At 35.0% G+C, this 144,179-nt stretch overlaps 1 non-coding gene across 1 annotated transcript; it reads left to right on the top strand.

Moving 5' to 3' along the window:
* The first annotated feature begins 121,922 nt into the window (after nucleotides 1–121,922).
* On the top strand, nucleotides 121,923–121,995 carry TRNAN-GUU (transfer RNA asparagine (anticodon GUU)). The gene has a single exon. It is a non-coding gene; the product is annotated as a tRNA-Asn (tRNA).
* Nucleotides 121,996–144,179: the final 22,184 nt, after the last annotated feature.

Raw genomic sequence — 144,179 nt, 5'->3', positions numbered from 1 at the left:
ACAAATTAAGTTGGCCCTTATGCCTGTGATGCGACAATGTGATGGAAAATTAATTTAAACTGCAGAAATGCAGAGTTTTTCAACCACATTTTTCATTATAGACCTTACAGCAAAGTCCATATAGGCCAGTTTCTGTCTGATGCTTTTCCAATTCACTGTGGGCTAAAGCAAGGAGATGCACTATCACCTTTACTTTTTAACTTTGCTCTAGAATATGCCATTAGGAAAGTTCAGGATAACAGGCAGGGTTTGGAATTGACCGGGTTACATCAGCTTCTTGTCTATGCGGATGACGTGAATATGTTAGGAGAAAATCCACAAACGACTAGGGAAAACACGGAAATTTTACTTGAAGCAAGTAAAGCGATAGGTTTGGAAGTAAGTCCCGAAAAGACAAAGTATATGATTATGTCTCGTGACCAGAATATTGTACGAAATGGAAACATAAAAATTGGAGATTTATCCTTCGAAGAGGTGGAAAAATTCAAACAGTCTATATTGGAGTAACAGTAACAAATTTAAATTACACTCGAAAGTAAATTAAACACAGAATACATATGGGAAATATCAGTTATTATTCGGTTGAGAAGGTTTTATCATCCAGTCTGCTGTCAAAAAATCTGAAAGTTAGAATTTATAAAATAGTTATATTACCGGTTGTTCTGTATGGTTGTGAAACTTGAACTCTCACTTTGAGAGAGGAAGAGAGATTAAGAGTCTTTGAGAATAAGGTTCTTAGGAAAATATTTGGGGCTAAGAAGGATGAAGTTACAGGAAAAATGGAGAAAGTTACACATCGCGGAACTGCACGCATTGTGTTATTCACCTGACATAATTAGGAACATTAAATCCAGACGTTTGAGATGGGCGAATCCAGAAATGCATATAGAGTGGTAGTTGGGAGACCGGAGGGATAAAGACCTTTGGGGAGGCGGAGACGTAGATGGGAGGATAATATTATAATGGATTTGAGGGATGTGACATATGATGATGGAGAGTGGATTAATTTTGCACAGGATAGGGACCGATGGCGGGCTTATGTGAGGGCGGCAATGATCCTCCGGGTTGCTTAAAAGCCATTTGTAAGTAAGTAAGACTTAAAAATCAAAATAGTAACATCACAGATTCTTGAAAAATAAAGTTATAAGATGGAATGGCGTAATGGATAAAGAAACAAAATGTGATCATAAGAACTGATCGCAGAATAGCTCCTCAAAAGGCTGTGGACTAGAAGTTCAACATAACAGAAATGCTGTACGTTCTCGATAAGGGTTAGGAGGTGACCTATATTTCTTGTGAGTGGAGCGGTTCTTAAGTATGAGATGAGAGGCGATGGTTGCGGCAGTATCTCAATCTGCTGATGGATTTTCATTAGAGGTGAGATGTTTTCGATTCTGGGTCAGACTTGTGAGAATTAAGAAAGACGAAGTCACAATGGGTCAGGTTTTCTCCTAGTAATTCAATATACCGGGTGATCTAAATAATTACAGACCTACATATTTAATTTCTTCATTTTACAAAATAATAGAAAAATGTATAAACATAGATTATTATTAAACTATATACAGAAATGTGATGAAAATTTCCCCAAACAAAACAAAAATTATGGCGTTCCAAGGTAAACAGCCAGTTAGGAGTAAAATTTGCATTGGAACCCATACGTTAGAACAGGTAAAAACTCGTTTAAATATTTAGATTATAATTTGACATATTTACCTGTTACTGGTATACCTGAAAATATTCAACATTTTAATGGAGCCTTAAGAACCATCAACCAGGTTTTCACAGCCACGAAAACCCACAAACATACCAGGTTAAAAGCATATAAAGTTCTAGCAAGACCTGCCCTCATGTATGGTAGTGTGGCCTGGACTGTCCGAAACTCAGATATTCAACGCCTAACAACTGCGGAAATGAGTTTTCTAAGGAGGAGTGCCGGCTACAGCTTGCTTGACCACAAAAGGAATGAAGTAATTACAAAAGAATTGAAAATTAGACCTATTTATGAACATCTCAACCACTATAGACAAAAATGGCTTAACCATGTCAATAGGATGGACCGTTCCAGACTCCCAAGACAAATTCTCCGCTTTATATCACATGGAAGACGATCTTTGGGACGCCCCCTGAAAAGATGGACGGAGACCGTAACAGGCCACTAGGCCTAATACCTGCAATGATGATGATGATGATGATGATGAGAGAAATGTGAAGTAATTTGTAATAATTAATATGGCTCCCAAAATAAACTTATTACCCATACTGGCAAGATAATTTAGGGATTAAACATAGGAAACAAATACTTAGTCATGTTCCCGTATTTGTAGGAAGTTTTTGATATTCTTAACCATAAGGTACCTCCAAAATAATTATACGCGATAGGAATTAGGTGGTGTGGTTTGTATATTATTTCAGTCATTAAGTAATAGAACTATGATGACGAAGATTGACCATTATACTAGTGAAAAAAGAAATGTGGGTATTGGAGTTCCACAAGGAACAATTTTAGGACCTATTTTATTTGTAATGTATTTTAATTATTTATTAAATTAAGTACTGAAAAAAGTAGTAACCCCATATATTTAATTACAGATAATACAGTGATGACATTAAGTGGTTATACCTGGGATGAAGTTTATAAAAATACTAACGTAGGTATAGATATATAAAAAGATATAGGCTTGATTTTAATTTTTTTGTCTTAATAAAAAAAATACATTAAACCCTTTCTCTTTAACATATATTGGTCAATCATTTTTTAATAATGGCAGTAATTTAAGTTTAGTAATACATAATTGAATCGGTTATTTTTTAGACCTCGTAAGTAAAGAATTGTAAACTTGTGGGAAAACGAAAAACAAAACAGAATAATTTATAAACTAGGATATATTTGTAAAAATTGTTGCTTCTGAAAGTTAATATTGAGTGAATAACATGTCATTAACGTCTGTTAACATTAAATTTTCTGCTAGACGATTTTAAAAAGTAATGCACAATATTTTGTTATTATATTAAGAAAATCATTAAATACAGACTTCATTCATAAAGTAGCATATGTGTTGCAATAATTCGTTTACTTACATTGTTCAAGTTCACAAAATGTTATACATATTAAAATTATTAATAAGTTGAGATGAGGTACACGAAAAAAAAAAATCATAAAACTACACACAAAATATTTTAGGAACGGAGATCTTCAATTCACCTCTCTAAATTATACTACTTCTGGATAGTTAATTCTCTAAGGCCCAATTGTATAAAACTCCCAGACTAAAGATCAACTTTAATCGAAGATCTAAAAGTGAACCGAGTTCAGACACTTCTTCTATTGTATAAAACTTTTCTGCGATCAAATTACCTTGGTTCAAATGCAAACTAAGTTCACGTGAAAAGGATTTGGCAATATCGCATAAACAGGTGAAATACGTGATGCGCGGACAGGTTTGTTCAGTGTTGCCAATCTAGCGACTTTAACTCTTTTTCAACAACAATTCCTTTTAACTTTTATATTGCTTAAATAGCGATTTAGTGACCTTTTTAGCAACCCATAGTGACAAAATTTAATCTTTCTTTGTTGATAATGAGAAATCTAGCGACTTTACAACTAATTTTTGGCGACTTTCCGTACACTCTGTTGGAGACACTGGTTTTTTTGCAATGTAAATAATGGCGGACAATAAGAATAAGATTGACTGTTCTCAGAGTTGTTATCATGTTATGGTGTTTGATACTGCTAAACATAATAAAGCTTTATAAAACGACAATTTTCGTTTAGTAATACAGTTAATTGAACATTTATGAATGTACCTATCATATCCATTAATAATTAATGGTTATAAACATAATATAATTATAGGTTATGTTATTTGATACTGCTGAACACGATAGAGCCTTATAAAATATAAGATTGTTTGTGTATTAAGGCAAGAAATTGAAAGAAATATATATAAATATACCTATCATATCTATTAATATTAATAGTAATGGATATTTTATTTGCATAATCTGTCACTCGTATATTTCAAACAGAAAAGAAATAACTGAACTTGGATCATCTAACTTAATCGGAGAAATTTCTTCAGTCAAAGTTGACTTTAGTTTGAGACAAATTAAACTCAGATTAGACTTTATACAACACAAAATTCCAAGTTCAGCTAGAACGAGAATCAATTTAACCTCTGATCTAAGATTAAATGTTTTATACAATCGGGCCTAATTGTAATATTCTTTTACCCTTAAAACTAAAGAACAAAAGGTATTTTTAACAATTTCAAATTAATGTAACTCCGAAAATATTTAGAACAGGACCCCTGTTTTTACGACTTTTCTTTTTAATTGGCTAGTATTTAGAAGCTAGAAATGTGTTGTGAATTCTATTGTTGCTTCGTACAGATTTTATTTTTTCAAATTTTAACCTCAAAATTATATTTTTCTGTGAATTCTATAGTTGCTTCGTACAGATTTTTTTTTTTTTTTTTTCAAATTTTAACTACAAAATTATATTTTTCTTAGGCATTTATCACAGCATTTGTTACAAATCACGTCATTCTTGTAAACTCTTTAGGACTGTACATTAGGATGCAAAATTGATCTGTGACGAGTCCAATAGCTACCAGTAACAATTGTTATGTTAAGTGTGTAAGAATAATGTATAACTGTGTAAGTTTATTTTCCTAAGTCTTGACTTAGTGTATGCACAAGTTTTTTCAAACTGATCTGAGGGCGTGAAATTTATTTTATGTTTTGGTAATTTTTCTCATAACTTGTCATTTGGACTTAGACCAGTTTGGAATCCACCTCTTCAGTTATGTGAGTTATTAATAATTTTTCATAAAAATTATAAGATACATTCTTTGAATATTTATTTGTGTGTGTACAAAATTTGTTTAGATTATCTTGAAAATCACTTGAATGATAACAGTTTGCACTCTACCAGATCGTCGCATACGTCTCTCCTTAATCCATTCCACTCTTATGTCTAATTATTCTGAAACAAAACCACACACTTTCTTAAAATGATGATACTCTCTAGTAATGTTTGACACCATATTAGCATAATAAACACAGTACAAACACAGTAATCTAGGTCTATGAAAGGCAGGTAGATATTGTATGTATTTGTTTACACAGCATGTGGGCAAACACTCGGTGGCAGTGGTACACACAATAAAAACAATATATAATAAAATTACAATACACAATACAATAAGAATACTTACTTACTTACTTACAAATGGCTTTTAAGGAACCCGAAGGTTCATTGCCGCCCTCACATAAGCCCGCCAGCGGTCCCTATCCTGTGCAAGATTAATCCAGTCTCTATCATCATACCCCACCTCCCTCAGATCCATTTTAATATTATCCTCCCATCTACGTCTAGGCCTCCCTAAAGGTCTTTTTCCCTCCGGTCTCCCAACTAACACTCTATATGCATTTCTGGATTCGCCCATACGTGCTACATGCCCTGCCCATCTCAAACGTCTGGATTTAATGTTCCTAATTATGTCAGGTGAAGAATACAATGCGTGAAGTTCTGTGTTGTGTAACTTTCTCCATTCTCCTGTAACTTCATCCCGCTTAGCCCCAAATATTTTCCTTAGCACCTTATTCTCAAACACCCTGAACCTATGTTCCTCTCTCAGAGTGAGAGTCCAAGTTTCACAACCATACAGAACAACCGGTAATATAACTGTTTTATAAATTCTAACTTTCAGATTTTTGGACAGCAGACTGGATGATAAGAGCTTCTCAACCGAATAATAACACGCATTTCCCATATTTATTCTGCGTTTAATTTCCTCCCGAGTGTCATTTATATTTGTTACTGTTGCTCCAAGATATTTGAATTTTTCCACCTCTTCGAAGGATAAATCTCCAATTTTTATATTTCCATTTCGTACAATATTCTGGTCACGAGACATAATCATATACTTTGTCTTTTCGGGATTTACTTCCAAACCGATCGCTCTACTTGCTTCAAGTAAGATTTCCGTGTTTTCCCTAATCGTTTGTGTATTTTCTCCTAACATATTCACGTCATCCGCATAGACAAGAAGCTGATGTAACCCGTTCAATTCCAAACCCTGCCTGTTATCCTGAACTTTCCTAATGGCATATTCTAGAGCGAAGTTAAAAAGTAAAGGTGATAGTGCATCTCCCTGCTTTAGCCCGCAGTGAATTGGAAAAGCATCAGATAGAAACTGACCTATACGGACTCTGCTGTACGTTTCACTGAGACACATTTTAATTAATCGAACTAGTTTCTTGGGAATACCAAATTCAATAAGAATATCATATAACAATAAGAATACGCAATACAATTAATACACAATGATTACAATTAAAAATAATACATAAAATAACCTAATTAATAAATGAACCTAATTTTACATTATAACCTAGATATGTATAGGCCCTACATAAGTTTCACATTGGTACTGATAATAATCTCTCACTTTACTCTCATCTCACTCACTCTACTAGCACGATGTCACATTTCATTGACACTATAGAACACATTTCATTGACACTATAAATTATCACAGATCGAAACTATTCACTGCACTGTAAAATTATAACTTCACTGACTCAGCACGCTTCACTGATACAACAGTTCAAATAAGACAAACAATTACATCCTCGAACTTTCTTCAAATTTTTTCGAAAATAAAACCCTGATGCGCAGTCAAGTCGTCCTAAAATTAATGTAAAATAACATACAAAGTATTTCGCTAAATCAGATTTTTTTAGTCGCTTAGGGTGCTATTCATAGACATTTCGCAGCACGCGCTACGAGCGTACTAAGCTAGCCCCAGCGAATAGGGATTATAAAGAATGGACACTTCGCGTCGGTACCTTTGATGTAGCCGGACCGATTTCAATGACCTTCAAGCCAGCTAAAGCGTCAGATTCTGCTTTCTCCCTAGAGTTGGCGCTGACATCACACCAGCTAGCAGTCGACACAGCGGAAATATAACACACAAAATTAATACATCTAGGTACATTATGTACTCAAAATAAATTGGATCCATAGAATAATAAATCCTTCATTAACTGCAATATCTAGACTCTAGAGTTCCTTTATAATGAGAGTTGAGACGTTGAGCCCAACAACAATTAAAATATGTAATGATTTGATAGCGCTCAAAATGTAAAATCAAAACTCTTACGAGAAGTAAAACCATATACCTATATTATATTATTATACAAATATTAAACGAATTCGATACTTAATTTTATAATGTATTACATTATTTTATAATATAATGTATTATATCTGAAATATAAAATATTATTATTAAAACTAGTTTGTCACTGAGAAATAAGGAAAAGCTGTTAACTTGAATTTATTTGAAGCAAAGCGTTACCACAGCGTTACTGGATTATGCAATAAGGTAGGCGATTTTTGGATCCTGTGCCTTAACTCTATTTTCAATTATTATCTTAGCGTATGCTCGATTACACTACCTCTAGCGCTTGAAAGTGGAACTAGCCGCTGGCGCACAGAGAAACAAAACACAGGAAAATTCGCTCAGAGTCCATTCTTTATAATCCCTATTCGCTGCTAGCCCCGGCTATCCACTGGTTACTAGTACAGAATTCAAATCATATTCTATCGCTAACACTGGTTTATGAATACGAAAAACTCTGATCATCCACCGGAAACCCGAGCTAGAAATGTCTATGAATACGGCCCTTTTATCCTTCTAAGCTTTCGGGTATTAAAAATTACAGTACTAAGACGCAATACGTTTTCCAGTGTCAAATTTGCAATTTTCTCGTAATTTTGAAATAAACTTCGTTACGTCTCTCCCACTATGCAGCATGGGAATAAAGTGGCTGGTACAGTGGCTCGATAATTAACTTTAAAAGGGTCACTGGCTGCGTTGGAACTCTATTTGCGAGCTCTGTTCAAACCAGAACCACATAAATTTCATTTTATCTCCTGCGGGGATGTTCACCCCGTTCGGTCATCATCCGGAAGCGAAAATACTGAAAAACGTGCTAGCAGCGTATTGGGACCTCTGATGAGATTCTAGGTTCCATATGCTATGCTCGTATTCTTCCACATGCCATTCTGTTTTCCAGTTCATCCATTTCATCCATTCGTTAGTGCGACACTGCAGGTAAAATACAGGGTGATCCGTTTGTGTATGGATAAAATAAAAACACCGTAAAACATTTACTACTGAACTTTATTTGTTCAAACTTTGTGCATACAACACTGAAAGATGGGAGATTCCTCAGAGCTCAACATGACCCCCATTGCGCACCCTGCACAACTCATAACGGTGATGCAATTCAGCCCATGTCCCTTGCAACATAAGAGGGGTGATTTGTTGAAAACTTGAGTAATTTTTACTCTCAGATCATCAATGTTCCTGGGTTTCAGTGAATAGACAATGTCTTTAACAAAACCCTACACGAAGAAGTCAGGAGGGGTTAGATCTGGAGAGTTTGGGAACCAAGCCAAGAGATATAGTCCTGATCAGCTTACTTCATACTCTAAGGTTGAAACCTAACCATGTTTCCCCCATTACTACATATGCTAGTAGATTGTGGCGATTTTCTAGTTTGCAGGTTGACATTTCTTTTGCCAACTTCGTTTCGAATTTCGATACTGACAAATACCACAAATGGTAGTAATTTTGTAACTGTTATGTTGGCAGCTGAGACAAATGTTGTCGCTACTGGAGTTCCATGAAATTAAAATTGTACTAGATTTCTGAGCCGGTAACTGGAAGCTAGAGAAATTTGAACATACTAATAATTAATTAATATCAGTATTAATATTAATACATAATAGTTATTTTATGTGTTGTGTTGTGGTTATAATTCAAGACTATAGTCAGGAAAGTTTTCGGAGATAATACTAATAATTTCATGTGGTCAAACAAAATACATTTTTAGGTTAGGTTTCGTGAATCAATTGCTTAGTCAAACCAATGAATTTCATATCTAACATGTTGATCCCTTTCTCATATAGTTTGCCAACGAAAATATATTACAAATTATTGAATTGTTTAGAATAACCTTCCAACGTAAAGGTAAAGTACGGTAAGTAAATAAGTCATTCAGTACGTAGGATCGTGTGACATCTGGTAACAGTTGGCAACACTGACAAGACGGCAATATTTACTGTTTAGGAACTGTTCTTACGTGACCCTCACTGTAGATGCTTCTCGTACTGGGTTTCGCCTGCGACCTCCTGCATGTTTTTTTTTTTTTTAACACAGAACCTGTTTCTACAAAATGTTCGATACCACAACATATGGAATCGTATTTAGGTACATTACACACACCATACTCACGTCGAAATTCCCTTTGAACTCTTTTAACACTCTCAAATTTAGCATACCAAAGAACACATTGTGCCCGCTGTTGATTTGTAGTAGCCATATTAATTATCTACGATTTTCATTTGTTCTTTCAGATTATGCATTGTTGTTTGTCTTTTAATCATAATAAAGGGTGCGTCAGAAAGAACGGATGGATTTCAAACTATCGATACGCAGCGAGGGGAGGGATATAGTGAGGGGGACCACGACTATTGGGTCAGCCAGAGAATGCAGTTTCAGTTGAGAATATGGTGTTGGTCTGACGTACAACGTGCTTTCATCGTAGAGACATTTTTGAAAAATGAAGAGTCTGTGGTCGCCACTCAGGACTCATTTCGACATCGGATGTCACGCTAGGATTCCCACTCGGAATACAATTTTGCGGTGGGTGGCTTCATTTCGTAACACAGGTACAACATTAAAGAAGAAATCACCTGGACGAACACGGAGCGCGTGTACACCTGCAAATGTGGAGACAGACAGTAGGTTTTCCGGCCACCTCAATCATCAGCCCGCAAACATGCTATTGCACTGAGATTGTCCGAGGCTACGGTAAGATCTCGCGCCCTGCGACTTCTTTCTTTGGGACCATTTGAAGGCGTAAGTTTGTAAACTCGATCACATATACTGGATGAACTGAAGACGGCGATTCGTGTAGAAATCGTGGCAATTCCACTAGCTATGACTGTGAAAGTGATGGCGAACTTCAGGAAACGCCTCGATGTCTGTATTGAAAGCCAAGGACATCATATGGATTATGTTGTTTTCCATAAATAAACTGCATGTATTGATGAATATGTTGATAACAATAAATTTTTGATTTGACGAATCCTTACAATTTTCTTGCCATGTGAAATTCGTCCGTTCTTTCTGACTCACCCTGTATAACCAGCAAGAAATTTTTCCTACTATCATAATAGCTTTATAATCATAAATTAATATTATCTATACCGAAACGGATCAGACTGTAGTTACTAATTTAAAATATAATTGGTTTAACAGACCTGATATCGAGAACAGAGACTTATTTATTAACCAAGAAATATGTACTGTATATTGGATCCTAATTCACAAAATAAATAAAAATGCGTCCGTAGTACGTCATACCATAATGGACCAGCCGGATGCTGGCCTTACGTTCACGTGTCTCAGCAGAGGTGAACGATCATCTAATCAGAACAAAGGTATCGTCTGGTCAGCACGATAATTTATCAGCCGTTATAGTTGGTTTTCGTGAGAAAAGGTATATGAACACTTAAACTAGGCCACACAGACTAAACATTAAGTAAAAAAGTATTTTCTACCCTGCACTCATTTCGACGAATAAAAAATGTCCTTCCTTTTAAATTAAAACAAATCTTAGTCCAGACACTTATCATCCCACAGTTCGACTATTGCGACGTTCTGTTAAGTGATCTCGGGTATGACCTGATCAAAAAATTACAGCGTGTTCATTATGTCTATGTTCGGTGTATGTGTAATATCCTTCTCTATGATCATAACGCGATAACACGCTAAAAATTCCACTTCACACATCATCTCTGTATTCCTCATCTTTCACTGTTGCTACCTCTCGTCACTGGAACTCTCTGCCGCCTGAAGTCAAGGGCTGCCGAAAATTGAAATCTTTCAAATCCAAGTTAGAAAGTTATCTTATGACGAGTTGCCAAACTAACTTACTATTATGACAAGTGTTGTATTGCATGTTTCCACGTATTCACATTTTTTTAATGTTCCAGTGATATTTAACTTATTTCATATTTTTGTTTTAATATTTTCCGATAATGGTATATCTATAATGTGATAAGTTAAGCTATATATAGGCCCTAATCATAATTTTCCTTACTGTGTGTACTTAAAAATATTGTATGCTTTGTACTGCACTATATTATTACTATTATTATTATTATTATTATTATTATTATTATTATTATTTTGTTATTTGGTTACTCTTATATTATGCATATTTATTTTAACTTCATTCGTTTGTGTTGTTTTTAGCTTTTCTGTATCATGTATTTTTGTAATTATCATTGAATTTGTCATTATTGTTTATTTGTAATTGACTGTAATTTTAATAATTATTTGTATACACTGTTCTTGGTATCTATTCATTTCGTCATTCATTATATTTAATTGTCATTATTTTTTATTATCTCACTGTATTACTTTTAATAATTATTTGTGCTATCTTACTTTGTTATGATTAATGTAGACTATTATATTGTTTGTATTTTCATCTCATTCCCATTTTCTTTCATTCAAGCTCATCATCATTTGTTGTTTTGTTCTGTTCTGTATCGTGCTAAACTGTAATTGGCCTTGTGCTGTTGTTTCGCACGTTAATATTCTAAATAAATAAATTATTATTATCATTATTATTATTACTACTATTCTTATTTTTATCATTATTATTATTATTATCATTATCAATAATTGTCTTATTTTTTTATACTTTGTATGTCTCATTTATTTTGACCTGCTGTTCACATATTATTATGCTTTTTTTCGTTCTTTCTGTATGTTATATATTATGTCTGATTTCTACTTACTTGTTGTTTACATTTTATTATTATTATCTTATTCAGTTTTGTGTGTAAATTTGTAGTGTACTTTGTAAATTTGTAGTGTTTTTTGTAACGCAGTTTTACTCCTGGTTGAGTGTTAGAGAAGGCCGTATAGCCTTAACTCTGCCAGGTTAAATAAATCATTATTATTATTATTATTATTATTATTATTATTATTATTATCAATAATTGTCTTATTTTTTATACTTTGTATGTCTCATTTATTTTGACCTGCTATTCACATATTATTATGCTTTTTTCGTTCTTTCTATATGTTATATATTATGTCTGATTTCTACTTACTTGTTGTTTACATTTTATTATTATTATATTATTCAGTTTTGTGTGTAAATTTGTAGTGTACTTTGTAAATTTGTAGTGTTTTTTGTAACGCAGTTTTACTCCTGGTTGAGTGTTAGAGAAGGCCGTATGGCCTTAACTCTGCCAGGTTAAATAAATCATCATTATTATTATTATTATTATTATTATTATTATTATTATTATATATCATATTATGGATAATAAACACTCAAATAAAAAAAATATATTTTTTAATTTCAAGGGAGGGTTGAAACCCGGTAACCTCCCCTTGCGTACGCCCTTGATCGAACCCATCTTCATATGACATTTTATGCTCAAAATTACCTATCGCACTGTTTCCTAAATCGAGGATCGTTAGTCGTGAATCACCCTGTATAGAGCGATGAGTAGTCGATGTTTTCAGTTTTAACATACACGCATAACAATCCGCACTGAAGCATAATTTTTCTCTCTTTATCTCGCTCTCCTTTCTCTGCCACGTAAGCCAAGCTCGGAGATATTTTGCGTCCACTGTACTCGTGTGTCGCTGGGCTCGTAAGGTTGTGAGGCAAAGCCATAGACAGTAATAACATTACGCCCGTTTTCACAAGATGTTTATGAGACACCGAGGCGTCTAGTGGGCTGGAGAATTAATGCTTCATATAAGGGAACAACACCCTTGCCCGGCCATTGTGGTTTATGGTTTCCAACGACTATAGCTACACCTGCAGCGCAAGATGGCAGGCAGCGCATTATTATTGTTGGTTGCTGCTGGAATTTCATTACGAGACGCCCGCTCCGGCGTGAAGCAATCGTACGTATGACGACGACGACGACTCATCAGGTCTTGGAAATGCCAGCCACCTCCACCCCTCACCCCCCGACCTGCCCACACTGCTCGTTTTTGAAACGCCACCTGCTGACTCGCTGTCAGCTGTTCCCGACTTTAAAATCCGGGATTAGTGCTTGACTCTCGTTGCGTGTTCTTGCATTGTCCTGCCTGATTCCAGATTTTTTTGTTGTTTTACTGGACCGTATTGTCTTGCCCCAGTTTACTCGATCGGTGTTGGATTCAGATGTTTTCCCTTGGAGAATATGAAGCAAATTCACGTGTTTGGGATTCACTGTTGACATAAAGCTCTCGGTACAACATAATGGCAAGCCAAGTTTTATTACTATTTCGATAATGTAATATTTGAAACAAGAATGGAGCATCGTGTCACTCTGTGTAAGACTTGCGATAATAATAATAATAATAATAATAATAATAATAATAATAATAATAATAATAATAATAATGAGTTTACTCAAGAAGGTCAAATCAACAGTGTTCATAAATGAGATATTAAACATACATAGAAATAATTTATTACAGTTGTATGAACACTTTTTGATAATTGAATTAAAATTAATATAATCAGTTAAAAACCAGACATGTTTCGGAGGAATACTCCTCCATCTTCAGTGGCAATACCACGACGCTGGTGCAGATGTGCGACCGCGTAATAATAATGATAATAATAATAATAATAATAATGATAATAATAATAATAATAATAATAATAATAATAGCAGGTTCATTGCCGCCTTCACATAAGCCCACCATTGATCCATCGTGTGCAAGATTAATCCAGTCTCTATCATCATATCCCACCTCCATCGAATCGATCTTAATATTGAGCAATAGGCCTAGTATTAATAATAATAATAATAATAATAATAATAATAATAATAATAATAATGAGTTTACACAAGAAGGTCAAATCAACAGTGTTCATAAATGAGATATTAAACATACATAGAAATAATTTATTACAGTTGTATGAATACTTTTTGATAATTGAATTAAAATTAATATAATCAGTTAAAAACCAGACATGTTTCGGAGGAATGCTCCTCCATCTTCAGTGGCAATACCACGACGCTGGTGCAGATGTTCGACCGCGTAATAATAATGATAATAATGATAATAATGATAATAATAATAATAATAATAATAATAATAATAATAATAATAGCAGGTTCATTGCCGCCTTCACATAAGCCCACCATTGATCCATCGTGTGCAAGATTAATCCAGTGTCTATCATCATATCCCACCTCCATCGAATCGATCTTAATAATGAGCAATAGGCCTAGTATTAATAGCAATAATAATAATAATAATAATAATAATAATAATAATAATAATAATAATAATAATAATAATAATGAGTTTACACAAGAAGGTCAAATCAACAGTGTTCATAAATGAGATATTAAACATACATAGAAATAATTTATTACAGTTGTATGAACACTTTTTGATAATTGAATTAAAATTAATGTAATCAGTTAAAAACCAGATATGTTTCGGAGGAATGCTCCTCCATCTTCAGTGGCAATACCACGACGCTGGTGCAGATGTTCGACCGCGTAATAATAATGATAATAATAATAATAATAATAATAATAATAATAATAATAATAATAATAACAATAGCAGGTTCATTGCCGCCTTCACATAAGCCCACCATTGATCCCTATCGTGTGCAAGATTAATCCAGTCTATCATCATATCCTACCTCCATCGAATCGATCTTAATATTGAGCAATAGGCCTAGTATTAATAGCAATAATAATAATAATAATAATAATAATAATAATAATAATAATAATAATAAAATATAATAGAAATAGGAGTAACAGAATAATGGCAATACTAACAACAATTATTACCATCATCATCTGCATTACGGTATGGACCATAAGATCCGTTCCACTCCAATCAAATCAAAACTGGTCCCGCCATCTTCTCAGAGTACATGATCATTACTCCCTGTGTACTAGCCCCATCAGGAGGGTTGCCTCTTCCGCCAGTTTCGCCATGCTGAAGGTCTACTTCTCTGCCGATTCTGCCGTTGAGGTCTTCGCCGTAACCCTGGCAAGGAGCCCTCACAAGGTACTATCAGCCGGAGCCAGCTGAACCAAGGTTTTTTTACAAGGTGTTACTCCTTCCCCTCCTCCTTTTTCATCCGGGCTTGGGACCGGCATTGGCGGAGCTACAATTATTATAATAATGATAATAATAATGATAATGATAATTATAATAATGATGATAATGATAATAATAATGCATTAAAGTAGAATGTACAGTAGAGCGTCTCGTTTAGGCACAGTGAAAACATAAACAAAGTGCAGGTAACGTGTGGGGGAGGACGAGCCGTATGATAAACACGAGGGATGCACAGCATTTATGATGGAGCATTAATTGAAATTAGCCTATATTTTCCAAAAAACACGCAAAACAAAAGAACACAAATTGCATAACGTTATCATATACACATTTTAAGCCATCGGCGTGGCTCAGTCGGTTAAGGCGTTTGCCTGCCGGTCTGAAGTTGCGTTCGGGCGCGGGTTCGATCCCCGCTTGGGCTGATTACCTGGTTGGGTTTTTTCCGAGGTTTTCCCCAACCGTAATGTGAATGCAAGGTAATCCTCGGCCTCATCTCGCCAAATATCATCTCGCTATCACCAATCTCATCGACGCTAAATAACCTAGTAGTTGATACAGCGTCGTTAAATAACCAACTGAAATAAACTAAAATAAATACACATTTTAACAAACAAGCAATTGTAACATTGAAATAATTCAATGTAACAGATCAAATTTTGCTACTTATATGATGTTGCTTTCAAGATTACATTTTACAATTGGTTATTAAATAATACTTTTTATTCTGTTGCTGAGTTTTTCAACACAAATTTGTATGAAATAGTATTTTAATAAATAAGTTTTATTTCAGTTTAGTTAGTTTTCTTTAATTTAAAAGTTTCAAATTATTTCATGTTTTCATTGTATTATTTAAATTTTACTGTTTCTTTTATTAGTGTTTTTTTAAATATATTTGTATCTTTTTTCAATGTATGTCTAATGGCCAAATAAATTGAATTGAATATTATTATTATTATTATTATTATTATTATTATTATTATTATTATTATTATAGGATGTTTGATTGTTATTCACACCTTAATTCATTTTCTTTAATAGATGCACTTAAATCTTGCAGCAAATTCGATTCCCGCTTGGCATGATTATTTGGTTGGGCTTTTTCCGAGGTTTTTCCCAACCGTAAGGTGATTGTCTGGTAATGTATGACGAATTATCGACCTGATCTAGCCAAATACCATCTCGCTATCACCAATTCCATCGACGCTAAATAACCGAGTAGTTGATATATCGTCGTTAAATAACAGACTAAAGAAAAAACTAGATTCCTCATCCATATGGTCAGTATAGTGTTATTCCAGCTACACTTACGTATAGGGTAAAGTTGCCTAATTCCGTGATACTCCTAATTCCGTGATACGTTTTTTTTTACTGAATGTCACGGGGTTGGGTGTCTTGCTAGTAAGTTCACCGACGTCTCAAAAGTAGGCGAAAGATGTCTGTCGCTATGGTCGAACGACAAAGCGTTGACTGACATTCAGTTTTAAAAAAAGTATCACGGGATTAGGGGTATTACGGAAATAGGCAACTTTACTCCAAGTCAATATTAGTAGGGGAATAAATTTACTTTTTTATTGCCAGAAAAGATAATTCATATAAGTAAAAAAGAAGGTAAGATAAAATAAATATTTGCTCTATAATACGTAGCACGTATGGGCGAATCCAGAAATGCATATAGAGTGTTAGTTGGGAGGCCGGAGGGAAAAAGACCTTTGGGGAGGCCGAGACGTAGATGGGAAGATAATATTAAAATGGATTTGAGGGAGGTGGGATATGATGATAGAGACTGGATTAATCTTGCTCAGGATAGGGACCAATGGCGGGCTTATGTGAGGGCGGCAATGAACCTCCGGGTTCCTTAAAAGCCAATAAGTAAGTAAGTCTATAATACATAATATTTTTTCAGCATTTGTAGTCTTTATACTGCAAGTTGTGTAACTCTTTTTCTTTTGTCCCCTCAGGTTGGTTCAAGAATCATCTTTTAGCGTTCAGCAGCTTTTGAGGACGGAAGTTTTATTGAAACTCCAGCGTGACAGCTCCTTGAGGCTAATAGTCTCATCTCTGACGTCACAGTTGCTACTTTCTGTCTCTCTTCCTTATTTCAGGCCTGCAGATTAGACTACGGTCTTTACTATGTGAGGTATGGTTTTAATTAATAATTACAAATTTGGGTAATAAAATTGTAAGATTGTAGTTCTAATAATTCGTGCTGCATTGATTTAAAAATATTACAAAAATAAACAGTCATATTTTATAGAATTTATAGTCTGTTGTATCATGTTTTAACATCTCATTGTGAATGCTCATTTTGTGAAATTTTCGAACGGAAAAGTATAAGAGAGCTGAATTCTAGGTAGAGCTCTGTTACTTAACATGTCATCCAAATTTCGTAAATATTAATCATTTGCATAATACGTTACCGACAAAGCATATTTGTATGCTTATTTATACGTTTATATTCCCTTAGTATGGCAAGTAAATAATACATTAGGTTAAGTGATCCATAGAGATACTAAAAATTTAACAAGTAGCCGATGATTTGTGTATTTTTATTTATTGTTCTTCGTTAGACACTCTAAACTTATTTTCCTCGACCTCACGTATTTAAATAGTACTACCGAGCAGCTATGTTACTGTAATTACATTAGTTTATAATAATAATAATAGTAATAATAATAATAATAATAATAATAATAATAATAATAATAATAATAATGATAATGATAATGATGTGGTATCTATAAATTAACAAACATTATTTTTAAGAGGTTAGGTGCAGCTTAGAGCAGTACAATTTTTGTAAATATTCAACATTTTTTTCCTCCATTTCTGTATTCTGTACAATAATGAAATTTGGTAGGTATAAAACACTGGCCTTCTGCTATATGAAAAAAAATAGTTTTACGATTTAAAAATATATATATATATATATATTTTTTTTTTTTTTTTCAAAATTCAAAATGTTGGCAGTTCACCGTGCATAGATGAAGCGTTTCCTTCATAACTCAAAAACTTGTTAACTTTTACATGTTCTATTTTATTTTATTGCTGAAACTCGTGTTTACAATATCATGCATGCTCTCTCAACTACATTCCTTAATAAATAATATATATTGTTTTATTTTGTGTAATAGAAAATACTGATATTTGACCATTTTTTTAATTCATTTATTTTTTATCAGACAATCTATCAAAGGTAGAGAAGTGATCTTACATCATATTGTAGATATGACATGCATAAATACACAGAAAAAATTTCATCACAGAATGTTAGATAGTTTTTGAGTTATGTGGGAAATGCATAATCACTGCAAGTGAACTGAATTTTGAAAAAAAAGAATGTAAATAATTTCTTTTAAATCGTAAAAATATTTTTTTCTTATAGCAGAAAAACAGTGTTTTACACATACGTATTTTCATTATTGTACAAGATACAGTAATGGAGGAAAAAAATGTTGAGTATTTCCAAAATTTTACTGCTGTAAGCTGTACCTAACCTCTTCAGTAAATTTTAATGATTGTGAGCTATACATGATTTAATAATAATATATGTATAAATGAAATATAGACTTAATTTCGTAATTCAGGCCAACCATGAAATTTTAAAAATTATCATGTTTTCTTTTTAAAATCTTTAACTTTTACTTTAAGTTGCTTTGCTCCAATGTACTCCGAAAGAACAACGAATGTAAAATTACGAAAATCTCAAAATTTTAAATTCGAACTAAATATCTATGGATTTCTTAATAGAAATAATTTTGAAATTTCAAAATTAATTAATATAAATTAAATAAACAGATAACTTTATCGGACAGCTTTCAAAATATTAGTATAAAATTACATTACTGGAAACGAGTAGAAAATCTCGAAAATGAAAAGGTAATCCTTTTCATTCTTCTTCATTATTATCATCAGCTTCTTCTTCTTTTCTTCTTCTTCCTAGATTGGAGTGTGTTTTTTACAACTAGTCTTCAATTTGGTACTTAAGTTCCAATAGAAATGTATCTAATTTGTCGTTTATTTTTTGTATTCCTGTTTATCAAATAATTTTAAGTCTCCTTGTTTCTACGGACATGGTTAAAGAGTCATACTAGAAACACAACAGAGAGTTGAAAGTTGAAAATGTTTCGCAACAAATTCAATTTAATTGAAGTGAATCCACTTTACGTGAAATAGGGGTTATTTTGCAACAACTTTAATCGTACATTATATCTAATGCGAAAAGTGTGTCATTTGCATGTCGCCGTTTATTACTTGTATAAATCTACTGCAGGTACTAATGAGAACTTGTAAGTTTAAAACTTGTAATATAGAAATTAATACAAGATTATGACTATAAATAGTACAATTTTTGGCCTTTATTTTTCAACCAGCAGGCTACAAAATATTAGTACAAAAATATATTAACAACGGGGTAAAACGTCTTACAAATAAAAAAAATAATAATTTTTCGGAAATGTCATGACGTCAGACCTGTGGTATTCATATCGTCGAGACATCTATACAACAAGATTCACACCTTTGCCGAAATTTTTTGCATTCCGTTACGGAAAGAGTTTCGGTTTTGGCCAACAGATGACAGGCAAACGATCAGTGATCTCGCCCACCCCGTTTCTAGACATGGCGGTTCGTTGTAACTCAACGGCCCTACGCCAGATGGTGACAGAGTGAAATTTCATCCCTGTCAGATATTGAACACCTATAAAGGCTTGGTCATACTGAGAGTAAAATTTAATTGGAACATGACCATCATTATGCTTTGTGATTACATATTGAAGGCAAATTAGTTGTTTCACAGTTCCGTGAGCTTATGTAGAAGTAATCATGAAAACCATGATCACTCGCGTGATAGTTATAACCATGCTATTAAAATATCCCTACATTTATGCAGCAGATCAACACGTTTATATTAATGGACATATAACCAATAACACAAAATTAATCGATTTTAGGAAGTTCATGGTTTCTCTGAGCTTTTAAGATGACGAATATTGATCTGTTAATGTAATATTTATAAAAATAACAATAATAATGTGAAAATATTACCTTTTTGTGCATCAGCATTATAAACAAAATGGTTTTTTATGGTACACGTGCAATAAAATTGTCATTCCAACAATTACGTCATTAACTAATTTCTATTTATAATAATGCTACGCCAGAATATAAATATTAATGTAAAATAAAGGTTTTCTAAAAAATGTTTTTTATTGAATAACTGAACCTTATTTCTGATTATTAAATTAAATTTAAATGTAAAATTTAATCAACTGATCTATTCCCATAGATATGCCAGAATCATTGTTTCTGAAATCTCTTTCGTTCTCTTGCCATTCAATAAATTTCTCGCGCTCTCTTTCATAACTTTCACGATTTTTTTTATAACTAAACCCAGTTCTGATTAAACTTATTCTAAAATGTCTGTTGGTAAATTGATAGTCCACACCTGTGGAGTAACGGTCAGCGCGTCTGGCCGCGAAACCAGGTGGCCCGGGTTCGATTCCCGGTCGGGGCAAGTTACCTGGTTGAGATTTTTTCCGGGGTTTTCCCTCAACCCAAGATGAGCAAATGCTGGGTAACTTTCGGTGCTGGACCCCGGACTCATTTCACCGGCATTATCACCTTCATCTCAATCAGACGCTAAATAACCTAAGCTGTTGATAAAGCGTCGTAAAATAACGTACTAAAATAAAAAAAAAAATGATATCCATATTTAGCAACAATGTAGTAAATTCAACACACAAAAATGATGTCACATGTATATCGCAGGCTTTTGTTTCAGAGTAAGTGATTAGAAATTTTATTTATCCATTTCACCATAGTTATTTATGCGAGCGTCGAAAACTGCGCAAGTATCTTAATAGTCATTATATGAGAGTTAAATACAACTGTTTTTCTACGATTTGTAGTAAGTTTAGACAAAAATTAATTAATGCATTAAAAATTAATATTAATGTTTAGATACATACTTCTTTATATTGACAATGTGGAAGTATGAATATTGTTTTAGTTAGTGGGAAACAAAACACTGACGTTTGAGACAGCGGGAAACAAAAGAATGCAAGTGATTATTATTTGCATTTCCTATAGGTACGAAAATCTATACTAATAATAAATCTGTAGCCGAAATTTTTCTGGTAATTTTCGATTTTCCAAAAATAATTGGTCCTAACATATATAATTAACCACCCTGAAACCGAAAATCGCTTTTTTGAAATTTTTGTTTGTATGTCTGTCTGTCTGTCTGTCTGTCTGTCTGTCTGTCTGTCTGGATGTTTGTTACCTTTTCACGCGATAATGGCTGAACGGATTTCGATGAAAATTGGAATATAAATTAAGTTCGTTGTAACTTAGATTTTAGGGTATATGGCATTCAAAATACATTATTTAAAAGGGGGGTTATAAGGGGGCATGAATTAAATAAATCGAAATATCTCGCTTATTAATGATTTTTGTGAAATATGTTACATAACAAACGTTTCTTTCAAAATGATTTCTGATAAGTTTTGTTCTTTGAAAAATTTTGATAGGACTAATATTTAATGAGATAAATGAGTTTTAAAATTAAAATAACTGCCATCTAAGGCGGTGTATTGAAATAAAAAACAAACGACTTCGTCTATAAGGGGCCTTGGACACAACAATCGAAAGATATGAAAGAGAGCCTACAGACAATGTTTCTGTGTTTTATGAAGTAATATCGGAAGCTAAATTAACCGGTTTGTATAATTAATTATTATTTCATCATTGGAAAGTGTAGTTTCTCTGGATGGACATAATGCTATAATGTTATTACAGTAACTTGTGAGTGAATTGAGGACAGGTAAGATTAAAATAGCTTCTTATGCACAGAAAACTTGATAGGTTATTCTGTATATTCATTTCCTGTATTTCTTAAAATAATGTTTATGAATATATTCATTTTTATCTCAGAGAATTAACGAACAACGAGAGTGTATTGATTTAGTATGCAGTAATAGTACGTTAGCTTAGCAATCCATTATTTTATAATTCAAATTTTAACTATGCTCAATTGAATCGTGTTAAAATACATAAAATATATATGCAATAAATGCAATGCAAAAAAATTGGGTAATGAGCCAAGCAGATTATGTTGCGCTGTTGTAAAAGCTGTTCCTCCTGAGATTCAAGAGTTTCCACAACAAATTAAAAACTTTCTAATTCGAATACATCTATTATCAACACACTTTTTACATAATATAATATAATATAATATAATATAATATAATATAATATAAACATAATAATAAATCTGTAGCCAAAATGTTTCTGTTAATTGTCGCTTTTCCAAAAATAATTGGTAATAACAATTAAGAAACATGTTAAAGGAATTGTCATTGCACCAAATGAGTGGTCTCTGGATCAAAATGATCGGATTTTAATATTTTAAATACAATTTAAATTAAGTAACATATTAAACGATTTATCCTTCTATCAAACACGAATGTTCCCTGGATCAATTATGTAATTACTTTATATTTATTTCTAACGGGTGCAGCGGAGCGCACGGGTACGGCTAGTAAATAAATGAAATCACAGTTTCGTTTTGTAAGTTTTAACGTGTATGAGAAATTGTGTTCTAAAATTGTAGTGTTCGTAATATGCAAGGTATATCAATAAGAAAGGAAATGTGTAGTTGTATAGTGCTTCCATTTTAATTGAATTTACTACACTTTTTCAGTTTGATTAAAGCATTCAAAATCTCGAAATCGATGGTATATATTGAAATAAGGAATCTATATCGAAATGATAGCTTCATTTCTGTATGGTCGTAGAACAATCAAAGTTAGGACTCATAATCTCATTAAGAAATAAGGCTACAAGATTGCCTCCTCATCAGTATTATTTACCCCTTTCAGTAGTAACTTATACCTTTTGAATGAAACAATTTTTCATTTGGTGCTTGCCTACAAAATTATTTTGGGTGGTCAAGATAAATGGGACACTCTATATAACACTGTAGTATGTTTAGGCCTATGTTAGTTAAAAAAAATCATTTCCGCTCTTTGTTCACAGTATGTTTATGTTAATGGTAAACTAAAGGATTCTGACTAAGATGCAATCTTTTCAAAGTATTCCAGCGTGCTAATATTTTTCAATTTTATGGTATTTTATAAAAAAAAATGTATGAGCTCGATAACAGAATGTTTCAGACAAAAGTTGTTTATTTTTGAGCGAAATATCAGAATCTCATGGCAAATGTATTGTTTCCCATTAAAGAAAAAAGAACAGATTGATCTTGAAATTACGGTGATCATTTCCACTAAATCGAAAATATCTTATGCCATAGTTTTCCGCTTTAAGCGAAGATATTTTTATTCTCGTAAACACGTTATTTTCGAAATAAGAAAGTATAAAATTAAAGTAATAACCTGTATAATATTAAATTTGAACTCTATTTTGAAGGGTAAAACATTATAAACATTTTTATAAAACATTTTTATATTTTAACCCAAGCTAAGTCTTTCTAACGCTTACTAAATACATTTTCCATTAAATTATTTATATTTGAATGCATATTTAAACGCGAACCATTGGACAAAGATGAATCTTAAACTACACTTATTTGCTATCTTCTTGCAAGAAGTCTTGAAATTAAATTGAATTTCTACGTCAGACATAAGTTTCTTGGTCACTTTTGTATCCAACATATAGTATTTTCAACAGTAATCTCACTAGAGGTTTTTATTTATGTAGAGAAAATCAGAACTCGAGTGGGATTTAATTGACTATTACACGATTAGAAGAAAGTAGGCTATATAAAGATTAGAAGTAACAAAGTGTACATTAAAATATTAATTGGCTTACGAACATACAACTGTCTTCAAATGAATTATTGTACCATCTCAACATTACGCTAGATGGCAGTAGTGTTTTATGATGATATTTCTTGTTACTGGTATCAGTTGTGCCAACTATGGAATCATCATTGAACTCTGTGGACTGTTACTAGTCAAGAAGGCTTTGTTGATTGTTTCATTTTTATTAAGACAGTTGCATTCCACTTCAATTATCCGAATCCCAGTAATCAACGTCACTTGATAGATGATTTTCAATAAATCTTAATATTAAACAATCTCTGATACGTGACTATCCATAATATCATATAACAGAAGCTATAACATAACCTAACTAATATACTGTACACAAGTGTTAGAAAAGTTTTAATTAACGACGATGACATAAAAAATAAACATGAATAATTTTAAAAGGAATAATTATTGAATGTACAATTTTCAAATTTGAATGTGGTTGGTGGTTCAATTGATGTTATATTGGACGTGTGCGTAATAGAAGTGGAACTCGTTGATTTAGGCCTACATGGTGTATTCAACTTATTCAGGATTTCCGAATGGTGCTTTTCATTTATTTGTAAATCGGATTTCAGAAGATGCATAGGTATGATCAGTGATTTTGATTAATTCTTGTTCTTGAATGCCAATGCGAGTCATATTTGAAACTGCTGTGCATCGACTGGAGTGGTTTGTAATTATATATATAGGCCTATATATTTTTTTTGACGTCCAGACCAGCGCAGTTTCAAATGTTGGCAAACAAAGAAACAAATGCTAGGGACGCGATAAAATTAAACAAATGCTAGGGACGCGATAAAATTAAACAAATGCTAGGGACGCGATAAAATTAAACAAATGCTAGGGACGCGATAAAATTGTGCGATAAGCAGCCATGATTGGTTGAAATACGTCCTTTCGTACCGTTTTAGTGGTCAAAAGTAGTATGACGTAGTAAGAGTGTAATAGTCATTATAAAATTTACAGATTCATTCATAGTTTTCTCGCAAGGGCAGCTCTTACTGAAAACTCAGCAGTCTCCCATCTTTCCTACCTTCTGCTCTTCCTTTTAGTCTCTGTATATGATTCATATATCTTAATGTTGTATATCATCCGATACATTCTTCTATCTCTCCTGTTCACCATTTCTTCCCGTCCATTCTTCAGTAGGTAGTTTCTTCTCAGCCAGTGACGCAACTAATTCTTTTTCCTGTTCCTGATCAGTTTCAGCATTATTCTTTCTTCACCCACTTTTCTAGCACAGCTTCATTTGTTATTCTGTCTGTCCATTTCATTCGCTCAATGCTCTTCATATCCACATTTAAAATGAATAGTCCACTGCGAGAATGATGGATGTCACTTTCTTTTCGAAAATGAACCAAGACTGTCAATGCATAGCTTAAGAAATATAGAATGTACATAGAGAGTTATATGGCATTAACACTGATAGACATTGCCCAGTAATGATCGGAAAATCACAGTTAAGCTTTGAGCGCTAAGCATTTCAAACTTTCAATTGCTTCTCCTGCAAAATGTATTCCAAATGACATCCATCATTCTTGCAGTGGACTCTTCAAATGCTTCTAGTCGTTCCTCTTCACTTCGTCGTAATGTCCATGTTTCTGCCCCATACAATGCTACACTCCACCCAAAGCACTTCACTAGTCTCTTCTTTAATTCTTTTTGCAGAGGTCCACAGTAGATGCTTTTTTTGTTATTAAAAGCTTCCTTTTCCATTGTTATCTCTTTTGGACTTTCTGGCAGCAGCTAATGTTACTGTTCTTAGTATACTCCTAGTATTTGAAGCTGTCCACCTGTTCCATTGCCTCATTTCGAATTCAAACGTGTACCTTCTTTACTTTTCTTCCAATAACCATGATATCTTCATCCCACACTGCTTACAACTGTTATTAAATTCCAGTAGCATACCGTATTTCCTAGTATCATCCCCTCTTCTACTAACGCCACCATATGATTAGGTAATCTATGCACTTTATTGTTCTTCCTCTTAATATCTCCCTCCCATGTTGTGAAAATAGTTCTTCACCTTCAAATAGATGTTCAGAAGGCTAAATGATAGAGAGCATCTTGCAAATCAAGATTTCAGGTATAACTCCCTGTAAAGTTGATTTGAATAATTTCGAGGGAAAAATTGTTCCGGAGCCGGGTATCGAACCCGGGACCTTTGGTTTAACGTACCAACGCTCTACCACTGAGCTACCCGGGAACTCTAACCGACACCGATCCAATTTTTCCCTCTATATCCACAGACCTCAAAGTGGGCTGACAACCGTCAAGCAACCAACTTCGAGTGCACACTAACTCCGTGTGACTTATATTGTGGTTTTCTGTTAACGAACAGTGACGTGTATTATGCAAATCAAGATTTCAGGTATAACTCCCTGTTGATTGGTACGTTAAACCAAAGGTCCCGGGTTCGATACCCGGCTCCGGAACAATTTTTCCCTCGAAATTATTCAAATCAACTTTACAGGGAGTTATACCTGAAATCTTGATTTGCAGAATACACGTCACTGTTCGTTAACAGAAAACCACAATTTAAGTCACACGGAGTTAGTGTGCACTCGAAGTTGGTTGCTTGACGGTTGTCAGCCCACTTTGAGGTCTGTGGATATAGAGGGAAAAATTGGATCGGTGTCAGTTAGAGTTCCCGAGTAGCTCAGTGGTAGAGCGTTGGTACGTTAAACCAAAGGTCCCGGGTTCGATACCCGGCTCCGGAACAATTTTTCCCTCGAAATTATTCAAATCAACTTTACATGGAGTTATACCTGAAATCTTGATTTGCATAATACACGTCACTGTTCGTTAACAGAAAACCACAATTTAAGTCACACGGATTTAGTGTGCACTCCAAGTTGGTTGTTTGACGGTTGTCAGCCCACTTTGAGGTCTGTGGATATAGAGGGAAGAATTGGATCGGTGTCGGGTAGAGTTCCCGCGTAGCTCAGTTGGTAGAGCGTTGGTACGTTAAACCAAAGGTCCCGGGTTCTATGCCCGGCCCCGGAACAATTTTTCCCTCGAAATTATTCAAATCAACTTTACAGGGAGTTATACCTGAAATCTTGATTTGCATAATACACGTCACTGTTCGTTAACAGAAAACCACAATTTAAGTCACACAGAGTTAGTGTGCACTCGAAGTTGGTTGCTTGACGGTTGTCAGCCCACTTTGAGGTCTGTGGATATAGAGGGAAAAATTGGATCGGTGTCAGTTAGAGTTCCCGAGTAGCTCAGTGGTAGAGCGTTGGTACGTTAAACCAAAGGTCCCGGGTTCGATACCCGGCTCCGGAACAATTTTTCCCTCGAAATTATTCAAATCAACTTTACAGGGAGTTATACCTGAAATCTTGATTTGCATAATACACGTCACTGTTCGTTAACAGAAAACCACAATTTAAGTCACACGGAGTTAGTGTGCACTCGAAGTTGGTTGCTTGACGGTTGTCAGCCCACTTTGAGCTCTGTGGATATAGAGGGAAAATTGGATCGGTGTCGGTTAGAGTTCCGGGTAGCTCAGTGGTAGAGCGTTGGTACGTTAAATCAAAGGTCCCGGGTTCGATACCCGGCTCCGGAACAATTTTTCCCTCGAAATTATTCAGAGAGCATCTTGTACTTCTCTTCCTATTTCATTTCGCTCTGACATTTCTTCTCCTATCCTGGCTTTGACTCGTTGTTTAGTAAATGTTACTGAACAGCCTCCTCTCTTTCCAATACACACTAATTTTCTTCAGGATTCCCATCAGTTTATTTCAATCCACTCTTTCAAACGCTCTTTCTAGGTCCACAAATACTATATACACTTCTTTATTCTTCTACAGCAGTCTAATTGCGAAGCAGTCTAATTGCGTCTCTCGTATCTTTTCATTTCATGAAGCCAAACTGCTCTTTTTCCAACTCTCTTCTCATCTTACGTTTGGTCTTACTAATAAACCGTGTATAGTTTTTATACGAGACTTATGCAGTGTTTGACAGAAAACGTTACTAATAAACCTTGCATAAGCGATGGATGTATAAACAATCTGTAACTATGCAATGGGAATTGCTTTGCAGTAGTTATATATACGAAACCCCTTGTTTAAGCGTTGTATATAGAGAAAAAATGGCCGCCCCTCTAACAGCTGTTGGTATCGACTGTCATTTTATGATGATGGATGCCTTGTAACCACAGAAGAACACACCAAAGAGCATAGAATAAGTAGAATATTATTGCTGTAGCTTGTATTCTTTGACCAAAATATAATGTGGTAATCAAAGAGTTTGTAATATATAACTAGAGACACCAACTGCGCTAGTTTCGCGTACAAAATTGAAGCGCTTTTCGGCCGCCATTAAAGGGTGTTGATGCTTCGCCGGGAGTGCAAGCAGTTCATGCTTATTGAGGAGTACGAATAAATATAAGTACACTTGAAGGGAAATAATAAGAAAATGGTGAAATACTGCGCCGCAAATAATTGTTCGAACATAGCTACTATTGTAGGATGCTCAGGAAAGCATGCATATCTTAATATTTGGAAGAATGTTCCAAATGCAGTTCCTCCTTTGAATGTGTTTACAGAATGTCGGAATATTTCATGGCTAAAAGTTTTTCCAGAAACACATTAATCAGGTTTATAAGACTGATTTCAACAATGTCTGTAACGGTTAGGTGCCATCACATTACAGTGGATTATAATAGCAGAGTGCATAAGAAAATCCGCAGACTATATCTGTCTAAAACTGTTTTGTTTCACAATAAATGAATTAATCATGTAATTTCCGTTTTGTACAGTATGTACTTCTAATTTTTGGTTATATTAAATGCAAAGAAATTAGTGAAAATATAGCTGATGACCTAGCTAGGCCTATTATTACCACTGCTACTAGGCCTACTATTACCACTACTACTAGGTCTATTATTATCACTAGCACTGACTAGGTCTCACTAATACTAGGCCTACTAATACCACCAAAACTAGGCCTACTATTACCACTACTACTAGGCCTATTATTACCACTACTACTAGGCCTACTATTACCACAAAAAATAAGCCTACTACTACCACTAATACTAGGCCTACTATTACCACTACTACTAGGCCTATTATTACCACTACTACTAGGCCTATTACCGCTACTAATTGTATTAAAAAGTATGTACTGACCTCTAACTTGGTGGTCATCAATTACACAATGGATAGGTTGTTTTATGATAAAATTTATTCTCATAATTTTTATGATCTCATGTTTCACCACTAAATATTTTCTAAGCACCTTCCTCTTCCTTTGCATGAAAGGACTGAAATATAGATCATATAGATATTTATTACAGTAAATATCCATTATTATGTCTTTAAAACAATACTAGTAATACTGAAAATTAATGTTGGCATTGCCATTATTCAATATTTCACATACTTATCCCGAGTGTATATGGTAATTTAATATATTTTTTAGAATATCGCCATTATAATACTTTGATAAATATAGCGCTCCTCTGCCATTCACGTTTATTTCATCGCGACTCATCCTTTGTAAAAGATGTTTAAAATTAAAACAGTGTCTGTCACCAGGCTACATCAATGTATTGTGGTACTGTTTTAGAATTTCGCGCCGCAAACACTCCCTTTAATGGCGGATGCTAGCCAGTTCAATTTTTGACATTTTTCTTGCCTGCCACTCACGGGTATGTGTCTCTAGTAAGTATTACAAACCTCTTTGGTGGTAATAGATCAGAGCCAGTTGTACTATCTATACTTAACACGGCACACTAGAGCTCTCTGCCGGATACAATAGAGAACCTCAGATATTCTATTACCTTTCGTAATGAAGTAATGACGAAACTATGACGTACCTGTGTAACAGTTATACTGTTATACAGGACGTATATAGTGATTATTAGTAAGGAATTTACACACGACTTATAAACGAGCTACTCATTGTATAAGTATAAGAGAGTTAAACGTCTGTAAATAGAGTTTTTATTAGTAAGACCGTTAGAATATAAACTTCTATTCTGTATTCGCAGGAGAATCTTCGCCTAGTACGGTATCAGGCTGAACTCTCTACATTTCTTGGCATTATTTTCCTTCGGTATTGGCGGTAACACTATCTCCGTGAAATTATCAGGTTATTTGGCTTTCTCAAATATTTCGTTGCATGACGACAGAATTTCCTTGTTGTTTTCACTCCAGGATTTCACTAATTCAATGGGGATTCCATCAACTTCAATTATTTTTTATTTTTTGAAGGGAGAAAAGCCTCTACTAACTGAAATGACTATGTAGGCCTACTACTGAGTTACACAACATTTACTTGCGAATATGAGCAAATTTATATCTTGCGTTGATGTGCAGATATACAGTGACACGTCACGTGACATGACACTACAGAGAGCATGTAACTAGGCATTAACGTCATGTGATATGATGTAAGTTGTGTCAGCGTGTTTCCATATACAGTTGAAGCCTGAATTAAAATTTGATTTAACTGACAACCGAGGGCTTAAACTAATTCCTCCTCTGGCATATCGTACGAGCAGAGATCATATGAAAGATTAAGCGTGGTGTTGCTGTTGGAGTTATTTTAATCAGAGGGAAACGTTAAGTCTTTCGGACATGTGCAGTCAGTTTTTAATATTCGACTTTAGTACATAAAAGACTTGTATTACTGACTCTACGTCAGCCGTGGCGAAAATGTGATCGTGCGCCGAGCCATTGTGTAACCTGCAACGTGCATAGCACCTATGGAGGGAGGCGGACACCCGTAGGGGAAGTGAAGCAACTGTCTGACTTATTAACGGATTTTCATTTTCCTTACGTCAAGCACTTAAATATAATTTTATACAGTATAGGGTTACGAACAAATGTTTAGTACGTGTAACGAAGAAAGAAATGAACAAGAAAACATGGGACACATTATCACAACCTAAAATTAATTGTCTTCAGAATGTCTCTGCGACAGTGTTTCAAAATCAGGAATTATGTCACTTACTGCCAGTCGTAGTTGAGCACGAAGGTATTTTTCAGTCGTGGTCTAAATTTCTTTTTTACTATTTTCATTGTTGAAAATAATTTTTCACAAACGTAAGTTGTAGCGAACATGGCTTCAAAAGAGCAAGAGAAAGAACGAAGCTCCGGATATTTATTTTTTGGCAAAGTTTTAAAAGGTTGAACATTTGTCAAGTCCTTACATCTAGCTTTCATTCAACATCACATAGTAAATCTGTGAGTTTAAATTGAAGACCTAACCGCATTATTCGTACATCTGCTGAAAAAGGGTCGACGTACAGATATGATGATGATGATGATGATGATGATGATGATAATAATAATAATAATAATAATAATAATAATAATAATAATAATAATAATAATAATACTAATACTTAACCGTTTAATGTTTCATCAGTAACATGCAGTAACTTATAATGCTGTTTTATTTATAGAACCGTTTTCCTCATAATACTTGTGAACAAATCATACATTTAATATTCTCGTCATATTGTCAGCAAAAAATGCGTCCTCCCATCCTACTTGAAACTTTCGTTTTTGTAGAGGTACATGGTTTCGAGAGAGACATTGGACGATACGCCACTCGCAGGTCAGAAACAAATACAAATGGAACGGAGTTTGACTCCAGTGAGTGAGAGGGTGGGGGTTGTGGGAGGTAGGAAGCAAGGGAAATGCACAGGTATCATTGCGAGCCACAATGTGCTCGTGAGTCAAATTTTCGCTACGGCTGCTCTACGTTATGGATATGCAGTATTTAAGGCAGCGGTGACCAAAACTCGAGCTGCAGTGATTACATGCGACATACAGCCTATGAAGTAAGGAGACGGAGGAAAGGTACTTGCCATGAAAACTACAACCAGTGGTGGTTCCTGTACTAACATCTTGATCAATCCCGCGGATAAAAATCTCAAGCTTTGCTGTATCAGTAATGTCACTGCTGTCATCAAGAGCCAGTGAATAATATACGATTTTTCTTGCTTCTTTTTTTAACCTTCCTTTTGAATAGAAGCAGGAATTTTCTAAATTCTTCTCTCGATACTAGGTCGAGAAATTCGTAGTTTTTCAAAATTAAAAACTTCTTATGGGCACATTATTTAAGCTATTTTAATCATTACTCTTTTGAGAAATTCTGTTCCATTAAAAGGCTTTAGAGCACGATATATTTAAAACCCCATCAGGTAGCTGAATTCCTTACATTTATTTATGTCATCTTTCTATTCCTGGGTATGATTTAAGACATGTCAATTCCTGGCGTTTAACATTTCGTTGGCACATAATATTGAATCAGTTTTCTACAATAATATTATTAAATGAATAACTAATAATTAGTTACCCTCATCTAATGATTAAGAAGATTAAAATTGAGTTAAAACGTAATAATTTTATCCTTCTAGGGAGAAGATCTAAAATATCAATATTCATGCACGTACAGAAGAATTTATAGAAACACATACTTAGTGGTCAATAATAATAATAATAATAATAATAATAATAATAATAATAATAATAATAATAATAATAATAATAATACATTATTCAGCGTGGCAATTAATGTTTCAATATGCTTCTAATTGAACCGTTGAGCAAAGTAAACATATTACATTTTGTCCGACAGAACAACAAAAAAGTTCTCCTTATTCTTTACGAAACCACCTCGTATTGCTTGTAGAGACAGAGTTTGTAAAGCGACATGATACCGCCACTGCTTGCCTTCAGTACGTGAATGAAACACACAACAATGTACAGGAAACTCCTCGTACCCGTTTGAATGACAGTGATTACACGACGCTCGCAACTGCAGAGGTTATATCAACGTCGCCGGTGTGCCGGAATTTTGTCCCGCAGGAGTTCTTTTACTTAAGCACACTTAAATGCCATCGATCTGGACCGAGCTGGACTGTACAGAGCTCCACAGAATGATACCATGCGTTGTTTATGTGAACTGCGTGTCGTTTATAGCGAGCGGGAGCAGGGCGAGGCGCGGGTGACATCTATACTCCTCGCTGTACCTATGGTTATTACTATATACAGGGACATAATTTTATTTTTACTTCAGTTTTTATTGTGCCTGAGTTTTTTAATATACTTCATTCCACCCCGTCTACTAGTAAACTTCCGACCGTTCTCCATACAGAACCAAGGCCGCGTATGCAGTCAAAGTCGCCCGGTCATAGTATAGTACGTTCCTGGTTTCCCCCACCTGCTTCTGTTCGCCCCTCTGGAAAGGCTCTGAAAACATTAATTTCTGTTAGGAATTGGACGTTTACGTAATATTATATAACTGTTTAAAATGACTTAAATAAAAGGGCCTTGTTAATTAATTGTCACATGATTTCCCTCCTTTCTACGGCCCTGCGACAAAACCACTGGGACGGACAGTAGATAGCATGTCTGAGTAATTTTATCTTTTCGGATCGGGCAGAAGTGAAGATTAAATTTACATAACGTAAGGTACTCTTTTTATAGAGTAGGTACAGAATTATTTCAACATGAGTTACTAGTACGAAGGACGAAACTGGTGATTGGAATTAGGTACAATAGTCTATACTGCGATAATATGCAAAAAAAGAACTGAAGCCTGTATCGAAATGAAAGGCCAATATTTTAAAAAATGTCGACCTGTTTGGCGAGTTGGTATAGCGCTGGCCTTCTATGCCCAAGGTTGCGGGTTCGATCCTGGGCCAGGTCGATGACATTTAAGTGTGGTTAAATGCGACAGGCTCATGTCAGTAGATTTACTGGTATGTAAAAAATTCCAGCGGGACAAAATTCCGGCACATCCGGCGACGCTGATATAACCTCTGCAGTTGCGAGCGTCGTTAAATAAAACATAACATTTTTTTTTTCAAAAATGTGTTTAAATATCCATATTAGGGGAGAGTCGGGTAGTATCGGACAGTGCGCTTCTTTCATCTACCACCATATGGTAGTACCTGAATGACATGTTTACGTTTCTCTATGCGACATCACAGAAACGTAACCACGTCAATCAGGTACTATCATCGTATTGTAGATGAAAGAAACTCACTGTCTGATATTACCCGATGTCCGATACTACCCGACTCTCCCCTATGATTATTTTTTAATTTAACTTCATTCTCTATATTGTACTCTAATGTGCTGTAGACAGTATAATGTACACTGCATAATGAATACTTTCGAATTGATAGCTCATTTCGTGAATAGAAACACTTATTGTTAATACAGTATTGTATTTTGATTAAACAAAAACTAATGAAAATTATCAAACTCAAAATCGCGATATTTCCTAGTTACGTAAATGGATGTACTACTTTTCTTCCCTCCTGTACCTAATAAAGTGATTTGTTTGTACTTTACGCCAGTATCATCGAACTCCAGTCGTGGAAGGGGGGTAGCAAACGGTGTTTCCGGTTCTCAACCGTTAATCCAAAGGTATAGCCAGGTTAATATTAGAAATGTTAGTAAAAATAAAATGATGTCCCTTTACAATATAAGTGAAGTTTCTTTGTGAACTTTCATTCCGAAGTTCAGCAAATTTTCCCGCAGAAGTAATTAAATTTGTTCAGTTTTCTTTCTATTTCGTTGCTGTTTATCTGTTACGTTGTGACCTATAGGGTAAACGCGGGTGAATCGGATTGGAGGACGAATCGGATCAGTTAATATAAATTGCTGGTCCTAGAGTGCGCTAGTGAGTTCTTGCTGATACCATCCTCTGAAGTCAAAGAATGCTAGTGTTTGAGTTCGATGATCATAAGAAGTTGGCGTGTGTACGACCTGCTGGTGATAAATAGACTACTTTTTATAAGTTTGAGTTACGTAGATGCTCTGAATTTGCCATTTTGTTATTTTTTAGCTCTGGATTAAACAATTTTTTGAACACACATTATTAAAACTTACGCAACAAGTTATGTAGTAGGAAATAACAGTCTGTCTTGATTCTATAACCTCACCTGATGTTCTCATTTATTTGCTGCCAGTGCTGCCAATTTGCAAATATGTATTTCTGTGCATGTGCAGGCGAAACGGATCAGTGAATGGCGGGTAGTTTGAATTGCTTATTTTATATAGAAATGGCAATATTGTTTTTTTTTTAATTCCGGATGGGTAGACTTCAGCACGAGGAAGACCCAGACAAATTGCTTGTCTTCTCACTTCACCAGAGAACATAGGTCAAATAAAGAAAAAGCAAGAATTAAAAAAAGAGAAAATAAATAGTAAGAAAGGATGCAGAATGAACAGAAAAAATGTGCAAAGAGAAAGTGAGGACATGATTGAGATTAGCGATAGTGATTATGACGACGACGATGATGATGTTGATGATTATGCTGAGGAGGATGAGGATGTGGTTGTAGAAATAGACAATGAAGGGAGTGATGACTTTTGCCAATTTTGTATGTTGAAATATTCTGATCCCAAGTCTGTGAAGAAAGGAGAATGGCTCCAGTGTCAACGTAAGGGTGAATGGTACCACGAGGTGTGTGTGTGAGCTAAGGGGAGAAAGACGTTTATCTGTGGAAAATGTGTTTGAAAACAGAGAAACTAAGAAATGTGATTTTGCTATTACTGAGCTTCTAATTTTGTATCTTACAGCATGAATAATAAGTTTCCAATGCTTTTTCTTTCAATCCGATTCACCCGCAATACCAATCCTATTCACCCGCCACTGGAGGATGATTCGGATCAATTTTAACAACCAATTAAATTGAAGAAAAATAAAACATAATGACTATTTCTGACAGACTGTTGCGTCAGACTTAAAGTTAATGAAATTATCTTTCAGCGGACAGTAAGAGACGCAAGAATTAACAGCGTATTACCACTTTTATTTATAATTATTTTAAAAATGATCCGATCACCCGCGTTTACCCTATTATATTTCAAAGCATTTGCTTGTCCATTTTATGATGCAAAAAATATTTTAATGCTCTCCACATTGCGTATTAATGTAGAATTCGCTGACGTTATGTAACATTTCGATTAATGTGAAGTGGATGTTGTTGTTGCACGTTGTGCGATGTTAACCTCAGTGTTAATCAAGAAGACGTTTTGGCCCCAACATTTACTATGCGTCGGACACAGTTTATGTGACCACTAATGTGATTGATGGGCGTGTGCTCCGGCAAATAGTGGCGGAATTATGTACGTAGATAATGTGTACCGCATGTAACGTGGTCAAACCAAAGGATGAAGTACATTTACTCTAACATGACGTCAAGAATCGGACAGACGGGATGCATGTTCCTTGAATATCTGCTGGGGTTAATGAAGTAGAACGTATTCCCGTGTAAACACATGGATGGCACAGGGTCGACATGTCTCGTGAATTGGCCATGTATTACGAGAGACAACGCTCTTCTCCTTCATTAGACAATTACTCTCTCTTATACTCAAGATAATAATACCACAGGCTACTATAGCTATACAGTCGCGAAGCTTGAGGTGATTTTTTGCAAATCTCGTGATAAAGCGCTCCAAGCGGTTAGCAACTAGAAACAATAGACTGTCCACGGTCGGGTCGACCTGGTTGGCAAGTTGGTATAGCGCTGGCCTTCTATGCCCAAGGTTGCGGGTTCGATCCCGGGCCAGTGTGCTTAAATGCGACAGGTTCATGTCAGTAGATTTACTGGCATGTAAAAGAACTCCTGCGGGACAAAATTCCGGCACATCCGGCGACGCTGATATAACCTCTGCAGTTGCGAGCGTCGTTAAATAAAACATAACTTTTAAACTTTTTTCCACGATCGACTTTGGACTGAATCGTATTTCCATCGATTGCTAACTCGTTGCGTATTTCACATTGATGCTTGTGAAATGTTCGTTATTGGTAGTAATGAAAATGTTAATGGCTGAAATACAATAATTGGAATAATAATATTTTACTAGAGACGTAGAAAAATTAATTTTGTTTTAATCAAATTTATTGATCACGTTTTATTTTCAATTCCGGTGGGATTGTTATTGCTTAGGCCTACTTTTTTTTTTCAAAGGATATGTTGTTAATTATAGCTGTTAATTTTGTTGTTATTTTTATTTGTTACTTTATTAGAGACGTAGAAAAAGTCTGTTGCAATAAAATTTATTAATTACGTTTTATTTCCAATTCTGGTGTGATTATTATTCCTTAACCTCAACTACGTAAGCCTACACTACAAGTACCGGTACAGTAAATAAGTTAATCCATTAATTCATATTTCCATTATTATTGTTGTAAAGGGAAATGCCAATTAATATTTATTGGTTTCATAGTTAATTATCGCTATAATCTTGAATGAGTGAAGCGATTATAGTAAATTTCAGTTCGTTTTGCACAAACAAAAATAATATTAACCTATTTCTTGCAGGTATCTTCGAGTTTATGGTGAAATTTAATAGACTTCATTAAAATAATAAATTAACTTTATGCATTTAATATTTCAATAATGGAAGGAAGGTGTTAATTTTTCCAAAAGAACACAACGAAAGTGTAACATATTTTGTCGGCTGCTAGGAGAGAGAGATCTGCGATGATGAGGCGATAGTAGCGATCCTAGTGGTGGGCAACTATCCATGTTTGCATTTTTACTACATATTGAGCTTCGCGACTGTATATAGTAGATTGTGATAATACCCTATTGCTCTAAACGCATAGCGTATATTCCTTTCATTTGTATATTATTTGAGACTGACCAGAATGGAACAGACACAACTTAGTCTTTAGATGCTAATAACTACAGACCGGCACAATATGAGGAAAATTTAACCAAAATATGAAGTTTAGTTGGCAAAATATGAAAATTTGTAATAAATATTTTAATGTTACTAATAAAATTTAATAATTTTCGTCTGCTGCTGTACTGTAATTGACCACGAGGGTCCAGAATACAAAAGAATTGTGCATAAATTATATAGTTTAAACAGTGATTTTTAACAATAAATTGTAATGATAAATTAAGATAAATAAAACGTTCATACTAATATACGTCTGGATTACACAACTGTTAGCACTATATCACTTCGGAAAACGTATTATTTGTCTTTCTTGTGTTAAATTTTATATTACCTTGTTAACATGTTTCAGCCTGCTATTGGCCATCATCAGAACTGGTTGTTGTTGGTCTTGGAGCCCTTTGTTTTGTTTCCTGTGGGAGTGTGTTTGTGTAATGTAATGTGGCGTCAAAGAGTGTGTGTTCTGAAATTGACTTGTGTGTTGAGAATTTCATTTACAGAGACATCAACACAGACATGGAAATTCTACACATCCAATCAAAGAGTCGGAAACTAAACACGCTAGAACAATACGAAATATGCAGAGACAGAAAAACACATCCAAATGAAATTCTCAACACACAACTCAATTTCAGAACACACACACTCTTTGACTCCACATTACACTACACAAACACACCCCCACAGGGAACAAAACAAAAGGCGCCAAGACCAGCAACAACCAGTTCTGATGATGGCCAATAGCAGGCTGAAACATGTTAACAAGGTAATATAAAATTTAACACAAAGACAAATAATACGTTTCCCGAAGTAAAACTTTCAATTTCTGGAAAAAAATATAAACAATATGAAATATTATCAAATGTTAAGTTAATTCAAATTCTAAATAAGGCAGTAAAGCAAGTGGACAGCTTCAAATAGTTGGGGTGTACTATAAGCAGTAACATGAACTGCTGCCAGGAAGTCAAAAGGATGATAGCAATGGCCAAGGAAGCTTTTAATAAAAAAGGAGCATCTTCTTGCGGATCTCTGGAAAAAGAACTAAGGAAGAGACTGGTGAAGTGCTTTGTATGGAGTGTGGCATTTTATGGGGCAGAAACATTACGGCGAAGTGAAGAGAAGCGAATAGAAGCATTATAAATGTGGATATGGAAAAGAATGGAACGTGTAACGTGGAGAGACAGGATAAGAAATTAAACTGTGTTGGAAAGAGTGGGTGAAGAAAAACTTGTGCTGAAACTGAGCAGGAAGAGGAAAAGGAATTGGTTGGATCACTGGCTGAGAATAAAGTACCTACTGACGGATGCACTGGAAGGAAGGAATGGTGAACGGCAGATGAGTTTTAGGCAGAAGAAGATATCAGATGTTGGATGACATTAAGATATATGGATCATATGAGGAGACGAAGAAGAAGGCAGAAAAAAATAGTAAAGATTGGATAATGCTGGGTTTACAATGAAAGACCTGCACTTAGGCAGAACACTAAATGAACGGATGAATGAATCAATGAATGAAGTCTGATTAATCGGCGATATATGCAATGGAAGGGGAAATGAACTGGACACCCTACTCCACTATCTCCGTGGTTAGTTGCCTCATAGATGGTGCTTTGTTGGTATCATTTGTGAGGTTCAAACCTGTCTTCGGACAGTTGACCAACAACTTAGTGCCCACAGCTGTAATTAGCTTTAGTAGGTATATGGAAAGCTATTATAGTTATCTAATAATAGGTTAAAATACTGTTAATTGAATTTTCCCACTAACGTATGATTATAAAAATATATTTCCTACCCAATAATGAAAAGAGAGGAATATAAATATATTTAATTATTCTACAAAGAAACGTTATAGATGCCTGAAATGTTGCTGGACATTTAAGTTAGAAAATGAATGAGTAATTGCTTAATATTTGCGAAATACATTTCTTTTTAGTACAGTTAATTTATTCACGAATGTCTTGCTTTGGTTTGGATTGACGAAATGACGTCATGGCAGACGCTAGAGAAAGTACATACACCCTGCAAGCTCTGTCAGTGTGTGCGCTATAGGACAGAGAGACATTCGAAACCGGTTAGAAAAGGGTTGAAGTATTTCCAAGGACAAGCAAATTTCGACCACACTTCCTCTGATGTTTCTTGAGCACATACACATGTCATAGACTTCGTCTTCATTTATACTTTCTCCAAGCGCCGAAAGTAACCGATTGAAGACGGATAGATACGAATGTAATGGTCACATGATGATGCAGATCGCATCTTTAGTGAATATGAGCGGAATTCTGCTTGTTTTAGATAGATTAGCTCGAAATAAAAATAATCAAGTGTTTTGTTTTCTATTTGTTACTATTGTGTATTAGCTCTTAATAAACAATAAAGTGTGTGGTTTTATATTTGTTATTACTATTTCTATTCTGTGAGAAGTCAACTAGAAAATTACGTTTATGAATTATTACCATAGTAACTACCTTGAATGCGAGTTGGTTTCTGTCATCTTTGTATCTTGTTGATGTGGCATGACACACGTCACACATTTTTTATTTTATGAGCATCGGACAGAACAGTTCTATAGAAGCTTATAGTTCAGCAGCTGTATGAAGAAATATAGGTAACAGTAATTTCAGTAGACTTGTAGCTTGGCGTTTTTATGTATAAATTCAGATAATTTAGTCAGAACTTGACTTCATTTTGTAGTAATGGGACTTAAATTTGTTTAGTAGCAAATTACACGAAGCAATGATAAACTGAAAATAGTACTAGATAACTTTTCTCCAGACATATTAACAGAAGTACACTTAGCTCAATCTAAGTTAAAATAGTTATAAAATCATTCCCGTAAACAGTCCAAGTATAATGTGTTTATAATTAAAGAAATGGTTTACAAAACATTAATTATTATTTGTAACTGTGTTTTCTTAACTATTTTCTTTATCTTAAAATAGTAAACTTGTTCCTAGTGATGTAAAGTAAGAAACTACTCGCAATTGTTTAATAATATCACGATAATTAGGCTCATGTGTTTGATTTGCTTTTGTTTATAGATGAACGAGAAAAAGGCTTCAGTATTAATAGGTCGGCCATATTGAGTTACAAAATTTGTGTAAAATGTCTGGGTGAGGTCTGGGATCCGGATAAAGATATGCTTCATGAGAGCTTCGTTTCGGCCACGCGTGATACTACAGATATATCGACATATGCGAATGGTTTGTGTTAAGTTTTGGTGTTTTTATGCTGGTTTTAGTAAACTTCGATTTTACAATACATAATTATAGTTGCCGGCGAAACGGTTTGTCATTATATTATTAGTTCAGGGGAGAAACGCCGAAGCTTTTCGTCGACGACCATAATTATGAACCGTAAAGTCGAAGTTGACTCTAGTTTGATTTTATTTGGTTAGTTTTATTGATAGTTTCCTAGTACCCGGTACTCGTTACATAGGTCGTTTTTATGTTTACACAGTGGCTCCTTTCTGAAAGGAATTTTAATAGTTTGTTACTAGATGTGATTCTAGTCAGTTTGTAATATATTTTTGAATGTGTTCTTAGGTTAGGTTAGTTTAGTTTAGGTTGTAGTTCATTTCCGACAAAAGAAAATTTTTTTTAACGTCATCTATAATAATGTGTTCTTAGGTTAGGTTAGTTTAGTTTAGGTTATAGTTCATTTCCGACAAAAGAAAATATTTTTATCGTTTTTCTTTTCAGAAAGGAACCACTGTGTAAACACAAAAACGACCTATGTAATGAGTACCGGGTACTAGGAAATTACCATTTTATTTTGTAATTTTTTAATTTTATCATTGTTTACTTTTCTCAGCTCGCTTTTAATTTACCTGATTTTTGGTTTAATCTGGACTTGTTTACTCAGGCTATTTGAGTTTTGTTTACTGGATTTTTTTTTATTTAATCTAGGTGTATTTTTCCCCCCAGATTATTTTCAGTTTGATTGAAGGTTAAATATGCTCCCGCCACTGTAATTTAATTTTTCACAATTTTTATCACTGCCTCAGAACATTTAACTGTTTATTACACTATATTTGGGATGTTCACTAATTTTCCGCTTTCATCATTGCACAAAATGCACATCAGGAGCAAAATGTGAAAATAATGAGTAGTGGTTCGAATGAATCGTCTTTCTTGGCACGCTTCGCTTTCTTCCACTAGGCAGCTACCGACTCGGCGCAGCAGGGACGGCAACATTACAAACGAAATAGATTAGGTGTGTAGTATTATGTTCAGAGCAGCGAAAGACCGACAACAATGGAAACTAATCACAAAGTGACTTGCAACCTAAACAGTGACTAGTGAACAGTGGACCCTTCAGATATGACATTACAAAAGTGACCATCATTCCCGGGGTGGCTAACCGGGAACTGTTTGACAAGCCACCCTGCATAGTCAGGAGGCCCTTGTCCTTCATGGGATTTCGTGGCTAATTCTAATTCTAATAATTATGTGAGAGGTTAGGTTCACAACACATCCCGCACACATCATTCTCCACATTTGATGACACTGAAAATCCCATCATATCCTTCCTCATATTACGTCATATTAAGGAAATATGGCGTCTTCTTTATTGACGCACGACTAATTTCGTATAATCAGGTATATATTTCAGGCGAGCTGGATGGGCATACAACTCTCCTAGTTATCACATCCAATTTCCGCTATTATATAATATAAATTCTAGCGATTTTTAAGATATTTTAGGAATGTTTTCTAGAGGCGCATGCATATTAAATCTTCACCTCAGTTTGTTTACTTGAATATTGTTTTCATCTACGTTTACTTTTTAAGGTTATTTTACACGTTCTTTGAGGTTTATTTTTTCTCGTAATTTTTAGTTCGAGTGATGTTTTTGTTGAATTAAGGTTTATTACTGTTTCTACAGGCAATTTCTAGCTTACTTGATTTTTAGTTTAACCCACCTTAACTTTTCCAGGTTTTCTATGTTTAAGTGATTTTTATTTAATCAAGATTGACTATTTTCATGTTATTTTTAGTTTGTTTGCTTGATTTCTCGTTCAAGCTAGATTTATTTTTCAGCTCATTTTTTGTTCGTTTTCTTGACTTTTAGTTCATTCTAATTTTATTTATCTAAGCATATTTTCGTTTGTTTACATGATTTTTGCTTTTATCCATGCTTATCTTATCATATTTTTTTAGTTTGTTTACTTTATTCTTCATTTAATCTAAGTTTACTATTCTCATGCTATTACTAGTATATTATGTGGTGTTTTTGACCCAATTTTGATTTCCTGATTCTATTTTGTAGTTTAAACTATGTTTAATTTTCTCAAACTGTTAATTTATTTATGAATTTCTATTTGATCTCCATTTACTTACTTTATAATATTTTAGTTTGTTAGGGCCTATGTAATTTCTTAATTTATCTATATTTACTTTTCTGAGCCTGTGTTTAGTTTTCTACATGATTTATATTTTTAATCTAAGGTTATTTTTAATTTTTTGAGTAAATGTTGTATTTCTTATTTAATCTATATTTACTTTTCTGAGCTGTTTTCATTTTTTATGTGAATTTTACTTTTAATATAGGTTTACTTCTCTTACGATATTTCCAGTATGTGATTTTTTTATTTAATCTAAGTTTATTTCCCTCCGGCTTTTTTAGTTCTTTACGTATTTTTTTTATTAATCTAGGTTTAAGTTTCTGAGCCTGATTTTAGTTTGTTCCTAATTTAATCTAAGTTCACTTTTCTGAGCCAACTTTTAAAATGGTTACGAGGTTTCTTATTTAATCCATTAGTCTGGGACAAATTTTAATTTCTTCACATACATTTTGTTTTAATCTACATTTAACTTTCTTAGACAGTTTCTAATACATTTATGAAATTTTTAATTCTATGTTTGCTTTGCTGATGCTATTGTTAGCGTGTTTATGTGATATTCAGTTTAACCTAAGTTTAACTTTCTCGAAATATAAGAGTATATTTAGTTTGTTTATATATTTTTATCCAATTTCAGTTTTCTGAGCTATTTATAATTTGGTTACTTGATACTTGGTTTAATCTAGGTTTCCTGTTCTCAGGTTATTTTTAGTTTGTTTAAATTTCTTGATTTTGGTTTAATCCAAGCTCACTTTTCAAGATTATTTTCAGTTAGTGTGCGAGATTATTGGTATAATCTAGATTTAAATTGTCAGGATTTTCAGTTTAAGTGATTTAGTCTAAGTTTATTTTTCATGTTATTTTTAGCTTGCTTACATGAATATTGGTTTGATCTTAATTTACTTTTTCCAGGCTATTTTTAGTTTGATTGTTTGATCTAGGTTTTCTTTTGTCAGGTTATGTTTACTTGACATTTTATATCATTTATGCTCACTTATCATATTACTTATGCAAAAATTCTCAAGTACTTTAATGTGCTTGCGTGATTGTTTGTTTAATATAGATTCACTCATCTCAGGGTTATTTTAGTCAGTGTTGGGCCTATGATGTTTTTATTTAACCCAGGTTTTTTTTTTCAGTTATTTTAGATTTTACGAGACTTTCTATTTGAGTGCATTATCTCAGGTTACTTTTACTTTAAACGATTTAAATCTAGTTTAGGTTTACTTTTCAGGGATTACTTTAAATTAATTTACGTGATATTTTATTTAATCAAGGTTCATTTTCCTCGGGCTCCCTTTAGTTCGTTTATGTGATTATTTGTGTAATTTAGGTTTATTATACCAACACAATTTTTACTTTGTATATGTGAGTTTCGGTTTAATGTAGATTTACTTTCCCCAGGTTATTTTAGTTTTCAGTTTATGTGATTGTTGTTTTGACCTAGGTTTATTTCTTCACGATATTTTATTTTTACGTGACTTTTATATAAACTAGGCTTACTTTTCTGGTGCTATTTTTAATTTATTTACTTGATCATATCTAGCTGTATTTTTCTTACACAATTTTTGAGTTTGGTTACTTGATTATATCTAGCTGTATCTTTCTTGCACTATTTTTTATATTGGTTACTTAATTTTATCTACCTTTTTTACACTATTTTAGCTTGGTCACTTTATTTTTTCTAGCTGTATTTTTCTTCTACTATTTAGCTTGTTTACTTGATTTTATCTAGCTGTATTTTTCTTACACTATTTTTAGATTGTTTGCTTGGTTTTATCTAGCTGTATTTTTCTTACATTATTTTTAGACTATTTACTTGGTTTTATCTAGCTGTATTAACTAGCTGTATTTTTTTACATTATTTTTTAGATGGTTTGCTTGATTTTATGTAGTTGTATATTTCTTAATTTATTTCTAGAGTGTTCATTTGATTTTATCTAGCCGTATTTTTCTTACGCTATTTTTAGATTGTTTGCTTGATTTTATCTCGCTGTATTTTTCTTACATTATTTTTAGATTATTTACTTGGTTTTATCTAACTGTATTTTTCTTACATTATTTTTAGATTGTGTCCGCCGAGTTAGCTCTATGGTAGCATGTCTATCTCCAGACTAGCAGGACCGAGTTCGATTCTCGGCGGGGTCAATAGATTGTGCACTAATATGCCTGGGTTAAATCCCAAATCTCTCCGCAGTACACACGAAGAGATGGCATATGTCACTGTTGATAGTGATTCGTCCCTCGGACGAGGACGTTGAGCCTGGCGGCTCCCTTGGTATTATTCGACAGGATTACGCTACGTGCCGGCAGAGGGCTTCCGCTTCTTCCTTTCTGACCACCACCACCACCACCACCACCACCACCACCACCACCACCACCAACCACCACCACCACCACCACCACCACCACCACCCATTCCCTACACTACACTTACATGAACACTTACACATACACTCACTTTAGTACACGACATAACTCTTCACAGATACACAACATGTACAGTGCGGCCCGCCGAAGTGGTGTACAACTAGAAAATGGGTCACAGTCCTGCCATCTATCCGCAATATGCAGAACCCGAATCACGTAAAAGTGAAGTGGGTAGGCATTGGACACATACGTACGTACGTACATACATACATACATACATATATACATACATACATACATACATACATACATACATACATACATACATACATACATACATTTTTAAATTGTTTACTTGATTTTATCTAGTTGTATTTTTTTACGTTATTTTTGGCTTGTTCACTTGATTTTATCTAGCTGTGTTATTGTTACATTACTTTTAGCTTGTTGACTTGAAGTTTTATTAAACTTATCTTTATTTTTCTCAGGCTACTTTTAGTTTGTTTATATTGTTTACATGCTTTCTTGTTTCGTTTTAAGTTAATTTTAATTTTATATCACAGCTTGGACTTGTTTTCCACCAACTTACACCGTCTGTGACGTCATGTCGGGCACATCATGGGGAAGACTTCATTCTCAATTTCTTCATCTACCTCCGTGGCTCTGCAGTTTATGTTGCAAGCATCCTTCGGAGTTCGGGTAGCGTCGCTGGTTCGAATCCTGCAGTCTTCAATGGTAAGTACACTTACAATTTCATAATAAACGAAACATATGAAAATGGATGGTGAACACTAATTAAAGTATAATTGTGTACTCGTATATGTTCGGAGCATTTCAAAATGTCGCGTTATTTTTCGCGGATAATTAATTGTTCGACAAAGTTACTATTAGTGTACTTATATCGCAATTGACACACTGTTAGAAGAACTTCTAGATCGCCGAACATCGACATATACCCCTACTTGAAACAGCAGAGAATACAAATCGGCCTGCAAATAGTGATGGATGTAGAAAGTGTTATTTTAGGGTTTCTCGGATGACTCCCCTTTTCTTAACCATATATCCATCACCTCATTATCTATACTAATAATAAATCTGTAGCCAAATTTTTTCTGGTAATTTTCGACTTTCCAAAAATAATTGGTGTTAACAAGTATAATTAACATCCTGAAACCGAAAATCGTTTTTTTGAAATTTTTGTTTGTATGTCTGTCTGTCTGTCTGTCTATCTGGATGTTTGTTACCTTTTCACACGATAATGGTTGAACTGACACTTACTTACTGGCTTTTAAGGAATCCGCAGGTTCATTGCCGCCCTCACATAAGCCCGCCATCGGTCCCTATCCTGAGCAAGATTAATCCAGTCTCTACCGTCATATCCCACCTCCCTCAAATCCATTTTAATATTATCTTCCCATCTACGTCTCGGCCTCCCCAAACGTCTTTTTCCCTCCGGTCTCCCAACTAACACTCTGTATGCATTTCTGGATTCGCCCATACGTGCTACATGTCCTGCCCATCTCAAACCTCTGGATTTTATGTTCCTAATATGTCAGGTGAAGTATATAATGCGTGCAGCTCTGTGTTGTGTAACTGATTTATATGAAAATTGGAATATAAATTAAGTTCGTTGTAACTTAGATTTTAGGCTATATGGCATTGAAAATACTTTATTTAAAAGGGGGGTTATAAGGGGGCTTGAATTAAGTAAATCGAAATATCTCCCTTATTATTAATTTTCGTGAAAAATGTTACATAACAAAAAAAATTTTTTTAAAAATTATTTATTCTATTCAAAATTTTGATAGGATTGATATTTAATGAGATAAATGAGTTTTAAAATTTATATAACGCCATCTAAGGCACTGTAATGAAATAAAAAACAAATGACTCGTCTATAAGGGGCCTTGGACAACAACAAACGAAAGCTATTAAACATGGCCTACAGAGAATGTTTCTGTATTTGTATGAAGTAATATCGATTAAAGGATATACAAGACTTTTAAAATAACAATATAATACATTTTCATCTCCGCCTCAGATTCTAGTGTTGTTGTTCCTGCCATAACTCTATGTGCAAAATATACATTTTTTGAGTAGGAAGAGAAAACACATTTATTCTTTCCATGTCAATGGTACATAGGAGATCGTGAATTCTTACATTTTCGAAAGAAAGAAATATAATTACATATCACTATATGTGCTGTATCACTATTTAAGTTATTTGAAGGATTCAGAACCATAGTGGGCCAAGCGCCATTTACTGAAGACGTAGAAAACAAGGGTTAAATTTAAGTTATTGCCATAATTCAATGGATACATAGTAATATAAAGTATACACAATAAAACTAAATGATGTCAATCTTCATTAAACTATGGTTGCATGTAATAATATAGTACATTAAGCAACGAGCCTATAATGAAGGTAATTAAGAAGCGAGTATGGATATTTATGAAACGAGTGCAAGCGAGTTTCATAATTTCCATACGAGCTTCTTAATTACCATTATAGGCGAGTTTCATACGACTTTTTATGCTCGACCATATTTCCAACTTGATATTATTAATTTTCTTTGTATCTGACCTTGGCCAATATCCCGTATGTTGTGAGATGTGCGCAGACGCGAAAGTATTGATTTTTTCCGAGGAACAGATGTCCACATTGACCTTGCTAGGCCATAAGAACCTACAGAGATAACATTGAAATTAAATTAGACATTGAAAAACGAGATGACAAATTGAATATATTTGAATATTATTTACAATTAACGCTAATTATTATAGTAACAGAATATAACCTTCTTCGACAGTATTGGATTTCCAGCCTCCGTGACTTTTCGCTAATTCTCTTTCGATTGCATATCCGAGAATAATCGATACTTGCGGTTTTATAACGGTAGAAATCTGACCTGTCATTGGCTGAACAGTTGTAACCTGATTCGTCATTGGCTGAAAGACCTGACCTTTAATGAGTAGGTGTACTTTAAAGACATGCATTAAAGGTCTGCTACCAGGTGTATAATTACTACATTTCGGCATGGTCGAGCATAAAATAAGAAACATGTTAAAGGAATTGCCATTGCACCAAATGAGTGATTTCAAGACCAAAATGATCGCATTTTAATTTTTTAAATACAATTGAAATTAAGTAACATAGGCTGTTAAACGATTTATCATTCTATCAAACACCAATGTTCCGTGGATCAAGTGTCCTATTTTAATTATGTAATTACTTTATATTTATTTCTGACGGGTGCAGCGGAGCGCACGGGTACGGCTAGTTACAGCAATAAAAAAATATTCAGTATTGCATGTTCTGAGGCACTTAGTGTGAACTTATTATTTGATTTGTCACTTGTCAGTAATTTTCAAGGAATAAAACTTTATTCTCAATGATTATTTTTCTTAATAAGTGGTTTTTGGTCGTAAATTGTGATTAAATCACATTTTATTACTGAATTATTTATGAAGATTAGTTAAACAGCGAATCGGGATAAATTTTCATCGCCAGTACTGTCTTCCACACAAGCGAAGAGTTACCATATAAGCTTCAAACTACGTTATTTATAACAACCCAAAGTCTCGTTCATATGATACATAAGATCCTTAATATTATGCAGTTGGCTTTTACGAGATGTGAAATTTAATGGATCTCTGGTGTGATATAAACATAAAGGACGTTCTTAACATGCTGAAGCTACTACAGCTATCGAATTCTGCAGCCTTTGGGATGATAGTCTTTTGTTATGTCGCGTACACAATCGAAACTATTAATAGTTTATGCGAGACGAATTTAACGACTTATTTCTTACTGCTTTAGATGTATGACTGAAGATATTGCAGCAAACACAACTTTTCAGCTTGGAAAGAATATTTATTGTCTTATATGCAAAATTTCTTGATTCGGAAAAAGGCGAAATAGTGTATCCCGGTACTAGAATTTCTCAGGCAGATCAGAAAATTTCCGGTTCTATAAAGAAACATTTTATTGCTGTTATCAAATGACAATCGTTATGACTAATGTTATCAACAGCGGTATCACAATTGAAGGAATAAGGGTATAACCAACAAATTTATAATACACGTTTCAGGAGGAAGGAAAATAATTTTAGGGGCATATTTCGTTAGGCCTATATTTACTAGCAGAACCATTTTACTAATCAAGAAAATAAATTTATTCAGCTGTTGGATGCAATGATTTCGTGTTACGGTAAATTTATGCTGCATTCAGGACATTGAAACACAGATTACTCAACATAGCCATGAGCCAACAACACTACAATGAAGAAGTGAACACAATCAAATACATAGCACAAGAAAATGGTTACAAACCAAACATAATAGACATAAGGAAGACAAAACAAAAATTCAACAAACACAAAAACACACAAAACACAACACAAACACAAGAACATAACAAATACATCACACTAACATACGAAAACAAAATCACACACAAGATCGCATCCTCATTCAGAAAACAGAAATACAACATAGCATACAGAACAGAAAACACACTACAAAGACATCTTAAGGGAAGAGGATGGTATTTTTTTGGTGAAAAATGAGTAAATTTTCAAAAAACAATTTTTTTCCTTAAAATACTCTGTGATATGTATAGAATACATTGTATAATATTTTGTGGGTATTTGTGCCCTTATCGGTTGTTGAGACGCCATTTTTAAACTTCCTGCGCTATGGATTTTTAAATTACACCGCACTTTGTTTGTTGTTTCCGGAACTTCATTTTTTTTTTCAAAACCTAATTTTTCTTTAAAATACTCTGTGATGTGTGTGGAATACATTGTATAACATTGTGTGGGTATCTGTGCCCTTATTGGATGTTGAGACGCCATTTTTAAAGTTCCTGCGCTCTGGATTATTAAATCACACCCCCTTTGATTGCTGTTTCTGGAGCTTTATTTTTTTTGCTACATAGCCAGACAAAAATCGATATAATTTTTGAACTATTAAAGATATATGAATGAAATTTAGAACACACATTCTCTAGACTACTAGGAAACTTTTCTCTGTAACGGAATTTCCCTAATTGATTTCATTTTAAAAATAAGTCTCTCTGTTGCAAGAAAGAAAATAAAAAAAAATGTTATTAAATTTTAATTGTTTATTTTACAAATGTAGGAACTAATATCAAAATTCTGTTATACACAGTTTGTAGAGCGTGCTTTTACAAATAAATTGTAACATTGTGTTTGAATTTATCTTTAAAAATGGCTTAGATATATCGAGTTTAGTAAAATCCTGCATTGGGTACATTTTTTTTTTCAAATCTGGCTCCCAAATAATTTATTCAAAATATTTATATTTTGTTGAGTTGCTATAGCCGTAAGCTCTCTACATACAAAAATTAATATTTTACACCAAATAGGAAAAAAGTTTTAAAAATTACCATCCTCTCCCCTTAACACACAAACAACACAAACAAATAAATACAACCACACAGACGTATACAAGCGTAGTTGCGACAAGTTTCCACATTGGACAGACAGGCAGATCATTCCAAACTCGATACAAAGAACACATTAAAACAATAACCAGAGGACACAATACATCTACATATGCCGAACACATAACTAATGCTAACCACACATACAATAATATAAATACAGACATGGAAATCCTACACGTACAACCCAAAAACCAAAAACTCAACACAATAGAACAATACGAAATATACAGACACATTAAAACACACCCTGATCAAATTCTCAACACACAGATCAATTTCAGTACACACACACTATTTGACACCTCATTTCAACACTTTTCAACAATCGAACGCGCCCACACAACAAGCAGCGAAGTTCGAGAAGACGCCGAGATCTAGTAGGGTCTGAGGATGGTGTGAAGAAGCACCGAAACAGCTGTAAGCCGCACATGCTTACACAATTAACACGAGTAAGATCGCCATTTAATCAATTAATTAATTTGATATGTTTTTTTTCCATGGATGTCTTCAATTGCTAATAGTTTCCCAGTAATTTGAGCTTAAAGAATGTTCGTTGTCATGATAATTATTTAGAGATATCAGATCAAGAAATAATATTAGGATATTACATAAGTTCGTCCCGTTATCACAACACTAGTATATTTTATTATCCATGTGCTAAAAAGGATAAATATTCATCTTCCCTCTTGTATAAAAAAAGTCCCTCTTGCAGACTCTTATTTACCTATTTTTACTTTGTCGACGTGTTACTGACTGACCTTTCCAACGACAACGTCTTTGACCTTTCCAGCGACAACGTCTTGTAAGCAAAATTAGCAAATATAATCGTATTGTGACGTTTCATTCTGCTTTTACCACCACACCTGTCAACAATGTGACTTTTATTCTTATAGTCGCGACGCTGTTATTCCCGACGTGACTCCTCCTCTTTGCTTACGTCTTAGGAAGTGAAGGCTCTATAAAGTCAAGGTAGGTAGTATCGTTCGCCATTTTTGTTCTTTCGTTGCAGAGCTACCAGGCGAGGAATCTATTTGCCACACCGTTAAACTAAACATTATCATGTCGTAGCTGCTATGATAATAAATCAAACGCTCTGTAATTCAGCAAATAATTGAGCAGCAAATAACTTCCTCGTGTGCTTTCTGCGAACGCCAACGGAAGAGCCAAAATGGCGGGCGATTATATCAAGTATTTATCGAGCCTTAGGGAATGTATGATATCATCATCAGCGAATCACAAGACGCACACGTTTAAATGTAGCCGACCTGCAACGTGATTGGCTGCCGGAAATTAGAGTGACGCGACTTTAACTGTGATGTTAAATAGCAGATTATAACGGGGCAAATTTAATCAGTCTAATATGGTCGCTTTTAACTTCGAAATTTCGAAACCTGATTTTTATGTATATTTTATGCTTGTATAAGGTTGAAAATTAATTATGTATAATTACAGTTCCCGTAACATCAAACTTTTGCAACTTTTATCGGGATGCTGTTTACATGGAACATGCAATTATATAAAGTTTCGGAATAAAGTTGCTCTGTATAGCCGTTATAATATTGAAGGACAGTGAAGCTCTTTTGTTGTATATGAAATGGATTCGGGAATTATTTCAGTCCCTGAGGATCTCATGTTTTTCAGAAGATTACTTTGTAGGCTAAACTGATACTAGTTTACATAGGCTTAGGGGACATGTACAGTGTATTATGAATTAACAAACTGGGATGATTTGTGAAGTTGTTAGGAATTCAAAACAGTGAGAGAAATTTATTACTAAAATATAACAGTTTCTTCTTTTATAAAGGCAACTTGCTTGCTTTGAGTTCGTTCACCGAAAAGCTAAGGGCACACTTACATGATTTTTGAAACTTCTACAAAGTTCATCCAAAATTTGTGAAATTTTAACTACATAAATATGCCTACAATGCTATTATCTGCACAAAATTTGGTGCCATTAAAGCTAATAGTTTTTGAAATTATATTTCTTAAATATATTTTAAAATTACGTCACTAAAGGCTCCTTTCGTGAAAGTTTTCAAAATGTTTAGTTCATATTTCCTCAAAAACTTGAAAATAGTCATGGGAATAAAAGTTAATTATCATTTTGAGCTCAGTCTAAATAGTTACAATAAATCTTTAAATTTAACGAATTTACCATTACAGCATCATATTTTAGTCCAAGTGTAACATGAATATTGTCCGAAGGAACTTAAAATTAATTTTATGCTCGACCATGCCGAAATGTAGTAATTATACACCTGGTAGTAGCCCTTTAATGCACCTCATTAAAGTACACCTATTCATTAAAGTTCAGGTGTTCAGCCAATGACAAGTCACCTTTGTACCGTTATAAAACCGTAAGTATCGATTATTCTCGGATATGCAATCGAAAGACAATTAGTGAAAAGTCACGGAGGCTGGAAATCCAATACTGTCGCAGAAGGTTATGTTCTGTTACTATAATAATTAGCGTTAATTGTAAATAATATTCAAATAAATTCAATTTGTCATCTCGTTTTTCAATTCTAAAATAAATTTCCAGGTTATATCAGACTAATGTTCATCTTATTCTCTATCAAGGTCAATGACATTCGGCCTCGGAAAAAATTCAATACTTTCGCGTCTGCGCACATCTCACAATTCAGGTCAGTTCGCACATAACCATAACATGACCTAATTTTGAATAATTTCAAGTTAGAAATTCGTTTCATAAACAAACATACTTGCGTCTTAATTACTACCATTATAGGCTCGTTGCATAACGTACTATTCGATATAAATGTTAATGGTATTTTCTTTCTCAAAATGTAATTATTCATATTAATTACACAACTTTTAACACTTAATCGCTTCGGAATATGTATTATATGACTTTCTTGTGTTAAATTCCATCGTACCTGGTTTACATGTTTCGATCTATTATGGGTCATCCTAAGAACTGGTAGTTATTGGTCTTGGCGCCTCTTGTTTTGTTTCCTGTGAGGGTGTGTTCGTGTGGTGTAATGTGGAGTCAAAGAGTGTGTGTGTTCTGAAATTGAGTTGTGTGTTGAGAATTTCATTGGGGTGTGTTTTTGTGTGTCACACTAGAACAATATGAAATATACAGACACACAAAACACACCCCAATGAAATTCTCAACACACAACTCAATTTCAGAACACACACACTTTTTGACTCCACATTACACCACATGAACACACCCTCACAGGAAACAAAACAAGAGGCGCCAATACCAACAACGACCAGTTCTGAGGATGACCCATAATAGATCGAAACATGTAAACCAAGTACGATAGAATTTAACACAAGAAAATCATATAATACATATTCCGATTTAATTATTGACCTCTGTGAGAAGCTTCAGTCCAATTTGACAGTAACTGTTTTGCAAGGAGCTTTTTTTTATTAAATGAACTGTTAAAAATTTTAAAGTCGAGAAAACAATATTAAAAAAAAAAATATTTCTCTCAACTCATTCACGTTCCTTATGTTAGGCCACAATAATTGATTATGTAGCTAGATCATTTAAAACACTCTCAAATACAATTACAATCATAAAAACATAAAAAGAGTAGATTTTCGTAACTTTTCAGTATTATTTCGCCTTATTGTCCACTTGAGTGAATTTTTTTATGATCATTTTGCCTTTGGGGTAAACATCCTCCCATAGATCCTATTTTCACTGACAATATAATGACTATTAGTTTTCTTGATTAAAATCATGTCGTTATTTCATCATTTCAAAAAAAGCATTATTTAATTAAAAAATCCCCAACACAATTTTGACGGTGGTCGATAGACGAAATTATCAATTCTATATGAACTGAATTCTGAATGTACATATTATTCTTCTAGTTCAGATTCTGTTTTGCGTTTCGATATCTCCGATGCTACTGTTTTGCTCGTAAGCTTAATCTATATAATACATGTAGTCCTCTTCTCATTTTTCATTCTCTTTGTCTAGTTGTGACTCGTAGCCCCGGGGCATGCCTCCAAATTCAAAACCAGCTGCAGTGGAGAATGTTTCTAGAACAACTGTGTACATAAGTTCCCACCCGCTTCAGGGGAAAAAATGTTATAGTCTACTGCATTACCAAAAACAAACACAAGTTTAAAAATGTGTTACGCATCTATGAACATCATGTGAGGCAGATAAATTTTACTTAGGATATGTACTAATCCCATCATTTTGATATTTTTCCGAATCGATGCAGAATTTTAATTTTTATGAGAAAATATCATTCCTACGAAAGTTAAGTTCGAGATGAGTTATTGAAAAGAAATAGCCTACCAGGATATCGTAATTCACTAAAATGGTTATATCTAAGCCATTTTGAAAAATAAGTAAAAAATTGTATGATATTTTACTCCTAAAAACATGTTTCTCAAAATGTCTTTAGCACAAATTTGTTAATTTTATTGATTTTAAAAATTTTGAGAAAAACAAAATTTTCAGTTTTCAAAAATTTTCAAAATTCAAAAAAATTTCAAAATTTTCATAATTTTTCAAAATTAAAATATATAAAAATTTTCGAAAATTCTCAAAATTTATCAAAATTCCAAAAATTTTCAAAATTACAAAAAATTAAAAAATTTTCACGATTTTTTGAAAATTTTAAATTTTCAAAATTCCAGATATTTTTAAATATTTAAAAATTTTCAAAATTCAAAAAGTTTTCGAAATTTTAAAACAATTCAAAAGCATTTAAATTTTTCAAAATTTTCAAATATTTAAAAAATTCAAAAATAATTTTCAAAATTACAAAAATTTTCGAAAAGTCCAAAAATTTTTAAAATTTTGAAAATCTTAAAAAGTCTTCAAAATTAAAAAAAATAAAATTTTGAAAAATTTTCAGTCCAAAAATTTTCAAAATTAAAACAAAATTGAAAATTTTCAAAATTTTCAAAAATTTTCGAAATTCAAAAAAATTTGAAAATTTTCAAAAAGTTTCAGAATTCCAAACATTTTCAAAAATTTTCAAAATTAAAAAAAAATCAAAATTTAAAAAAAAATTTTAAAATTCCGAAAAATTTTCAAAATTTTCAAATTGTATTTTAAGAATGAATTTTAGAAATACTTTTGCAGAAATATGGAGGTATATTTCCACACATACACGCGTAGATTCTGATACACATATACCGATGAACACATACATATATTAAACACATACATAGGGGAGAGTCGGGTAGTATCGGACAGCACGGTAATATTGGACAGTGAGTTTCTTTCATCTACCACACGATGATAGTACCTGATTGACATGGTTGCGTTTCTGTGATGTCGCATAGAGAAACGTAACCATGTCATTCAGGTACTACCATATGGTTGTAGATGAAAGAAACGCACTGTCCGATATTACCCGATGTCCGATACTACCCGACTCTCCCCTATACAAAAAACTTATACGTGCATATAATTCTGAGCAGTGCACATCTGTGGAGTAATGGTTAGCGCATCTGACTGCGAAACCAGGTGGCCCTGCTTCGAATCCTAGTTGGGGCAAGTTACCTGGTTGAGGTTTTTTCTTGGGTTTTCCCTCAACCCGATATGAGCAAATGCTGTGTAACTATCGGTGCGGACCCCGGACTAGAGATGGGAACGATATATCGGTTTTTACGAAATACCGATATTTTCGTTTCGATATAGCGATACATCGGTATCGAGATTTTTATTCAATATATCGTATAACATATCGGTTTTCTCATAAATTTATCGATTTTTTGTGGGATTATTATCGTTAATAACAACAGAATCCACACTAGACAACTCCGATAATTCCCGAGAGATGGCGCTACTGAAAGTGGACAGTTACATAATTGTGAAATCTCACTCAATACCTTGTTCTAATTGGCTGGATTGGAATTCGAATCCAAACTGTTTAATATGCAGCACCAAATTCAAAATGCAGCGTGTGCGAACGTAAGACAGACGGGAGATTTATCTACTACTGTTTTAATATTGTTATTAATGTTATCCAAGGCAGCAGCAGCTCCTACCCTGAAAGGGAACCTTCTGACCTCAAAACGGATACCAAAACTTTTATTCCTCTATTCTGAAATGGAAAGAGAAACAAGGATTTAATATCGATGTGACATTTGTTTACGTCTATGATTTCTATGTACAACCTAGTGCTGATATTGTTTTCTTATTATATCTTTTAGTGCATAAAACTTCTATCCCTATAATCACCACCAATGTTGTTTGGAATGTTGGAGTGAATAACAATAACTTGCAATGGGCACTATAGAAGGACTGTATCAAATCAATTGTGAAGTTTGTTAAAACTTGTAACATTCTAAGTACGGTTTATTTACATTTAAAAATAATTATACGTTCTGTTTAATTACATATAAAAATGATTACATTGTTAGGTAGAAAAGAGCATTATATCTGTGTCCTGGAGTGAACCCCATATAATATTAGAATAATTGAATCGTGTTCCAATATCAAATACTCAATCATGTAGAGTTCACTTTACTCTTTCCCACTATATCATTTAAGCTCCCTTGCCTCCACCATAATTTTCATTTAGGTTAGGACCTTTTCATTCATTTATTTTATTCCATAGATCTTACATGAGCAATGAAGCTTTAAGATGTGGAACATGTCAACATTTTACAATATTACAATTACAATTTTTACAAATTTTTATGGTTTTACAATTTAGTAATTTTCTACAATTTTTACAATTTTGTAGAATTTTTTTTTTTTTTTACATTTTGGCGAGATGTAGTGAGATGAGATGAGGTCCGAGGATTCGCCAAAATATTACCCGGCATTTGCCTTTTCGGTGGGGGAAACCTCGGAAAAACCCAAACAGGTAATCAAATAAAAGGGGGTAATCAAATCAAAGGGGTTGATGCCAAGGACTCGCCATAGACCATCCGGCTTCAGTCCCACGGCTGGGGAAAACCTCCGAAGAAACCAAAGTCCAAAGGGGCATCCAACCCAAGCCCGAACGCAGCTCCGGATCAGCAGCCCAGCGAGTCTGCCGACTGAAGTTACATCGATGGCTCTACTAAAAGTATACAATACATAGCCAATCATATTATTAAATTTACAAACGCAAACGATCATTCATAAGTTGAGGTATATTATAATACAAAACAATTTAATTAAATTTAAGGCATAAACAATTCAACCAGTTGTGATATACAGAAATTGATAATACATATCATGCAAACTACTTCAAATTACAAACACAAACAATTTATCAGTAGAGCTATATAGATGACTATTCACATCATATGGTATTGAAAATGTATTGTTTATTGCTACAGTTTTACATTTATGCCTTTGACTGTTATGATGTTAATTTCAATGGTAAAAATGAATATTAAAATTTAAGTAATTTTAAGTAATAATCGTTCGATATATCGATATATTTTCTGCGATATATACCGTTTATCGAAATTAGGTTTGCAATATATTGCAATATCAATATATCGGTATTTAATTTACTTCATCCATCACAACCCCGGATTCATTTCACCGGCATTATCACCTTTTATATCATTCATATGCTAAATAATAGAAGACGTTGATAAAGCATCGTAAAATAACCTACTTAAAAAAAAAAAAACTTAACACTTTAATTCCATACTGACACATTCAGTTGTTTATGTAGGAGATTCATTGTTGAGAATTATTAACAAGTAAGACGTATGCAAAAATGTTTGAACTCATCGATGTGTGTATATAGTATACACTTACAGTGCGTATATGTAGATAAATCATATGTTAATAATTACGAGTAATAACTTTACAACAAGGAAAAACAAACTCTGTCTGAGGGTTAACTAAACTTTCATAAATAATTATGACACGAGATTACTTTGGCCGTTTTATTTGTCAACAGAAACGTGATTATTGAAATTAATACAAGTACATAGGCTCTTTGAGCAAATCTTTCCAACTCCTGATTTTGGAGAAGAAAATTGAAAGTTAATTTCTTGTAAATTATGTTTATGGATCGTGTTTATTTTTAAGAGGCACTCAGATGTTGTGTGTTATAAAAGTATTAAAAATTACTTTTTATTTTGTGGAGGAATAATGTGTTTGAAAAATCTTTATTCGTTACGTAAGTTACATGAATAACGATCTGTACCCAAAGGATCGTTTTGTTTGCTACGACTGTTGCTAGGTAACAAGGGCATTGAGAAAATGCGTGGGACGATAAAGAAGGGATTTGCTTCAGAGAGCAGCCATTCTCTATATTAAAGAAGCCTATATTGTAGAAATGCGCAGTTTTGAAATAGATGTAGACTGTTACAGCAGGAATACTAGACCTGAAACAATTTTTTATAGTGAAGCAAATTTTAAAACCAATATCTAATTTCATTTGCGCAAAATTTTTGGAGCATGAGTAAAAGTTGATTTTTTTTTACTCTAGATTAAAATTGCAAGTAACTTGTTTATGTTAGTTAATTAGTTAGGATACAATTAATTACGATACTTGATCACTCGTTTATAGTTTGTGTGACTACAATCTGTGTATATTTTTGTGTGGCTTTATTTCTTTATAGTATGATTTTTTTTCTATTATTGTATTTGTATTTCTGGTGATGTGGAAGTGAAGGCCTGATGGCCTTAACTACACGAGAATAAATAAATAAATAAATAAATAAATAAATAAATAAATAAATGTGATATTACAATATTAATATTAGCAATTTTGTTTTACAAGTTTTGTGATAGAAATACTAATATTGAACATATACGAAAAGTTAGTTTCACCTTCATAGCAATGTTTTTTTCTTTAGTTGCTTATCTAACGACGCTGTATCAACTACTAGGTTATTTAACGTCGATGGGATTGGTGATAGTGAGATGGTATTTGGCGAGATCAGACACTTTTCTGTTTTCTTGACTTAGCAACACTGAATTTGTACAGAAGTATCGAGTGAGGGTACTTTTTGAAAAGCTCGTAATGAGCTCTATTCAAAAGTAAAAAATATATATTGGATGCTCCATTTAAAATAAGAGAGTTGGAGTTACTTCCGCTTAAACCGGAAGTAGAAAAACCTCGGTAATACCATTATTGAGTTCTTAGTATATGGTTATCCTCACGTACCAAGTTTCATGTCACTGAACCGTATGCTTCAAAAGTTATTTAGGTGGTGCTGGACTTTTAACTAACCCTGTATAAGTAAATCCTCGACTGATGACTATAAGTGCAAAAATAATCCTTAACGAAGGTACAACGCATTTGCTTCTGGTATTTATATGACAAGTGCTCTGTGTGGTTTTTAATCATTCATAAAATCACTTCATTATTACGATCCCTTTTGTAAAGCATGCATTATGCACAACTGCATTAGGTAGTTAGCAAATTGAACTTCATGAATGTTTATGTGTTTTATGCCGCTTTGCCTCGCCTACGTGTCTTTCCCCCAACTCTTTGACATTATTTATTATTAATAATGTAGGGCTTCGATCTAAACACAGCGATACAGTTTCTCCAGAAATTCTCGTGGCGAGGGAGTTACTCCTGGCGTACATAGGCCTACTCCTTGCGTGTAGCATTGTTAACTCTGTACGACATAAACTTTGTCGAAATGAAATTTAAGTGCGCAGAGGGAGAAATTCGACGTAAAACAAAGAAGCACGCTTTCCTATTCCTCTCAAACACGATGTGGTGGGCAGATTTTGTGGATTTTCGTTATTTTCTAACTATTGACGTCATTACATTCTTATTATGAAACATTGAAAATTAGTATATTATGGAACAAGTTTATAATGTGGCAACTGTATAACATTATAAACATGTTTCGTGCGCTATTTTTTGTACGACAACATTATAAAATCTATACTAATAATAAATCTGTAGCCGAAATTTTTCTGGTCATTTTCTATTTTCCAAAAACAATTGGTCCTAACATATATAATTAACTGCCCTGAAACCGAAAATCGCTTTTTTGAAATTTTTGTTTGTATGTCTGTCTGTCTGGTCTGGATGTTTGTTACCTTTTCACGCGATAATGGCTGAACAGATTTATATGAAAAGTGGAATATAAATTAAGTTCGTTGTAACTTAGAATTTAGGCTATATGGCATTCAAAATATTTTATTTAAAAGGGGGGTTATAAGGGGACTTGAATTAAATAAATCAAAATATCTCCCTTATTATTAATTTTCATGAAAAATATTACATAACAAAAGTTTCTTTAAACATAATTTCCGATGATGTATATTCTATGAAAAAGTTTGATAGGACTGATATTTAATGAGATAAATGAGTTTCAAAATTACAATAACAACGCCATCTAAGGCGGTGTAATGAAATAAAAAACAAATGACTTCGTCTATAAGGAGCCTTGGACAACAACAATCGAAAACTATGAAACATACCCTACAGAGAATGTTTCTGTGTTTGTATGAAGTAATATCGGTAGCTAAATTAACCGATTTGTATAATTAATTATTAATTCACCGATGGAAAATGTAGTTTCTATAGATGGACATAATGCTATAATGTTATTACAGTAACTTCTGAGTGAATCAAGGACAGGTAAGATTAAAATAGCTTCTTATGCACAGAAACTTGATAGGCTATTCTGTACATTCGTTTCCTGTATTTCCTAAAATAATTTTTATGACCAAATGAGTTGTCTCTGGATTAAAATGATCGCATTTTATTTTTTTGAATACAATTTAAATCAACTAACATAAACGATTTATCCTTCTATCAAACACGAATGTTCCCGGGATCAAATGTCCTATTTTAATTATGTAATTACTTTATATATATATATATATATTTATTTATTTCTAACGGGTGCAGCGGAGCGCACGGGTACGGCTAGTAATTAATAAAGAAATAACATCAGATTAGTAATGATCGGTAGTTCGAGGCAAGATTGTGTTGAGGCAAGATTGCAACCTCATTCAAGAAATTAAATTACAACATCGCATACAGAAGAAATAATACTCTACAAAAACAGCTCAAAACACAAACAAATACAACCACACAGGCGTATACAAACTCAAATATAACACCTGCAACAACTTCAACATAAGACAGGCAGATCATTTCAAACACGTTACAAAGAACACATCACAGCCATAACAAAATTCCAAACATCCACATATACAGAACACGTCACAAATGCTAACCTCACCTACAAAGACATCAACACAGACATGGAAATTCTACACATCCAACCAAAAAGCCAGAAACTAAACACACTAGAACACTACGAAATATACAGACGCACGAAAACACATCCAAATGAACTTCTCAACACACAACTCAATTTCAGAACACACACATTCTTTGACTCCGCATTACACTGCACAAACACACCCTCACAGGAAACAAAACAAAAGTCGCCAAGACCAGCAACAACCAGTTCTGAAGAAGGCCCATACAAGGCCGAAAGGGCAGGGCATAGTTGCGCCCCACGGTCAGGTAAGATGCAGCAGATAAAAAAGGGTCCCTGTTTTGTGGGCATAGTTGCGACCCGTTCCCTTCAGGTAGAGAAAAGGGCATGGCATAATTGCGCCCCGATGAAATATGTAGAGAAAAAGACATTACAGGAACTCGAGACTCGTAATCAACCAACCTTATTGATTTCTTATTCGATTTATATTCATTATCGATACCGTTAAAATGAACACCATGAAGTTGGCAGTATTTTATTAACTGTTTCTCTACTGTTTATGCAGTGATTATCGATAGCCTACAATAAAAATGAACATCATGAAGTTGTCAGTACTTTATTAACTGACATATTCAAATGTTGGAATATGGGACCTTAGCAGTCTTGACATTTTTATTAGTGATTTCCACACCAGCATTGGCGTATAGTGAGGTTAATTTAAAATGAATGTTATGTTAGTGAAAAGGTTAAAGAGTTAATAATTCACAATGGTTTTAAGTTTCGATTTGCGAAACCCTGTACCGTATTTTATGGCAATCACTTCCGTGTATGCTATGCCCTCTCCATTATGCTACCTGATTTCAATGGAGCTACCAATATAATATTTTTAAGTAATTCATTTAGTTTATGACAATCACTTTCGTGTGTACTATGCCCATAGGGCGCAACTATGCTATACTGTTTTCGCTGTAAGAAAAATCCTAATGTAAATATAAGGACGTGGCTGTCATACCCGTGATTGGCTCCCAGTCGAAACACTCGCATGACGTAGCAAAATATAGTTCGTATTTAGAAACCACAATCTTGTATTATTCGAAAATAAAAAATTGAATTCTAGTTGTTAAATACGATAAAACATTTAACTTTACTCATATGTAAAACGCTATGTAAAAGAAAGGCTACTTTTATATTTTGTTATGTACTATGAACGCGGATGAATACCAACAGTAATACCGAGGTAGTCTGTTCTTGTAACAAGCTGGCGTCACTTGAGCTCGTAATTGTTCACGTAAGCACGTGATACTGAAGTATGGCTTCTGTATCCTCAACTGTCCATTGTGAAGACATAAGACTTAAAAATAATTCAATTGTAGTAATTATAAAGTAAATGTTTCCTAAGCAAACGAATGCATAGTAGTGAGCTTAGACCTACTTGACGAATAACGGGAAATGTTTAACATGGAACAGAATGTACAACTGTAGGCGGGAACACGTACTGAGAATCCATGGCGCCAAACAGTGACCAATGAGGTCTCTCTTCAGTCACGTGCTATTGTTTACATTGGGATTTTTCTTACAGCGAAAAGATTATATATCCATTCTGCTACCTGAGTTCTTCGGGGCGCAACTATGCCATGTCCATTCTGCTACCTGATTTCTTCGGGGCGCAACTATGCCATGTCCATTCTGCTACCTGATTTCTTCGGGGCGCAACTATGCCATGTCCCTTCTGCTACCTGATTTCGTCGGGGCGCAACTATGCCATGTCCCTTCTGCTACCTGATTTCGTCGGGGCGCAACTATGCCATGTCCCTTCTGCTACCTGATTTCGTCGGGGCGCAACTATGCCATGTCCCTTCTGCTACCTGATTTCTTCGGGGTGCAACTATCCCATGCTTATACCTCCCAATTGACCGCGGGGCGCAACTATGCCATACCAGGCCGAAACATGTTAACCAGGTATGATAGAATTTAACACGGGAAAGACGTGTAATACACATTCCGAATTGAATTTTGAACATTCATTTCTCATCTTATTGCCTCATTTCCAATTGTTTGCAATTTAGAATATCTTGTGGAGATTCTTAAATAAACCATTTCTGTCTAGGCAGTTTCAAATTTATAATTCTGTAGTGTTCGGGTAAAGGGTTATAAGTCATTTTTTTGTGCAGATGGAATTATGTTCCCCAGATGAACACACAAGTTAAATTATACAACTGGGTGTGCAAAAATCAAAGAATACCAGCAGTTGATGTGTTTTATTTGTGTAGAAAATTATTTGTAATAAGGGTTCAAAGTTTAATTTTCACTTATATCCGAACTCATTTTTATGATTTATCTCCCTTTACCCAAACACCACAGAATTTTACTCAACTGCCATGTTTCTGCTCTATAAAAGTGTTAAAGTACTTCGATTAATTGATTTATGAATATGCAGTTTGGTATCTTTTGTTACATTTTTGTTCCACAACGCCCCATTTAATATTGAAAATATTACCGTAATTTAATAAGGTCTTTGAATACTGTTTAATGTTCGTAATATCTTGAAGCGAAGAACACATAATCATGTGAAAATAACCACTTTAATACCTCTTCTGTGCTGATGTTTCAAAGGGAAATATAATCCCACATAAACAGTGAATATAGCATTTACGGAGCAGAGTTTATCTTGTGTCTGGAAGTCGTTGTATCTGGAGCCGTGCCATTGATGGTCGTCTCGGCGTCTCTGCAAGACGTCTCTATTATCAAAGGCAGCATCTGACCGGACCACACCTGCTATAATGAGTTATTACCCCTGGATATTGTTATGTGCCTCTGACAAGGATCGCAATTTACTGCTCGTTCCCCGCTGCGAGCCAAGTAGTAGCTGTAAGGTGAAGCCGTCAACGCTTGTATACGCGAGCGTCGAATTATTGGCCTTTCGAAGCACGTAGCTGTTTCTTTGCAGAGTAAAAATGCATACTGAAGTCTCTCAGGATTTATGAGGTTTTGCAATATTGCCAACATGTTGCTGAGTACGTAATTGCTATCGAACTTTGTTATATTGCTAAATTCTGTGAAGTCTTATTTTGTCCAATGTTGTGGAGTAACGGTTAGCGCGTCTGACCGTGAAATGAGCGGGCCTGGGTTCAAATCCTGGTTGGGAAAAGCTACCTGATTGGGTCTTTCCCAGGGTTTTCCCTCAAACAATTGAATTGCTGGGTAATTTTTGGTGTTGGACCTCAGACTCATTTCCCCATCATTAATTCAATATCATCGTCATCCATACAGTAGCCCGAGTTAGGGTGACCAGATCAAAATTTTCAAAAGTAGGACATTTCGAAAAAAATCCTGACAACACATTAAATTCCTTTTCATTCAATGAGAACGATAAAAGCAATAGGCAAACACAGTACTAAAACTATTCATTGTTATTGATCTTACAATTTAAATGATCATACTTCTGTGAAGAGGAAAAAATATTAATATCCTTCAGTAGCTTTGGAGATTTAAATAAATAGGGTGGAATTCTTTACATTTAAAATGCTTCAAATTATATTTTACTGTTACAATACCCTTTACTGCTTCTATTGATATAATCTGTTCCTTTCTTCTGACCATTGGGTGTCGATTAGTAAAAATACCCTTTAAACATTGGCTTCATGTGTTATTGTAAAAAATAGAATGACATATATACAGCAAAGTTTGGAAACGCTTAACATTCACAACCTGCTCAAAAAATGTAGGGTCTACTCCACTGATAACACTAGTCTGCGATGAAATTACTGCCTCCAAAGTTTGAATGTTTTTAGGGTATTTTTAGCATGCTGAAGTCAAATTCGAAGCCAGAAAGTTCCTATCACGTACCATTTTTTTGTTATTTTAATTTTCTTATAATATATTACGACAATTTATAGCGTAATTATATAAACTATAATACTTCAACAACTGTAGTTTTAGTATGTTAAGATATGAAAACCAAATATATTCAACATAGAATAACTCTTCTCGGGTTCTCAGCCAGGTGAGTTGGAGATTAGCTTCCAAGCTTTCGACGGCTAGCTCTGCCATCTTCTTCAGGGACGAAGTGATGAGGGACCACGTCTAGCCGGTATATATGCAAAAGTAGGGCTTCCCGCTGCGGGCCAATCAGGAGCTAGTTCCTAGTCCCGACCGCGAGGCGCATTCTGGTTGGTGGAACACGTCAGCCAATCAGGAGCCACTTGCTGGTCCCGACTGTCTGCAGTGTGCTGGTGGTCTAAGCGTATTGATGGCAGGTTTCCATGCTGTACTCAGCTGCAGACCCCCGTCTCTGTTGAAATTATTGCCATCTAGCTGGATTTCGATGGCTTCCTTGATAACTAAGTCCCAGTAACCTGATGTCTTGTCCAAGATATATTTCAGCGCCACCACCATCTTGGACAAGACATCAGGTTACTGGGACTTAGTTATCAAGGAAGCCATCGAAATCCAGCTAGATGGCAATAATTTCAACAGAGACGGGGGTCTACAGCTGAGTACAGCATGGAAACCTGCCATCAATACGCTTAGACCACCAGCACACTGCAGACAGTCGGGACCAGCAAGTGGCTCCTGATTGGCTGACGTGTTCCACCAACCAGAATGCGCCTGGCGGTCGGGACTAGGAACTAGCTCCTGATTGGCCCGCAGCGGGAAGCCATACTTTTGCATATATACCGGCTAGACGTGGTCCCACATCACTTCGTCCCTGAAGAAGATGGCAGAGCTAGCCGTCGAAAGCTTGGAAGCTAATCTCCAACTCACCTGGCTGAGAACCCGAGAAGAGTTATTCTACATCAAACGCCGGGAAAGCCTCAAGTCATATTCAACATAGTTTTAAGATGTTTATATTGAAAATCAAGGATAACAGATGTTTCTTAGCAGCTAGAGGGTGCAAGCGTATAAGGAAGTTAGGGTGCAGCCTTGTCATTATCTTTATTTGTGGGAGATAGAAATGTCAGCCATACCTTGGTGAGAGACTCAACTCAACTCGTCTAGTTCCTCTCACATTTCAATAGTCTGTGTTTCGTCTGGAAACGAAACGAGATCAGTTTTTGAAGCTTTATTGTGGAGTAGAAAGTTGAGAGTTTTTAGTTCAGTAAGAAAGTATTTACCATGTCGCATCGAGAATGTATAAATAATCCAGACCATTTTTGTTATATAACTTATATAAAGTATACACATTGCCTAAGTAGAGGTGTAATTTTACAGATTTTGTGAAAGAGTCATATCTTGCTTATTTTGGAATCAAACTTGGAGATCAAAGTAAAGCTTGGGCACCACACAAAGTATGTAGATTATGTATGACTTGAGGCTTTCCCGACGTTTGATATAGAATAACTCTTCTCGGGTTCTCACCTGGCTGAGAACCCGAGAAGAGTTATTCTATGTAGATTATGCATTGAAGAACTTCATCATTGGATCAACAGCAGAAGACTGTTGCTATCTTTTGGAGTACCGTACCTAAGGTTTGGAGAGAGCAGTCGAACCATAGTAATAACCAAAGCTCGGAACTTGGGGACTTGTGTCTTTAAACGTGGCTAAGCGACCGGACTTCAATGTCAACAAACTCCCGCTTCCAGCACAGAGGTACTGTCAGGCCTGCTATAAAGGTGGTTCCTGGCTGGAACAACATAATGATAATATTATGATAGGTTGAAACACGTAATTTTTTTAGCATATATATATATATATATATATATATATATATATATAAATAAACATGCAAAATACATAAAATTTACAGTTCTGCTTCGTATATTTTATTACAGTGTATGACTACATGCATTCTAAGATTTTCGAACCCATAAATTCTTCGTCTGTTAGTTAAACATGATTTGAAACGAAGGAAACTTATTTCCACGTCACCTGAAGTGACGGGAGCAAACTTTAATTTTTTTATTTTATTTATTTTAACTAGCTACCTAGTGAGTACAAATTGCATTTATAAAATAAAAATGTTTCTAGCCACTACCGTAAGAGTCAGGCTCGTGTATGGTGTGGTCTTAGTAAATAATATAACATAAAATTTACAAGGACAGTTTGCTAAATACAGTAAGTAACTTAATTCAAACCAATAAATACAACACAAGAGTAAGAATAAAGAAGAAAGAGAAATCGAGAGAAAAATACACATTTAATATAAATTGACAATCCGACAGAAGCCAGTGATATTCAATAAAAACATGAATATAGTCGATAGAAATAAGGGGTAAAAAAAAGGGTACATTTGTTACTATTATATATCATGGATAATTTTACAAATTTCTTTTTTAAAAGTTTCAATTTTAAAAAATTTAAAATTTGGAAAATGGTTTGAAATTTTATTATAAAGTCTTGGGCCTAAATAAAATACTGAATATTTTCACTGTCACTGTTTCCTGTTCGATTTTCAGCAGATCTTGTATCTGAGAAAGATAAGTATATCCTAAATTTTTCTCGCAAATAGTTTTCAATTAGTGTATTACTACTAGGGAAGGTCCCTCTACGACCTGATCCATGGCTATGGACAAATTTTCCATCAATTTAAAGGACTGCAATGCCTTTCAATGAATGCCCGTTTCCAGCTCTAGTTTACGTGTGGCACAACTGACAAAATATAAACTCTGCATTAGAAGAAAATAATGTATCTCCTCAGAATTCCTCCACGAAATTCTGTACCTAAAATTAAAGAAATGTATTTTCAAACTTCCATAACACCCATTCGAATAACACGTATTTTCTCATTCCTCAGACAGACCATTTACCTGTAATTATGTTAATGTCACTGGCTTCGACATGACACAGTTTCTTCGTTCGTCTTCTTGCCATTCGATGTGACCACTTTCTTAGTACACACGACTGTCCCTGAGCACTTGCAGCTTGAGCTTTGTGTACGCTGTACCTGTAACCTTACTCAAGCGCACGACACACAAGTCCCCAAGTTCCGAGCTTTGGTAATAACCGCTACTTCTGTTCGTGTGATGTGAAGGGGTATGATTCTAAAAATAAAAAGCGTATCGTGTATCCAGTTATTCGGTCAGCCATTTTACCTGTACCCCATGGGCCTGATGTACCAATCACTGTGCAACTAGAAAATCTTGAATAGTTTTCATTGAGTCTGATGTAGAGATGAGGGAAATTGTGACGAGTGACAGTGACTATCTACCAGAGTCGGGTGCTGCAGAACGTGGCTTTAAATAAGGAAAGAGACTGTTTTAAATATATATGTGAGAAATTTCCACTACTATCTGAAGTAAATTAAAATAAAATATATTTAATGGCCCTGACTAAAGAAAACAGATGTCTGATGCAGCATTTAAAAATACTGTGGATGAAAAGGGGAAAGCAGCATGGATATATTTCCGTTTTAAAATTTCTTGGTAACAACAAGGGTCCTAATTACTGAAACATTGTGGCTAACATGCTTGAAGCATACAAGGAACTTGGTTGTAACATGAGTATCAAAATTCATTTTCTGTTTTCTCACCTAGATTATTTCCCCGAAAATCTAGAATTTTTGAGCGAAGAGCAAGGTGAACGATTTCACAAGGATCTGCAGGAGTTCGAAAGGAGATACCAGGGACGATGGAGCATCAGTATGCATCCTCATTATTGTTGGATGTTAAAGCGTAAAATACCTGAAGACAAAAATAAAAGAAAGAGGAGCAGGAGGACTTCCTCAACTAAGAAGCAAGTGGTGTAATTTTTTATGTGATACATTGTGCTAATTTATACATCCAATAATGAAGTAAACAAGACAAAACAAAGCAAAAACACTCTAGTGACATGTATGAACAACCATACACGTAATTGCAGCAAGTTATGTCTTTTAAATATTGCTTTTGCATTTGAAATAAAAAAGTGAAATTAAAAAGTTTGTGATGAAATTCACGTATTTATACAGTTACAGCATTTTATTTTTACTTCAATTTTTATTGTACCTGAGTTTTGGAATGTACTACACTCCCACCCCTTCTACTAGTAAACTTCCAACCGTTCACGACACAGAGCCGAGGGTGCGTAAGCAGTACTGAGTTACTGAGTATAGTACGTTTCAGAAATATGTTCGCGTTTTCCAGTGACGAAAGAGCTTTCAATATTGAATCATATTTTCGTACGGGTACTGTCGTCCGTTTCCCTATGTCGCATCCCGGTTTCCCCCACCTGCTTCTGTTCGCCCCTTTGTAAAGTCTAGTAGCTGGGCTATCTTAGCTCTTTTCTGAAAACATTAATTTCTGTTAGGAATTGGACGTCTACGTAATATTATTAAAGTGTTTAAAATAACTTAAATAAAAGGGCCTCCTTAAGTAATTAACTGTCACGTGATTTCCCCCCCCTTTCTATAACCCTGCGACAAAACCACTTGAACGGACAGTAGATAGCATTTCTGAGTGATTTTATCTTTTCGGATCGGGCAGAAGTGAAGATTGAATTTACAGTACGTAAGGTACTTTTTTATAGAGTAGGTACAGAATTATTTCAACAGGAGTTACTCGTACGAAGGACGAAACTGGTAATTGGAATTAGGTACAATAGTCTATAGTGCGAAAATATGGACAAAAGAACTGAAGCCTGTATCGAAATGAACGGCCACCATTTTCTAAAATGTGTTTAAATATCCATATTAGAATTATTTTTCAATTTAACTTCATTCTCTATATAGTACGCTAATGTGCTGTAACAGTACAATATACACTGCATAATTAATACTTCCGAATGGATAGCTCAATTCGTGAGTAAAAACACTAATTGTTAATACAGTACTGTATTTTGATTAAACAAAAACCTAATGAAAATTATCAAACTCAAAATTGCGATATTTCCCAGTTTACATAAATGGATGAACTACTTTTCTTCCCTCCTGTACCAAGTAAAGTGATTTGTATTTTACGCCAGTATCATCGAACTCCGTCGTGGAAAGGGTAGCAAACGGTGTTTCCTGTTTCAATCGTTAATAGAAAGGTATAGCCAGCTTAATATTAAAAATGTTAGTAAAAATAAAATGGCGTCCCTGTATAATACATTTAAAGTGATTTTGCAAACAAATCTGACGTGATAGAAGTAAATTGATTGAAAATTCGAATTCAGCACATTGACATTATGTAAAATCACATTATTTACTTTAGGCAACAAACACAAAGTTGAAATTCGCAGGCTAGTGTATTCTATTGTTTCCATGAAAAATGTTTAATCTTGCTTCAAAACAAATACTTTTGACCTCAGATTTTATCTTATATACGTACTGTATTTCAATATTTAGTACATTATGCTGTTGAAAGGCAGAAAGTCGGGCATTTTGATTTTATCGTAAAAAGCAGGCCAGACGATCACAAAATGCAAAAAAAAAGCAGGACATGTCCGGCGAAATCCGGATGTCTGGTCACCCTAGCCCGAGTGCTGTACTTGTATAAGAACGCGGCCGTTTGATTATCCAATAATAATTGACAGAATAGGAGTGGTAAGCACAATAAGCTTCAGGCTGCAGTGTAAGCCTTCGGGTCCGTCCTCCGTACAAGAAAAAAAAGTCTTATTTATTATATCGAAATAGAATCACTGTTAGCTAATATTCGTATTGTTTAAGAACATCGTTTATGTAAACACACAAGAAATTAAACCATATTTATTCCGTCTAAAGTGGGAGGTAGTTTAATGAGTTTTTGTTCACATGTTTCAGAAGAATTATTTCAATAGTACATTATGTAAAGAGCCTATAATGGAGGTAATTAAGAAGCGAGTATTGATATTTATGTAACGAACGCAAGCGAGTTTCATAATTTTCATACGAGCTTCTTAATTACCATTATAGGCGAGTTTCATACGACTTTTTATGCTCGACCATATTTCTAACTTGATATTATTAATTTTCTTTGTATCTGACCTTGGCCAATGTCCCGTATGTTGTGAGATGTGCGCAAACGCGAAAGTATTAATTTTTTCCGAGGAACAGATGTTCACATTGACCTTGGTAGGCCATAAGAACGTACAGAGATAACATTAAAATTAAATTAGACATTGAAAAACGAGATGACAAATTGAATTTATTTGATTATTATTTACAATTAACGCTAATTATTATAGAACAGAACATAACCTTCTGCGACAGTATTGGATTTCCAGCCTCCGTGACTTTTCGCTAATTCTCTTTCGATTGCATATCCGAGAATAATCGATACTTGCGGATTTATAACGGTACAAAGCTGACCTGTCATTGGCTGAACAGTTGTAACCTGAGTCGTCATTGGCTGAAAGACCTGACCTTTAATGAGTAGGTGTACTTTAATGACATGCATTAAAAGTCTGCTACCATGTGTATAAGTACTACATTTCGGCATGGTCGAACATAAAATTAATTTAAGCTTTCTTTCTGATAATTATTAATGTGTAATCTGTATTTTGCATATTGTGTCTATTGGTAGAAACAATTTACGTCAAATTACTTATATCAAATACTCTCATTGGCGAGTATTTGCTTATGTTATACAGGTTCAGTTAACAAACGTTTTCGCCATACCAAAGGCACCTTAAAACATCGTGATGCACTTGGGGAGCTACAATAGCTAGCGAAATCCGGTTACGCAAACCAGCTATAACGGCTGGGGGGCTCATCGTGCTAACCACACGATACCTCCATTCTGGTTGGATGATCGTTCACCTCTGCTTCTGCATGTGACCATGTGGCCAGCAGCCGGCTGGTCGGTCTTGTATGTATGTATGTATGTATGTATGTATGTATGTATGTATGTATGTATGTATTCACACTGCAATGGGTATATACCCGGTGGCAGTGGTAACTAATTACACTCAATAATGACAATAATAAACTTGTTAATTAAAAATACACTTAATAATACCAATAATTAATACAAATAATTAATACTAATAATACTAATAATAATAATAATAATAATAATAATAATAATAATAATAATAATAATATCCTAAATTAATGAAGCACGATCACTTAAAATAACACTTAAAATAAATCTAATTTGTATCTTAAATCTAAGTTCGAACTAAAACCCACGAGTATATGTTCATATCTGCACAAGTACCTTTCCACATTACACTCATTTCGCTGTCAACTCACTCACTGCACTGGAATTACGACACATTTCACTGATTCTATCCTGAGTTCACTAACACTTCGAAAACATTTCACTGTTCAAATACTTTGCACTGTCACTATAAACTATAAAGCTTCCCTGGCAGGAACACGTTTCAATGACACAACACACTTCACTGACACAATACACATCACTGACACAACATAATTCTTCACTGATACAACACTTCAATAACAAAATATCATTTACATCCTTTACATACTGTGTATAATTATCGTCTATTAGTAAAGTCCTTAAGCCTATTTTTAAATACGTTTTTGGTTGTTGGTAAAGCCTTTAGTAAGTCTGCAGGTAAAGCATTCCAGTCCCTGATAGTACGATTGAGAAAAGAAAACTTTCCAGTGTCCGTCTTGACTCATCATGGGCTGTAGCGCCACGGATTATTAAAGGCACCTTAAGACGACAATGTTCACCGTTTCATGATTGAAAACATTTTAAGAATTGATATTAACCAAAAATAAAATATTGGATTACTGTACACTACTCAAAATGGAAATTGCAACACCGTCAACGGATGGAGTGATAAAACTGAAACTGAAGATATAGGAACAGCCTTTGACAGAGATGCAATGATATCAAATTCGGATTCCTGTGTGCTCAATTTATTATAAAGTTTAGTAGAGAATGTGTCCTCCACGATCTGCTATAGAGTTTTGAATTCTTCGTGGTCTTGAGTGAATAAGATTGTGGATTTCTTCCTGAAGGATTTCGTTCCATGCTTGCTAAACTGCGGGACTCAGTTGTGTCATAGTAAGGGTTAACTGTGGATAATTGTACACTCTTCGACCCATCATGTCCAACAGATGTTTGATCGGACTTAGGTAAGAAACATAACTGATGTTACTGAGTAAAGGATTGTATCAATTTTTAACATAATTTTATTCCTGTATAGCGAATTTTATCAATTGAGATAGAAATATATAATTTGTTTTATTTACAAATGTATTCCATTTTTAGTTTCATTACCAATTCCTGAAACTAAAAAAAATTCTATTCAAACATGACTGTAATGTAACCGTGGCGAAAATGTGATCGTGCGCCGAGCCACTGTGTAACCTGCAACATGCATAGCACCTATGGAGGGAGGCGGACACCCGAATAGGAAGTGAAGCAACTGTCTGACTTATTAACGGATTTCATTTTCCTTACGTCAAGCACTTAAATATAATTTTATACTGTATAATGTTACAAACTAATGTTTAGTACGTGTAACGAAAAAGGAAATGAATAAGGAAGCATAGGACACATTATCACAACCTATTAACAGAATGTTTCTGCGACAGAGTTTCAAAATCAGGAATTATGTCACTTGCTGCCAGTCGTAGTTGATCACGAAGATATTTGCCTGTAAGTCGTGATCTAAATTTGGTTTTTACTATTTTCATTGTTGAAAATAATTTTTCAAAAACCTAAATTGTAGTGAACATGGCTTCAGCAGAGCAACCAAAAGAACGAAGCTTCAGATATTAGATTTGAAAAGTTCAACATTTGTCAAGTCCTTACATCTAGCTTTCACTTAACATCACATTGTAAAGATGTGAGTTTAAATTGAAGATCTAACCGCATTATTCGTACATCAACATGCAACACTTAACCTTTTAATGTTTCATGAGTGACATGTAGTATAATGCCGTTTTATATTGTACAACCGTTTTCCCATAGTACTTGTGAACAAATCATACATTTAATATTCTCATACTTATCATATTGGCAGCAAAAAAATGCGTTTTCCCATCCTACTTAAAACTTTCGTTTTTGTAGAGGTACATAGTTTCGAGAGAGACACTGCGCCGATACGCCACTCCCAGGCCAGAGACAAATACAAATGGAACGGAGTTTGACTCCAGTGAGTGAGAGGGTGGGGGTTGGGGGAGGTAGGAAGTAAGGGAAATGCATAGCTATCAGTGCGAGCCACAATGTAGTCGGGAATCACATTTTCGCCACGGCTGCTGTAATGTAGCCTTAATGAGGCATCAGAGAATATTGACGATTATTTTTATTTTCAAAAATTCAAAATTTATCAGTTTTCCTGTTTCACTACAATAAGATTATTACTCTTCATGATGGTATTATGAATTTAGCACGGCCGAAATGATAATAGCTTTTATTTACTAATTTTTAGAGAAATTGATCACAATTGTGAATTTGAGCAGGGCGGAAGAGAAAGAATGTGTTAGGTTTTTATTTATTATTGGGATCCACTTTGATTTCGTGAGCAATTTGCAAACAATTTAAAATTACATTTCGAACAAACCTGATCTACGAATTCAGTTTGGTATTAGAAAACATTTATTTTCTTTGAATTCATTATGACATCATACAGCATTACAAGGCATACAGGGAAGTATCTGGCCATTTAGCGACCAAAATATCACTATTACATTACACCTATTCCAAAATTCCACTCTTCCATTAAATACCAATCGTGAGTACATGTTGCAATATACAACTTTGCAGCTGTACACAGTATTGTACAGTTATTTTATTTTATTTTATTTTTTTTTTGCTGGTAACTCTATAGCATCTATGAGATGCTTTCTGGCTGTGCTAACAGATGGAGTTACTTGTCAACAATCTGACGCTGAAACGTGTGTTCAGGTTTCTGCCCAGCGACAGTCCTGATGTATTTTATATTTTTGATGATTGGTTAATTAATATTAACCCGACACACTCACAATCACATTCATACAAATTTCCAGACTCTAGACACCCAGGGAATTTTTCTTCTTCAAGAAAAATTCAACGAGAGCCGAGCCCGGGAATCGAACCCGGGACCTCCTGATCTGGAAGCCAGCATGCTGACCAACAGACCACGGAGGAAGTCACTATTATTTGGAACCAAGTATTTTCAAGGAACTGGAGCACTTGGAACTGTTACGAGAAAATAACTTTTCCCATCTCTATTAGAAACTTTATTTTCAAATTTCCATCACCGATCAGATATATTACCCCATCGTTCAGTCAGTCTTTCATCATATAGCAATGAAGAAAAAGTCAGGGTCTGGCAAGCTCAAGGGCAATCCAGGCTAGCCCAAGTGCAAGCCGGGTCTGCGTGGAATTCGGGAGACAACATTCAGAGCATTTGGCCCCCTCGTCCTCAGACTACGGGAGACAATGCTCGAAATTACGGCAAATCAGTAGATTACCGTAATCGTCGATCCCTAGTATCTCACGCTATACCAGAGACCACCCTGACTTCCAGTGTAATACTATACAAATTCGTCTTTATATAGTAAAATGTAGACTATCAGTTCTATACGCAAGAGATAAATATTATGCAATTGCTGCAATTTTTTGTTATATATGAAGTATATTTCTTTCATACAATTACCCAGCCTATATATTTCTCTACCAAATAAAACTAATTGAATGATCTAACGATACTCGTAATACCAAACTGCATTTTATGCCCTTCAAGTCCAGTTACAACAATGCAAATACATCTTTATATATAGAAATGTAGGCTATCAGCACCACACGCAAGAGATAAAAATTATACAATTGCTGCAAATTTTTGGTTATATATAAAGTACATTTCTTTGATACAGTTACCTAGCCTATATAGTTCTCTACCAAATGAGACTAATTTAAATGTATAACCATACTCTTAAAATAAAACTGCATTTTGCGCCTAGCCACGGTGGAAATACCAATTCTCCTCCGATCACCAAAGTCAAGCAACATTGGCTTGGTCAGAACTTGGAAGGGTGACCGCTTGGGTACACCACGTGTTGGAGTAATTTTTTTGCTATTTCCTATTTTTTTCTATTTTCGTTGTTGAAAATAATTTTTCAGAAACGCAAGTTGTAGCGAACATGGCTTCAATAGAGCAAGCGAAAGAACGAAGCTTCGGATATTTATTTTTTGGCAAAGATTTGGAAAGTTCAACATTGTCAAGTCCTTATATCTAGCTTTTATTATCATCACATTGTAAATCTGTGAGTTTATATTGAAGATCTAACCGCGTCATTCGTACTTCTGCTGAAAAAGGGTCGACGTACAGAGATGATGATGATGATAATAATAATAATAGTAATAATAATAATCTTTAATGTTCAATGAGTGACATGTAGTATACTGCCGTTTTATGTTATACAACTATTTTCCTCGTAATACTTGTGAACAAGTCATACATTTAATATTCTCATCATATTGGCAGCAAAAAAATGCGTCCTCCCATCCTACTTAAATATTTCTTCTTTGTAGAGGTACATGGTAGAGTCGGGCAAACAGCCTCTTACTCCCGCTCGTTCTCGCAGGCTATACTAGCTGGCCGATAACTCCAGTTCCGAGAATCGTATTCTCGAGATTGGCACTCTCGGGCACGAGGAATACCGGGTCCCAGCCTGTTATCGCACGGCCGACTTATCGTTATGAAATGTGTACACTGACTGCCGGCTTAATTACCGCACATCACAACAATTCGTGACTCTTATTGAAATGTTAATGCTTATAAACAGAGGGCGGATCAGAGTGACCAGGTTCCGTGGCTTCATGTTACTGATGCAGAGAGCAGAATGTTTCGGCACGTGTTCCCTAGGTACAGACAGTGGGGTAAAGAATTATACAGTATGCAGTAGGAACATCACGTTCCTCTTCGCAAACAGGTGGCGTATGCTACTACTAGTGAAAGCAAATGCGAAGTTATTATTTGGGAATACGACGTATCCGATGAACTACGCATAGTAGTGGACCTACAGTTAAACAGAGCAGTTAGGAACAAGCGTGTGCTATTTGTATTGTTATTTATAAACTGTCAGAATGCCTAAGGAAAAACGTGTACAAAGTGAAAAAGTGAACGCTTGTACACCAGTTCGGAGGTAATATCTTCAGCAGTGAAGGAAAAATAATTACGTATAATATATATAAAGTGACGTTAAGAGCTACGAAAAAAATGGCACTTAGAAAGGCATTGCAACAGAAGACATCACAGGGAATACATACAAGAGAATCCGTCAACTCCGATTATCCCGATGCTTATACAGCATGAAATGTAGTATCATCTATTGGATCTATAATTTCATTTGTAGGAGTTCTAATATTTATTTTCATTATATGAGAAAGTATAAGAACTAATCGACAAATTCTATTTCCAACACAAACAAGAAACTCGATTGAATGATTACATCGGATGCAAATGTAATTGTAGGAACATTTATACCTAACTCTACTGGAAGAAATATGTACTAACGTGTGAGACGATAGAAAATGTGAACCACACAACAATGGCAACTGTATTTTCTAATGCCATGAATATTTTGTGTCGTACTGGTATCAGGTATAATAATGTACTTCTTTTAGTCACAGATGCTGCACCCTATATGATAAACGGGCCAAGGACATAAAAATAATATATCCTAAGTTGGTTCACCTTACTTGCTTACCACATTGACTCCATAGAGTGGCGGAAGTAATTCGCTCTTCTTATAGTGACGTCGATAGCTTTATAGGCAATGTTAAGAAAATTTTTCTGAAAGAACCTTCCCGAATACAAAAATTCAAGGAAATCGTTCCCACGGTTCCCCTTCCACCAAACCCCTAATAACAAGTTGGGGCAGTTGGATGGAGGCTGCCTTCTATTATGCCACGTATTATGTTCAAATTGTGAAAGTGATCAATAGTTAAAATTCTACAAAGGCACATGTAATTTATTGAAATAGCAAAATCCCTAATTTCAGATGATCTTGCGAGCAGTTTAGATTTCATACAGAATAACTTTTATCACTTACCGAAAGCCATCACGTTGTTACAAACATCTGATTTACACATGCCAAAGGCTATAAACATATAGAAGAAATATCTGTAAAACTTAAGGAAACCAAAGCCGGAAGTTACGAAAAAAGTGAACGAGAAACTTCAGAATGTGTTAGCAAAAAATCATGGTTTTTCAATCATGTGTGCCGTGCGAGATACGTTGCTGCAAAAACAAAGAGAGCCCTCCAGATCAAAAAGTGGAAGAAATGTAATATCAGACATTGATATTAATATTCCTGATATAGTACATTATTCGTATGCACCTATTACGTCTTGCGATGTCGAAAGGAGTTTCTCACGATATAATTTTTGTTTAAGTGAGAGAGGCAGAACGTTCACTTTCGACAATCTCCGCATGTACATTATTGTCCACTGCAATGCACAGACTATGTAGTATTCACTTTATACGTAACTACAATGTAGTGTTTTATAACGGAGCACAAATTCACAGCCGTCATGTACAGCACAGTGTACGCATTCTTTTGACACAACTGTACGGACATTGCAGGTACGCGCCCGTTGTGTACTTCTGGAGTCACCGTCTCTGCTTCAACATAAACAGGCTATAGTAAATGGTTAGTAAACTTGTAAGAACAGTCACTCTGATCCATCCTTTCCTTATAAAGTGTGTAGGCTATACAATAATACAACTTATTATGATGACGACATTCTTGTAGAATTCACATTATTTTAATTAACTGTTGCCTTTCTCGGGAGACAGAATATTGCAGTATTTTCAGTATTTGCCTAAGCTCTTCAATAACAAGCTGTGATTGGATCTATAATCAGTATTTCGTTCACATTGTTTTTATTCATTCAATAGTGTTTTTGAATACTGCTATTGTAATGGATATACAAGAGTGTATATTTACAATAGTAAGTAAAAGCTAGTCCGCCTCCTTGGTCTGATCAAGATGGACCGGGTTCGATTCTCGGTCGTGAAGTCAGGGGTATTTTATTCGACCTCTTCACTGGGACTGGTTGTCTGTCCATTGTCCAAGTGTGTGTGATGTCTCGCAGTGGCCCCCCGAATACTCTGACCCAGTACAGGGGGAAGTCCTGCAGTGTGTGCATGTGTTCAATATTGTTGTGGGTCTAGGTACAATAAGCCTCAGGCTACAGTTCCGAAATTAGTAAAAATAAAATCTAATTAAACAGTAGGTACTGGACAACAAATTACACGAACGATTTTACAATAAGAGTACATATTACAAAACAAAATTATATAATTTGAGTTGGTATGATTGACAATAGAATAATAATAAATACGGCAATATAATATGTTAGAACGCATAATAGAGTAATTAGGCATTCGAATTTCATCATTATGAAATAAAATGACATAAACATAAATTGAGGTAGTAGAGTATTGGCAATAAAAAATTAATTATAGGACGCATAATAGACAAGCAAAGTATTCCAATATTTTTCACATGAAATAAAACGTTACAAAATGAAATGAAGTGAGATAGTATAACTTGCAATTTAAAATCATTAATAATAGGAATTTAAATCTTAGAACTCATAAAAGACAAATTATGGTTTCAAATTATGTTATTACAAAATTAAATACTACAAAATTAAATAATTTTAGATGGTATAATGGCAATTTAAAATCATTAATAATAGGAATTTAAATGTTAGAACTCATAAAAGACAAATTATGGTTTCAAATTATGTCATTACAAAATTAAATACTACAAAATTAAATAATTTGAGATAGTATTTGAGATGGTAAATCAATAATAATAGGAATATAAATGTTAGAACTCATAAAAGACAAATTATGGTTTCAAATTATGTCATTACAAAATTAAATACTACAGAATGAAATAATTTGATATAGTAATTTTAAATATTTAAGATTCAAAAAAAGTGTACTATTATAAATAAAGTAAAACCAACCCCATGACATGCCAAATAGGTCTAGAGAATGGCGAGAGGTTAAGGCTTCCACCTCTACAGACACTCGGCATTTAATGGCAGTAGGGGTGTCAGTCCTACGTACTCGCCGCCTTTACCTCCCAATGAAGTATGTCTCTAGTAGGCCTATTCATTTCTGTTAGAGATTGAGTAGACTCAGAGCCATAGTGCGGCTGGAAGGATTAGATCAGTGGAAAAATCCATGACCCCATCGGGAATTGAACCCGCGACCTTCCTGCTTCAGCGTTACGCCTTAACAGCGACGCTACCGTGCGTTTCTTTACATACAGTAAATACTAGTCTTTAATTCACGAATTTACAGTATTACCGTGGATTAGTATTAATTTGTCAAAATGAAATATTATAACTAAAGAACAACTTCCTTAACTTCCTTAAAAATTCATACCTGAAAATTTATCCAACATGCACTTGTCATTTACAATCTTTCCCACTAATTTGTAGGTTCCATCCGCTAATTTACTCCTCACGGTTTCTTTGTACTAGACTGCATTGTATTTAGCAAGCGCAACTCATCACCACGTACAGCATACTGGGTTAATGAGTGATCTCTACAGAGTCTACACTTCATAAATAGCTTGAGATATCCATGACATTTGCTCTTGAGCATATCGTCCGATCTGCGAAAAAATGTGACAGCTGTTATCATCTCGCATCCAAGTTGACTCGTTTTAACCCAAGTAACCATAACACAGATACCTGTCTCCATACGTCCTTATTCCCTGAAGATTATACAGTTTGTGTTGAAATTGAAGTGAGATGCACTATGTTATACTTGAGCTTAATTTTGTGTTTGATTGATTGATTTCACAAGGGCTGGATCCGGGATGGATCCTTGCACTTAGGCCAGTTAGGCCCATTGTACTCCTTATATGCGATGATTGTCTAACAATAAGTCCGAAACATGACCCGGGTGGCATCAGTGTATCGACACTGACAAGCACACGCCATCCTTCTTGTACTTTGCAGGCAAGGTCCCATAATCTACTAACAAGCCCAAACCCGGGGCCTGGATCTTCAAGCTCTAACAACCTCGGTAAGCATCGGAAATCCGCACTACTCCTGGATATCATTCCAGCCTCTTTTTGACTATTGTAGGTGATAAGTGAAATGAGAGAGGGTGGAGTGTATTGGTTGGATGAATGAGAGAAACGGGAGTAACCCGAGGAAAACCATTTGCAACGTCTATTTTATCCACAAATTCCATCCAGACATGTCCGGGGTATGAACCCGAACCGCCTAGATCATTGGTACTCACTAGCAATTATTGAAGAGCCAACATTGAGAAATGGTTATTTTCGAGAGCCACAATGCATTTCATAGTATTGAAGCTTAACAAAATACGTGGATTTATTATTATTATTATTATTATTATTATTATTATTATTTTATTATGAGTTATTTAATAATAATAATAATAATAATAATAATAATAATAATAATAATAATAATAATAGTATGTGATTGGTGTTTCTGAAAATTAAGGGCGAACTATGCTACTCTTCTGCAAAATCACATCAATAGTACGAGAAGGTTGAATTGTTATTTAATCTGTAATCTGTTCTTAATTTCCAAATTTTGAGAATAAAGTGTCACATAGGCCTACAGCTGAAAGACACTCCTTTAATAATCCCCGCACCTGTAAATGGCTTAATTTCTGCTACGTGATACGATACTTTGGTTTTAGTTCGTTTTTATGTACAGTGGAATACATCCATTTCTGTTCAGATATCAGAGACATTTTTAATATTTTCAGCCTTTTGTTCTTGGATGAGAATATTTTGGACACTCCTTATCAAATTTTGAATGCATGCTATTGTAATATATATTAAGATAAACACATTTACAACCCATTATTATATAAAGACATAATAGGCACATGGGACATCATGACTCCATCATTTTATAAAGAAAACAAATAGCTACGTGTAGTAACTGAAAATCTTCATTGGCAGTAATGATGCAGGGTAACCAAAGTTTTCTCCAGTTGAACATTATTACAGAAATTAATATATATATATATATATATATATATATATATATATATCATAAAAAATAATGGTAATAGTAATAGGCCTATTAGTTCAGGGGCCGCAATAAATGTTTCTGAGAGCCGCAAGCGGGCCGCGGACCTCGTAATGAGTACCACTGGCCTAGATAGAAGGCCAGCCTCATGTTATACCTACATACTATTTAAAATATCATTTAATACCATCCGTACAATAACGGGTTTTCATGCGTTGAAGGGTTCCGTACACATTTTACGGAACAAACGTTTGAGTCACGAGTCCTGCGCCAACAGCTTCTTTGGTTAACTCGCCGTTATTCGAGAACCAGTAAAGATATTGAGTGGCCATCACTTTTAAAAGTAATTTCCATCCTTTCTCAACATTTCTCTCGCTTTGACCCCCTATCTAACGTGAAAAACAAAAAAGTTTTCCTCTTACCAGAGGTGAAGTTGCAAATGTCTATTCTGAACAGATCAATCTCCATCGAAGTTAATATTTTTTATCCATGACCATAACGAAAAACATGCCTTTACTAAATACTTTTGCATTTGTAAAGTAGGCTTTTATTCAACATTACTTTATTTCGCTAGTGAGATAAAGACTTTACCTCACAGTTTGAACTTTATCTCACAGTTCATTAGTATTTTCCTAGTACCAGGGCACGCACGTATAGTTTTCCATTCAAGAAGTTAATATATTAGTTACTAGATGTCACTACCTCCACTTCTTTATTACCATTTCTTAAATATGTATACACTCAATCTCCTTCTCTTTTCTGTATCTACTACGTCGTAATTTGTGCATTGCATCCATATCTAATACGTATTTCTTTTTTTATCTTTTAATAATTTACCTTTTGGGATGCGAGGAGACTTGGACCTGCGAAGTTGGGTTTATAGGATTTTAAAATAACACGCGTTAGCCAACCGAGCTAAACAGACATGATGATTGATCACGTTTTAATATTCCTCTTAAGTTTACAGAAGTAAAATGTGAAATTATTTTAATCACATTATTCCCGTGAACACTTCTAAATAATCCCTGATACTTCGAAAAGACGAAAATACACGTTTAAAACTAAAAAAAAAATATTAAAATTATATAATTAATTACAGTTTGTTATTATTTATCCAACGCCTTAAATATCATTCTTCACTAATCATGGCCTCCTAAATCATAACCTACCTAGTACACGTATCGATTCTAAAATTCATGCCGTGATATGTGATTATATGAGGATTTATTTTCAATATGTTTTGTTTTATAAAACAGAATTTTTCGTTATGGTCATGGATAAAATTACGTATGGTACTTGTGAGCGTGATCTTTATTGCGCTCGTGTAATTTAAACACTCGGCTAACGCCTCGTGCTTAAATCTTTCCACTCGCGCAATAAAGATGCACTTACCTCACAAGTACCATAAATAACTATTTTCTCACTTTCCAAAAAAGATTTTCAGTTCGATTTGTTTTTCTATGCTTTCCTTAGATATTGAGCTATCAATCCAAAAAATTACAACGCGATTGATTAAGTATTACAGGAACTACGACATGATATATATTTAGAGAACCGGGAAATGTATAAGCCAATGCTTCCTATAGAAGCACTGGCCGAGCGATACTGCTTTCTCATTACTACAGTCCCGCCTAGACGTCCGAAACTGCCGGGAGTGATCTAGTATCGGTAATCTCGGGACCAAGAGAATCTCGTGTTCTCTATCAATGAGTCATTTGGCTACGTTCGGTACGCGCGCACTAAGCCAGACTGAGGAGATTACGCAACCTAGAACGGGCGATAATATGAGGCAGTCTACCCGACTCTAGTACATGGTTTCGAGAGAGAAATTGCGACGCAGATCAGAGACAAATACAAATGCAACGGAGTTTGACTCCAGTGAGTGAGAAGGTGGAGGTTGGGGGAGGTAGGACGTAAGAGAAATGCATAGCTATCATTGCGAGCCACAATGTGCTCGCGAGTCACATTTTCGCCACGGCTGCTGTAATGTAACCTTAATGAGGCACCAGAGAATGTTGACGACTTTTTTTATTTTCAAAAATCCAAAATTTGTCATTTTTTCTGTTTCACTACAATAATATTATTATTCTTCATGGTGGTATTATGAATTTTAGCACGGCCGAAATGACAATAGCTTTTATTTACTAATTTTTAGAGAAATTGAAAACCATTGTGAATTTGAGCAGGGCAGAAGAAAAAGAATAGGTTGGGTTTTTATTTATTATTGTTATCCACTTTGATTTCGTCAGCAATTTACAAATAATTTAAAATTACATTTCGAACAAACCTGATCTACGAATTCAGTTTGGTATTAGAAAACATTTATTTTCTATGAATTCATATCTCAGCTCATTATGACACCACACAGCATCACAAGGCATACAGAAAAGTATTTGTTCATTTAGTGACCAAAATACCATTATTACATTAAATACTAATCGTGAGTACATGTTCCAAGATACAACTTTGTAGCTATATACAGTATTGTACTGTTATTTTATTATTTTTTTTTTCGTTGTTGGTAACGCTATAGCACTATTAGATGCTTTGTGGTTGTGCTACCAGATGGAGTTACTTGTCAACAATGTGACGCTGAAATGTGTGTTCAGGTTACTGCCCAGCGACAGTCCTGATGTATTTTATATTTTTGATGATTGTTAATTAATATTAGCCCGGCACACTCACAATTACACTCACATTCATACAAGTTTCCAGACTCTAGACACCCAGGGAATTTTTCTTCTTCAAGAAAAATTCAACGAGAGCCGAGCCCGGGAATCGAACCCGAGACCTCCTGATCTAGAAGCCAGCATGCTGACCAACAGACCATGGAGGCAGTTACTGTTATTTGGAACCAAGTATTTTCAAGGAACTGGAGTACTTGGAACTGTTACCAGAAAATAACTTTTCAGATCTCTATTAGAAACTTTATTTTCAAATTTCCATCACCGATCAGATATATTTCCCCATCGTTCAGTCAGTCTATCATCATATAGCAATGAAGAAAAAGTCAGGGTCTGGCAAGCCCAAGGGCAAGCCGGGTCTGCGTGGATTTCGGGAGACAACATTCAGAGCATTTGGCCCCCTCGTCCGCAGACTACGGGAGACAATGCTCGAAATTACGGCAAATCAGTAGATTACCGCAATCGTCGACCCCTAGTATCTCACGCTATACCAGAGACCACCCTGACTTCCAATGTAATACTATACAAATTCGTCTTTATATAGTAAAATGTAGACTATCAGTTCTATACGCAAGAGATAACTATTATACAATTGCTGCAATTTTTTGTTATATATAAAGTATATTTCTTTCATACAATTACACAGCCTATATATTTCTCTACCAAATAAAACTAATTAAATTATCTAACGATACTCGTAAAATCAAACTGCATTTTGTGCTCCGCAAGTCGAGTTACAACAATACAAATTCGTCTTTATATATAGAAACGTAGGCTATCAGCACCACACGCAAGAGATAAAAATTATACAATTGCTGCAAATTTTTGGTCATATATAAAGTACATTTCTTTGATACAGTTACCTAGCCTATATATTTCTCTACCAAATTAGACTAATTTAAATGTATAACCATACTCGTAAAATAAAACTGCATTTTGCGCCTAGCCACGGTGGAAATACCGATTCTCCTCCGATCACCAAAGTCAAGCAACATTGGCTTGGTCAGAACTTGGAAGGGTGACCGCTTGGGAACACCACATGTTGGAGTAATTTTTTTGCTATTTGCTATTTTTTGCTATTTTCGTTGTTGAAAATAATTTTTCAGAAACGCAAGTTGTAGGGAACATGGCTTCAATAGAACATGCGGAAGAACAAAGCTTCGGATATTTATTTTTTGGCAAAGATTTGGAAAGTTCAACATTAATCAAGTCCTTACATCTAGCTTTCATTTAATATCACATTGTAAATCTGTGAGTTTAAATTGAAGATCTAACCGCATCATTCGTACATCTGCTGAAAAAGGGTCGACGTACAGAGATGATAATAATAATAATAATAATAATAATAATAATAATAATAATAATAATAATCTTTAATGTTCAATGAGTGACATGTAGTATAATGCCTATTTATGTTACACAACTATTTTCCTCGTAATACTTGTGAACAAATCATACATTTAATATTCTCACCATATTGGCAGCAAAAAAATGCGTCCTCCCATACTACTTAAAACTTTCGTCTTTGTAGAGGTACATAGTTTCGAGAGAGACATTGCGACGATACGCCACTCACAGGTCAGAGACAAATACAAATGCAACGGAGTTTGACTCCAGTGAGTCAGAAGGTGGAGGTAGGGGGAGGTAGGATGTAAGAAAAAAGCATAGCTATCATTGCGAGCCACAATGTGCTCGCGAGTCACATTTTCGCCAGGGCTGCTGTCATGTAACCTTAATGAGGCACCAGAGAATGTTGACGACTTTTTTTATTTTCAAAAATCCAAAATTTGTCATTTTTCCTGTTTAACTACAATAAGATTATTATCCTTCATGGTGGTATTATGAATTTTAGCACTGCCGAAATGACAACAGCATTTATTTACTAATTTTTAGAGAAATTGAATACCATTGTGAATTTGGGCAGGGCAGAAGAGAAAGAATAGGTAGGGGTTTTTATTTATTTTTGGGATCCACTTCGATTTCGTCAGCAATTTACAAATAATTTAAAATTACATTTCGAACAAACCTGGTCTACGAATTCAGTTTGGTATTAGAAAACATTTATTTTCTATGAATTCATATCTCAGCTCATTATGACACGATACAGGATCACAGGGCATACAGAAAAGTATTTGTTCATTTAGTGACCAAAATACCATTATTACATTAAATACTAATCGTGTGTACATGATCCAAGATACAACTTTGTAGCTATATACAGTATTGTACTGTTATTTTATTTATTTATTTATTTTTTTTCGTTGTTGGTAACGCTATAGCACCTATTAGATGCTTTGTGGTTGTGCTACCAGATTGAGTTACTTGTCTACAATGTGACGCTGAAACGTGTGTTCAGGTTACTGCCCAGCGACAGTCTTGATGTATTTTATATTTTTGACGATTGTTAATTAATATGAACCCGGCACACTAACAATTACACTTACATTCATACAAGTTTCCAGACTCTAGACACCCAGGGAATTTTTCTTCTTCAAGAAAAATTCAACGAGAGCCGAGCCCGGGAATCGAACCCGAGACCTCCTGATCTGGAAGCCAGCATGCTGACCAACAGACCATGGAGGCAGTTGCTGTTATTTGGAACAAAGTATTTTCAAGGAACTGGAGTACTTGGAACTGTTACCAGAAAATAACTTTTCAGATCTCTATTAGAAACTTTATTTTCAAATTTCCATCACCGATCAGATATGTTTCCCCATCGTTCAGTCAGTCTTTCATCATATAGCAATGAAGAAAAAGTCAGGGTCTGGCAAGCCCAAGGGCAAGCCGGGTCTGCGTGGATTTCGGGAGACAACATTCAGAGCATTTGGCCCCCTCGTCCTCAGACTACGGGAGACAATGCTCGAAATTACGGCAAATCAGTAGATTACCGTAATCGTCGACCCCTAGTATCTCACGCTATACCAGAGACCACCCTGACTTCCAAAGTAATAAAATACAAATCCGTCTTTATATAGTAAAATGTAGACTATCAGTGCTATTCGCAAGAGATAAATATTATACAATTGCTGCAATTTGTTGTTATATATAAAGTATATTTCTTTCATACAGTTACCCAGCCTATATATTTCTCTACCAAATAAAACTAATTAAATGATCTAACGATACTCGTAAAATCAAACTGCATTTTGTGCCCCGCAAGTCGAGTTACAACAATACAAATTCGTCTTTATATATAGAAATGTGGGCTATCAGCACCACACGCAAGAGATAAAAATTATACAATTGCTGCAAATTTTGGTTATATATAAAGTACATTTCTTTGATACAGTTACCTAGCCTATATATTTCTCTACCAAATGAGACTAATTTAAATGTATAACCATACTCGTAAAATAAAACTGCATTTTGCGCCTAGCCACGGTGGAAATACCGATTCTCCTCCGATCACCAAAGTCAAGCAACATTGGCTTGGTCAGAACTTGGAAGGGTGAACGCTTGGAAACACCACGTGTAGGAGTAATTTTTAAACCGAATCACGTAAGTGAAGTGGGTAGGCATTGCACACACACACAAGAAGAAGAGAAAAGTACTTATGATTTGCTGATAATATGGTGTTGTTAACAGAAGAAGAAATTATACTAAGAGATATGCTACTGAAGTAAATGAAAACTGTGAGCAGTATGGAATAAAGTTAAGCACACACAAAACGAAGACTATGGCCAAAAATAAGTAAAGAATGTAAACTTTCGAATTCTAAATGAGGTAATAGAGCAAGTGAACAGCTTCAGATACTTGGGGTGTACTATAAGCAGTAACATGAGCTGCTGCCAAGAAGTCAAAAGAAGAATAGCAATGGCATAGGAAGCTTTTGATATAAAAGGAGCATCTTCTGCGGACCTCCGGAGAAAGAACTAAGAAAGAGCCTAGGAAAGTGCTTTGTGTGGAATGTAGTATTTTGTGGGGCAGAAATATGGACATATGACGAAGTGAAGGGAAGCGAATAGAAGCATTTGAAATGTTGATATGGGAAAGGATGGAGCATGTGAAATGGACAGACAAAAAGAAATAAAGCTGTGTTGGAAAGAGAGGGTGAATAAGGAATGATGCTGAAACTGATCAGGAAGAGGAAATAGAATAGGTTGAGAAGAAACTGACTTCTGAAGAATGCACTGTAAAGAATGATGAACGGGAGAAGATTTCGGGTCAGAAGAAGATATCAGATGAAGGGCGACATTAAGATATATGGATCACATGCAGACACAAAGAGAAATGCAGAAAATAGGAAAGACTGGATAATGCCAGGTTTGCAGTGAAAGACCTGCCTTTGGGCAGAACAATATGAATGAATGAATGAATATTTAACATGTTTTTTATGGGCAGCATAGCGTTGACTAACTTCCATTTATACCGATGCAGTATGAACTGGAGTCGACGGCATTTCGGAAGGCGGTAGTCTGCTAGCGTTTGCGTCGAGAGAGACAGATATAGAGAGCAAGGCAGCGTACAACATTGCCACATCGTACTTCACGAGCACGTGCAATACAAATAGCGCAGGAGAGAATTTAAATTATCAAAAGACAATAATGACCTTAGTCGTTGATTACTGTAAGCATGACACCAAACAAACCCTCTTTCCTTCACCAACAATATTGTTTGCACGGTTCCCAATCCCACACCACATGCTTCTGCAATCGTTTCTTGCATGTTGTCAACGTTGCAGCCAGCATCAAGATGGCCGGCAGCGTTCTGATCGTTAACGTTTTTACAATAATTATACACCTTAAACACTATTTTCCGCGCCTGCTTGTGTAATACTTGTCTTTTTACAGGCTCTTCTTCCATTTATTTACCTTATATACACAGAGTAAGGCCCGATTGTATAAACCATTTAATCTTCGATCAGAGGTTAAATTGATCCTTGTTTCAGCTGAACTTGGAATTTTGTGTTGTATAAAGTCTAATCTGAGATTAATTTGTCTCAAACTAAAGTCAACTTTGACTGAAGAAATTTCTCCGATTAAGTTAGATGATCCAAGTTCAGTTATTTCTTTTCTGTTTGAAATATACGAGTGACAGATTGTGCAAATAAAATATCCATTATAATTAATATCAATAGATATGATAGGTACATTTATATATATTTCTTTCAATTTCTTGCCTTAATACACAAACAATTTTATATTTTATAAGGCTATATCGTGTTCAGCAGTATCAAATAACATAACCTATAATTATATTATGTTTATAATAACCATTAATTATTAATGGATATGATAGGTACATTCATAAATTTTCAACTTACTGTATTACTAAGCGAAAATTGTCGTTTTATAAAGCTTTATTATGTTTAGCAGTATCAAACACCATAACATGATAACAACTCGGAGAACAGTCAACCTTCTTCTTATTGTCCGCCATTATTTACATTGCACAAAAAACCAGTGTCTCCAACAGAGTATACGGAAAGTCGCCAAAAAGTAGTTGTAATGTCGCTAGATTTCTCTTTATCAACAAAGAAAGATTAAATTTTGTCACTATCGGGGTGCTAAAAAGGTCACTAAATTCCTATTTAAGCAATATAAAAGTTAAAAGAAATTGTTGTTGAAAAAGAGTTAAAATCGCTAGATTGGCAACACTGAACAAACCTGTATAACATGGTCCGCGCATCACGTATTTCACCTGTTTATGCGATGTTGCCAGATCCTTTTCACGTGAACTTAGATTGCATTTGAACCAAGGTAATTTGATCGCAGAAAAGTTTTATACAATAAAAGAAGTGTCTGAACTCGGTTCACTTTTCGATCTACGGTCAAAGTTGATCTTTAGTCAGGGAGTTTTATACAATTGGGCCTAAATGTTAGTTTTACTTATTCAATGTATTGAAACACTCGCACGTGAACAAACGAACTCGGGAAGTGCTTGTTATATACTGATTCTGATTGGTTCTACTGTACAAGCTTGTGACGTCACATACCAGAAATGCTACGGCGCATATAGAAGCTAACCGCCTTCCGAAATGCCGTCTAGTCTAGTATGTCTGAATTTCGAATAAAGTGAAATCAGTATAAATAATGTATATATAATTATGTACTCATCAGTCACGTGCGGTAGCCCAACAGATTACAGAAGAAGCCGCGTAGTCAAGTTGCCTTTTCCTTCTTACTAGGCCTACTTATATTTGATAAAATTACTTATAATATTACTAACTAGCTTAAATTACCCGGCGTTGCCCGGGTTTTAAATTTTGGTCTATTTCTAAATAAACTGTATGTTAGACTTATCGGAGACCTCGGCAAGGGAACTATATAAAACCGAAACGAACCATATTTTCTTAAGTTTTCTCCTCCCTAGCGACGAATATTAAAGAAAGTGCCACTAATATCCAAAGAAACTGACTAATCGAAATAATTCCATCTCACCTATGAATAGAGTTTTAACAACATTAAGACCTTATGCTATAGGGGTATTTAAGATATTTAACATTGTGATTGATGATAATATTTATCGTACTACGGCATTATGCATTATTAAGCCTTTCTGCCCACAATATATTTAATTTCCTTCAAGGCCAAAGTACAATCTGTAACGGATGGATTCTATCAAATACATGGATTTCAGGGTGTTTTGCAGAAACAGAGAGTATACTCATCAGAATTCACTCTCCTGGAGAAGGCAATGTAGAACACTACCACAACAGAAAATCATATTTTTCTATAAAAGGCCAAGTCATTAGTGACCATAACTTATTAATAAGAGACGGGTTAACAGTAACAATAAAATAAGCTCTATATTATTATTATAATATTGTAATATCACAAATATTACTATAACTTATAATAATTGCTTAAAATCGAATGGCTATAATAGCAATACGTGGGATAAAATCATCATCTTCTTTCGTTTTTCCAGTTAATATGGCCACTCGTATTACGTTTCGCATGAGTTTTTGACACAAATTCTTGTTAGTGCATAATTTTGGTGAGTCAATATTTCGCAATAGTAGGTCTACTATGGGTATTCAATATTAAGTAAATTATGTGGTAGCAAGCCTTGTAGTTTGAAAGAATTCTAGAATTCAATTGGATAAAACAGTCTGCTCACTATCTACAAAACTGCATCGAGGAATTCATAATACGGTCCTGAACTGCGTAAAGATACTTATTGCATGAATTATCTAGTTTTAGCCTTCATTATGTGTAACAACAATGTAATTTAATTTCGTGTTAAAATTTCCAAGGCCTCGTGAAAGTCTATGTTGAATACAACCGACAATAATAAAGAACAATTGACTGTAGATGATTTTGCATTTTAATATAATACGTGAATATTTGATCTATTTATTTTTATTTTTTATATATTTAATTAATTTAACTTCCATTTGCACAATTTTAATGTAGCATGTGTTCTTCTCCTGGTTATGAAGGTTAAATGTGCAAACTTTGGCACATATCGGTCAAAGCGTGTAGATTTGTATAGAGAACATACACACACATACGTACATACCCACATTCAATTTTGTATATTAAGATTATAAAAATACATTGGTATTTGGTACCAATTGTTTTTTACAAAATCTATAAGATTAGGCTACTGCAACTACTGCCTAAAATTAAAAATAGTATTATAAAAGACTACTCTAAGTATTAGTAAGTCGTGACGAGTTATTCCATCTTGTTGGGAAAACGTGTGCTAATCGTCGACCCAGGAATTCATCAAGAAATTTTGTGCGCTTTGATGATTTGGAAAAAAACGCCGCAAGCCCAGAAAGAGTAGCAAAAAAATATACGGCATTCAGGAATACTTGAAGCACTTTGGGACATTGCTAAATTTAAACAGTGTGCGTAGCAGTGAACATAGCTTGTGGAAAAGGTGCCTTAATATTAGCTTGACATCATGTAATGAAGAGGCCATCACTGAACTTCCATCGTAGTTCTGTGCGACAAGTTTCTTACTGCAGTTTGAAAAGTCTTGAATATGTCTTAAAAATAAGATCACAATGTGGTACCGCTGTTTTGTCCTCACATCACGGAGGCACACAAACCGCTCTACCACCCTTCCTTCAATCGTATATCGATAAATGAGAGAAAATTGTGATTTATTCGAGACGTCAGTTGCATTAGCTAATATGGCAAAAAAAATCACATTTCTGTAATTGCTGTTTAATTTCCTTATTAAGTGCGCTGGCAACAGATTCAATTAAATCGTTTTGAATACGATTTGATACATCTTTGAATACTGATGTCTCCAAATGATTTTTTAGAAGAGGGTTGTACTGGGCGGTGTAGTTCAAAAGTTCTAAATAATTACCGCGGTTGTTGGACATTTTCGACTTACCGTTTCCTCTAAATCAGTGGCCGGCAGAAGCTGCAGTTATGACGTAAGAGCCAGTCAGGCCTCAAGAGCTTGGAAGAGCGAGTAGTTGAGTCGTATTACTGTTAACGCGCACCAGCGCAGTGGCGTCAGTGCAGCAATAATACGACAGTTCTTGGAGATAAATTGATGGGATCACAATCCTGTATTTTGCTAGGGAATAACTACTCTTCGGTCACGATGGCAACACTCTTGGCAAATTCCCCGTCATTAAAAGAACGCATGTTCTTTGCAATGGCTAGTGAAATCCTATATCTTAAGCCTTAAGCTTACCATTGATTCACTGACAGTGTGTTCCCTAGCTTCACTTAACAATTTATCTTTCAATTGCTGCACTAGTAGACTATTTGTCGATATTCTCCCCCATATTTGTCATAATCATTTGTGTGGCATAGAGAATAATGGCATTGCATATTGCATTTCTTTACATGCTGAAACAGCTTGCCACAAATCAAACACTTCGCCATTCCTCCATACTCCATAACACAGTTTGATCTCGACAAAGCATTTAATTTGGGCACGGTAGTAACACAAAGTGATGGTGTGTTCCAAAAGTTGAAATATACTTTGCATACTACTCACCAAGTTAGGGCCTATATAGTTCAATCTGTATATTGTGTAGGAAAATGTCTGTTAAAAACACTTGAACTGTTTTCAAGTTTCCGAGTACACAAAGTGTTGTTGTACTGCTTAAATTATTTATTTCTATATTTGTATATTTATAGCAGTTCCGGAGCCTCATTTACATAATGCGAACGCTTCTGCAGCTGGCTGTATTATGAATTTCATATTATTATAAGTATATTAAATTTGATTACAAACCAAAATATTTTGTTACATTGATTTATCACGGATGTACAGTTTTGTTTTCGTACAAATGTATTGTAATTGTGCTGTTCCCATACTATCTCAGACGAATGGATCAGTTGAACCTTCTCTCCTCGCTGTGCTCAGTATGCAGAGTTTGCCGAGCAAAGAGCGTGGCAGCTCCGTGGTATGACGTCACAGAGCACGGAACATGCCGGTCACTGCTTCTAAATGAAAGTTTCAGTTTTGCAAGTAAACAAATGTCGTTTACAAGCCTTTTCAGAATGTCTCCATTGCGTGTTACCTTTTTATTACGTAGAATAATACTTTGTTGTGTTTGGTCACTTAGCTCAGTTTCAATATGCACAGTCCCAAAAGTCGTGAGTGCGTTAAAAGCATGAATATGTGCAATAGCAACATCATGATCCCGTATTGCTTTAGTTGAATTACTGTATTTAGTTTTTGTTGCTGAGTTAAATTATTATTATCGCCAGACACAATCAAAACTATTTATTGCACTTATATACATGTACACAATGTAAGTACAAAGTACCGGTACAAACAAACGCGAGAGAATCAGCACGTTTTAAATTCATTCGACTTCGCATAGCCCAGGCAGGTTACCGGCTGCTTGGGGTATGTACATTTAATGCAGTCTCGTGAGGCGTCCCTCATTGGTTAAAAGTTATAATGACGTAGGTTGTCATGGCAACTTCCATGCTAACCTTCATTCAGCACTGCTGGCGCTGGCACCAGTGTTACCATATTTAGCGATAAATCGCTAAATCTAGGGAATTTTGAATCAGTCTCGGCGACAAATTTTATAAAATACGATTAGCGACTTTTCTGCTGATTTTTATATTCTTCCACCTTTTCCTTTCTTTTAAGTTAAAACATTCAACTGAAGTCATGCATTTCTTAGTTTTAGAAGAGGCATGGGTGCATGATGAGTCGTCTAATGTTTAATATGTGAAAGCCCTGTCTCATATATTTGTGATCAGTGATCAGGGGTGAAAGATGCTAATTCAATGATTCTCACGGGTTAGGTCTCTCTCTCAATGCTACTGCTCCAACACTGATAAAAGGTGGCAATTTTGATTGACACGTGACGAATCGCAAGCTCCAGCTAATTCTTGGTTCTTCCCCGCAACGTGGAGATTTTCCACTCCGAAACGACTCGAAACAATTGAGTTTTGGAATTTTGTGCCTTCAGTTCGTGTAAAGCAAATGAGACCGTAGTTTTTGCTGGTTTTAATGCATTTTAATATATAACATTTAATAAGTGTTAGATTTCACAAAAAAATTGTGGTCAAACGCTTGGGCGAAAATTTCCACACTTACAATTTGACAGAAAGTATAGTGTCAATGATTGGATCAAGTGTAGTGTATTCACAATCAGCTGTTCCCACATCTTCCACCTCAACATTACAGCCGTAAACTGCACAACCAGACTCGGCGTGAGAGGGTGATGACGAGGAAATGATGTTTTTATCCGCATATGTGTGTTTTTCTCATTTTTATTTAGTGATACTTATTATTAATTTTTAGCGACATTTCTGGGGATTTTTTAAACAAAATTTGGAGATTTAGCTACTTTTTGTTGACAAGTTAGCGAGATTGTAGGGCGATATGTTGGCAACAGTGGCTGGCACTCTGCTGCCAGCTCAGGACCGCAGTATGTGCATTGTATATGCCCCATCACGCGACTTACAATTAAAAAAACGTATTTAGAAACGTTTCAGGACTTTATGATTAAATAAACAGAAAGTTTAATCATGGATTTACGTAAATATCGTGATTCTTATAATCAATCAGTGCTGCCCAAGCCGTGCATGGGTTGCTTGGGTGGACTGCACGTCACTGGTACTCATATAGGCTACATACTACTAAGATTTATTACAAATCATCCGTCCTCAAGTGAGGTTGACCACTGGGATCCGGAATTAACAAACATAAAAGATAAAGGGAAATGAAACGAGCAAAATAATGATTCGATTTGTACATTAAAACAAAAATTTACGTGTTAACATATAGATGATAGTGTAGAATTTGAAGAGAGGCCTTCAGAATTTCCATTACAATCTTCTGAACCTCATAAAAGTGAATTTTAAAGGATTTAAGGATATTACACGTAAATTTTGGTAAACAACCCCTCGCACCAAATAGTAAGCCTGTAACATCCCAGTTGTACAGCGGAATGCCATATGTTTCACTGAGGTATGGAAGACAAGGTAGATATGTAGCTCGCTGTCATCATTTATCTGCAGTGCTTGATTTGTGTCTCGTTCAAAGCAAATCGTAGGGTCTAAGACCATCGCTTTCTGGGTTCTTCTGTTGATGGCAATTATATCGACTCTTCTATGAGAATCATCTTAGGACTCACAATGAATCTCATGCACTTCCCATCCTCTGTTTGTTAGCAGGTTGGCAATTGCTGTACGGGCACGATGGTGTCTGTTGTTACGCAGTAGCTCTCCCTTCTTACAGAACCCCAGTACGTGGCCAAGTGTTTCAGTCGCGCTGCAGCCGGGATGGCGACAACGGGTAGTACTGAAGATTCTGCCAGGGACAGATCTCACTGCGGTGACGTTGCAAGACATCTTGATGGCATTGATGTATTCCGAGGACGAAAGACACTTTTTAGAGGAGATCCAGGAGTTGGCTTTGGGGCATTCTTCAAATGTACAATAGTAATATACGTTACAAGAGCGGTATGTTGACGTTTTCATTGTCGAGGAAAAGATTGAAAAAGCGAAACGTAGTTGAGCTTTTTTAATTTCCGAGAAAGTGAAAACAAACATACCGCTCGTGTATCGTACATTATTTTGTGCGAAGATCGTTTATTACATACCTGAAAGTCGAATTTCTAATTAGTTGCAATGAAATCTCCATGTTGGTTTCTGTTTAATGACGGCAACTTCGGAAAACCAAAATATCTTTCTTCAACATTGTTGCTATAAAATGTTTTCTGTGTTTACTATACTCCAGCAGGCCGTGATGTACGTCTGTCTTCCCCCCTCCCAGTCTATAAATGCGAAATTAAAACAAACGGTAAGGTTATGAAATGATTTATTTTTCATTTTAATATTTTAACAATATTATTTATATAACATATTGCAGTAATAACATCGGCATCCGGAATCTCGTTGATTTTTTCTCGGCTTCCTTAATGTTACTTGTATCAGGAATGCAATAAGTTTCGTGGAGTAGTAGACTTTACTTAATTTTTGCAAATATTTAAAAACAGTAATTAACATTGCAATTTAGGTGAAATTGCAGTGGTAAGTTTCCAATTTATAATTATTACTATGTTAAACGTCTCTAAAAATAATATGTTAAAAGCCTAAAGCAGTAAAATGGATGTCGCGCTTAAGCGGTAAGAAGAGGGAAATTGTTATGTGTGTTACGTTGGGAATACTGAATGTGGTATTTCACACTTACCGCGTATTGGTTCTGTACGGAAAACAAGCAAATACGCACGATCTCGCACAAACACCTTTGCCTTTATGTGGGAGCTGGCATCATGACTGGAATGATTGTTTTCTGAGAACTTCTCTGAGATGTTTTCCTTTAGTTTGAGGAGTGACGCTGTTTGGAGCAATCTTCAGGCGCGTGAAAGAGTTTTCTTCTCCTCTTCTAGATTGATCATGTGATGTAGATGTGCATCATTCACTTGTTCCAGTCGCCTACAGATGTTATAGTGTTGAATACTGGCTTCCCATCCAGCTCTCAGAATTCCAAGACCTCTTACGTTCTTCGATGCATACAGCATGGCATTCGGAGTGTCATCTGGGAGGGACGATATCTGTAATATTGGGTTACCATAATATAAGCATTTAGGGCCGTATTCATAGACATTTTTAGCGCGGGCTTCCGGTGGATGATCAGCGTTTTTCGTATTCATAAACCAGTGTTAGCGATAGGATATGATTTGAATTCTGTACTAGTAACCAGTGGATAGCCGGGGCTAGCTTAGTACGCTCGTAGCGCGTGCTGCGAAATGTCTATGAATAGCACTCTTTATCTCTAGTTCCGTCAAGGCAAAGAAGTTGAGGTATGCCCGAACATAAGTTGTGTTCCAGGGCCACTCCATGTCAGATCGTGTCGCACCAATTTTACGTTTACATAGTACTGTATTATGTGACTCTGAGAATTTATAAACTACATACTTAAGTTTTTCATCCCATATTAATCTATCCCTTATTCATCTTCGTATCTACTATTTTCAATTGTTTGCTCGCCGTTGTGACGTGAGAATGAGCCGTTGCTGTGGCGACTGCTGTGATAGACAAGGCCATTGCTCCCACGTGATACATGAGCCTTTCCTTGTATTCCAGTTTCAATCCCCCAGCTCGTCGTATAAGGTGACTCCAGTACATTCCCTTCTCCGATGGAAACGTGGCCACGATGAAGCCAGTCTCTGCTTACAGAACAAACACACATCGCCCCAGTTATTGATCAATGCGTGTTGTTTATGTACCAGTGCGTTCACAACTCTTTTGCCATTGACTTGGCTTGTCAATCATTCAATACATTGAGAAACAGTGGAGTTTCTTCAAATCAATTATTGACAACTCGTCCTGTTTTGATTCAGTGGTAGCGTAAACGGCTACAAGGCAAACTGTCTCGTGTTCATTTCCCTCTTTGGATCCTAGGTATTTTTATTCACAAGAGGGTGGAAGCGTATTATCTAGCGAAATTTATAAACTTGTACTTGCAATTTGGGAAAAGGAAATTGTACCAGAACAATGGAAGGAGTCCATAATCGTACCTATTTTTACGAAGGGGGACAAGAGTAACTGTAGTAACTTTCGAGGAATATCACTTTTGTTGGCGTCGTACAAAATTTTGTCGAATATCCTTTTGAGAAGATTAACTCCATATGTAGATGAAATTATTGGGGATCATCAGTGTGATTTCAGGCGTAATAGATCGACTATTGATAAGATTTTTTGTGTTCGACAGATATTGGAGAAAAAATGGGAGTATAAGGCTACAGTACATCAGTTATTCATAGATTTCAAAAGGCGTATGACTCGGTTAAGAGAGAAGTTTTATATAACATTCTTATTGAATTTGGTATTCCCAAGAAACTAGTTCGATTAATTAAATGTGTCTTAGTGAAACTTACAGCAGAGTCCGTATAGGCCAGTTTCTATCTGATGCTTTTCCAATTCACTGCGAACTAAAGCAGGGAGATGCACTATCACCTTTACTTTTTAACTTTGCTCTAGAATATGCCATTAGGAAAGTTCAGGATAACACAGAGGGTTTGGAATTGAACGGGTTACATCAGCTTCTTGTCTATGCGGATGACGTGAATATGTTAGGAGAAAATCCACAAACCATTAGGGAAAACGTGGAAATTGTACTTGAAGCAAGTAAAGAGATAGGGTTGGAAGTAAATCCCGAAAAGACTAAGTATATGATTATGTCTCGTGATCAGAATATTGTACGAAATGGAACTATAAAAGTTGGAGATTTATCCTTCGAAGAGGTGGAAAAATTCAAATATCTTGGAGCAACAGTAACAAATGTAAATGACACTCGGGAGGAAATTAAACGCAGAATAAATATGGGAAATACCAGTTACAGAGGTGTGAAAATTATTAGAATAATCTTAATTTTAAAGGTTTGTTAATAGTTCCTTCACAAATATTAATTGAATTGATGAATATTGGTATATATTACTACATTGATGCAGGATATATTTACTACTAACAATGCCGGAAAGCATTGTTGTACATTGGTATTTTTCTTATTTTACAATTGTTATGGGAATTCAGAAATTATTATATTATGTTGGCGGAATTGGAAACATAAAAAATTATATGCACAAAACAGATGTATACGTTTATTTGAACCTTCACAACAATGTAAACGCAAAGAAAATTTGTTTAAAGCATTTCTAAATTTATTTTTTATGTTTCCAATTCCGCCAACATAATATAATAATTTCTGAATTCCCATAACAATTGTAAAATAAGAAAAATACCAATGTACAACAGTGCTTTCCGGCATTGTTAGTAGTAAATATATCCTACATCGGTATAGTAATATAATATACCAATATTCGTCAATTCAATTAATATTTGTGAAGGAACTATTAAAAAACCTTTAAAATTAAGATTATTCTAATAATTTTCACACCTCTGTATTATTCTCTTGAGAAGCTTTTATCATCTAGTCTGCTGTCAAAAACTCTGAAAGTTAGAATTTATAAAACAGTTATATTGCCGGTTGTTCTGTATGGCTGTGAAACTTGGACTCTCACTTTGAGAGAGGAACAGAGATTGAGGGTTTTTGAGAATAAGGTTCTTAGGAAAATATTTGGGGCTAAGAGGGATGAAGTTACAGGAGAATGGAGAAAGTTACACAACGCAGAGCTGCACGCATTGTATCCTTCACCTGACATAATTAGTAACATTAAATCCAGACGTTTGAGATGGGCAGGGCATGTAGCACGTATGGGCGAATCCAGAAATGCATATAGAGTATTAGTTGGGAGGCCAGAGGGGAAAAGACCTTTGGGGAGGCCGAGACGTAGATGGGAAGATAATATTAAAATGGATTTGAGGGAGGTGGGATATGATGGTAGGGACTGGATTAATCTTGCTCAGGATAGGGACCGCTGGCGGGCTTATGTGAGGGCGGCAATGAACCTCCGGGTTCCTTAAAAGCCAGTAAGTAAGTATGTAGGCCTATGTTTTCAATTTTGTGTTCTATTATTCCTTGTTTCGAGTTTGGATGTCTAGTGTTGCTACATAACCTCTTAGGGAAACAAAAGCCTACCGCTAAACGTCAGGACCAGGGTTGGCAGATAAATGAGACGCAATCGTCGTACCAACTTATGAAATATGACGTACTTTAGCATAAAATTGTTGTACATTCATCATTTTACTATTTTATAGGTAAGTTACTGCGCACAAATATATTTCACTTAACACCCAAAAAAGTGGTTCATAGGCCTATAAGTTTATATTGATTCATTCATAGTGTTCTGTCCAAGGGCAGATCTTTCACTGCAAACCCAGCATTCTCCAGTATTTCCTATCCATTTCTCCAGTCATTCAAGAATTGTAGTACTTATAGTTGATATCCACAATGGCATTTAGCATTCAAATTACCATTTCTTCATCAACACTGTCATTTTCGGTAAAGCATGCACGATGACGCTTGGTCGGAAACAACAGCCAGCAGAAACTTTATCTTTGGCCGACACAACGACAGATATTTAATATCAATCAATGCGGCAGCTGATGATTACATCAAATTAATCCATCTACAGTCGACTCAAATCCGACAGCGCTAAAATGTCAGCGCGTCTAAATTTCTTAATCCTAGCGCGGTACTCTTTCATTCATAAAAAAATGCTTCCATTGCTGAACATACAATGTAGTTAGCAGATCTCTGAACTCGTGTTACTTTGATACAACCGCACCGTACATGAAACCTGGAGCTCAAGATGACGAATTTATGATTTGCATGGCAAGTGTAGTCACCATATTGATTTTCAAAGCATCTTTTATCCCTTTAAAGCATATATATGTGTGATCAGGGACAATGACATACTGAATGAAGAAAAGTTATGTAGAAAACAGGAAAATTAACTTAGTTTTTTAATTATAGTCCGACATTGTCAATTCCAAAATAATTTTGTCCCTTCAGTAAAATAGTCTTACAAAATTGCGTACGTATGGCAACCCTACTCAATACTCGGGTTGGGAGATTTCATGATCTTTGTAGTCTTTGTAGTTTGCATAATAGTAGATACATCAAAGATAAAATTGATAAATTCTGCGCTGTATCAGGGATACACCGACTCGTAAAGTTTCGGGAATTAAACTACAGTAGTGTTGATTTAAATTTTTCATATTTGTTTCGCTTTACAGAGAGACAGTATGATCCATCCATTCACTCTGTTCTGCCAAAGGGCAGGTCTTTCACTGCAAACCCACAATTCTCCAATCTTTCCTGTTTTCCTCCCTTCTCTTAGTCTTCGCATACGATCCATATACCGTACCTTAATGTCATCTATCACCTGATATCTTCTTCTATCCCGAAGTTTTCTTCCGTTTACCATTCATTCCCGTGCATCCTTCGTTAGGGAGTTTCTTCTTAGCTAGTGGCCCAGCCAATTTCTTTTTCTCTTTATGGTTAGTTTCAGCAATATTCTTTCTTCACGCATTCTTTCTAACACAGTTTCATTTTTCATTCTGTCTGTCCATTTCACACGCTCCATATTCTGTCCATCCATTTCATACGCTTCATTTTACTTCATACCCACATTTGAAAAGCTTCTGGTCGTTTCTCTTCACTTCGTCATAATGTACATGTTTCTGCTTCATAAAAAGTCACACTCCACACAAAGCACTTCACCAGTCTGTTCATTGGTTATTTTTCCAGAGGTCTGCAGAAGATGCTCATTTTTCTATTAAAATCTTTCTTTGTCTCTGCTATCCTCCCATTGACTTCCTGGCAGCAGCTTATATTACTGCTTATAGTGCATCCTAAATATTTGAAGTTGTCCACTTGCTCTACTGCCTCATTTCGAATTCACAAGTTTTCTTTCTTTATTTTTATTCCGATAACCATAATCTGCGCCTTCTTTGTATTTATCATTACCTCATACTGCTCACAGCTGTCATTTACCTCCTGTAGCATATTCCTTAATATCGTCTCCTTTTCTGCTAACAACACCATATCATCAGCAATTCTTACGCACTTTGTTCATCATCCTTATACTATCACCCCTCCCATGTTCTGAAAACAGTTCTTCACTAAATCCTCTAAGTTAATGTTGAATAGAATAGGTGATGAAGGGCATCTCTCGTTCTTCTTCCTCTATTACACTTCTCTCTGACATTTCTTCTCATATTCTTATTACTCATTCATATACATACAGTATTAATACCAGTTTTTGTATCCCAAGAGGAAAGGATTGTAATCTTACCTTCTAAGAATCTAAGGCATTGATTCGAGATCCACTAGTTTTGTAGTCTTAACCAGTGTAAAAATGGTGGCCGGGTAGCTCAGTTGGTAGAGCAGCTGGCTACGGACTGGAAGGTCGGGTGTTCGATCCCAGGTGGTGACAGGATATTTTCTCGTTGCCAGACTTTCAGAACGGCCCCGAGGTTCACTCAGCCTCCTATAAAATTGAGTACCGGGTCTTTCCCGGGGGTAAAAGGCGGTCAGAGCGTGGTGCCGACCACACCACCTCATTCTAGTGCCGAGGTCTACCTCCATTCCCCCCAAGTGCCTTCATGGCATGTTACGGGGATACCTTTACCTTTTAACCAGTGTGAAAATATTATTATTTATTCATTTATAGTATTCTGCCCAAGGGAAGGCCTTTCACCTCAAACCCAGCATTCTCCAGTCTTTCTTATTTTCTGCCTTTCTCTTTGTTTCCTCATATGATCCATATATCTTAATGTCGTCTATCATCTGATATCTTCTTCTGCCCCGAAATCTTCTCCCGTTCGCCATTCCTTCGTCATCCTTCAGTAGGCAGTTTCTTCTCAGCCAGTGACCCAACCAATTTCCTTTTCCTCTTCCTGATCAGTTTCAGCATCATTCTTTCTTCACTCACTCTTGCCAACACAGCTTCATTTCTTATTCTATCCACTTCATTATTATTATTATTATTATTATTATTATTATTATTATTATTATTATTATTATTATTTTCTAGGTTGCGAAATAACATACACAACAGAAACAGATATAAATAACAAGTTAAACAAGTTTAATTATATAACAGGAACACTAAAAAGAACCTTGAAAAATAAAGCCAGAAAAGACTCCTTAATAAAATTATATAAGACGATGGCAGTTCCTACAATTACTTATGGATCCGAAACATGGACAATGACGGCACAACATATAGCTAGAATACAAGCTGCTGAAATGAAATTCCTCAGGCCAATAGCAGGATACCAAAGAACAGACAAAAAACACAATACAGAAATAAGACAACAACTAAACGTAGAGGAACTAAATACAACAATAGTAAAATACAGAACAAGTTGGGAAAACCACTGAACAAGGATGATGGACAATAGAATACCAAAAGCAGCATACAATTACTCAACACGAGGAAAAAGAAACTTTGGAAGACCTAAGAAAAGATGGAGGCAGCAACAATTTGGAGCCGGAACAGGCTAATGGAAGGCCTAAACCGTGATGTAGAAGAAGAAGATTATTATTATTATTATTATTATTATTATTATTATTATTATTATTATTATCGGTTCTGTATGGTTGTGAAACTTTGGCTCTCACTAAAAAAAAAAACAAGTTTTGAGGTATCTTCAGTTGAAAGTTTCAAATAAATCACTTAGAAAGGAACAGCGTTCTGGTTCATAACCACGGCAATTAGAAATGAGTCAGTATTCAGAACGAGTTTATCACAATCTTCCAGTTCATTATTAATACATTTCGAAATGTACTGATAATGAAATAGTAAAGTCCATAGTTATAATTACTTCTAAAGCAGTTTATTTAGTTTTTTTTTTCTTTTTGGTTGTAAATATGACTTATCTCAATATTCAATTGGAAAGAGCTCCGAAAGGGGCTTTCAGTAGTATAAATAACTAAAAATTCCGTTACACAGCAATGGTTGTGTTGTAATGAACCTATAAAGTACAGGCAGCCTCATTCGTATTGACAGCATTTAATAGATTGGTTAGTATAGGCTATACTGCATATGTAATTAGCAGGGAACGGATTTATATGGACTAAAAATATATGAAATATGTAAATATATATGTAGTTATTTTTACCAAAATATGGAATTAAATATGGATTTTTACCAAAATATGGAATTAAATATGGACTTAAAATTATAAAAAAATGACTATGTACGTTAAATATTGGTACATTTTAATCAAACTAAACAAAAAATATAATGGACGTACCTTATCTTCCAATGTAGTTTCAACAAAACACAATTTTTATTGTCTGCTACCATAACAATAGGTTACAAACATTTCTTTCAAGTGCTGAAAAGTGAATCTTCTTCTATTGTCTCTGAGGATAGATTTATACTGACTAAAAGAGCGTTCGACGTCACAAGAAGTAACTGGTACATAATTCAATTTCACAATGTCTGCTGGGGATAAGTCCAAGTTAATCTTCACTTTTGATTCACCACTCATCACAGCAACAACCTTTTGTAGTTCTTCATATCCAGGGTTTTTTGAAAGTACAGTGTCCACCTTAGCTCTTACTGCATCTGCAACTTTACCTCTACCACGATTCAGTTGTTCCACAGTACTATTTATAATTTCAAAACTTTCAGATAGTGAAAGGTGCCTATTTTGGAGACTTTTGAGCGTTTTTATGATGCATGAAAATGTATGCTGAATGTGAGCTAAGTCATTCTTCACACTTATGTCACAGGTAACTGTTTTCGCAGTATCAATTGAGACTGCATCTTCAGAGTCCAATGCAAGGAGAACATTGTTAATAGAGTCTATATGTTCGGCATAATATTCAACTGCTTCTAGCCATGTACCCCATCTAGTTAAAATTGGCTTTGGTGGCAATGGAATTTCAGGGTACATTTCTTTCAACACGTTAACTCTACTGGGAGCTTTGAGAAATACTTTTTTCACTGATGAAATCAACAAATCTACTTTAGGGAAATTGTCTCTGACCACTTCTGCCACACGATGAAATGCATGCGCCACACAAGTAAAATGAGTCAATTTAGGATATACAACAGATAATGCTTGTCCAGCTTTGACCATATAAGGGGCAGCATCGCTAATAAAGAATAACACATTATCGTACATAATACCCTTTGGCCACAGGATACCCATAGCTTCGTTGAACAGTTTAACTATAGTTTTGTTATTGCACTTTTCTAGAACATCACAATGTAAAAGAATTCGTTCAGAATATTGTTCACTTAACAAACCGATAACTACATTACCAACAAGTCTACCTTCTTTGTCGGGAGTCTCATCAATGGAAACCCAAATTGAACTATCTTTAATTTCATCTCTTATCTTCTGTATTGTCTCATCGTAGATGGATGGAGCATACGTCTTCCTAAGTGTTGACTCATCCGGGATTGTATGTTGAGTATATTTTTCAAGGAATTCCCTGAAGACCTTATTCTTTAGTTTGTAGAGAGGAATATCAGCAGAGATGAGAGAACGGCACAGGTCGATGTTAAACTCAGATCTTACATTCGATGTTGTTGGTTGTGTTAAAAACAATTGTCTCTGCTTGGAATTTAGTTGTTTGTTGGCCTGATGTTTACTAGTTGTAATGTGTTGTTGCACCAGGAACTTTTGTGTAGATGATACTGCACACTGACACAAATTACAAAATAATATTTTATTGTCAGTTGATAAACCATCTTCTTTAAATTCTGAAATGTAACTTGTTAGTTTTGATTTTAAATTGACTGAATGACGTACTTTTGGCATATTTACCGTCTTTATAGTATGATTTACAAAACTGAACCTATGTGTACTCTGACTGGCATTTAACTGTTGAGCTGCACAACTGAAGTCTGTTAAAAATTTTAAATTAAATTAATACAGTTTTGTAACTTACTTTCCCATTGTTGATAGGACTGCTAATTTTCAAATAACTCTGATGTTAAAGGGATTACTGAACATGTGTTTAAATCTCTATTGTTGAAATGTATTTTTAAAAGTTAATGGAATTTTGTTTTGTTTTATTGTTAAACCTAATATAATATGGACTGTTTTATATGAAATATGGAAAATATATGGAAATTAACGAAAATATGTACTAAACTCTAAAATATGGAAAAATATGGAAAATAAAAGTAGGATTTTTCAACCCTACACATTGTGAAACATAAAGATAATGCAAAATATAAATTATATTAGCTTTATAAGTAAATATGTATTTACATATAAATCCTTTCCCTGGTAATTAGAAATGATATGGCTACAAACGTAGAGAATATGACATTTTCTGATTAACATGTGATCAAATAACCAAGTTCACACAGATTATCAGTAATATATTCAACGTAATTAATACCATATCACTGAATAATAATAATACAGGGACATCATTTTATTTTTACTTCAATTTTTATTGTACCTGAGTTTTTGAATGTACTTCACTCCCACCCCTTCTACTAATGGAGTTCAACCGTCCTCCACACAGAACCAAGGCCGTATATACAGTCATAGTAGCCTTACGGTCATAATAAACAGTACGTTCCAAAAATATGTTCGCGTTTTCCAGTGACGAAAGAGCTTTCAATATTGCATCATTTTCCATTTGCCTACGTCGCATCCCGGTTTCCCCCACCTGCTTCTGTTCGCCTCTCTGTAAATGCTAGTGGCTGGGCTGTCTTAGCTCTTTTCTGAGAACATTAATTTCTGTTAGGAATTGGACGTCTACGTAATATTATACCCATACAATTGTTTAAAATAACTTAAATAAAAGGGTCTCGTTAAGTAATTAACTGTCACGTGATTTCCTCCCTTTCTACTACGCTGCGACGTAACCACTTGGACGGACAGTAGATAGCATGTCTGAGTAATTTTATCTTTTCGGATCGAGCAGAAGTGAAGATTGAATTTACAGTACGTAAGGTCTGTTTTATAGAGTAGGTACAGAATTATTTCAACATGAGTTACTGATACGAAGTACGAACCTGGTAATTGGAATTACGTACAATAGTCTATATTGCGATAATATGCACATTAGAACTGAAGCCTGTATCGAAATGAACGGCCACCATTTTCAATAATGTGTTTAAATATCCGTATTATGATTATTTTTCAATTTAACTTCATTCTCTATGTTGTACGCTAATGTGCTGTAGACAGTATAATATACAGTGCATAATGAATACGTCCGCATGGAAAGCTCAGTTCATTAGAAAAAACACTCATTGTTAATACTGCACTGTATTTTGATTAAAGAAAAGCCTAATAAAAATTATCAAACTCAAAATCGCGATATTTGCTAGTTTACGTAAATGGATGGACTACTTTTCTTTCCTCCTATACCTAGTAAAGTGATTTGTTTGTATGTTACGCCAGTATCATCGAACTCCAGTCGTGGAAAGGTGGTAGCAAACGGTGTTTCCGGTTTTTAATCGTTGATCCTAAGGTATAGCCAGGTTAATATTAGACATGTTATTAAAAATAAAATGATGTCCCTGTAGCTACTTACTTACTTACTTACTTACAAATGGCTTTTAAGGAACCCGGAGGTTCATTGCCACCCTCACATAAGCCCGCCATCGGTCCCTATCCTGTGCAAGATTAATCCAGTCTCTACCATCATATCCCACCACCCTCAAATCCGTTTTAATATTATCCTCCCATCTAGTCTCGGCCTCCCCAAAGGTCTTTTTCCCTCCGGCCTCCCAACTAACACTCTATATGCATTTCTGGATTCGCCCATACGTGCTACATGCCCTCCCATCTCAAACGTCTGGATTTAATGTTTGTAATTATGTCAGCTGAAGAATACAATGCGTGCAGTTCTGTGTTGTGTAACTTTCTCCATTCTGCTGTTACATTAATTTGAAGTTGTTAGTAAAATACCTTTTCTTTATTTTTACTGGTAAAAAAAATCACAAATAGAGAATGAACTATTCAGTAGTATCATTTCTTTAATTGGATAATGTTCTCAAACTAAACATGTGTTGTTAATTGCTTTGTACAGATTTTATTTTTCAATTTTTAACTAAAAATGTCATTATTCTTACGCACTTAACACAAAAATTGTTACAAATCATACGAGTTTAGAAACTTTATTCTTTACAGTTTAATTAGGCTATGCATCCTAATGTACAGTCTTAAAGAATTTACAAGAGTGGCGTGATTTGTAACAATTGTTGTGATAAATGGATAAAAAAATGTAATTTTGTAGTTAAAAATCGAAGAAAAAAAACTATACGAAGCAACTACAGAATTCACAACACATTTTTAGCTTCAGAATACTAGCTAAATTAAAGAAATGATACTTCTGAATAGTTGATTCTTTTTCTGTAATATTCTTTTACCCTTAAAACTCAAGAATAATGGTATTTTACAAACAACTTCAATTAGTGTAATTCTGAAAATAGGACAAATGTTTATATGAATTTTTTGCTCAGAATGTCTACGGAAATAAGCTGCGTAAGGAACGGTAAACGTGAATCACTCTGCATAATAAAGTGAATATTTCTTTCATAACGCTCTGAAGGCCATAGCTGTTCTGCAGGATAACGTAAAATATTTAGATCTCTCATGAATTAACAGTTATATTTCTGTGTTATGTGGACCATTCCCATAAAGTTATTACGTAGATTACGTAATAATAAATCACAGAAATAAGCAAAATGCATTTGTGGGTAAATAAAATTCTGCCTGTGTTCCTATTACATGTAACCGAATTCTATTTCAATTTGAAATTGTGTTAATATCCGTCACTGTAACGTTAAATATCCTAATTCGTTTACGACGGGTTTAGCGTCACATTTCATAATCCGGTTAACTGTTGGTAATTAATAAAAAAAAAGGCCAGCACCAAAGTGTTATGATAGCGTACACATTGCGTAATTCATCATATGCTGTAATGAGATATGGTTTACATACTTGCAAAGGTTCGCAGTTTCAAACCCTATCGAGAAAAACAGATTTCCAGTCTGTTACTTTAACGTTGTGTCGATATAATTGGATACTTAAAAGTAAAAATATCCTAACTGACAAAATTTAAAACAAATCTGATATCTCACTAGAATGGTGCAAATTGACAAGGGGCTTTACATAGCAACAGAGCTAGGTCCACAGAAGATTGTAGAGTGTTATTAAGACCACCAGAAGATGGCAATGGGGCAAAGTTACCAGTGCTCTCTCATGGAAAAGGTGTAATGTGCAATTCGTTTTGATTTCCTCCGTCATTTGTCGTGTTAATAGTTAACTTATGGCAAAATGCATTATTGTCTATATACCGCGGTGTTTTCTACAGGGACATCACTTTATTTTTACTAACATTTTTAACATTAACCTGGCTGTACTCGGAAACACTGTTACCCCCCTTCCATTACAGGAGTTTGGAGTTGCTAGTGCAATATGTAAACAAATCATTTTACTAGCTATAGGAGGAGAGGAAAGTAGTGTATCCATTTATGTTACAGGGTAATATAGTATTACGATTTTCAGTTTGATCATTACTTTTACAGTATTTTATCAAAAAACAGTAGAATAGTAACAATTTTTTTTCACAAACTCAAGTCTTCAGGTGGTTATATATATTATGTAATGTCTACTTTATTAAGCATATTACTTACTAATCTAATTTCTTCTTGAGAATTTTGCGAGCACTTCCGTAAGAAACCCCAATTTCTACAGCTAACTTCTTGACTGACGTATTAGGACCCCGCTGCATTCTTTCTCTAGCATCTTCTACAGCATCGCCTGTCATCTTTGTTGGCCATGTTGCACTTTTCTTCTTTTCTGTTGCTCTAAATTTATCTACCAGATTAATGGCATTTCTACGAAAATATTCCGTAATTATATAATCAGGAAATTGTGAAAAAAAAAAAACTGTTGTTCACATTCGGTTACATTGTAATTGCAGTTTCCATCATCGTCCTTCATACCTACAAACAGTAAAACAAAGCTCTTGTTTAAATAATGCTGTTAAGTACCGTACCGTATTATAGGGTGCCGTACTTTCGGCAACTCTAATCTTCACTTGTGCTCAGTCCACACAGTCACCATACTTGTGTGAAAATAAACTTTAATAATATAAGCTCTTTCTTCTATAGAAAATGCAACATATTTCTGAAACACACTGTACTCTGTACTGTTTATTTCATTGCTAGCAACAGCGGCCGTAAGTTTGTGTGACTGACGTTAGCAAGGACATTAGTGAAAGGGGTGGGAGTCGAGTACAGTTAGAAACGCAAGTACAATAAAAATTGAAGTAAAAATAAAATGATGTCCCTGTACAAACAGGAAGATCAGCTAGGTAAATCTTATATACAACATAATACGCGGATAATGTAGGACTATGGATCACAAAGAAACATAATGTATTACTTCTAGGTGACACATCTGGTTTGTTTTAAACTTTTCAATTTCTATTGTTAAAAATCCAGAAAATATAGGAAATATCATTAAATTAGCAAGTTTCTCTTTATTGTAAGTAGCATAAAAATGCAGAATAAAATGCAGTGAATTGACACACGAGTAAGCATTATTTTCCGAGTTCTATGACCAAGATTATTCAACACTATGAACATTTCTGTTGGGTTTCTTTATTGTCATACAACGACATCTACGTAGAACGTATGATAATCATGGTGAATGTCGGTGATATTCAGTTCTCAGTGGTGAGGGTGATTTGCTTCCAGTCTGCTTCTGATTGGAATGACCTACCTGCAGCGGTCTTTGAGGGCTGTCTTTCCTTAAGGAGATTCAAGAATAACTTAAAAAGTTGTGTATAAAGTGCAAATTAAAATTATGGAGACATTTAACATTTAATTTTTTAAGGTGACATGTATTTATTTAGCCTGACGAGTTACTTCCTTGGTTTGAATTGTAAATTATTTAAAAATGGCGTGTAAGAGGGTCTTAGGCTAGAAATGTTTAGTTTAAATGTAGTTCTGCTTATAAGTACAGTATGCATAAGGGTGTAATTATTTGACTTATTTGAACTATTGTATCAGCGAAGCGAGGTGAGTCAGTGAAGTTATGGTCTTACAGTGCAGTGAATAGTTCCGATCAGTGATAATTTATAGCGTCGATGAAATGTGTTCTATAGTGTCAGTGAAATGTGTGCTAAAGTGTCAGTGAAATGCGTCATAGTGCCACTACAGTGAGTGAGATGAGAATAAAGTGAAAGACTATTGAAACTTATGTAGGGCCTATACATAATAATGTAGGTTGTAATGTAAAATTAGGTATATTATTTATGTTTTATTATTATTGTGTGAAATTATATTGTGTATTCTTATTGTATTGTGTATAAAATTGTAGGCCTATTGTGTATTGTATAATTGTATTGAGTATTGCTTATCATTTCTTTATTGTGTATTGTTTATATTGTGTATACCACTGCCACCGAGTGCATGCCCACTTGCAGTGTAAATAAATACATACATACAAACCACTTTAATGGAAGTATTTGCAGAAATTAACAGATCTGTGAATAATAAATTAATCATAGTACCTACGAAATGTTTATGGAACTTAACACGTTTCATATATAAATTGTGGAAGTTTGTTTGTCTTTCAGTGTGTTAATTTTAGTAGTATCATCAAACTATAGACAAAGTTTAGTGAAAAGTTTTCGAAAGTATTATCGATTCAATTCTTAAAATAATAATAATAATAATAATAATAATAATAATAATAATAATAATAATAATAATGTATATTCTTAAAATTGTTCTAGACCGAAAGTTAGTTGTTAATAAAATACTATTCATAAATTTGGCACTTGGCACCTTTCTACTGTTAAGTATCCAATTGGTGATACGGAAATGGTATTTGGCGAGATTAGGCCGAGGTTTCGCCATGAATGACTCACATTCGTCTTACGGTTGAAGAAAACGTCGGAATAAAGCCTAACCAGCGCTAACTCTAGTGGGGGGGACAGAATCTCACACACAAGCTGGTTTGAAGGTCATTGAAATCTTTCATTGCTACATCAAAGGGACTGACGTGAAGCGTCCATATTTATTATAGAATGGACACTGAGCAAATTTTCCTGTTTTGTTTCTCTGTGCGCCGGCGTTTAGTTCCGCTTTCAAGCGCTAGAGGTTAGTGTAATCGAGCACACGTTAAGATAATAATTCAATATAAGAGTTGAGACAGAATCCAAACATCGCCTACCTTATTGCATAATCCAGTAACGCTTTGCTTCAAATAAATTCAAGTTAACAGCTTTTCCTTATTTCCCAGTGACAAACCATTTGTAATAATATTTTTTATGTTTTATATATAATAAATTATATTATAAAATAATATATATAAAATTAAGTATCGAATTCGTTTAATATTTTTGTATACAATATAATATAGGTATATGGTTTTACTTCTCATAGGAGTTTGTTTTTCCATTTTCAGCGCTATCAAATCATTACATATTTTAATTGTTGTTGGGGTCAACGTCTCAAATCTCATTATAAAGGAACTCTAGAGTCTAGACATTGCACTTAATGACGGATTTGTTATTTCATTGGTCCAATTTATTCTATTTGAGTACACAATGTACCTAGATATATTAATTGTATGTGTTATATTTCCGCTGTGTCGACTGCTAGCTTTTGTGATGTCAGTGCCAACTCCTGGGAGAAAGCAGAATCTCACGCTCAAACTTTTTTGAAGGTCATTGAAATCAGTCCTGTTACATCTAAGGTACCGACGCGAAGTGTCCATATTGAAGGTTCTCTGCACATTTTACGGCATTTGTATTTCAATTCAAATTAGAGTTGAATTTTTTCAGTCTATGTTTTATCTGTATTGTTTATAAATTTTCATTATGTGAAATGTTATCTACTGCAAATTTTAGTTCCTTGTAAACAAATTTCTTGTAAGACATTTTTAATGTTTTAAATGTTACTGTTTAACATTCCTTGTCTTTGGCAACCTCACCAAGTTGAGGAAGATTGAATTATAATATCTATACACTGGAGGTACATTGAAATATCTAGATAATGAAAAGAGACGGACCACACAATAAGCGAGACAATTTTATCTCGCACTTCTGTTTCCATGGTAGCACGTGTGGCTTGAGAGTCAATTTTTCATGTTGTTTTAACATGAAATATTTAATTTTGTGCGAGATCGTCCGTATATGCTTGTTTTCCGCGCAGAACCAATACGCGGTAAGTGTGAAATACCACATTCAGTATTCCCAACGTAACACACATAACAATTTCCCTCTTCTTGCCGCTTAAGCGCGACATTCATTTTGCTGCTTTAGGCTTTTAACATATTATTTTTAGAGACGTTTAACATAGTAATAATTATAAATTGGAAACTTATCACTGCAATTTCACCTAAATTGCAATGATAATTATTGTTTTTAAATATTTGCAAAAATTAAGTAAAGTCTACTACTCCACGAAACTTATTGCATTTCTGATACAAGTAACATTAAGGAAGCCATGAAAAAATCAACAAGATTCCAGATGCTGATGTTATTACTGCAATATGTTATATAAATAATATTGTTAAAATATTAAAATGAAAAATAAATCATTACATAACCTTACCGTTTGTTTTAAGTTCGCATTTATAGACTGGGGGGGGGGGGAAGACAGACGTGTATCACGGCCTGCTGGAGTATAGTAAACACAGAAAACATTTTGTAGCAACAATGTTGAAGAAAGATATTTTGGTTTTCCGAAGTTACCGTCATTAAACAGAAACCAAGATGGAGATTTCATTGCAACTAATTATAAATTCGTCTTTCAGGTATTTAATAAACGATCTTCGCACAAAATAATGTACGATACACGAGCGGTATGTTTGTTTTCATGTTCTCGGAAATTAAAAAAGCTCAACTACGTTTCGCTTTTTCAACCTTTTCCTCGAACATGAAAACGTCAACATACCGCTCTTGTAAAGTATATTACTATTTCTTTCCTTCTAACCAGAATACAGACGTTTGGCGTCAAAAAAAGAACTAACCTTTCAGTGCTCGGCAAACTTTTTACCGAACATTAATTACATTAATTGATACCATTATAAAATTTACGTATAAATTATTGTATACTGGTTAGGGAGTGAGGATGACTAATTCTAAAGTAATCAAGGTATAATAGCGGAAGGTGCGTTTGAAATATACCTACGTGGAGCGGATGTGCTATAGTTGTGGGGTTAATAGGCACATTAGCTTTCAAAGTTAGATAGTTGAAACTGACGGAAGTAAATCGACCGCCGTTAAACAAAACGGACTCTTTATTTCGCCATTACACAAAGGCGTTGCCCATAAAAGCAGACAAACTCGCGTTACGACTGCATTCACTCACAGAGTTGTGGCGTCCCAAAGTCATATCTGTGGAAGGGGGCGATTTAAACTGAGATACGATCATTAGTCTCTAACCGCGGCTGTGTCCCATTGTTTATTTATCTACAACATTCCAGCACATTAGTCTTCAACCCGTTTAACTGACCACCTCAGCGAAAAATTAGTGTGTGATGGTGTGAGTAACAGTATTACTGCCTGGTAAAATGGTTATCGATCATTTTCCTCTATGAGAAGAGCACTAACGGGATATCTAGATGAAACTCATTCGGGGTCGAGGGGTAATTTACTAGATGATGGTTTGATAATGTCCTGGGTATTTATGAAATGAATTGGACCCTGTCCATTCAGGTCAAGGATGCTCAGTTCCCTGCTTTATAAGTCAATTACTTTGCTGCATTTACAGAATTGTTCCAGTATGAGGCAAAAGGATTAATTCCCGAGAGAGTTAGAGAAGATTATTTCAAGGAAATATGTTGCACTGTCTTCTTATATAATGATGCGTTTTTTAATTCGGTCTTCTCGTACACTTAATGAAAAAAGAATTTGATATTTCTTTGTTTTTTTCTGCTAAAAGAGCGACAGTGGAATCTTTCTTCCGAAGATTTTGACGTGAAACACGTCTTCTTACTTATTCACTTACAAATGGCTTTTAAGAAACCCGCAGGTTCATTGCCGCCCTCACATAAGCCCGCCATCGGTTCCTGCCCTGTGCAAGATTAATCCAGTCTCTATCATCATATCCCACCTCCCTCAAATCGATTTTAATATTATCCTCCCATCTACGTCTCGGCCTCTCCAAAGATTTTTTTCTCTGCGATCTCCCAACTAACACTCTATATGCATTTCTGGATTCGCCCATACGTGCTACATGCCCTGCCCAGCTCAAACGTCTGGATTTGATATTCCTAATTACGTCAGATGAAGAAAACAATGCGTGGAGTTCTGCGTTGTGTAACTTTCTCCATTCTCCTGTAACTTCATCCCTCTAAGCCCCAAATATTTTCCTAAGAACCTTATTCTCAAACACACTTAATCTCTGTTTCTCAAAGTGACAGTCCAAGTTTCACAACCATACAGAACAACCGGTAATATAACTGTTTTATAAATTCTAACTTTCAGTTTTTTTGACAGAAGACTAGATGACAAAAGCTTCTCAACCGAGTAATAGCAGGCATTTCCCATATTTATTCTGCGATTAATTTCCTCCTGAGTGTCATTTACATTTGTTACTGTTGCTCCAAGATATTTGAATTTTTCCACCTCTTCGAAGGACAAATCTCTAATTTTTATGTTTCCATTTCGTACAATATTCTGGTCACGAGGCATAATCATATACTTAGTCTTTTCGGGATTTACTTGCAAACCTATCGCTTTACTTGCTTCAAATAAAATTTCCGTGTTTTCCCTAATCGTTTGTGAATTTTCTCCTAACATATTCACGTCATCCGCATAGACAAGAAGCTGATGTAACCCGTTCAATTCCAAACCCTTTTCTACACGTTTTCTATTAAAATTAATTTTTAAGCATTACGGCCCTTCGATAGGCTATAGATAGATACATATACTTGAGAAAAATTGCAAATATGGCTTCTGTTATTTAAGTGGAAGACGAGTGAAATATTGTTCACTTTGTCAAAAATCGCATTTCTTTTTTCCGAAAAATTAATAAGCAATCTTTATGTACCGAGAATGAACCGTAAGTAATATCATTAATGTCTGGGGTTATTCTTTGAGATATTTCAAACAAAAAAATTTAATACAATTTTACTCGTTTTTGCTTCCTTTTCGAGCTAAAAGTTGTTTTGTGTGAAACATTTCATAGGATGTCTTGGAAAAGCCTTTAATTTAATTCCAGATTTTCTCAGTCAGTTTAAGCGAGCAGTGTATTATGTTAGTAAATTATAGATAGAATTTTAGTTTTGTCCTTGAAATATGCAGATATGTTGTTGTTGTTTTCTAATGCCAGGCGTTTGACAATACATTCATTTGACCTCTTGCACTCCAATATTTTTCGAAGATATTATCATGACCAGCCACTGAAGCACAGATTTTGAGGTGTTCCGAATCCATTTCTTGGTTTGAGTTGCACAATGGGCAGTTAGGGGACTGATATATTCCAATTCTATGCAGGTGTTTGGCCAAACAATCATGGCCTGTTGCCAATCTGAATGCAGCTACAGACGATTTTCGTGGTAAATCGGGAATTAACTGTGGATTTTGATGCAGAGAGTTCCATTTTTTCCCTTGGGATTGTGTTATCAAATTTTGTTTGTTGAAGTCTAAGTATGTAGATTTAATAAATCTCTTCACAGAGTAATACGTAGATTTAGTAACAGGTCTGCTGCCCTTCTTTGCTAAAGCATCCGCATTCTCGTTTCCCAGGATTCCACAATGGGATGGTATCCATTGGAATACAATTCTTTTATTGAGTGATATTAATTGAGAGAGCATTTTAGTTATTTCTGCTGTTTGAGATGAAGGTGTGTGTTTAGAGACTATTGATAGAATAGCTGCTTTGCATTTTTAAATTTACTGATGTGGCATAGAAGATTCCTGAGACTTTCACTTATTGCAATGATTTCTCCATCAAAACTTGTTGTTCCATATCCAAGAGATCTATAAAGTGAGAAGAGACAGCACGTAACACCTGCACCGGCACCTTGTTCTCTGGAGATCAAGGATCCGTCAGTGTATAAATGAAGCCAGTTTTGTGGAGGGTATCTAATATTAATTGTCTCTAAAGACAATTGTTTTAGTATTTCAGTGTTTCCTTCTGATTTCAGTATTTCTTCTGTTAAATTTAGATTATATTCCATATTTAATAGAGTTAAAGGGTTTGGTTTAATTTGTAGGTTTTCTTTTAAATTCGGGATATTGATTTTCTGTTTTAATTCTTGAACAATGGATATGAAACTTTTTTGAGTTTTCAATCTACAGAGAGGACTGTATGAATGCCAATTGTTTCCTGGTAATCTAATAATATGCAGATATTTGATCCCAATAAACGCGATATTTTAAAATTCCTTTTCAGAATGAAAAGTTACATATATTCGGATCAAATTCCTGCACATTTAAAGGAAAAAACTAAAATTCTTTCATTCATTTATTATCATAACACACTGCTCTCTTAAAGTACTGAGCATATTGGAAATTTAATTTATGGCTTACCCAAAACACTGTATGGAATATTTCATATAAAACCTTTTTGTCTCGAAAAGGACGAAAAACCGAGCAAAATCGTGTTAAACTTCATTTGAAATATCTCTAAGAATAACTCCTCGTAGTTAGTGATATTACTTGGGGTTCAGCTTGTATATTGAACAGGTTTCAGTGTTTTGCGGTGCTTGGAAGTATCAAAATTACACCGTATTTAAATGTTTGCACCATCGAACTTGAAATCCATGCAGATTTTACAAGCTGTGTTCTCACACTTTTCTCCAGCACATTTCGTCATGTCCGAAGTTTAAAGGCTCTTACGATAGTTTGATATGTACTGTGCTTATCAGTACACATATTTTTTTGTAAACTAAATAGTTTCGTAATTAAAAAAAGATAGTTCTTACAACTGTTGGAAAAAATGTTATTAATGAAAATATTACTTACTAAAAAGACAATAACTTTAAACCACAACACTAAAATACTGTTTATGCTCGACCATGCCGAAATGTAGTAATTACGCACCTGGTAGTAGCCCTTTAATGCACCTCATTAAAGTACATCTATTCATTGTAATTTAGTTGTTCAGCCAATAAGAAATCACCTTTGTACTGATTGTACCATTATAAAACCGCAAGTATAGATTATTCTCGAATATGCAATCCAAAGACAATTAGCGAAAAGTCACGGAGGCTGGAAATCCAATACTGTCGCAGAAGGTTATGTTCTGTTACTAAAATAATTAGCGTTAGTTGTAAATAATATTCAAATAAATTCAATTTGTCACCTCGTTTTTCGATGTCTAAATCAATTTCAAGGCTATATCAAGATTGTTTATTTTACTCTCTAGATTATATAACAAGGTCAATGACATTTGTTCCTCGGAAAAAATCAATACTTTCGCGTCTGCGCACATCTCACAATTTACGAGGTAGGCTATTGCACAAGGTCACTTCCGCTCCCCAATCATATAAGAATAACATGAATACTTATGAATAATTTCAAGTTATAAATATGGTCGAGCATAAAAAGTCGTATGAAACTTGCCTATAATGGTAATTAAGATGCTCGTAATAAAATTATGAAACTCGCTTGCGCTCGTTTCATAAACATACTCGCGTCTTAATTACTACCATTATAGGCTCGTTGCATAATGTACTATAATGTCATTTTCTTTTAATTTCATGTCATTTTTTCATTATTTTAAGGGCATTTTATTGATCATTTTAAGTAGATTTTTAGGCCATCAACATCTGCCCCCTACTTACTAGGTGCTATATAAATACCTATTTATCTGATATTTCGACATTTTATTGGAAATATTTTCATAAATACATTAATCACATGATTCTGTACTAGCATATCTGATTTAATGAAGTCAAGTTCCTACATAGCGACCTCATTTATTACGTATTGAACGACGAACTTGAAATATTCATATCGAAAAGATGACGTCGTGCAAAGAGCTTGCAAGCTATTGACTGTGAATCACCATGGTGACCTTTAAAGGGACGTTTCAACTTCGAAACTGAAGCATAAAATGGAGGCTTTACTCAGTACACTGTAGCGTATAATATCCTGTCATAATTTCTAAGAAAACTTTTCCAATCCACAGGACAACCTGCAACTTGCAAACTGTTTCTGTGGTCAAACATCGAATTTCCTGTGCCAACCGCTACAAGAGAGCGCTGGCTGTGAACAAGTGCAATCTTGTGTTGGTCCGCTTTCAGTCGACATGTCTCCTAATGGCTCGTTTGCCTCCAGGCTGGGTATAGGGTATGAGAGCATATGCTATCAAAATATCAGTTGAATGCAGAAATGCATGTCATTGGAAAGCTTCTCACTCCAAATAAAGAATGGTTCAGTAATATCGTTAAACATATTTCAAAACTCATGGCTCTGCGTATTCCATTGGTTGTCATTTTGATATTTATGGCTAAAATTTAGGTTTGAAACCCGGTGGAGAACGATAAACAATCTTACAATTTATTGTTTTTTGGTAGAATTAAACGATTGTGAAGTCTGCAGCGCGGATTTAAATTATACAGAGTGAACCGTAAGTAATGTCAATTTCGGAGGGTTTTTCTTTGAGATATTTCAAACAAAAAATCTTAATGTAGTTTTGCTCGTTTTCACTTCCTTTTCGAGATAAATGTTGTTTTATATGAAACATTTCATAGCATGCAAATCAAGATTTCAGGTATAACTCCCTGTAAAGTTGATTTAAATAATTATGAGGGAAAAATTGTTCCGGGGCCGGGCATCGAACCCGGGAACTCTACCCGGGTAGCTCAGTAGCTCAGTTGGTAGAGCGTTGGTACGTTAAACCAAAGGTCCCGGGTTCTATGCCCGGCCCCGGAACAATTTTTCCCTCGAAATTATTCAAATCAACTTTACAGGGAGTTATACTTGAAATCTTGATTTGCATAATACACGTCACTGTTCGTTAACAGAAAACCACAATTTAAGTCACACGGATTTAGTGTGCACTCCAAGTTGGTTGTTTGACGGTTGTCAGCCCACTTTGAGGTCTGTGGATATAGAGGGAAGAATTGGATCGGTGTCGGGTAGAGTTCTTGGGTAGCTCAGTTGGTAGAGCGTTAGTACGTTAAACCAAAGGTCCCGGGTTCGATGCCCGGCTCCGGAACAATTTTTCCCTCGAAATTATTCAAATCAACTTTACAGGGAGTTATACTTAAAATCTTGATTTGCATAATACACGTCACTGTTCGTTAACAGAAAACCACAATTTAAGTCACACGGATTTAGTGTGCACTCCAAGTTGGTTGTTTGACGGTTGTCAGCCCACTTTGAGGTCTGTGGATATAGAGGGAAGAATTGGATCGGTGTCGGGTAGAGTTCCCGGGTAGCTCAGTTGGTAGAGCGTTAGTACGTTAAACCAAAGATCCCGGGTTCGATGCCCGGCCCCGGAACAATTTTTCCCTCGAAATTATTCAAATCAACTTTACAGGGAGTTATACTTGAAATCTTGATTTGCATAATACACGTCACTGTTCGTTAACAGAAAACCACAATTTAAGTCACACGGATTTACGTAGTGTGCACTCCAAGTTGGTTGTTTGACGGTTGTCAGCCCACTTTGAGGTCTGTGGATATAGAGGGAAGAATTGGATCGGTGTCGGGTAGAGTTCCCGGGTAGCTCAGTTGGTAGAGCGTTGGTACGTTAAACCAAAGGTCCCGGGTTCGATACCCGGCCCCGGAACAATTTTTCCCTCGAAATTATTCAAATCAACTTTACAGGGAGTTATACTTGAAATCTTGATTTGCATAATACACGTCACTGTTCGTTAACAGAAAACCACAATTTAAGTCACACGGATTTAGTGTGCACTCCAAGTTGGTTGTTTGACGGTTGTCAGCCCACTTTGAGGTCTGTGGATATAGAGGGAAGAATTGGATCGGTGTCGGGTAGAGTTCCCGGGTAGCTCAGTTGGTAGAGCGTTGGTACGTTAAACCAAAGGTCCCGGGTTCGATGCCCGGCCCCGGAACAATTTTTCCCTCGAAATTATTCAAATCAACTTTACAGGGAATTATACTTGAAATCTTGATTTGCATAATACACGTCACTGTTCGTTAACAGAAAACCACAATTTAAGTCACACGGATTTAGTGTGCACTCCAAGTTGGTTGTTTGACGGTTGTCAGCCCACTTTGAGGTCTGTGGATATAGAGGGAAGAATTGGATCGGTGTCGGGTAGAGTTCTCGGGTAGCTCAGTTGGTAGAGCGTTAGTACGTTAAACCAAAGGTCCCGGGTTCGATGCTCGGCCCCGGAACAATTTTTCCCTCGAAATTATTCAAATCAACTTTACAGGGAGTTATACTTAAAATCTTGATTTGCATAATACACGTCACTGTTCGTTAACAGAAAACCACAATTTAAGTCACACGGATTTAGTGTGCACTCCAAGTTGGTTGTTTGACGGTTGTCAGCCCACTTTGAGGTCTGTGGATATAGAGGGAAGAATTGGATCGGTGTCGGGTAGAGTTCCCGGGTAGCTCAGTTGGTAGAGCGTTGGTACGTTAAACCAAAGGTCCCGGGTTCGATGCCCGGCCCCGGAACAATTTTTCCCTCGAAATTATTCATTTCATAGCATGTTTTCGGAAAACTATTGACTTAATTCTCAATATACTCAGTAAATTTACGAGAGCAGTGTATTATGATAATAAATTATTGAAATAATTTTACTTTTACCCTTTTAAATGTGGAGAAATTTGATACGAACAAATGTAACTTTTCGTTCTGTGAAGGAATTTTACAAACATACATTTTTTCGGATGAAATTTCTGCACATTTAAAGGACAAAACTAAAATTCTTTCATTCATTTATTATTTCAATACATTGCTCTCTTAAATTGAATCAGAACATCGGGGATTAAATTAATGGTTTTATACGAGATTTATGCAGAATTAGGGCAGAAATGTTACTAGTAAGCAATGCATAAGCGATGGATGTGTAAGCAGCGTGTAACTAAATATACATGGAAATTGTTTTGCTGTAGTTATACACACGAAAACCCCTGTTTAAGCATTGTACGAGGCGTGTTCTTAAAGTAAGTTCCAAAAGAGTGTAGAAAGTAAACGGGAAAATATTTACAAACCATTTTTGTAGCATTGTATTCCTCACACTTCAATTACTTCTCGCCATAATCTCCACCATTATTGAGGCATTTATCGAGTCGTGGCACAAGTCTTTCTATCCCCTCATTGTAGAATTCACCCGCCTGCGAACCACTCCGCAACATTTGTGGAAAATTCAAGGAAAGCGAAGAAATTGTGAACCTCCTGTTCTCATGAATTTTTTCATCGACAGCACGCACCAAATCGTCATTGATCAAAGATGGCCGACCGGTATGCTGCTCGTCATGCACAGAGATGCGGCCCTCGTTGAACTTTCTAACCCATCTCCTGACCATTCCATCACTAATGGCATCATCACCATACACCTCACAAAGTTGACGATGAATGTCAGCTGGTTTGATGTTTCTCGCATTCAAAAAACGGATAATAGACCGCATCTCACAGTCGGCGGGGTTCTCGATCACTTTAATCATTTCAACTGATCACAACTAACCACACACACGGACTGAAGCTCTGAAACTGCATGCACAGCTTGCCTGAGGACTGAAGAAGAAAACACGTATGCGCAAAATAACAATTACAGCGATGCGACAGCTATAATTGAAAATGGAACTTACTTTAAGAACACGCCTCGTATACAGAGAAAAATAGCCGCCTCTCTAACAGCTGTTCGTATAGATAGTCATTTTATGATGATGGTTGCCTTGTACCCACAGAACAACAAATCAAAGAGCATAGAATAATTATAATAATATTGCTGCAGCTGTACTCTTTGCTCAAAATATAGCGTGGTAATCGATCAGGACCAGTTGTACTATCGATAGTTGGCGTGGCATACTAGCGCATACTAACGGATGTAATATAGCATCTCAGATATTCTATTACCTCTCGTAATAAAATAATGACGAAGCTATGATGCAGTTGTACAGGGTGCGTCAGAAAGAACGGATGGATTTCACATGGCAAGAAAATTGTAAAGATTCATCAAATCAAAAATTTATTGTTATCAACATATTCACCAATATATGCAGTTTATTTATGTAAAACAACATTATCCAAATGATGTCCTTGGCTTTCAATACAGGCATCGAGGCGTTTTCTGATGTTCGCCATTACTTTCACAGTCATAGCTGGTGCAATTGCCACGATTTCTTCACGAATCGCTGTCTTCAGTTCGTCCAGTGTATGTGATCGGTGTTTACAAACTTACGCCTTCAAATGGTCCCAAAGAAAGAAGTCGCAGGGCGCGAGATCTTACCGTAGCCTCGGACAATCTCAGTGCAATAGAATTTCGTCCAGGTGATTTCTTCTTTAATGTTGAACCTGTGATACGAAATGAAGCCACCCACCGCAAAATTGTATTCCGAGTTGGAATCCTAGCGTGACATCCGATGTCGAAATGAGTCCTGAGTGGCGATCACAGACTCTTCATTTTTCAAAAATGTCTCTACGATGAAAGCACGTTGTACACCAGACCAACACCATATTCTCAACTGAAACTGCATTCTATGGCTGACCCAACAGTCGTGGTCCCCCTCACTATATCTCTCTCCTCGTTGCGTATCGATAGTTTGAAATCCATCCGTTCTTTCTGACGCACCCTTTATAACAGTTGTATTGTTATACACGACATATATAGTGATTGTTGTTGTTTAGTCAACTGTTCTAAGGCAGATCTGGAGTCCACAAGTGACACGAACAAGGCATCACTTATGAGACAACTAGGTCAGGAGATAATGGGGTAGGGTGTCCAGTTCCTTTCCCCCCATTACATACATCGCCGACTAGCTACATATTACACTAATCAGACTTCAGATGTATACAAACAAATTGTTCCTCCTTTGACACATATCGTCAAGTGAGATGTACATATCAGCCAGATCCTCAATTAGAGGTGATTATTAGTCAGGAATTGACACACGACTTAGTATATACGAGCTATTCATTGTTTAACTAAAAAAAAAAGAGGATCCCAATGAGTAAAACCGTGTGAAGTATCAAGTGTTAAATAGGAAATGTTAGTATAGCTCAGTGATTTTACGAGTAAATAAGATAGGCAGTTAAAATTTAAGAACGATATTTTGAAAGAGTAACATTTAGGGATAAGTATCCATTGTCGTCGCATCAATTTTATGTACTGAGCAGAAATTCACTACGTAAATATTGGTTTTATTTCTCACATATTTGTTACATTTCTTGGAAATTATTATTTTTATCAGAGAAATTTTGAAAGTATGCCTATAAAAGTCGAATAAAACAAGGAAATATGTTAAAATATATGCACTTAAATATGCAAAAGAAAAATAAAGCTAGGCCTATATGCATTTAAAAGGAAAAACCCTCGAAATATTCATTTTTACAAAATGAAGTTGGAAATGACATTGGCATCTTTCAAACGTAAAAACCATGATCGGCAATGAGACACTTTTATTTTTTCAATATGTTAAATCAATAAAAACATGCAACTGCATGAAGACCTTTGGGGAGGCCGAGACGTAGATGGGAGGATACTATTAAAACGGATTTGAGGGAGGTGGGATATGATGATAGAGACTGGATTAATCTTGTACAGGATAGGGACCGATGGCGGGCTTATGTGAGGGCGGCAATGAACCTGCGTGTTTCTTAAAAGCCAGTAAGTAAGTAAGTAAGTAAGTAAGTAAGTATTATACTAGAAATTACACGATAACAAATACATTTTAGGAAGTGGAAGCACGAGGTACCATACCCTCCTTCTTTGCCAACAAATGTAAAAACCCGGGCCTAACACACAGCATTGTAAAGGAAATAGCCATTAGTGCCCTCAAAGGCTCGGTTCAGATATTGAGAAATCATTTGTATGGGAGTGATAATGGAAATTTCAAGTTATCTTAACCGATGGCTGTTGATTGGTTTAGATATCAATGCCAATCAATCCGTACTATTATTTTTCTCGCGGTATATGGCATTCAAATCATTCTAACCTATCTGATGGTATTTCCCCCCTCCCCTTTCTTAACTGTAAATGAGCACAAACGCTACTTAGGTGTAAATTTTTCTGATATTTTGCATATTCGATTCCCTAACCGTTTCCAATGTATATCATTTTACCTTTTAGGTGTGTTTCCAAATTATATCTAATACGCTTTGTCAAATCTGGCAACCTTTTCATAAGGGAAGCTAAATTTATTATTATTATGGAACGGGGGAATAATAATTCAAACAGTGATTGCACAGTGAAATGATAGCAGGTTTATGAACACACTGTAGCGTCAGAGTAGTGTAAGTGAAATACTGATATTAGGAACATACGGGGATACCTCTTGTGAAATAATCTTACACTGCTGCTGGAAAGATACGATCACAGACGTGTTGCAGCATGCTTATTTTGTAACTTTCTGCACTTGTTTCGTGGTGGAGGCATATTCAGGAAGTTGGAAGCAAGTTCAGTTCAACTCGTATATATGTTAGGCCCTAGAGATATCAATGAAAACACGACAGAGAAACGTGTTACAGAATAAATATGCTAATGTACTCACACAACGTAACTTAGAAAGTCTTTAAGCAGAACTTTAGTGTATAGAAAAGCTGTAACCACCGGAGTTGGTCAGGCGGTAGCGCGTTTCCTTAAATTGTTGGTAACAAAGGATAAGACGAGCGAAAGGAATGTGGCTTTAATGCCCACGTGCATCAACGTCGGTTAGTGTAACCACCGGTTAAAATTGTCACCTAACCTCTGGTTAAGCATTTTTACAGTGGATCGACCTCGGTTACGACTTAAATAGGAGGTTAACCACAGTAATCTCTAACCAGCCATATTCGAGCGGTTAAAAGAGATAACCAGTGATTATTAGAGCAGGTAAAGCAAAATGGCGGCCAGAGCCACAGATGTTTATTTCGAAGACGATTATTATTATACAGTACTTGAATTACTTGGATAGAGCGTGAGCGTGAAGTTTCTATAGTGGAAAGAGAGAATTCTTACGAGGAATTAGGTGACAGAAAATTTCAGGAGGATTTCGTTTATCAAAATCTACAAATGGATCACTTGAAATAACACAAAAAGTCATATTTCTCCTATGGTTCGGCTGCTTGTATTACGATTCTATGTAACTGATATTTTCTGTATTTTAAGAGGGAATACTCTAATATCTCTTTCTCTATGTCACTGGCTGAACAAAGAGAGGTTATTTATGGATCTTAGGATAATGAACAGTTCCCTCGTGTAAATGAGGTGCTTGATCGTATACACATTCCTATTAATCATCTGCATCCTTTTCCTTTATAGATATTCCATCTTTTTATATAACTATATTTAAATTCCCAAAAATTAAGTCTAGCGACACTTCAACCACACATTCAGTTTTCTATTTTGTACGATTTTAACCTAACAGCAAAGAAATGCAACTAGCAAATACAACAGTGCCCAAAGGCAAACAAATGCAAAGCGAAAATGTAGGACACGTTCATTTCGATGTAGAACGGAGTGAGCGCAGTCATTTTTAGACGTTGACTATTATCTTTGCAGCGATATGGATGCTTTCCTTTAGTCATTTTGTAGAAACAGTACACCAGCATAGACTTTACTCTGGTTAAATGAGGTGTCAGCTAGCCATGTTTAAGTAATCTGTGATTATGAATGGTGCACACAAATTATATTTTAACCACTGTTACTGTTTAACCGTCGTTTCATAATCTACGATTACTGCGTTTTTAACCGATGTTGATACACTTCGCCATAACTGTGGCTGCTGATTATGAAAAACATCATTCAGATAAGCATCCCAGAGGTCTGTCTCATAAAACTAATAAGTTAATATTATCAGAAAATAGCCAATAATATTAACTAATATTATTAATATTCTGTTTCATAAAATTATTAGTTAATAATATTAGTTATTATTGTAAATCCTCATAATATTAATAAAATATGTAATATTTTAGTAAAGTGTTTCATAAAGCAGCAGAACTAATAAAATTTATATCATTAGGTTATTTCCATGAGTATATTTTAACTCTTAATTCCATTATAGATGAAAAATGAATGTAATGAAACAATGAAAGTTTCAGATTAAATTTTGGAACATTTGTTGTATGTGTTTGACAGAACTGGTAACGTGTTAGAACATACCACTACAAGGAATAAAGCACTGAATTCAAACCAACACTTGAAATTGCTCTGGATTTTGAGTGTAATACACGTTTTTTCTCCTGAAAATCGCTCTGTATATCAAACGCTTTAAGATAACGAATAGAATACAGGTTTGCAATTAGAATTTTCTTTATTTCTGAATGACCTGTTTTAAAATAAATACACAATGAGAGCAGGATCTAATTTATCTTGCAACTCATCTCATTTCAACTCGCACCTCATTATCTCTGATCTCATTTCTTTTCATTATCACTTTCTAACTCTCACCTCATCCAATTTCATTCAATCGCATTTCTTCTTGCACCTTTTATCATTCATCTTGCACCTTTTTTCACTTATCTCCCACCTCTTTTCATTTCATCTAGCACCTCTTTTCATTTCATCTCGCATCGCATCTCATCTCATTTCATTCCTCATCTCATCTCGGACCTAATCTCAGACTTATCCCATTTCATCTCGCATCGCACCTCATCTCATTTTATCTCATACCTCACCTCATTTCGTCTTCCACCCCATCTCATTTCACCTCAGCCTCTTTTCATTTCATCTTTCACCCCATTTCAGTTCAACCCACACTTCATCTCATTTAATCTCGTAACTTTTTCAATTCATCTCGCGACTCATCTCATCTCATCTCGGATCTAATCTGACTTTCTCAGAATTATCTAATTTCATCTCTCACCTCTTCTCATAATTCACACTTCTTCTCATTTCATCTCGCACCTCATCTCATTTCATCTCGTGCCTTTTTAATTTCATCTCCCACCTTATCTCATCTCATCTCATCTCATCTCAGCTCATCTTGGACCTAATCTCATTTTCTCAGAACTATCCCATTTCATCTCACACCTCATCTCATTTCATCTCCCACCTCTCATTTCATTCTCCATCCCATCTCATTTCAGCTCACATCTCTTTTCATTTCATCTCATACTTGTTTTCATTTCATATCGCACTTCTTCTCATTTCATCTCGGGCCTAGTCTCATTTTATCTCGCACCTCATATTATTTCATTTATAATCACATCTCTTTTATCTCATGTGAGTATCTTATCTCGTTTAATCTCTTCTAGTATTTCACCTCATTTAATCTCGTATAGTACCTAATATCATTAAACTTGTGTAATATTTCATCTCATTTTTTCTTATATAGTACCTCATCGTATTTCATTTATAATCACATCTCTTTTATCTCATGTGAGTATCTTATCTCGTTTAATCTCATCTAGTACTTCACCTTATTTAATCTCGTATAGTACCTAATATCATTAAACTTGTGTAATATTTCATCTCATTTTTTCTTATATAGTACCTCATCATATTTCATTTATAATCACATCTCTTTTATCTCATGTGAATATCTTATCTCGTTTAATATCTTCTTAGTATTTCACCTCATTTAATCTCGTATAGTACCTAATATCATTAAACTTGTGTAATATATAATCTCATTTTTTCTTATTTAGTACCTCATCATATTTCATTTATATTCACATCTCTTTTATCTCATGTGAATATCTTATCTCGTTTAATCTCATCTAGTATTTCACCTCATTTAATCTCGTATAGTACCTATTATCATTAAACTTGTGTAATATTTCATCTCATTTTTTCTTATATAGTATCTCATCATATTTCATTTATAATCACATCTCTTGTATCTCATGTGAGTATCTTTTCTCGTTTAATCTCATCTAGTATTTCACCTCATTTAATCTCGTATAGTACCTAATATCATTAAACTTGTGCAATATTTCATCTCATTTTTTCTTATGTAGTACCTCATCGTATTTCATTTATAATCACATCTCTTTTATCTCATGTGAGTAACTTATCTCGTTTAACCTCATCTAGTATTTCACCTCATTTAATCTCGTATAGTACCTAATATCATTAAACTTGTGTAACATTTCATCTCATTTTTTCTTATATAGTACCTCATCATATTTCATTTATAATCACATCTCTTTTATCTCATGTGAGTATCTTATCTCGTTTAATCTCTTCTTAGTATTTCACCTCATTTAATCTCGTATAGTACCTAATATCGTTAAACTTGTGTAATATTTCATCTCATTTTTTCTTATATAGTACCTCATCATATTTCATTTATAATCACATCTCTTTTATCTCATGTGAATATCTTAGCTCGTTTAATCTCTTCTAGTATTTCACCTCATTTAATCTCGTATAGTACCTAATATCATTAAACTTGTGTAATATTTCATATCATTTTTTCTTATATAGTACCTCCTCATATTTCATTTATATTCACATCTCTTTTATCTCATGTGAATATCTTATTTCGTTTAATCTCTTCTAGTATTTCACCTCATTTAATCTCGTATAGTACCTAATATCATTAAACTTGTGTAATATTTCATCTCATTTTTTCTTATATAGTACCTCATCATATTTCATTTATAATCTCTTTTATCTCATGTGAATATCTTATCTCGTTTAATCTCATCTAGTATTTCACCTCATTTAATCTCGTATAGTACCTAATATGATTAAACTTGTGTAATATTTCTTCTCATTTTTTCTTATATAGTACCTCATCGTATTTCAATTTATAATCACACCTCTTTTATCTCATGTGAGTATCTTATCTCGTTTAATCTCTTCTAGTATTTCACCTCATTTAATCTCGTATAGTACCTAATATCATTAAACTTGTGCAATATTTCATCTCATTTTTTCTTATGTAGTACCTCATCGTATTTCATCTCGTGAAGTACCTCATGTTTTTCCACTTCATATAGCATCTCGTATCATTCCATCTTATGTAATGTCTAACCTCATTTCATTCCATGTAGCATCTTATCTCAGGTTTCCTCATTGCATTCTACCACGTATCTTGTCTAAAATAATATCTCTTTTTATATTTCGTGCATCATTTAAAATCTCTTACGTAATGTTCCATCTCGTAGGTGTTCTCATCCTTTCGTTTTCCTTTTCATCTTATCGTAAAAATATTATATACATACATGCATAAATTCATACATTATATGCACACATAAGCCTTCAGACAGATATGTGTATATACATATACTTGAATGTATATGTATATACATATGTCTATATAGACACATGCATATATTTCTACATAAGTTGGATACCAATTTAATTTTACATTGTTCAACTAACATTGCAAGTGCAAAACTTTTGTATACGTAGTTCCACAGACAGCTTTTGAGATCGTCATTTCCACCTGTTGATCTATTCACCAACGATGAAGACACGTTTCTCTGTGTCGTATTATACATTTTGAACTTACATTCGTTTGGTACATTTAAAAGAGAAAACACGTGTTAATGTAGTGAAGTCTTTCTTTCATCTCTGAAATCAGTCACTTCAGTATTGATGTTCCTTTGTTCTCTCAGCCAGCCTCTTTCTATTATTTTGCTTTATCACTGGCTTCATTGTCTATTGCAGCTATATATTGCTAAGCTCCTACTAATTGGCAGCTAGACTCATTGTATTCAGTCATTACTGTCTGTTATGCGTTGTACATACAGGGCTTTCATTTCATAACTTCCCAGTCTAAATAACTAATTATTAAATTAAATTCAATTTAGATATTCAGGGGGAAGTCTGAAATAAGGCTTAATTGCATTTTAAATTTCATCCCCACCCCCAGCCATCCCACTTTCAAATTTCAAATGGTACCACTATATTTTTATACTTAAATATGAAAGAGCATTCAATTTTCCATACACCTCATTCGTTTTTTGTTTTCTATCGTCGCCTGGCAACCTATATTTTTGTCATTATCAGTTGACTGTAGGATGAAAACAGCTTATTTTGTCTAATTTCCTAAATTTAATCAACAAGGATGATTTATGTTCTCTTCTTGAAGGGTATACACCATTTTAAAATAATTTAATACACAAACACAACTATTACACGGAAAAATGCTTAATAAGTTTTTGTAGCTGTATTCTATTCAGTTCTAATCAACAATAACAACAATCCACATTGCCAGGCGAGGATAGAAAACAAAAGATACGAAAACAAATGAATGAGGTGTATGAACAATTGAATGCCCTTTCATATTGAAGTATAAAAATATAGGGGTTTCATTTGAAATTTCAAAGTGGGGTGGCTGGAAGGTGGGGGGGGGGTGAAATCTAAAATGCAGTTAGCCCTAGTTTCAGACTTCCCCCTCAATATCTAAATTGACGTGTTTTTTGTTTAAATTGAATTCATTTTCAAGTTATTTAGACAGGGAAATGGGTATTTGTAGTCCAGGGGTGTAGGCCTCATTATATATGAATTTTTTAACTTGGTAAAATAACTGTTGGTTGAAGGAAGTGTGTTTATGATCATTTGAGTGTATGACAGTATTTCTTATTCATTGACTCACTCACTCACTCACTCACTCACTCACTGTCGTAGAGTTAAGGCCTGAGATCTTCTCTTCCTCACTACCAGAAATGAAATGCGCATTGAAACAATAACAATGATAATAATCGTAATAATACAGGGTGTCTACACCGAAATTCCCTATTTTCAGTTTGCTCCCTATACCAAACAAATGAAGTTAAGGAAATTTTATTCATAAATATAAGTTGTATGAGTTATTAAGTTATAAAAAAAATAAACAACAAATCAAATCATTCCCACGTGTGCCCCTGCGGTGACACGAAGAACGTCCAGTCTGCATTCAATTTCCATCCAGGGCCGTTGCAATATGTCCGGAGTGATGGTATCAATGGCTTTCACAATCACCCTGTCCTTCACGTAGCCTCAAAGAAAAAAATCCATGTGTGATGTCAGGGGAACGTAGAGGCCAATCCAGGAGTCGGAAATGATTACACTTGACAGAAATGCAGGATTTTGGTCGATTCGGTGAAGCATTTCAGAAGCAAATTTATACCGTTTTTTCTTGTCCTCTGGTTTTATGGCCTGCAGAATCTGCAATTTGTATGCAGACAGATGCAACCTCTTTCTGAGGATCTTACGGAAAGTTGCTCGTGGCATCTAAAATTCCGTGAAGCCTGACGAATTGATTTGTGTGGACTTCGTTGGAACGCTTGGCGGACATTTTCTACTTGTTGTTTGCTCTTGTCTTTATCCTCTTGGTACTGCTTTGTTGTAAACACTAGGAAACTCCCTTTGCACCATAACAATTGATTTGAAGTCTGAATACCAAACTACAACTTGAACCTTCTCCTAAACGGATGCCATTTTCGCGCGCATGGACAACCGTGCCAAATGTTTTCATTAAAAAATTCAGGCAGAAACTTCAACTCCTTCTGTACCCAATGACCAAGTCAGACATGAAAAAAATATATAGGCTTATTTACTATTTTTAAGAATGCCTAAAAAATAGGGCATTTCGGTGTAGACACTCTGTACTTAAATATAGAATCGTTGTTATGCACATTAAGAAGCTTACATGTAATGAAAAATTGACTAAACTTGATACATATGAATGTTTAAAGTAGAGATTTAACATGGAAAATATTTTTTTCTAACCATTTGTTGGAAAAAGAAATACAATTCACACAATTTCAGAATATTTCTTCATACAACGAAACTTATAGGGTGCTATTCAAAGACATTTTGCTTTCCCGCGCTACGAGCGTGCTAAACTAGCCCAGGATATCGACTGGTTACTTGTGCAAGATTCATACAGGATGTTTAAAAAATATAGGGCATAATTTCAGGTATGTATTTCCCACATGTAGACAATCAAAATAGTTAATTACAACATGTGTCCGGAAATGCTTTATTTCCGAGTTATGGCCTTCACAACATTGAAATTCACCGGAACGTTTTTCTTTCCGCAGGTCGTTGCCGTCAAAGGAGACATTAAGAGGGCACTCTGACAGTTCATTCCGAGGCGAAGGTTACATTCAGTGTTGTGTAGGCGTTAGAATGTGCGACATGTATTCAAATCAAGAGCTGGTAGAGATACACTACGGTAAGGCGGACGGCAATGCTGCGCTGGCTCGTCGTTTGTACCAGGAGAGTTACCCACAGCGGAAGACATGTGTACGTCTCCATTACCTTCTGTGCGAGTATGGAAAATTTAACTCTCCTGGTTTGGGAAGGGGATGACCAAGATCTACAACTCCAGAAGTAAGGAGGAGATTCTGGAGGCTGTGAACATGACTCCTTCTATCAGCACACGAAGGGTAGCGTTGCAAGTCAATGTTCCTCATACGACTGTCTGGAGACTGTTGAAAGAGTATCAATTGTATCCTTATCATTTGCAACGTGTACAGGCCCTGTCACCAGCAGATTACCCTGCAGGAATTAGGTTCTGTCAGTGGTTCTTGCAGCAGTGTGGTGTAAATCCGAACTTTCCTGCCTTAGTATTATTTACAGATGAAGCACAGTTCACACGAGATGGCATAACAAATTTCCACAATCAGCATGTATGGGCGTATGAAAACCCACGTACAACTGTTCCATCTCATCACCAGGTGCGGTTCTCCCTCAACATGTGGGCCGGTATCATTGGTGATCGATTAGTTGGGCCCCATGTACTTGTAAACAGACTTACGGGGCAGGCGTACACAAACTTCCTGGAAAACACCATACCTCATGTTTTAAAAGACACTTCATTGATCAATCGTCAATACATTCACTCTTGCATGATGGCGCTCCTGCACACTTCAGTCGTACGGCTCGCCGGTACTTGGATCGAAGGTTTCCTGATCGATGGATAGGTAGAGGTGGCCCAATTGCTTGGCCTCCACGCTCACCTGATCTGAACCCTCTCGATTTCTACTTGTGAGGCCATTTAAAATCATTGGTTTATTCGTCTCCGGTGCCTGATTTGAAATCCCTTCGGAATCGAATTGTGGCATGTTCTGAGGACATACGCAATACTCCTGGAGTTTGGGATCGTGTTCGCAGGTCAGTGAGACATCGATGTGAGGTCTGTATTCAAGCACATTTTGAACATCTTCTGTAATGACAACGACCTGCGGAAAGAAAAACGTTCCGGTGAATTTCAATGTTGTGAAGGCCATAAACTCGGCCGGACACATGTTGTAATGAACTATCTTGTTTGTCTACATGTGGGAAATACATACCTGAAATTATGCTCCGTATTTTTGAAACATCCTGTATATCATATCATATATCATATCATATATCATATATATCATATATCATATCATATATCATATATATCATATCATATCATATCATATCATATCATATCATATCATATCATATCATATCATATCATATCATATCATATCATATATCGCTAACACTGGTTTATGAATACGGAAAACGTTAGTTCGCTGATCATCCACCGGAAGCCCGCGCTAAAAATATCTACGAACACGGCCCTAGGAGTTCAAGTTATTACCAGTGAGGTTGCAACGTAGCAATAGTGCATCTATTGATTCTGATTTACAACGAAAGCTGAAAAGCTTGAAGGAAAATTCTCTGAAATAATTTGCACTCGTGTCAGGAATTTCAAACAGCTGTAGGTACACTATGTGAAAGCAAACAAATTAAAATTGTATAGATCAAAGAACTTACAAATATAGACCAGGAGTGGAACGATCTAAAAAGGATAATGATTATAAAAGCAGCCGTCAGAGTGCAGGGAAAAAGTAAAACAAAACTATATGATTAAAAACATGAAATGCCGAAATAAAAGCATAAAGAGAAAAGTAAAGCATATTTCAAGTATAGGGCAACTAGCATAGTTGAAAATAATGAAACTGCGAAACAAATTGAATAATTAAGATGAACTAAGCGATTAAGAAATGTACTAAGAATATGATTAGCCTATGTACCTGGGTTGTCTGTTGTCCATATTCGACGATTGAGAGTAACATGAGCTTCATATGCTCCCCAGTGAGTTCTTTTGTCCCCCTCAATGTTTTGCTTATTAGAATATTCTCGATGATGATAACGTTAAGTCGCACAGCAATTGTAACTTCTGGGTGAGCCGTAAATAACGCCATTAATTTCAAGGGGTTATTCTTTGACATATTTCGAACAAAAAAGTTTAATACAATTTTGCTCGTTTGTGTTTCCTTTTCGAGAAAAAGAAAATTATTTTATATAAAACATTTCATAGCGTATTTTGTAAAACCTATTGCATTAATTCTCAATATTCTCAGTCAGTTTTTAAGTGAGCAGTGTACTATGATAATAAATGACTGAAAGAATTTTAGTTTTGTCCTTTTTAATGTGCAAATATCCAAGAGCCAATTCACGGGTCAGCACCAAAAAGAATTTGTCGTCTTCGGAATATATTAATGCAATCAAGATGTCCTGCAACCTTACTGCAGTGCGCTCCGTTCCTGGCAGAGCTTTCAGCACGAGCCGTTGCCGTCAACCAGACTGCAACGAGACAGAAACTCTTGGCCACGTGTTGGGCTTTTGTCGGAAAGGAGAGTTATTGCGTAACAACAGGCATCATAGAGTCCGTGGAGCTATCGCCTGTCTTCTTCGGAACAAAGGTTGGAAAGTTCATGAACAGGTCCCCTGCATTTCTGAAGACGACTCTCACAGAAGAGCGGATATAATAGCAATAAACAGGCAACAATAAAAAGCTATTACCATAGATCCAACTATACGCATGGAGAGAGATCTAAACCAAGCTCATCAGGTTGATCAGGAAAAGAGGGCCATTTATGAATCTTGTATTCCCTACCTTAGTGCCAAGTATAACATCCCTCTCTTCAATTGGTCAGTGACAGGTTTATTTTTTGGTGCTCGGAGTTCTTTACCAAAATTTACATATAATTTTTTTTAAACAATTATCAAAATCATCTTTTGAAATTCAAAAAATCATCTCGCAAATTCTTAAAGATTCCCTGCAGATGATACAGTTTCATTTATACCACTCAGAAGGTCTTAATTAAGGATATACTAATTTTAAATAAAATCTTTTATTCATAAGTATAATTTTATAGTCATCTTCTAAGATTTTATTTTATAATTCATAATCAATGGTGCTTAATTTTTTACATTTTATTTTTATAAGAATATTCATATTTAATTAATTCTATTTATTTGCTATTAATTTCCGGATCCTCGTGGTCATCCTTAATTAAGGCCGGATGAGTTATTTCTCTCTCTCTCTCTCTCTTGATCGAGACAAATTTGTAAGTTTTCGTTCAGCAAAGGAATTTTAAAACCTGATGCACTGTAACAACGCTGTAAAGATAGCTGGACAGATGCAGCTCGCGCAGGCAAATGGGTAAGACAACAAGAAATGTAAACGCAACACAATTGAAAGGAATGGGAATAATTTATAGTCCTAAGCCACAAAGACAAAACTTTACAGAAGAGCGTATTGAAAGTCGAGAGTCCAATGCTATTAGGTACGGTATCATAATTTCTTCAGCTTGTGTTTCTGTTATTTATTTATTTATATATATATATATTTATTTATTTTATAGCTAGTAAGTTTGAAATGAACACAGGTTAATACAATGTAAGATAAACTAGCCCACTCCTGAATGAGTAAGACTCGTGCTCAGGAGGGGATTCCAATTCAGACAAAAATAAAACTAAAATTGAGAGTGAATACAGATTAAAAAGTGTTTAATATGTTTAAACTCAAACTATAAATCCAATGCAATTTTTTTTATTAATATGGACAGGATTCGTGGTAAAATTATATTAGAATAAAATTTGTTTAATAATCTGGGTCCTTGACTCATGCTATGATAAAAAGCTGCATTGGCTTTACATTTTGGTTCAGACAAAAGCAGAGAATTCTATTTTTAGTTCTATATATATATATATATATATATATATATATACATACATACCTTTCAAAATTATTCAGATTTTTGTGAAAATATTTTAATAAAATATAATAAATGTTTTTAATGTCGAAAACTTTGAAATGTTTACACAACAATTCAGTTGAGTAATCTTTCTGCTTTTTAAAACAAATTTTTAATACTTATTTCTTCAGTAAATTTTATTATTAATTACTAGTAGCTTCCCCATACGTGTAAAGAAATGAACTCGCATAAAAACTTAATGTATGTAAATTTACCGAGTACTACTTTAAAAATTAAAGTGGGAGGGAACTATTTGTAACTGGCTGAATAAAATGCTCGTTGTATTATAAACGGAGATTTTAAAATCATTAATTACATTTACATAATGTAAAATAAGCTTTCCTTATTGGCTGTGTTCACTGAATATTTAATTAAAGTTAAATCGAAGAGTTTAAAAACAATATTTTCTGTGCATCAGGATTATAAATAGGCTTTATCGTTAGTGAAAATCGTGTTTAATACTCCATATTATTGTACTAGTACCGTAAAAATAGTACCATGACAACCAAAATGTTATGAATTCTGTTAAGAAGGCATAGCTTGTATCATAAAGTTAACATTATGAAAAGATTTCCCATTGCTATAATATCATTGTTGTCATAGCAACCTCTTTCTTCATAGACCATGATATCAAACACCCATAATTACAATGTTATACAATTATTATAACATTATAAACTTGTTTCATGATATTACTACTTTAATTTTGTTCGTTACTTGAATGTAAAATAGGCATATCGTATTTTTCTTTTTTCTTTAGAGTTTTAAATATTTTAAAATTTTGTTTTTATAATGTGAAATATGCATCATTATTAGTTACATTCTCCAGAATATTCAATTGAAATGGAAGTGTAGAAATATTTCTTAATCTTTTCACTTTAGTTTGAAATAAGCGTTTCTTATTGTCTGTCATCTCTCGACATTTAATTAAATTTTGGTTGTAGAGTTTATTTTAAATTTCCCAAAATTTTGTTTAACGTGAAATGAGCTTCGTTCATTCTCCGTTTTCTAACATAGTTTAAACACAAAAATTAAACTGCATATTATCGTCTGTCTTTTTTCTTACGGGTTTAGAAACTGTGTATATGGCAATGACCTTCAACAAGTCAAGTGAAGGGGTCATTCAGAGCAACACAACTTAATGTGTACTGCCTGCTGGTTGCAGCGTTGCAAGATATTATAATTAATATTTACTTACTTACTTACTTACTTACTGGCTTTTAAGGAACCCGAAAGTTCATTGCCGCCCTCACATAAGCCCGCCATAGGTCCCTATCCTGAGCAAGATCAATCCAGTCTCTATCATCATATCCCACCTCCCTCAAATCCATTTTAATATTATCTTCCCATCTACGTCTTGGCCTCCCAACTAACAATCGATATGCATTTCTGGATTCGCCCATACGTGCTACATGTCCTGCCCATCTCAAACATCTCGATTTAATGTTACTAATTATGTCAGGTGAAGAATACAATGCGTGCAGCTCTGCGTTGTGTAACTTTCTCCATTCTCCTGTAACTTCATCCCTTTTAGCCCCAAATATTTTCCTAAGCACCTTATTCTGAAACACCCTTAACCTATGTTCCTCTCTCAAAGTGAGAGTCCAAGTTTCACAACTATAAAGAATAACCGGTAATATAACTGTTTTATAAATTCTAACTTTCAGATTTTTTGACAGCAGACTAGATGATAAAAGCTTCTCAACCGAATAATAACAGGCATTTCCCATATTTATTCTGTGTTTAATTTCCTCCCGAGTATCATTTATATTTGTTACTGTTGCTCCCAGATATTGCTCCCAGGTATTTGAATTTTTCCACCTCTTCAAAGGATAAATTTCCAATTTTTATATTTCCATTTCGTACAATATTCTCGTCACGAGACATAATCATATACTTTGTCTTTTCGGGATTTACTTCCAACCCTATCTCTTTACTTGCTTCAAGTAAAATTCCCGTGTTTTCCCTAATCGTTTGTGGATTATCTCCTAACATATTCACGTCATCCGCATAGACAAGCAGCTGATGTAACCCGTTATCCTGGACTTTCCTAATGGCATACTCTAGAGCAAAGTTAAAAAAGTAAAGGTGATAGTGCATCTGCTTGCTTTAGCCCGCAGTGAATTGGAAACGCATCTGACAGAAACTGACCTATACGGACTCTGCTGTACGTTTCACTGAGACACATTTTAATTAATCGAACTAGTTCCTTGGGAATACCAAATTCAATAAGAGTATCATATAAAACTTCTCTCTTAACCGAGTCATATGCGTTTTTGAAATCTATAAATAATTGATGCACTGTACCCTTATACTCCCATTTTTTCTCCATTATCTGTCGAATAAAAAATATCTGATCAATAGTTGATCTATTACGCCTAAAACCACACTGATGGTCCCCAATAATTTCATCTACATATGGAGTTAATCTCAAAAGAATATTGGACAAAATATTGTACGACCTCAACAGAAGTGATATTCCTCGAAAGTTACTACATTTAGTCTTGTCCCCCTTCTTAAAGATAGGTACGATCTTATAATTAATGCATTTTAAAATTCACGTTTTTCTCGAAAACTAATCAAAAAATAGCTAAATGGTATTTGACTTTTTTGTTGCTCTTTACTGAAGTAATCGCCCACCAGGATAAAATTGATGACATTATTTACTGTTCAACCTGTAGGCTGTATTATTTTCTGAATACATGGTTTGATTGTCTGAGCTTTTTATGAAAAATTCCCGTAATTCAATTTCATTTCTAACTAGCCGTACCCGTGCGCTCCGCTGCACCTGTTATAAATAAATATAAAATAATTACATAATTAAAATAGGACATTTGATCCAGGGAACAACTTTTACAACAGCGCAAGATAATCTGCTTCGCTCATTACCCAATTTTTTTTGCATTGCATTTATTGCATATATACTTTATGTATTTTAACACGATTCGATTGAGCATAGTTAAAATTTGAATTATAAAATAATGGATTGCTAAGCTAACGTACTATTACTGCATACTAAATCAATACACTCTCGTTGTTCGTTAATTCTCTGAGATTAAAATGAGTGTACATAAATATTATTTTAAGAAATACAGAAAACCAATGTACAAAATAGCCTATCAAATTTTCTGTGCATAAGAAGCTATTTTAATCTTACCTGTCCTCGATTTACTCAGACGTTACTGTAATAACATTATAGCATTATGTCCATCTAGAGAAACTACACTTTCCAATGGTGAAATAATAATTAATTATACAAATCGGTTAATTTAGCTTCTGATATTACTTCATACAAACACAGAAACATTCTCTGTAGGCTATGTTTAATAGCTTTCGATTGTTTATGTCCAAGGCCCCTGTTTCGATTGTTGTTGTCCAAGGCCCCTTATAGACGTAGTCATTTGTTCTTAATTCATTGCACCGTCTTAGATGGCGTTATTTTAATTTTAAAACTCATTTATCTCATTAAATATCAGTCCTATAAAAATTTTGTAAAGACTGAAACTTATCGGAAATCATTTTTAAAGAAACATTTGTTATGTAACATTTTTCACAAAAATCAATAATAAGCGAGATATTTCGATTTATTTAATTCAGGCCCCCTTATAAGCCCCCTTTTAAATAAAGTATTTTGAATGCCATATTGCCTAAAATCTAAGTTACAACAAACTTAATTTATATTCCAATTTTCATATAAATCGGTTCAGCCATTATCGCGTGAAAAGGTAACAAACATACGGACAGACACAAACAAAAATTTCAAAAATGCGATTTTCAGTTTCAGGATGGTTAATTATATATGTTAGGACCAATTATTTTTGGAAAATCGAAAATTACCAGAAAAATTTCGGCTACAGATTTATTATTAGTATAGATTATGCGTTACTTTCGTAAAAACTTGTATACATATGAATTCATGTTATTAAAAATGTTAAATTCTGCATTCAGTTTGCAGCTACGGGCAAACATTTGACTGTAGCCACTGTTGTCGCCGTGGGTTACGCGAAGCAAGCGTTTGTGGGGAAAATAATTATTTTACTGGGAAGTAATCATCTCACTCGTGTTATTAAACAGTGCAAAAAGTGTGGGAGGTGCGGTAGGTTAGTTTGTGTTAATCACGGTACATTATTCCCGTCAGCAGCTCCTTGATGTGACAGACGGGGCGTCGCACCCCCGCTACCCTCGCCGCTGTGATGGCGCTCGGCGCCTGCCCCGTACTACCTTCAGTCCTCCCTTGCAATGAAACAAGCTGGGAGGGTGTGGACCCACCGCAGTACTGCCAACCTTGCCAACTTGCACCTGCCGTCGCGCAACTGAGAGCAGACGCTGGCATTTCATCATCTGTGTAGACCACCACCACCACCACCACCACCATCAGCACCACAATTTCCGTAGAAATACTTACGAAATATCAGACGAAAATATCTAGATACTGAGGTTTTTTAGTTGGTTATTTTACGACGCTTTATCAACTGCTCTGGGTATCTAGCGTCTGAGTGAGAAATAAATAGGTATTTATGCAACATGTGAATAATCTTGATGATTATGGCATGAGTGAATGTTTGTCGCACTCACTATCGTTAGTGCGACAATTTTCACTAGTGTTATAATAAGATTATCCACGAGTTGGATACAACGCTTTATGGCATCATAGCATTATGAATTGTAGGAAATTATGAAAGAAATTCAATTCGGGATCCATAGCTGAAAGTCCACACCTGTGGAGTAACGGTCAGAGCGTCTGGCCGCGAAACCAGGTGGCCCGGGTTCGAATCCCGGTCGGGGCAAGTTACCTGGTTGAGGTTTTTTTCCAGGGTTTTCCCTCAACCCAATACGAGCAAATGCTGGGTAACTTTCGGTGCTGGACCCCGGACTCATTTCACCGGCATTATCACCTTCATTCCATTCAGACGCTAAATAACCTAGATGTTGATACAGCGTCGTAAAATAACCCAATTAAAAAAAAAATCTATAGCTGACAAATTGTCTTCATATGTTCGCATCGATTAGTTGTGCCTGGCATTGATATTGAGTAAAGAGAAATAGATCATCTTGCACGTTATGTTACAAATGTTCCTTTATTTTGTTAATATAGTTTCTCTGAACCACAAAACTATTTTATGTGATATCACAAAAGTAATAAAAAACTGTTAAAGATGGGAAATAAATGATAAGTTATCTTGTGTCCTGCATTTCATTTCTTGTTACACGGCGCGTACCAGACGAGGTGCATACATCCTGATTCAAGCGTTCCGGTATTACGTCATAATGTGAATACATCGTCGTTATTGTGGGCACGGGTGCCATAGTAAGCCAATTATGAACGATATTCGATGTAGTAACAACGTGTTTATAATGCTAGGATGGCATAAACAAATAGGCCTATATTCTGTTATTAGTGAAAATTCAAAATACATTTCTAAAATGGTTATATTATAGACTTTATAATAATTATCCTACCTATGAGAGTTATGCTACAATGCTTCAACATTTCCATTTTACTAGTTTGCAGATTAGACGAAATTGTCAATCTTTAAACTTTCTTTATAAAATTATTAACAATAAGTTGGACTGTGATGGTTTATTATATAGTCTAACAAACACACACACACTCACACTCTCACACACTCACACGAGGTTAGCGACAATTTTAGGGGTTTCTCAGCAATCCCTGGAATTTCCCTGGTTACGGCCCTGCTATATACTAAATAAAATGCATTATTTTAAGCCAGTCGATCATTTTTCGTTTTTATAATATAAGCTATGCAATGAGCCCTGTAAACAAATTGAAATGCGGGCCATACCTAGATGTGAATGGGCTACTGCTTTAGTTACACCTTCATCTGTCCGCAGATGGCAAAATGATATTCGAGTCGGATTCAATTGTCGATAA

The sequence above is a fragment of the Periplaneta americana genome, chromosome 14 (assembly GCF_040183065.1).
Source record: "Periplaneta americana isolate PAMFEO1 chromosome 14, P.americana_PAMFEO1_priV1, whole genome shotgun sequence".
Classification (NCBI taxonomy): domain Eukaryota; kingdom Metazoa; phylum Arthropoda; class Insecta; order Blattodea; family Blattidae; genus Periplaneta; species Periplaneta americana.
Note: the sequence above shows the minus strand (reverse complement) of the source record. Positions and strands in the feature narration are given on the sequence as shown.